Consider the following 144,179-nt stretch of genomic DNA (forward strand, 5'->3'; position numbering starts at 1 on the left):
CAAGCCAGAGGTCCACTATCATCTTTCCACTTTTCCTATCAATGTGCTATCTTGGTAGAGATGCACACTTGGTTACAAGATTTAAAATCCAGGAAGGCCCCAACCATTATTGAATATGATGATTCAAGAGCAAAGGTTTGTGAAGACATTTGCACAAATTGAGGATTATTACACATAGTTTATAAAATTTTGTGATCTCTCAATTTAGGGTAAAACATTTGAGGTTTATTTAAGGGAATTTTTTCCCGGCTTCTCTAATGTTCTCGTGAGAGAATTTGATGGATCAAAATAATCATGGTCTTAATGAGGACCATCAAAATAAGGTGTGGAAGAATAAACCACCCAACTTGGAGTGTGCTATACACTTTGCAAAATACATATGATGTAAATTCGATCCAAGAAAAATAAGAGTACTCATTCATCACAATTTACCAATGTTTCACAAAATAAGAATAAATGTAACAAGAAGAGTAAGAGTATAGGCCTTAACACCAAAGAGGACCCATCCAAAGAGTAAGAGTATAGGCCTTAACAAGAAGAGTAAGAGTATAGGCCTTAACACCAAAGAGGATAGGTCTTAACACCAAAGAGGACCCATCCAAAGAGTAAGAGTGTAGGCCTTAACAAGAAGAGTAAGAGTATAGGCCTTAACACCATCCATGCCCTTGCTAAAAAGGCAAAAGTTGGAGAGAATATTAGGCAACCATAAAAGTATAGGTGAAGAACCTATGCTTAAGTGCAATTATTTTGGTCACCATGCCAAGGATTACACAATCCAAGAGTGTCACCTTAACAAAGGTACAGTTTTGGAAACTAAAAGTTAGAGATTCAAATTAAAAAGCTCCTATTATATTACAAACTAATCACTCATTTAAGGAGTAGGATTTTGTGTTCTTTTAGAATCCAAGAGAAGAAGAACCACATTTTGATGTGAGTGTGGAGATAAAGAGAGTTGATCACATCTTAAGAGACAATGAATTTTTATACCTTTTGTTATTGGGTGGGGTATCTTCCACAAGAAGTAGGATTTTGTGTAGAATCCATGAGAAGAAGAACCACATTTTGATGTGGGTGTGGAGATAAAGAGAATTGCACATCTTAAGAGAAGAAACTTTTGTACTTTTTGTTGATGGATGGGTGTTTTCTTAGTTTGAGCTGATTTTTTTATTATTTTGACACCCTTGAAGTTGCCAGATTTGGTGAAGGTCTTTTGACTTCAGCAATGTACATAATTGAATGAGTGTTTTTTGAAGAGTTCTTACATGGAAAAAACTCTTCTAAATGGTTAAGCATGTACCAAATGGTATGGTAAAACCAAATAATAGTGGACTTACATTTTATGAGTTCTTATTAAGGGATTGTTAAGGGAGCATGTACACTTGATATATGGATGAAAAAGATTCCATGCATTCACGATGGATTTAGCATCCTATTTATCTTGGTCATTCACCACAAGCCTTTGGTGCAACCATAGATACCTAGAGGACTATTGCATCTATTTTTTGTTAAAAATCTTTAGTTTGAAGGGGAATTGGAAAAGATCATTACTATTGAGGCTTTGTTTGACCATGACTACACTTTGACATTCTTCCAAAATGTGGTTTGCATTTTGTGTTTTGAAGATGAACTCAAGATTTTTGGGAAAGTGGAGCAAAGAAAGACATATTGGTGACTATCTAGTCTACACTTGAGCATCATGATTAAGTATCTTAGGATGTAAAAAAGCAAAGCATGTAAAGGAGGATGTGTTTTTTGTCATTTGGAGACATGGATTCCTTATTTGGATGTGAGAGCTACACATTGGAAATTTTGGTTTCTTAAGCAGATCGACAAGCAAGGTTTTGTGCAAAATGTGAATGTGTCAAAGATTGAACATTCTAGTATGAGAAGAATGAACATTCTAATATATGAGTGTGCAAACTTGCAAAGTGCAAAAATCACAATGTGCAATTTGGAGGCTTATAATTGTTAGAGAAGTATAGAAAATTGCAAAGTGCACATTGTGATTAACAAATTTCAATTTGGAGGCTTATAATTGTTAGAGTAGTATAGAAAAATTGCAAAGTGAACATTGTGATTTTTAACAAATCTTATAATTGTTTATAGTACAGCTTAAATCAAGAAACTTTAAAAAACAAACATACAACTTTTCAAACTCTATGCAATCAATCGATGATTTGATCACATAGCAAGGTGCCACAACATCCACCCCTTCCAACCCTATGGTCACCTTTGCTTCCTTCTCCCCCATAGTTACCGCCACCACCATCTTCGGGTCCTGGATATCCACCGCTTCTGCCTCCATTGCACCTAGCACCACTACCTGCACTCTCACCACACCTGCTATAGTTTGCGCTCCCGCAAACTATATATATACGGATCAATGCTTGTTGCTTACTTTGTTCCACACACACCAGCATGCACCAAGGTTACTTCTTAGGGTGGCAGTGGCCTATGGTGGCCACCTCTCCCCTCTTCATCTTTCTCGGGAACATCTGGTGTCACACTTTTTCCACAACACTCTTGACCTGTGGTGGTCTCCGATCGCCGTCCTAAACCTGTGGTGGTTCTACTTCTTCAGCACCTTCCACTAGTCTCCCGTCTCCGCCATCGTGAACCTGTGGTGGTTCTACTTCTTCAGCACCTTCCGGTAGTCTCCTGTCTCCCAGTCCTACACCTATGGTGGTTCTACTTCTTCAGCACCTTCTGGTAGTCTCCTATCTCCGCACTCCTACACCTGTGGTGGTGGTTCTACTTCTTCGGTACCTTCCAGTAGTCTCCCGTCTGCGCGTTGTCCTGAACTTGTGGTGGTTCTACTTCTTTAGCACCTTTCGGTAGTCTCCTGTCTCCGCTGTCCTACACCTATGGTGGTTCTACTTCTTCAGCACCTTCTGGTAGTCTCCCATCTCCGTAGTCCTACACCTGTGGTGGCTTTGCTTCTTTAGCACCTTCCCCTTCCCTTTGCAGGTTCCCTTCACATGCCTCTCTGCTCCTAGTGTTCACCGGGATAGTGAACGGATTAATTGGTGGGGGACTTGTAGTCACCCTCACTACCCGGGCACTCAACCCCCGTGAATCCCCAAGTCGGCATCCTCACTGAGTGAACCCCTCAGATCGGGCATCCCTAAGTCGGCATCCTCACTATGTGAACCCAAGATAGAGCACCCCTAAGATCGGGCATCACCAAGTCGGCATCCTCACTGTGTGAACCCAAGATCAGGCACCCCCAAGATCGGGCATCACCAAGTCGGCATCCTCACTGTGTGAACCCAAGATCAGGCACCCCCAAGATTAGGCATCCCAAAGTTCATGAACCTTAAGGATGCCCACAAGGCCAACCACCACCAGCCACACAAAGTGGGAATCTCCGGCGACCCCACTTCCAAGTTTGGCTACCCACTTGACTGACAAAGCAGCGCCCACCTACTCATCGGCACCTCTCACCCACTTCAATGGCACCTCTCACCCACTTCAATGGCATCTGTCACCTACTTGTGCTCGGCGCTCTCACCTACTCCAAAGGCATTTGTCAATTACTACTTTTAGCACCTGGCTCAAGATAGCCCAGGGGGCACGCCCATTGTATATAGAGAGCTTGTTGTACTAAGAGAGGATCCCCAATGCAATACATGGTCTTGTGATGTCCCAACTATTGCCTACTTCTATCTTGTCTTGAGTGTATGTCACTTAGGTAGCTCTTGTGTGGTGTTCCGTTCTTGAGCCTGTGTGAGTGCGTAGTGGAGTGGGATAGAGAGGTCGCCATCTCCTTAGCCTATGCCAATTCCTGAGGGTATACTGCCCTAGTGATTTAGTGTGCTTGCACGACAAGCATCCCAGTCCGCTACATTCATAAAATTATATAGAGTATAAATAAAACATAGTAAGATATGTCTCCCATATCTTACTTTCTTTCATACATTTCATAGTTTTTTATAATACTATCACTTTTGTGGTCTTGCTAGGCAAGACTATGTGCAATTTTTGGGAATATGAAGGTTGAGGTAAATGAGGGCATGATATTTTATTATTTTTAAAATTCTCTTGGGTTTCTTAAAAGTGTGTAAATGATTATATATGGGTATGTATGAAGAATAGCAAATAGTGTTTGGTATATAGCTTCTAGTTACATTTTAGGTTAGATTTTGGGTTAGATGGTCACATTTAGGATAATTTGTGTTTTTTTCTTTATATATGACAGATGTTATTAATGGTGTGTAAGAGGACTTTTATGACGATATTGATGACACATAAAATTAACTTTAGCTTATATTATAAGAGTGTATTTAAGAAGATATTATGGGTGAGTTGGCACATTTGTAGTTCATAATGCAAAAGTATTGAGTAAATTTAAAACCTTCAATTTGGTTGGTTTGAGGGTTTTAAAAATGGCCTTAAAAGTAGTTTCAAAGGATGTACATTTATGGGCTACATTTACCAAAGCAATCCTCATACTCTTTTCTTTGAAGAGAGGAAGCAATTTTTTGTGAGAATTTTGCAAGATGTAAAAACCAAAGACATCGGGAGACTTTTTTTAAGAACTACATATTTTAGTGGCCTAATAATGATGCTATAGTCTAGTCTTTCCAAGTGCATAAAGCATAGGTTGAGCTATTTTATGGTTATTTTTAGTTGTCTTTGTGGTCATTTATTATAGACTTCAAAAGATTTAAATTTAATTTGGTAAGTGGATAAAAGTGTTAAAGAATGAGGAAGTGCAAAGGTTGAGCTACCTTGAAGTTACTTTTAATAATGTTATCATTGTTACTCCAAGCTCCAACTAATTCTTGTATTTACAACAATATGTTCATAAAAAGGGATTACTTTTTGAAATATTTATCTCATCAATTTTATTGCCTACTGGAGTCTTCTTTGTAGGAAAAGATTGGATGTAGCCCTAGTAGGATTTTAGATCCTGACATTGCCATGATGGAGAAAGCATCCCATGTAATCAAAGCTTATGAGCAAGAAACATATAGAGCCATAGGTACTAATGAAGATAAAGTTTTTGACTGCCTCCATAATAGATGACTACTAAATCTTAAACTCAAATGTGCACATCTCTTGATAAAATAGCCTTGGCTATTACTTTAATAAATAGTGATACACACTCTATAATGTTTTTGTGAATGCCTTATTTTGATTGATAGAAACTTTTGCTCTAGTTTTTTTACTGGCTACATAATGGATGACTACTAAATCTTAAACTCAAATGTGCACATCTCTTGATAAAATAGCCTTGGCTATTACTTTGATAAATAGTGATACACACTCTATAATGTTTTTGTGAATACCTTATTTTGATTAAAGTAATAGCCTTGGCTATTACTTTGATAAATAGTGATACACACTCTATAATGTTTTTGTGAATACCTTATTTTGATCAATAGAAACTTTTGCTCCAGTTTGAGAGCCTAAAATCTCTCTCTCTCTCTCTCTCTCTCTCTCTCTCTCTCTCTCTCTCTCTCTGGTTGGGGGGTGGGTGGGTGTGCTAGCATAGTAGTTTGTTTATTGGGCTCTTGATTGAAAGATCTTGCATTCAAGTCCCATTCCTTGCACTTAAGTTTCATCTCTCTCTCTCTCTCTCTCTCTGGTTGGGGGGTGGGTGGGTGTGCTAGCATAGTAGTTTGTTTATTGGGCTCTTGATTGAAAGATCTTGCATTCAAGTCCCATTCCTTGCACTTAAGTTTCATCTCTCTCTCTCTCTCTCTCTCTCTCTCTCTCTCTCTCTCTCTCTCTCTCTCTCTCTCTCTCTCTCTCTCTGTGGTTGGGGGGTGGGTGGGTGTGCTAGCATAGTAGTTTGTTTATTGGGCTCTTGATTGAAAGATCTTGCATTCAAGTCCCATTCCTTGCACTTAAGTTTCATCTCTCTCTCTCTCTCTCTCTCTCGTGTGCACACATGCGTGTGTGTGTACGCACACACACCCACATGCACATGCAAAAACTCAATTGAAGAAAACATTGAGGGTGATTTTCTTGAAAGGTGGCCTCTATCACCTTCAAAAAGAAACACACTTACAAAGACAAAAAAAGAAGAGAGCTCTTGATCCTAATGGAAGAACAAAAAAGGAAGCATCCATGTCATAAATACACAACCCATTAATGGAAACTGAGGTTTGAAACATATGGAATAGACCAAAGATTACTTATTAATTCTCAAAGTACATGGAGAGAGAGAGAGTGTGGCTTAATCACACATGGATTTCACACAACTAGGGTGATGTTGGCAAGAGCCACATGATGCAGTGAGCATAGAGAGGAAAACCAAAGACTTTGGTGAAGGTATGGGTGATGGGGAAAGAAGAGGCTAGCGTGAGCTTGAGGACTAAGAGAAAACTTGTTCTTTGATGGTGATAGATGGCCCCTTGTATAGGTGGAGAGGGAATCCCTTAGCAAGGATTTAAGTGGTGTGAAAATGGTTCGATGAAGAGGTTGTAATTGGACCAGGTCTGCTAAGTCTAAGATGGTGGAGAAAACTTCAAAAGATATGATTACAATTTTCTTTTGAGCCAAGATTTTCAAAGGCTATTTTAAATAGGTTTGGGGTGAAATCATTACAAAGTGGTGAATGTAATTGTGGGTAAGAGAATGAGTGAGGAAGAGGTTTGGGTAAAATGTCCATAATTTTTGGAGTCCATTGTTTTGGCTGTAACATTTGACTTTTGGTTTCATACATAGTATGACTCGAGAATTCTCATCCCCAAATTTTGAGTGGAAGATGGTCAAAAATTGAATTTAAAAATGTATACCCTGAAAAAAGTCCTTTTGGTGGGTCTGCCATGTCTTCAAGACTTTTTTTGCCAAGCCATCTTGGGAAGTCAAAGTGTACATATATGTATATAATATCAAATGGAATCTTGAATTATTTAGGCATAATGCTCACCTCCTCTCCTTTGGTGATTAAGACTTGTGCACATGTGGAAAATTCTAATAAATGCCAAGTCTTTGGGCCCTCTTTGTGGATTATAATACTATCCCAATTCAAAATAATTTAAGCCATTATTCCCACCCTCCTTGACTTGGATTGCCAAACCTATTCTACTGGGCTTATTACTCACCTTATATGGTGAAATCTTTAAAAAAAATCCCACATCCCTTACATATGACCAATATATATATATAAGAAAATAATAATAGGAATTTACATTTTGAATAGGCTATAGTTTTTAAATGTGAACAATGCTCATATAATTAAATAAATGCAAGATGGGGTCCAAGAAATGGTGAAGAAGAATTAATTGCCTTGGATAAATCCTCAAAATGACAAGGTGCTCCCATGAAGATGATGAAAATGCGGTAGTGGTTTGAAATATATTAGGATAGGTTGTGCATCTACTCTCAAGCACTTTTTAAAAATAAAAAAGTGAATGGATAACGTAAATGAACTAGTGCATGTAATGTGTGAGGTTTTTTAACATTTTTTAAGAAGTGTTTTCTAGGGAAGGTGCTAAGCAGTTATTTCTAGGGAAGGTGCTAGGTAGTGATGTAGAGGGTGTGCAAGAATGTGATTGTTTTGGAAAAAGTGCAAACTAGTGTATGAAAGGGTGAATTTACAAATTTGTGGGTACAAATAGTGGTTTCAAATAAATATGGCTCGTATTTAGCCATTCCCCTTCATTAGAGGTATTCATACCTCTAATGGTGAACTGAAAAGGTAGGCAAATGAGGAGGTATACTCTCCTGGATCAAATGTGTTGATTGATCCTCTTTCTTGTCATCTAGATCTTCCTCTTGCTGTTTCTAAATTACAGAGGCTTCCAATGATGGCTCTACCCTCTGGAAATATGGCTTTAGCCTCCAGCCATTCACTCTAGTTTTGTGTACTTTTCCAGATAGATATTGTAATCTGTAACTACCATTAGCAAATTTTTGCTGGTGGATAATGAAAGGACCCTCCCATCTTTGGAGAAATTTGGTGTCATACTTGTTATCCAATCTGCTATCATACCTGAGGACGAGCATTCCCTTCTCCAAGCCTTTCTCTTTGAGTGCTTCATTAAACTTATCCCGCTTCTTGGTGGCCTGCTGAATGTAGAAACTCATTGCTTCATCCCTGTCAAACTCAAGCCTTTGTAGATCCAGTAACTGCTCCTCAAATCTCTCATGTGGCCTAACTTGGCTTTTCACCAAGACCCTAAGGCTTGGTATCTCCACTTCCACAGGCAACAAGGCCTCTTGACCATAAACCAGGTGGAAGGGCGAGAAATTGGTGGTTGCTTTGAATGAGGTTCTGTAAGTCCATAGGGCAAGTGCCTGTCCCAATCCTTAGGTTGGCTCTCCACCTGTTTAGTGATTATTTTGCATAGAACTCCATTGACCTTTTCTACTAATCCATTGCATTGAGGGTAATAAGGCCTAGAATACTTGTGTTTGATCTTCAACCTATCCAAAAGCTTCTGGAGAACATCTGCCCTGAACCCTGGTCCATGATCTGACACCAACTCCAAGGATGTTCCAAACCTGCAACAAATATTGTCAAACACAAACTTGCCCACTTCTTTGGTTGTAATCCTCCTAGTGCTGGTCGCTTTTGCCCACCTGGTCATGTAATCCACAGCCACAATAATCTAAACTTTTCCTGACTGGGTCCTTGTTGGGAGGGGACCTATGGCATCAATTCATTTTTCAAAGCCATAGGAGAATATGGGATTCCTTGGTTCATAAGTGAGTCTCTTATCTCCTGCAAGTTGCCAGGCCCCTTACAAGTCTTGCACCAGTGTTGGACATCCTTGTGTAAACTAGTCCAAGTATATCCTATCAAGAGGATCTTTCTGTTAGTAATTTCTTGTGCAAAGTGCCCACCACACACTCCATCATGGCAAGATTGGAGTATGTGACCTATTTCATCTAATGAGGGAACCCTCCTCATAACCAAGTCCTTCCCTTTGTGGTACAAATCTTCTCCAATGAGAGCAACATGGGAAACCTTATATTTTATATAAAGACGTGCTTACGCCAAAGCCCAAAAAGTGCGATCCGATGACAAATTAATATATTTCATGACATTTTACATAAAAATCACTTCCTTGCCTTTTCAGCTAGACGGAAAGGCACAAAATCATGGGACTCGACAATAGGCTTTGCTAGGTGGATTTTCTTCTAGAGGGAAAGTGCATATTGCTCACATCCCCTTGTGATTTCTTTGGCAATCACATTGTGGCAAAAGAATCTAAAGTGGGGTTTATGAAAATCCTTCACACAATAGCATACAGTAGCCTAACATGCCTTCATAAGTGTGCATGTGAACTTACCTAAAACCCTTACACATGACAATCTTGCTTGGTGGTTGGACACATCCCAACCCATGTACTTCTTGATGAGCTTGCCAATACTTAGCAAAGAGGAACCCACACAACCATTTGAAAATGCACATGACTCAATGCACCACTCTTTTCCAATGCGAAAAGCCCACTAATGCACTCAACACAGATGAATTGCTCCAAGGGTTCCCAATAAACAAGATCCATGTCACCATTGCGAAGGTGATAGAGACTTTAAAGATTTTTGTCTTCGAAGGAGTGTTCTTAACACTTGGGTTGGATGCTGATGACCAACCGAAGACCACGAGCAACAACATGTAACCCGACCGAAACCCAAGTGACCACATCAACCCAACAAAAGCAGAAACAGACGCCCTAGAGTTGTATAGAGGCCGAGGTAAGTCAAGCGAACCACATATGCCCAGCGCGAGCATGAATGGTACATAGGCCGAGCGAACCATATACGTCCACGAGCACGAATGGTACAAAGGCCGAGTGAACTACATATACCCACGAGCAGTACATAGGCCGAGCGAACCAGAGATGCCCACGAGCATGAGGCATGTTGGGCAATGCCTCGAAAAGAGGAGCCCAATCCCCCTGGTTAAGCTACAATCCTATTAAGATTTATATGGAAGATGTTGGGGTCTCTTTAAAGTTAAAGCCAAAAAAAAAAGATATTGGATTCAAAGTTAAAGCAAAAAAGGATACTGGATTTAAAGTTCAAGCAAAAAAGGATGTTGGGGTCCTATTCATTTTAAAGGGCTGTCAAAAATCAACCTTGCCAATCTAGCAACGACGCAAATTCTATGGGCAGTTTGCCCACAAAACCGGGGCTTTGAACTTTGAAGCTAGAATAGCAGGCTGGTCGTGAACCATACTAGGCACTATAACAGGCAGTGTCTCGTGCGTTTTCTGTTGATCAGATTACAATTACAATTACAATTACAAGTGGGTTCTTCTTCATGTGGCTATCCGTAGCATAGCATAGTCTATACAGACAATGCCATGGAAACAGCTGCTCCGCAGAAGCGTAGTTGCCCCCAACAGTATCTGGGCCTCCTCTTCCACTAAAGCAAACTACAGCACATTTAAAAGGGCCATGAAGTCTAGCGGAGATCTCTTTCAACAAACCCTAATTTCATATCAACTGTTCCCGTTCAGGGCAAGTTACGTTCCGTCTCAGAAAATCCCGAGTCACTATCAACCGTTCAAATTTTGGACAAGGCACTACACCAATAGAAAGGGCTGTTCCACTTCTGTTTGCAACCTAAACCCTAATTCTGCTGTTAATAATTGGTTAAGAGGATCATCAATAAGAAGATTATCAACACTTAAGTATCTCCCATTTGGGTCTTCAAAGGACAGACCATTTTCTTTGCTACAGAGCTCAAAGAATTGCGGGCACCTTCCCCTGGAGAAGCCCATGGATGGTGGTGTGATCAATCAAAGTGACAATTCTTCTTCAACACGTACAGGTTAGACCCATCCAAACCTGCTTTGTAGATAACATCTAAACCAGAAAAAAGAGGCAATTTTGTTTAGATGAAAGAATTACACAAACATGTTTGGGGTGGACCTAAGTGTAAACAAAACACCAGAAAACATGTGAATTTGGCAGGTATCTTACAAGGTGCAAAATGGAGCCAGAAGATGCTTGTGAGCAGCTAGAAGACTCGGATATGCCTGTGAGCAGCCTAGATGCCGGCAATTAACAGTTTGCAGTAGCTTGCCCCTTCATGGAACTAGATGGGGGTGATGGAAAGCTGCAGTGGTTTCCGCTTGTGAAAGGCATGAGAGCATGGAGTCACACCTGACTTGGAAGCCCTTTACCTAGATTACCAAGTTAACTTTGCAATTACTGTGGTGCATTTTCTTGAGAGAAGAAAGGACAGAGAGGTTACACAGACATCCGATTAAGTCCCAAAACCTATTGAAGGTCCCCCACCTTTTGTTGTACTTGCTTTAACATGGAATTGAGGTATGTACAATGTTCTTGACCTTGACCTTGACCTTGTGATGTCTCCTTCCCTTCCCTGATGACATTGGCCTGTGGTATTGATACTAACCAGTAGCCAGCCCTGATGCTCTGGATGGTTCCTTGCCGGAAGAACTTGTCCATTGTAATTTTCAAAAAACCCTTGTCTTGTATTTTTTCTAGCAAGAAACTTGCCTTTGTCCTATAATGTGTCAATTAGTCTTCTGCTGCTGCAGACAATCAGTCAATTTAGCAGCCCAACTTTCCCATACTGCTCTGGATCTGTGGTATTCAACAACTAGATTAAGGGACCCACAAGCTTCTTGTACAAAGAAGCATCGACCAGGTCTGAGACAGTAAGTCGAGATCCCGGATCCATGGGTGTTGACACAGGCTTGCAAGTGCTCATCTGAAAAGACTCTAAATGTTCTTGGACATACCTTTGCTGAGAGATAAAGATACCTGTCTCAATCTGAAAGATCTCTAGTCCAAGGAAGAAATGAAGCCCATGTCAGTCATCTTGAAAGTTCTATGATCTTTTGGAACATGCATGTGAGCCGGACAACCAAATACTCGAAAATGAGAGACATTTGGCTTCCGTCCAAAGTAAGCCTCGTACGGAGTTATAGAAGGAACAACAACAGAAGGGGACTAGTTGAGGATATGAACTGCCGCGGCACAAGCCTTGGCCCACAACAGATCGGGGATAGACTGGTGCTCCATCATTGTCCGTGCCATCTCAATAACAGTCCTGTTCTTTCGCTCTGCTACCCCATTCTTTGAAGGGGTGTCGGTGTTGGAGAACTCCCGCGTAATGTCGTGCTCTGCACAATAGTGATCAAACTCATGAGAAGTAAACTCGCCACCTTTGTCAGCTCTCAAAGTGAGAACAGAAAGACAACTTTTCTTCTCCACCATAGTACGCCATTGCCGAAATTTGGAGAAGGCCTGACTCTTGTACTGCAGAAAATAAGCCCAAGTGAACCTGCTAAAATGATCTACAAGAAGCATGACAAAGTGAGAACCTCCAAGAGATGCAGTTCGCATTGGTCCGCATAAATCTGTGTATCAACTCAAATGGAACGGTGGCCCTCTTGGCCACCTTCTTTGGAAAAGGTGCTTGATGTTGCTTCCCCATCAGGCAAGAGACACATTGCCCCTCTCTAGGGCCGATATCAGGCAAGCCCTCGATTAGTTTGTTGCGGAAGGCTCGCCGTGTAACTTTGTTGAATACAATGCTAATCAATACACCAAGATTTAAAGGACAACATGCTCAATACAAGAAGTAATTTGCTGAATTGACAAGAGATGCACAATGAGCCGGAATGGCCGGCTCCTCCTCAAATAAAGTATATTGATCTTGGGAGAATCAAGTACATAGTGTCATTGGCATTTTTGACCACATTTCCATGCCAATGTATATGAATATAGTATTGCAAACAAAGTGGTTGTCGGTGTAGACTTGCAACTCACACTGCCCTCTCAAGTGCCCATGTTCCCTACCATTTGCTCTCTATTGTTCCACCAACACAAGGTAGCAACAATCTACAAGAGCATGTAGGATAAGAGAACACTACACAGGGTATGTGATCTTGGAATTTGGTTCCTCCCTCTTGCTACTTGCTTCCATCTCTAAGCATAAAAGCTTACCAATTGCAAGTAGAGTCGATGACAGCGGAAGTCTTCGTGATGGAAGTGCTTGAAGTGTTGAAATCTTCGATTTGTCGCAATTCTTTGTGACAAAAGTCTTCGAGAGGATGAAGGGAATCTTGGAAAAGCTTTCCCTATGGTTCAACTTGAGAAAGGAAGGCTAAAATTAGGGTTTCAGTAAAAGACTAGAAATTACAGCAAGAAAGAGAGCTGTTTTGCTGAATTTTAATCAGTGGGAGTGTGTAGGAGAGTGAATAGCACTCGGAAACACTCTTGGAAGCTTGGGAAATACCCTAGCAAGCTTGGATATGGAGTTGGGAAGGAGAAAGTGTAGAAAATACAGCCCAAGAGGCCTCATGAAGGAGGCGCCTACTTCTAGAGAGAGAGGGAAGAGTGAGGTGGTGAGTTGTCCACTCTAGGTGTCATGTAGATGCTATGTGGTGCAAGCTAGAATGGACACATGGCTGGTTACTCCCTTTGTACAAAGGGGATAAGGTCTGGGCGGTGGAAATTGGGTTTTGTCCACCTCGGGACATTAGTGTGTGTGAACACTAGGCTGGTCATAATTTATAAGTGAGTTTTGGTCGCCCAAAACTTAATGAAGTGTGTACACACTCACTTATAAACTAGTGCTAATTCCTAAGGGTAGGTTTATGACTAATACTTACCACCTATCACATGCTACATAACCATGTCAGTAGACAGTGTCACACGCACGGTTCACGGGCGGGCTTTCCCTTACTTGGAACTACACATTGGTCAAGCAATCATGAAAACAACATGCAATTTCAATAGCAAGCAAGCACATAAAGATGCTATGCAATGGAACATTGGTATGCATAATCCCCGTTCATGAGACTATACCAAAATAGACGTGCTCTGGGCAAGTACATGAGGTACCAAACCCAATGAAACACCAATCCACCAGGCATTTCCAGGCATGTACATAGAGGCACAAGTCCCAACAAAACGCCAATTCCACAATATCACATGAGTGGCATCAATCCCCGGCATATACAACTACCATGGATACTAGTCCAATGTACATACATGATGAGAAAGCACGAGTGGACCAATTGGGTGGCCAAATGGTGACATCCCCCCGGCTTCTAAATAGTTGACCGCAGTTGAAAAGCATCCAAATACATGCAGGCATTCTCTGAAGAACTCTTCATCTACCCATTTAGCATCAATGGGAAGATAGTTCTTAAACTTCACAAGGTAATGCTTGATAACTTTGCCTACAGCAAACTTGCGTTCCTTGTGATACACAATCTGCTTTGGCTGCAAGATCTCCTCAATCTCATTCACTTTTGGTGGATCCTCAATGACCGTTTCAGTGGGCTCCGGCCCTATATACTTGTGAAGGAGACTCACATGAAAAGCATTGTGTATGTGCCAATGAGTAGGCAATGCCAATCTGAAAGCCACCTCATTGATCTTCTCGATCACTCGAAAAGGCCCATAATACCTGGTTGCAAGCTTAGGATATGCACCCTCTTTGCTAGGCCTCTTTGCAAGTCTTACTTTCTCAAATTTTAGCAATACCCAATCATTCTCTTTAATATCCAATTGCCTTCTATGCTTGTCGGCAGTCTTTTTATGCTTGTCTTGTGACCTTGCAATGGCTGTCCGCACCTGAGCAAAAACAATATCCAAGTCTTTTACATACTCATCAGCTGCAAATATCTCATCCTTTGTGCGAAAGATGGGTGGCAAAACCACTTTACCATAAACAATCTCAAACGGGGCCTTTCTCGTACAGGCATGCACCGTTTTGTATGCAAATTCCACAAGCGATAAGTACTTCTCCCAAGAAGACTTCAGATCTGCCACATAACATTTCAAGAGATCCAACATGGCTGAATTTGCAGCCTCACTTTGTCCATCCGTTTGAGGGTGGTAAGCTGATGAGAAGTCCAATTGGGTGTCCATGTTATCAAATAAGGCCTGCCAAAAGAGACTTGTAGTCCTGGGATCTCTATCCCCCACAATGGACTTCGGCATTCCATGATGCTTGAACACTCGTGCAAGATATATTTTAACAATATGCTTAGCTTTGATGGTCTTTTTGACCCGCAAGAAGTGAGCTTGCTTGCTAAACCTGTCCACAATTGTCCAAATTACATCATTACCCTGTTAGGTCCGTGGTAAGTCTATAATGAAATCCATTGTAATACTTTCCCATGGCTGCGTGGGAATAGGCAATGGCTGAAGCAAACCTGGTGCCTTTTGCCGATCAAATTTTACCTTTTGACAGGTGATACATGTACGTACATGTGCCTCTATGTCCTTCCGCATACCTGGCCAAAAGAAATACAGATCAATCATGTGCGTAGTAGGCATTATGCCTCTATGACCAGCTTATGGAGGAGCATGGCACTCATCCAAACCTTTTGCCTCATATCAGACACCACACATAGGCAATTATCTTTCATAAGATAACCTTCTCGTTGATCATATATGAGGCATTTGCATGACTAGCCATCAAATCAGCCCAAATAGTGGCAAAATCGTTATCCGTATGATACAAATCACGCATGGCAGACAAGTCTCCATGAGAGGCAACCGAAATAGTTACTACATACGGCTTTCGTGACAATGCATCTGCCACTACATTCTTCTTTCCTAGCGTGTGTAAAATCTGAAAATGAAACATAGAGAGGAAATTGGCCATCCTCATATGCTTCTCTGACAACCTAGTTTGGGTAGGAAAATACCTCAAACTTTGGTGATCTGTTTTCATAGTGAAATCAGCCCCAAGAAGGTAATGTTTCCATATAGTAAGTACATGAATTACAACCAAGAGCACTTTCTCATAAATGCCAAGAGAGAGCTCTGCATCATGCAATCTATGGCTCTCATCTGCCACGGCATGTCCCTCTTGATTTAGGACAACTCCTATGCAATTTCCAGATGCATCACATTCCACACTAAAAGGCTTTTGCAAATCCGGAATGATCAACACTAGACCATGAGTGGTTGCATCTTTCAATTTGAGGAATGCATCCCTCTCTACATTGGTCCATTTGAATGTAGCCTTCTTCTTTGTCAAATCATGCAAAGGAGAAGCAATCCATGCAAAGTGCTGAATGAACCTGTGGTAATAAGAGCATAATCCAAGAAAACTACGGATCTCGTGCACCGAACTCAATTCGGGCCAATTCTGAATTGCATCAATCTTTGCAGGATCCATCTGCACTCCATCTTTGGACACAATATGTGTCACCATTTGGTCCCTCACCCGTCTCGACTAGTGTTTTATACACTAGGTGGAACCAAGGTGTGAACGGGGATCTTTCCACAAAAGAAAGCGAAAGCATTAACTAGCAAGGTTTTGGCCTGGAAGATGGTATCTGGACAAAGATGGCATGGGATTTTCATCATTAAAGTGATGAGTTAGTGTTCTCATACACTATTAGCAAAGGGGTGGACATATTAGTATTTGGTCTCATGGCTCAAAAAGTCAATAAAAGCCAAGCACCTACCTTTTATGGGGTATTTTTATAATATGGACTCTAAAGATGGCAAGTTTGGTCATTAATAGAGTGATTGGCTATATAAAGCACAAATTTGGATATTTTTATGAGGGAAGGCCACTTTTAGCTAAGGGAAAAGCAAGCACATGCTGAAAATAGAGGAGATCGACTCTATGAAAAGCGGGAGAAGGGATGCACCTCTTGGATCAGCAGTCGGGCTGATATATACTCTCTTTTTTTTTTTTTCGTGAAATGGTGTTTTATATTATATGTAAAATGTACATCAGCCACATGGCTCACACAGAACCTATGGCCCCAAACAAAACCCCCACAAAAGATCCTCTAAAGGATCATGACCATGCAAACCTGTACACTAATAAGAAAGCCTCCTAGCCAAATAAGCATCCCAGATAGAAGCATCAAAGATGAGCCAGCCGAGCCGCCGTAGACCGTAAGGAAATAACATCTGCATCCAGTAGCTGAGCTGAGAGAAGAGAAGAAAACTGCCAAAGCGGCAAACCGCGGATACGTAGAATGTGCCCATGTATTCCAGACAAGGAATCAAAAATGAACCCATTCCGTGTAGTCCAAATATGCCAAAGTCCTGTCCATCTAAGGAAATGGAATATCGCAAGGTGGCTGTCTGAAGTAATGACTTGAGGACAAATCCCAAATATCCACTGATGAGCCGAAACAGTAGACCTCTCTACTGCCTCCCAAACGCGAGAGACAAAAGACCAAATCTGACGGGCCACTGGACAACTCATGAACAGATGCATAACTGTTTCAGTGCATGTCGTGCAGAAGAAGCAAGAGGCCAGTGTAATTTTACGACGGCTCAGCTGATCCCGTGTAGGTAACCCTCCCACCAACATCCTTCAAATGAAAACCTTACCTTGGTAAAGGAGTTTAGACTGCCAACCACGCATAAGAGTTTTTTGCCACCATGATTTAGACTTGTGCAATCCCCACACCTTATTGGCCTTGGCTGAAACCCAATCTTTCTCTGATACAAGCTTATGATAGACCCGGTTAGCTGAGAGTGATATCAAGTCACCAGATTTACATAGTGCCCAATCAAGCCAAGGCTGATCTGCAGATGGCCGAGGCAATGGAGTAAAAGGCTCAACTGCATGCATGATGTCAGCCCATAGTGGCTGAAATGTCCGAGGAACCCTAAAGTGCTGCCGAATACGACGAAATGAATATGGCCTGTCACGACCAGGTATCATAGCATCTCGGATTCTAACCAAGCCTAGCCTGACCATGCGGTTGAGTCGTATGCGTGAAGCATCTCTGTCTGGCCAAACAATGACACGCGACTCCACAAATGTTTCGAACTGCAAAGAGTTCAAAAGTAGTCTTTCATGACCAGGATCCCACCGAGCCAACAGTAGAACTTCATGCCAAGAAAGGAGAATATGCGATAAAATGTGTGATGAGCGAATACGGACAGGATGAGCCGCATTGACAATGTCCCACCATGAAGCCTGCACACGTGTCACATGGGGCACACGTGTCCGCCCATGTGACAATCCCTCCAACTCAATCAAGTCACGAGCCATGAAAACCCAAGGCTGCTCTTGCAAACACATATCCTGAAAAAGCGCCCACCTACGCGCCACCATATGCAAGCGGACATCCAGTAAAGCAGCCCCACCCATTCTTTTGGACGTCGTAATGTGATTCCAAGCTATCCATGTTTGACCCATAATATTTCCTTGCCTCTTCCACAGCATAAACCGAATGGGAGCAACCAAACGGATGAGAGATTTGTGCGTCCAAGGTAGCAAAGGTAAAAAATAGGAAATCATGCTAAGCATAATAACCTGAGCTACCTTAACCCTCACATGCATAGGCCACCCTTGAGCTTTCCAATACACAAATTTATCTAAGATCCGAGCAGAAATCCAAGCAAGAAGCGCTTGGGGGTCCACATCCACACCCACCGGATATCCAAGATGACGAACAATGTCTCCTGTATGCACCACACGGCCTTGCCACCCTAATGCCTCAAGATCAAATTCCGTGCATACAATGAGGGCTGATTTTGATGAATTTATTTTCAGCCCAGAAGCCAATGCAAAATTATTCCAAGCTTCCATTGCTCGATCTATATTGGCTTTTTCGGCCCTGAGAAACATAAAAGTATCATCCGCAAGGGCTTGAGCAACCAATTGCTTGCCATGAGGGAGATGCAAACCAACCACTTCACCATGCGATGCCATAGCATCTAGGCGAGATAACATAGGATGAGTGGCAATGGCAAAGAAAAGAGGGCTAAGAGGACAACCCTGCCGGAGAGAACGGGTGAGAGAAATACCATCCGAAAGTCCTCCATTGAGCATAATCCGCGTGATAGAGCCAGAGCCAAGTAAATGCACCAAATTAGCCATTTTGGGACCAAAGCCCATGGCTGTCATTAACTGAGAAAGGAAAGACCAGCTGACATGATCAAAAGCTTTTTCAAGATCCAGCTGCACCATCACAATCTCTTGCTTCTTTGCCTTGACATAATCCACTCCAATTTGAACATTAAGAATATTATGCAAAATATTCCTGCCATGCACAAATCCATATTGATATGGATGAACAAGAGTAGGAAGCACCTTCTGCAAGCGATTGGCAAAAATCTTTGTAAAGATTTTATACATAATACCCATAAGTGAGATCGGGCGCCATTGAGCCAAAGAAGTAGGCGAAGGGACTTTGGGCAACAAACGAAGTATGCCCAACTTCCAATCGGCAGGCATATATCCTTCATCCCAAACCCTTTGACAAATAAGCGTCAAAGGCTCTGCAAGCTGATCAGCATATTTTCGGAAAAACTCATTTGTCAAACCATCCCAACCAGGGCTCTTTCCCATGGGAAGTTTGGAGAGAACAGCTTCCACTTCCCCTTGAGTAACAGGAGCATCAAGCTGAACCGCCACATCAGGGTCAACTTGATATCGTACTTCAGCAAACAATGACTCCCTTGCAGCCAGGACAGCCGGTGAGACATCCTCTCGAGGGGCAAGCAAATCTTCATAAAACCTGATGCAATGCTGAATAACCTCAGAAGGTTGAGTAACAAGGTTGCCTTTGGCATCCATCAGCCTAACAATATTCTCACGCATATGTTTTTGATGCAACTTATCATAGAAGCGATGAGATTGACAGTTAGCATCCCGCAAAGCATCAAGACGTGCAAGTAGTTTAAAGCGAACATATTGTGCTTCCTGCACCCTAGATAGCTCCTTTTTCAGCCATTCTATGGCATCCGTAACTTCAGCATCCATAGAGTCAGTAAACATGAACGCCTGCAAGCCCTTTAAAAGCGACTCAAGGAGGGCCACATGCTGTTTTTGTATAGAGGCATTAGCAAGACCATAATGCCATGCTAATTTCCGAGTGTTGGTAAGGAACACTGGCCAAGCATGATAATCAGCCATGGACACTCTTGTGGAGAAATGTCGTATCAACTGACGCATATAAACATCAAAAACTTCATGCTCTAAAAAAGTGTGATTTAAGCGCAAAGGCAAGCGTCCCAACAAGCCTTTATATGCATCCACAGGATGATAGACCATTTCAAACACAAGCGGCCAATGATCTGACAAAACCTGTTGCTGATCAACCATCATAGTAAGAACCTGTGGCAAAAAGAGATCTTGATGTAAAATATACATCCTATCCAATCTAGCATAAGTGCCCCGAAACTGTTGTGAGGCATAAGTGTAACCCCTTTCATCTGAATGCAACCAAGACCACATGTCTTGTTTTAGCGACCTTGCTGCAAAAGCTTCCCACGCCTTTCTCTCTGGGCCATCCATTACAGAATGAGGCGACGTGGCTTGCTCCCTGGAGACACACATATTAAAGTCCCCCATCACAAAGCCAGGATGAGAGATTGAAAGAGCACACAAGTCATTCCATAGCAAACGGCGTGCACGAGCATTATTTGGAGCATACACCCCTAACAACCATAAAGGCGTATCATCCCAAACAATCTGTATCACTAGAAATCTTCCATGAACATCTTGAATCACAAGAGAAGGCTGAAACTGCGAACGAACAGCAAACATAACACCTGACTGCGAAGCAGGATGTCCGCTGTAGAAAACATGAAATCCCTTATATACATAGGCTTTGCCAGCCAACTTATGCTGCTTATGTTCAACTGCACACAAAACATCCCAACCATGACAAAAAGTTGTACGCCAAAGCCTGAATTGCTTTTGGCGCGAAGAAATACCCTTTACATTCCATTGTACAATTTTCATAAGCCTTCCCAAAAAAGGAATCAACAAGGCCGTGTACTAGGCCCAGGACAATCTGCCAAATCACGAACCTTTTGAAGCATTGCATTTTTAGACATGGTATTTGTGATCTCAGATTGCCCTTGGAGTTCCCGAGCACGTGTCAAAGGGTAATGACCATCCCATGGCGAGATGACCTCACCCTTCGAACCAAACACAAGAGGCAATTGTTGTTGTGCTTCTTTTGTTAGGCGATTTCTAATAGGATAGCGTTCTACTCTATCCACCCCAAGAGGCCCTGTACCCTGAGAAAGTTGGCCTCCCGGCCTCTCAATCCTGGTCTGTTGCTGGGCACCTGAACCCAAAGGGCGACGAGCATATGTATGTAAGGGCCCCTGATGAGTACGCAAAGGCCCCCGCCAAACAACATCTGAGAAATCCCCCCACGGGGCAACAAATGGTGTCTTTTTACCACGTACTTCCACCCATGGCTGCTCAACCTCATTTTGAACATCCACATGTACATCCATGTGTTGCATGCAGGCCATACAGGTGCAGCAGTTGGGCAGCCTGTTTCCTTCTTTTTGTGCTGGCCGTACAGTGTCGTGCAAAGGAATATCAGCCATTCAACATTCCAGTCCTTTCATACGCCGGTCGTACAGGGAGTTCAGTAGTGGTACAACTTGTTAGCACGTTCATCCCTAGTTTTTGCCCATATTTGGTGTCCCTTTTGGTACCTTTTCATTGCCCTTGATTGTGGGCTGGCCACCCCTTTTTTGTATATTTTTCTGGGATTTTTCCCATGCTGGATGCATTTTTCCCAGTTGGCCAGCTTCACTGTACCTAGTTGGCCAGTTCACCTTGTCCAGTCGGCAAGCCCCTCTTACCTATAAATAGGTGGGGTGGCCTCTCACTTTTTCATCTTGCCTAGTCTTTCCTTTGCTCCCTCACTTATGAGACTTTTTGTCTCTTGCTTGGGACTATCATTTCAGTATATTCAACGTAGTTGCTCCATATCTCTCTCTCTTGCACTCTCTGCTGCTCAGCACACTTTAGTACTTATTTGCTTCCGCTTTGTACACTCATTGATGGTATCATCGCTCCCGGTTCAGCGATTCTCTCTACTGCCCCAGATTGTGCCCTATCTACAGCCCCTTCACCTCTGCGTTTTTCTCAGATTTGCAGCCCTCTGGATGCTGCGTTTTCTGGATAGTTCATACTGATTGCTTTCCCTTCACTTTGGCTTCATCGCCTGAAGGTGCTTTTTTATCAGCGTTTTTTCTCTACTTGGATTCTGGAACCAGTCAGCCTGTATTTTCAGGACAGCCCCTCTTTGGCTGCGTTTTCCTCTCCAGCAGACATTCCCTTTTGTAGAGGGGGTCTTGTGGTGGTTCTGGCTTTGGTGGCAACCTTGGTACCTATGGTGGACACTCCTTCCGAGATTGTGCATATTTTTGAGATTGAGCCCAAGCTCTTGTGATGGCTGCCTTGACTACACTTCATATGTTCTCTGAGTCTGCAAACTTGGATGGTTCCAACTACACTTTGTGGAAGGTGAAGGTGAAATCAGCCTTGCGTGGTGTGGATCTCTGGGATTGGCTTGTTACACCAGCCAATGCCACCCCTCCCACCCTTGCTTCCGGTGGTGTGACTCAGGCACAGATTGATATTTGGCAGGCGAATGATCGTCGTGTTTTCTCCTTTCTGATGTTGAATTGTCAGGATTCTGTTCTCTCTCGTGTGTGTACAACAGATGCTGCACATGTAGTTTGGAAGGCATTTGTTGATCTCTACGAGATTAAGTCTCCGGGTCAGATTTTGGCATTGGAAAAGTAGCTTATGAACTTGTTAGTTTTTGTCTTTCCATCTTCGTCTGCTTTCATCTCGAAGATGAAAGATCTTCGGGACGAGCTTGCTGTTTGTGGCAAGGATATCTCTACAGAGGATATGGCTATTCGGCTTCTCTCCAAGCTTCTAGAGAGGTTTGATGCTTATTTTCAGTCTCTTGTTTCTTCTCCAGTTACTTGGGAGGAAGTTCTCTCCTCCATTATGCAGATTGAGTCTCGCTTTGAGGAGCGGACTGGCACCTCTGGAGGTTTTGATGGAGCTTTGGCTGCACGAGATAAAGAGAAGAATCAATAGAAGAAAGGGAAAGGGGGTTTTGACAAGAACTCCAAGGATAACGACAAGGATAAAGACAAAGACAAAAACAGATCTTCAAAAAACAAGGACATTGAGTGTCATTATTGTGGCAAGAAGGGTCATAAATCGCCCCAATGTCACAAGAAGAAGCGGGATGAAGAAGCAAAGAACTCTTCCTCTACAACGGTGTCTTAGACCAAGAAGGATGATGGTATTCTTCTGTTGGCAGGTACTCGTCGTGTACTTGCTCTTGTGACTTCTCAGTCGCGGTCCTGGATTGTGGCTAGCGGTGCTACTGCTCACATGACACGCCATCAAGATTGGTTCGAGGACTTCATTGCCAAGACAAGCGAGATCACTTTGGGTGATTCTTCTTCCGTGCGAGTGCATGGACATTCCTCTCTTTGTGCCAGCTGTGTAGGTGTTAAGGGTGGCTGTGTGCAGGCCGTACAACGGATTGGTGGTGTCAGAAGACCTCTTATCTCTTGCACATCTGGTTGATCTTGGAGCTGAGATTTTGGACTGTTTTAGAGACTGTTTTTGAGGAATCTGGGATAGTTTCGAGGCTCAGTTTTGGAATTGTTTTGGCAAGTTCGGGGCAGCTCTTGGCTCCATACCGGGCTGATTTATGGATGGTTTTGGGGACTGTTTTGTGACAGTTTTGAACAGCTTCTAGAGGTGTTTGCATCTTGGCACCGGATAGATTATTTGAACAAGATTTGTGTTGATACTTTGTGGAAAGATCTGGTGTTGTTCACACCCGCACCTTGGTATCTTGTAAAAGCTTCTATGTGAATAAAGAAGTTCCTATGGGGGGCCAGCCGTTCTGGCTCAGTGTTGTGTTCCTTTTAGCATTATTTATAGTTATTTCCACTACTTTTTCACATCTTTGTTTGGCATCTGAAGTGTTTGTCCATTGATTCATTGTTCCGGGATCCCATCCGGTTTCAATATGCCCAAGATAATGTATCTCTGACAAGAAGAACTCACTCTTCTTTGCATTTATGAAGAGTTTATGTTAACGGAGTTCTTCAAAAACAATAGTCAAATGAGCTTTATGCTCTTCTTCGGTGTTCGAGAAGACTAGGATGTCATCAAAGAAGACACTTGTAAATTTCCTGTACCCACGGAATATGCGATCCATCATTCTATTGAATGTAGCCGGGGCATTCGTAAGACCAAAAGGCATAACAAGATACTCATAAAGTCCAAATGCTGTCTTGAAAGCGGATTTATGTACATCCTCAGGCACTACACGCACTTGATGATACCCACTCTTGAGATCAATTCGGCTAAAGCATGCTGATCCATCTAACTTTTCAAGGATGTTGTCTATGCGTGGAATCGGGAACCGATTCTTGATGGTGAGCTTATTCAAAGCTCTATAATCCACACACATACGAAAGGATCCATTCTTCTTTTGAACCAAGAGGACTTGTGAACAATATGGGGAAGAGCTTGGCTGAACCAATCCCTTCTCAAGAAGCTCGTTTACCTGTTTTATGATCTCTTTTTGGGATGCACTTATGCGATAGGCTGGCCTGTTAGGTGGTGAGATACTTGGCACAAGATCAATGGGGATGTATGGGTGGCAACTCATTTGGTAACTCATCAGCAAAACAATCATTGTACTCTTGCAAGAATTTCAGCCTATCATTACTAAGAGTGTTTACTTGCACATTATTTTCCTCAACATGATCCCTTACAAAAATCAAGTATACAAAAACACTCTTTTTCATTACTTTCTTAATTTGTATATGAGATACAAGGGGAATGGTATCACCCTCTTCACCAACATTAATTACATGCTCTCGGCCTTTATGCATAAAGGTGATCCTGTTGGTCTTGTAAGCCTTGCACAGATCAATGTGTGTGTGCCAAGGCTTTCCAAGCAATACATCACAACCATTCAAAGGCACCACAAGAAAATTCTCATGATCCACATAGTCTTGAATGTGTATGCGCAACTTGTCAAGAATAGGCATAACCTGCACTTCTCTACCAAGAAAGGCAGCCCTTGCTTCAATTTGAGGATCCATGGCTTCAAAACCCGAAGCAGTTGCCATTTGTGTAGATATGAAGTTCTCAGTTGCATAATCATCAAACATGAACAAAGCGGGCTGATCCTTAAGCTGTTCCCAAGCTTTGCATACAACCCTGTCTTTGCTATCATGTGAAGTGTTGCCTTGCACATCTGGAACCATATGTACATTGGGCTTTGATGCATTTGCATTATCACGCTTCTTCTTGTTTGGGCATGCATTTGTAATATGCTCGGTGCTACCACAAGTAAAGCATTTCCCTTCGCTCATATATTGCTTTTTCGGCTCCGGAGTGAGACCATAGTCTCTCACTTTGAAGAGACGCTTCTTGGTAGAGTTATTTTCAACCTTTGGACCATTTTTATCTTGGTTTTGGTTCTTTTTAGGTGGCTGTCCATTATTTTGCAGGTTTTGGACAGGCCTCTCTTTGCCTTGAAATGAGGGTTTAGCCTTGTTGGATCGACTCAATTTGAGTTCCAATTGCTTGGTAGCAGTGGCGGTTGCGAGCGATTAGTTGGTGTAAGGTGTGACTAGGATACATTTGTAGTTCCGCTTTGTACATGGGTTGCAATCCCGATTGAAACCTTCTCTTTCTTTTCGCCTTAGTGACATGCATAAATGGAGACACCTCCAAAAGCACTTTCCAAAACTTTTGCACATACGCATTCACTGTTTCCCCCTCATTTTGCTTCACCCAATCCCACTTCATTGTTATCTCATTCAATGTATTGGGAGGTAAGAATTGGGCATAGAACCTCTCCTTAAACTCTTCCCATGATAACAGGATTTGGTGAGAGCTTCTCCGTGAGCCACCAATGGGCAGCAGTGCCTTTCATGAACATGCTTACATGCCGGATCATGAATTTTTGAGTGAAATCCTCATCACTGAAAGCAATATCAAACTGGGCAATAAAAGCAAGTTCCTTTGATGTATCAAATTCCCCATGATATGCATCAAACTTCACAGATTTGTCTCCGGTTTTGAAGTCACGAGACTTTGATGCATGTGTGTGCATCTCAATATGTTTTCCTCCGTGTTTGTCCATTGGGACAGCCCTTGTGACTTGTGACTGGCATCATTTTAGGAGCAAAAGGTGATGCATAAGGCATAGATATATGTGCCCTGTAAGCATGAGACATGGCTGGCCCCGCAACATGCATTGGTGCATTTTCAGCCATAGCTTCTCCCTCATGAGAATACTCGAAGGCATGAGTGGCATGAAAGATGCGCGGAATACTTGCACCAACAGAAACTTGCAGCCCATGTTGCATGTGTTGTGCATGCACACTTTCAACCAGCAATGGCATTTGACATACATTTTGACCACTGCCATAAACATTGCATCCTTCATGGGCTACATAAGGTACTCTTGCATGGCGTGAAGTCGCCGATGGTTTTGCTCCCATAGCATGGGGATTCATCCACTTAGACATAAGTTCTTGTTCGGGCACCTGTGGGGATTCCAAGACATGTGGGATGGTTGCCTTTTCTGCATAGGTATCCTCGGTATGAGCCAAGTATGCACATGCTACATCCCTCGGTTGCATGTGCAACTCTTGAGCAATCATTGCCATTGCATGATCCATATCAGATTCAGCTTTCTTGACTTTCAAACGGTTATGTACCAATGGATCCTTGTGGTGGTAGAGCTTCAATCCTTCTTGTTGTGCATGGAGAAGAGCCTGCATACGAGTAAGTCCAGCCCTTAAGACTATGGACTCTTCTTCCTGTATTTTCTCTTTGCCACAGGACGGCTGTCCCACATATTCATTTTTCCTAGTGTGCACCACATGAGTCTGCTCATCCTGTAAAGCATTGGGGGCATGCATTTCATTGTCCCCGTCTCTTGTGTTAGCATCTCCAACATTCATTGTATGGCTGCCCATAGTGTTCTAAGTGTAGAGAGAGCGTTTCACAGTGATAGTCTTTCACGATAGAAGTGAAAGAGAACCGTATGCTTTGATACCAATATAACTTGGTTGAACACAATACTAATCAATACACTTAAATACACCAAGATTTAATGGACAACATGCTCAGTATAAGAAGTAATTTACTGAATTGACAAGAGACACACAATGAGCTGGAACGGCTGATCCCTCCCTCAAATAAAGTATATTGATCTTGGGAGAATCAAGTACATAGTCTCATGGCCATTTCTGACTAGATTTCCATACCAATGCATATGAATATAGTATTGCAAACAAAGTGGTTGTCAGTGTAGACTTGCACCTCACACTATCCTCTCAAGTGTCCATGTTCCCTACCATTTGCTCTCTATTGTTTCACCAACACAAGGTAGCAACAATCTGCAAGAGAGCATGTAGGACAAGAGAACACTACACAGGGTTTGTGATCTTGGAATCCGGTTCCTCCCTCTTGCTACTTGCTTCCATCTTTAAGCATAAAAGCTTTCCAATTGCAAGTAGAGTCGATGATAGCGGAAGTCTTCGCGATGGAAGTACTTGAAGTGTTGAGATCTTCGATTTGTCGCAATTCTTCGCGACAAAAGTCTTCAAGAGGATGAAGAGAACCTTGGGAAAGCTTTCCCTATGGTTCAACTTGAGAAAGGAAGGCTGAAATTAGGGGTTTCAGCAAAAAGACCAGAAATTACAGCAAGAAAGAGAGCTGTTTTGCTGAATTTCAATCATTGGGAGTGTGTAGGAGAGTGAATAGCACTCGGAAACACTCTTGGAAGCTTGGGAAACACCCTAGCAAGCTTGGATATGGAGTTCGGAAGGAGAAAGTGTAGAAAATACAGCCCAAGAGGCCTCATGAAGGAGGCTCCTACTTCTAGAGAGAGAGGGAAGAATGAGGTGGTGAGTTGTCCACTCTAGGTGTCATGTAGATGCTATGTGGTGCAAGCTAGAACGGACACATGGTTGGTTACTCCCTTTGTACAAAGCGGATAAGGTTTGAGCGGTGGACATTGGGTTTTGTCCACCTCGGGACATCAGTGTGTGTGAACACTAGGCTGGTCATAATTTACAAGTGAGTTTTGGTCACCCAAAACTTAATGAAGTGTGTATATACTCACTTATAAATTAGTGCTAATTCCTAAGGGTAGGTTTATGACCAATACTTACCACCTGTCACATGCCACATAACCATGTCAGCAGACAGTTTCACACGCATGTTTCATGGGCGGGCGTCCCCTTACCCGGAACTACACATTGGTCAAGCAATCATGAAAACAACATGCAATTTCAATAGCAAGCAAGCACATAAAGATGCTATGCAATGCAGCATTGGTATGAAACTGTGTTCATGAGACTATACCAAAATAGACGTGTTCCAGGTAAGTACATGAGGTACTAGACCCATTGGAACGCCAATCCACCAGGCATTTCCGGGTATGTACACAGAGACACAAGTCCCAACAGAACGCCAATTCCACAGTATCACATGAGTGGGTCATCAATCCCCGGCATATACAATTTCCATGGACACTAGTTCAATGCACATACATGATGAGAAAGCACGGGTGGACCAATTGGGTGGCCAAATGGTGACACGCTGCAAGGCCTCATGGAAGATGTCCAAATCTAGCATGCCGAAGATCACCTGTGGGAAGGGAGGGAAGAGAAGAGAGAGCATGAAGCTTGTAGAGACCGTGGTCTGCATACCCTTCCCAAAGAACAGTACCCGTCTTCTGATGAAGGATAGTAATTGAATCTGTGGTGAACTCCACTTTTGTGCCAAGACTGTACAATTCCTGCATAGAAAGAAGGTGAAATCCAAGATATGGAACATAAAGAATAGAAGAAGTAAACTTTCCTCCATTCCCGTAAGGAACTAAGGACATGGTGCCTTCACCACAAATAGGGATGGTGGATTTGTCACTGATGGTGACATTCCCGAGATGTTTCTTTTGTTAGAAGTCATATCCTGTCTTTATCAGACACCAGGGCCTCTGTTGTGTGTGTGCCCGCCCTTTGTAGGTGTTTTCTCATTTTTCCTCACCCCCCGTATTTTTTTCCCATTTTTTCCTATTTTTACCAGGTGTGGGAGGTAGTTTTCTGCACCCTCGCTGATTCAGATGCTGGCCGACTGCTGGTCAGAAGATCTGGATGCTCGCCGACTACCCCTTCTGGTCCCCGACCTCTCCTGTATGCAGGCCGACTGCTGGATGGGGGTGGTCGTGGACATGTAGGCCCAGTCGGCTGCCTTTGCACAGGCCGACTGCATGTATGGGGCCATATAAAATGGCCCCATGGCCCCCACATCATTGTATCTTGTTTTCGTATTCGGGATCTTGTGTATAGAGAAGAGTTACACGCCTATCTCTCTCCTTCTCTTGTGCTGTCTATTTTCTGCACTCTACTTGCTCTTGTGGTCTCAGATTTGGTTATCATCTCCGCTGCGTATTTTGACATGGTGTCAAAGCCCTAGGCTCGTGAAAGATCTTGGGAGTTTTCTGAGCAAGAGGGGGATTGTTGCGTTGCTGATTGGTGGACTGTTAGGGACTGTTCAGGAAGAGAAGAAGCAAGAGGTAGGCGGGCTGAGTTGCTGGACAGCCACTTGCAAGTTTAAAGTTTTTTTTCCCACCCACCCACGGTTTTTTGTTACATCCCTGCGATGGCAGATTTGTTAGAGCTGGCTGAGAAGCATGTGAAGATCCCAACTCTCCCCATGTTCCCAGTGGACCGTCAGTTGGACGGGAACAATTACGGCATCTGGAAGGTTATGATGGAGTCTGTGCTGGAGTCAGATGACCTTGCTGATTTCATCGTTATCAGGGTTCCATGGGTGGAAGCAGAGGAAGGGGAGTTATTGTCAACGAGGAAGGACCGCGAGGCACAGGCATAGATGTGGGATCGTGTCAACGCCAGGGTCCGGTCATTTACCTTCCTCAACTGCACACCGCAAGTAATCAACCACGTAAAGCATATGACGCTGGCCAGAGGCATATGGCAACACTTGGCTTCTCTTTATAATAGGGTATCGCCCATGAAGAGGATTTCCTTGGAAGTACAGATGCGGGTTATGAACCCTGCAAAGTCGTCGATGATGCGGGAGCACATTAACAAGCTGCAGGCCCTTCAGCAGGAAGTCCTCCAGGCTGGGAAGGAGATATCATCAGAAGATATGGCCATTACTTTGCTGTCCCACTTGCCTGCTCAGTATTCCGCTTTCTACTCCTCTTTGATTACTAGTGGCAGGCTTAGCACCATTACTTGGGAGGAGCTTGTGCCCATGGCCTTGGACCAAGAGGAACGATTCACGAACCCTCCTCACAGCGGAGGTTTGGAGGCCTTAACTGGCCAACGGCCGAAAGGCCGGAATAACAACAAGGGCAAAGGAAAGGCTCCACCGGAGAAGTCTTCTGAGAAGAAGCTTGACACAGAACGAGAGAAACTGAAGGCCGAGAGGTCCTGCAATGATTGTGGCGAGAAAGGCCACTATTGGAGGAAGTGTCCTAAGCGCACTGGGAAGAGTGTTGATTCTTCAGCCTCAGCTGCAAAGACTCCTGCATTTGTGCACTTAGAGATGATGGACTCCGATGCTTCATCGTCTTCGAGCGAGGAGGCAGTTGGCTTCACCGCAAAGGATACCCAGGAATGGATTCTTGATAGTGGTGCTTCCAGGCACATGACTTTGTCCCGTGACTTCTTTTTGGATCTGAAACGGCAGTCAGGTTGCATTTTCATTGGTGACAACTCCACCATTCCGATACACAGTGAGGGCCAGATGGAGATTATTCGCGACGGCAAGGGAGGCAAGCATGCCTCCCGTGTTCTTTACGTCCGTGCTCTTGGTTTTCATCTTCTGTCAGTGCATGAAGTATGCAAGACTGGCTTTTCGGGTGGAATTTGAGGAGCATTCAGTTGCTCTACGGGACCGTGAGACTGGCCAGGTTGTTTGGGAAGGCGGTGTGGAGAATGGTATCTACAAGCTCTCTGCACTCTCCTCATTGACAGGTTCTCAGGTCGGAGATCTGTGGCACTTTCGTTTTGGCCACTTAAATGTGGATGCACTGCGGCGAGCTTTCCGGGACCAAATGGTGGTTGGCTTGCTAGATGTTGGTTGGCAGGCAAGGACGTTGCAGTTCTTGCATACGTGGTAAGCAGCACAGGGAATCCTTTCCGAAGCAGGCTTCCAGGCGGGTTTCAAAACCATTGGAGTTGATTCATACTGACTTGTGTGGACCTCAGCAGACACCATCATTGGGAGGATCTCTCTATTTTATGCTGCTTGTTGATGATTGTACTAGATATACGTGGGTCTACTTTCTTTCACAGAAGGACCAAGCTTTTGCACGGTTCAAGGATTGGCACGTGATGGTGGAAAAAGAGTCTGGATTGCAGGTAAAGACTCTCAGGGCTAACAAAGGGGGTGAATTCTCCTCGAATGTATTTCTCAGATTTTGTGCAGATCATGGCATCAAGAGGGAACTAGCTAATACAGGATCGCCTTTAGAGAATGGAGTTGTAGAATGCAAAAATAGGACTGTGGTGGAGATGGCGAGGACCATGCTAGAGCATCGTGATCTTCCTCGTCCACTTTGGGGAGAGGCTGTGGCAATGGCTGTCCATACCCTCAACCGGTCTCCAACGACTTCAGTACCTAATATGACTCCGTTTGAGGCATACTTTGGCAGGAAACCTGTGTTAGAAGTCATCTCCTGTCTATATTTATACACCAGGGCCTCTGTTGTGGGTGTGCCCGCCCTGTATAAGGTGTATTATCATTTTTCCACACTCCCATATTTTTTCCTATTTTTTTCCATTTTTTCTAGTGGTGGGGAGGGTTGCCAGAGGGTGGCAGGAGCACTCCAGAGTTGGCCGACTGTCCCAACAGCAGTCCTGTGGCTGGCCAACTGCACACAGGTGATGCGTGGGCTTCAGGGCTGCTGGCCGACTGCATACAGACAAGTCGTGGGCCATTTTTTGCTGGTCGTGGGCACTTTTTATGCTGGCCGACTGCTCTCCGAGGGGCATATAAATAGGCCCCTTGCCCCCACCACTCATTCATTCAGTTTTCTCGGGATCTTGTGTATAGAGAAGAGTTTACACACCTATCTCTCTGTGTTTCTTGTGTTGTTTATTTTTTGCAGTCTACTTGCTCTCGTCTACCCAAGTTTGGTTATCGTTTCCGCTGCATATTCTGACATGGTATCAGAGCCCTAGGCTCGAGATAGATCTTGGGAGTTTTTCTGAGCAAGAGGGGAAGCGTTAGGTTGCTGATTGGTGGACTGTTCTGGGCTGTACGGGAAGAGAAGGTGCAAGAGGAAGGCGGGCTAAGGGGCTGGACAGCCACTTGCAGGTTTACTGATTTTTTTTTTCCACCCACCCACCCTTTCAGGTTACTCTCCGCGATGGCAGATTTACTAGAGATGGCTGAGAAGCACGTGAAGATTCCGACTCTCCCCACGTTCCCAGTGGACGGGTCCAATTACGGCATCTGGAAGGTCATGATGGAGTCGGTGCTGGAGTCATATGACCTTGCTGATTTTATCATCATCGGGATTCCACGGCCGGAAGCTGAGGAAGGGGAGTTACTATCGACGAGGAAGGACCGAGAGGCACAGGCACACATGTGGGATCATGTCAACGCCAGGGTCCGGTCGTTTATTTTCCTCAATTGCACACCACAAGTGATCAATCATGTGAAGCACATGACGCTGGCGAGAGGCATATGGGAGCACTTGGCTTCTTTGTATAACAGGGTATCACCCATGAAATGGATCTCCTTGGAAGTGCAGATGCGGGTTATGAACCCTGCAAAGTCCTCGACGATGCGGGAACACATTAACAAGCTGCAGGCCCTTCAGCAGGAAGTCCTACAAGCTGGGAAAGAGATATCATCTGAAGACATGGCCATCACTTTGCTGTCCCACTTGCCTGGTCAGTATTCTGCTTTCTATTCCTCGTTGATTACGAGTGGCAAGCTCAGCACCATTACTTGGGAGGAGCTTGTACCAATGGTCTTGGACCAGGAGGAACGTTTTACGAACCCTCCTCACAGCGGAGGTTCGGAGGCCTTAACTGGCCAACGGTCGAAAGGCCGGAATAACAACAAGGGCAAAGGGAAGGCCTCACCGGAGAAGTCTTCTGACAAGAAGCCTGATTCAGAACGAGAGAAACTGAAGGCCGAAAGAGCTTGTAATGATTGTGGTGAGAAAGGCCACTACTGGAGGAAGTGCCCTAAGCGGACAGGGAAGAGTGCTGATTCCTCAGCCTCAGCTGCAAAGACTCCGGCATTTGTGCACTTAGAGATGGTGGACTCCGATGCTTCATCATCTTCGAGCGAGGAGGCAGTTGGCTTCACCGCCGCGAAGGATACCTGGGAATGGATTCTCGACAGTGGTGCTTCCAGGCACATGACTCCATCCCGTGACTTCTTTCTGGATCTGAAACGGTAGTCAGGTCGCATCTTTATTGGCGATAACTCCACTATTCCTATACATAGTGAGGGCCAGATGGAGATTATTCCCGACGACAAGGGGGGCAAGCATGCTTCCCGTGTTCTTTATGTCCCTGCTTTGGGTTTTCATCTTCTGTCAGTGCATGAGGTATGCAAGACTGGCTTTCGGGTGGAATTTGAGGAGCATTCAGTTGCTCTAAGGGACCGTGAGACTGGCCAGGTTGTTTGGGAAGGCGGTGTGGAGAATGGTATCTACAAGCTCTCTGCACTCTCCACTTTGACAGGTTCTCAGGTCAAAGATTTGTGGCACTTTCGTTTTGGCCACTTAAATGTGGATGCTTTGAGGCACGCCTTCCGGACCAGATGGCGGTTGGCTTGCCAGATGTTGGTAGTAGGCAAGGACGTTGCAGCTCTTGCATACGTGGTAAGCAGCACAGGGAATCCTTTCCGAAGCAGGCTTCCAGGCGGGCTTCGAAACCATTGGAGTTGATTCACATTGACTTGTGTGGACCTCTGCAGATACCATCTTTGGGAGGATCTCTCTATTTTATGCTGCTTGTTGATGATTGTACCAGATTCACGTGGGTCTACTTTCTTTCCCAGAAGGACCAGGCTTTTGCTCGGTTCAAGGATTGGCACGTGATGGTGGAGGAAGAGTCTGGATATGAGGTTAAGACTCTCAGGGTTGATAAAGGAGGTGAATTCTCCTCGACTGTATTTTTCAGATTTTGTGCAGATCATGGCATCAAAAGGGAACTGGCCAATACTGGATCGCCTTCGGAGAATGGAGTTGTTGAACTCAAGACTGTGGTGGAGATGGCGAGGACCATGCTGGAGCATCGTGATCTTCCTCGTCCACTTTGGGGTGAGGCTGTGGCAACGGCTGTCCATACCATCAACTGCTCTCCGACGACTTCAGTACCCCATATGACTCCATTTGAGGCATACTTTGGTAGGAAACCCGATGTCTCGCACTTCCGTGTCTTTGCGAGTGATGCGTATGTACATATTCCGAAGAAGCAGAGGGGGAAGCTTGACTCCAAGTCCCGCAAGCTGGTATTTGTGGGGTATAACTCTCTTTCCAAGGGATACAGGTTGTATGATATAGATAGGAATGAGATTGTTGTCAGCCGGGATGTGGTCTTTGACGAGCATGTTCCAGCATCCACTGTCGAGGAGCCGCCACTTCTTGGAGATCCAGAGGAGTCTGATGATGATTCCCAGTCTATTATTCCAGTTGATCCACCTCAGTCATCACAGGAGGTTGAGCCCGCAGCTGGAGTAGAGCCCCTGCGACCACAGGAGGCTCCACGATCTGTTCGAGTACCCAGGTGGTTAATGGACACCCTTCGGGAGTTAGGTGTCAGGGAGTTACCCTCCGAGTGGACCACAGAGGACGGCCCTCGAAGATCGCACAGAGTCCGCGACAAAAGCAATACAGCGGAGCTTCTTCAGGTAAACTATGCTTTGATGTCTCGTATTATGCGAGACAAGGAGCCCACTTCCATTAAGGAAGCCCTTTCATAGGATACTTGGAGGAAAGCCATGCAGGTGGAACTTGATGCCATCGAGAAGAACAACACATGGGCGTTGGTACCGAGGCCATCGAAATGGTCAGTCATTGGTGTCAAATGGGTCTTTAAGACCAAACATGCGTCAGATGGGTCGGTGGACAAACACAAAGCCAGACTTGTGGCTAAAGGTTATACTCAGTGGGCCAGTCATCGACTACGAGGATACCTTTGCACCGATAGCACGGATGACCATGATTCGGACCGTTCTAGCCCTTGCTTCTTCTTAGAGGTGGCCCGTGTATCAAATGGATGTAAAATCTGCGTTCCTTAATGGTGACCTGCAGGAGGAGGTGTATGTTGAGTAGCCTCCAGGCTTTGTTGTTCTAGGTTCAGAAGGGATGGTTTACAGGCTACGTAAGGCCTTGTATGGTCTTAAGCAGGCTCCCAGGGCTTGGAATCAGAAGATTGATTCCTTCTTTGTTCGGACTGGTTTTCAGAGATCAGTTGCAAATCCCAACCTGTATCTCTTTTTTCGGGAACGCGGCATGGTTACGATTATCATCCTTTATGTGGATGATCTCATTCTCACTGACGGTCATGTGGAGCACATTGGCGTGACGAAGGCTACCTTGTCAAAGGAGTTTGAGATGACCGACCTAGGCTTACTCCACTTCTTTTTGGGATTGGAGATCTGGCAGACCGAGAGGGGGTTTTTTCTCTCTCAGCAACGGTATGTCCATGAGTTGCTTGAGGTCTTTGGGATGGAGAATTGCAAGCCTATTACTTCGCCGATGGACCCAAATACAAAGTTAACTGTTAATGATCCTTGTGAGCCAGTTGATGCCTCGCAATATCGGAAGTTGGTTGGTTCATTGATCTGGTTGCTGAACACCAGATTGGACTTGAGCTTCTCCGTGGGGCTGTTGAGCTCTTTTATGCAGATGCCATTGAAGTCTCATTGGGACGCAGGATTGCGGATCTTGCGGTATCTGCAAAGTACGAAGGATCTAGGACTCTTTTACATAGGAGGGGATGGAGTCAGACTCCAAGGTTGGAGTGACTCAGATTGGGGAGGAGATCCAGACACGAGGAGATCTACTTCAGGTTACAGTTTTACCCTCGGCTCAGGAGCAGTTTCTTGGAGCAGTAAGAGGCAGCCAACTATTGCCCTATCTTCGACAGAGGCAGAGTACCGGGCTGCTTGTGGTGCTGCTTGCGAGGTAGTGTGGCTGCGGAGGCTGCTAGGCGAGATTGGGTTTCCATAGAAGGAGCCCATAGTCATCCAGTGTGATAACCAGAGTTGTATAGCTATTGCTCGGAACCCGGTCTTCCATGCCCGGACCAAGCACATAGCTTTTTTATTGTTCGACGGAGGACAATGCGGCGGACCTCTTCACGAAGTCTCTACCTCAGGTTACGCTCAGGTGGCACTCCAGCTCCCTAGGGTTGATTTCATAGCCAGGAGCTGAGAGGGGGTGTTAGAAGTCATCTCTTGTCTTTATCAGACACCAGGGCCTCTGTTGTGGGTGTAGGTGTTTTCTCATTTTTCCTCACTCCCCGTATTTTTTCCCCATTTTTCCCTATTTTTACCAGGTGTGGGAGGTAGTTTTCTGCACCCTGGCTGATCCAGATGCTGGCCGATTGCTGGTCAGAGGATCTGGATGCTGGCCGACTACCCCTTCTGGTCCCCAACCTCTCCTGCATGCTGGCCAATTGTGCGCAACTGGCCGACTGCTGGATGGGGCTGGTCGTGGAGATGTAGGCCCAGTCGGGTGCCTTTGCACAGGCCGACTGCATGTATGGGGCCATATAAAATGGCCCCATGGCCCCCACATCATTGTATCTTGTTTTCGTATTCGGGATCTTGTGTATAGAGAAGAGTTACACGCCTATCTCTCTCCTTTTCTTGCCCTTGGTTTTCATCTTTTGTCAGTGCATGAGGTTTGCAAGACTGGCATGCGGGTGGAGTTGCTCTCCGGGACAAAGCAACAGGCCAAGTTGTTTGGGAAGCCAAAGTGGAGAATGGGATTTATAAACTCTCAGCACTCTCTTCTCTCACAGGTACTCAGCTAGGTGATTTGTGGCAACTTCGTCGTGGCCACTTGAATGTGGATACGTTGTGGAAGTGTCACGTGCATCCCGCACTTGGATGCCACGTAGACATATCTGTACAGAAGGTGCAGGACCTGGATGGTGAACTGGACTCATGTGAGCCCATTCCGGGACGAGTCAGCCAGGGATCCATCTCAGGCGTCCGAGGTCAGGTGTGCATTGTCCTGCACAGGAGTCCAAGGTCAAGTGTGCACTGTCCTGCACACGAAACAGTGCCACTCCGCATTGTAAGTCTCCCTCTGGAATGATGTCAGCGATTCTGTGTATCTGGTATGGTACCAGATGCCAGATCACTGAGTAGTTAGTTAGGGTGTGCTTTTAGAACAAGGGGCCAGCCCATAGGGCTACCCCGGGTCTTTGTGTGGGCATGGGGATAGTGTGAAACCACCCCCATGAGGGCCACGAAGGCCCTGGCTGAACCCACCAGCCATGGAGGGGCTGTAGGACAGCCCTAAGGGCAGGCTAAGGGCAAACACTCAGGAGATACAGTCTTTGTATGGCTGTACGGCAGGTATGGGGCAGCCCACACAGGGTGTTCAGGCCCCTGACTGTTTGCAAAACTATGTCCAGCCCATCGAGAATCAGGCGCATGATGCCCAACCATCTAGGGAATGATGCGCAGCATTTTATGCGATTTTTCTAGCATTTAATGCTGATTATCAGTCGTGGGACAAAACAGGGCTGCCCGACTGGATTCATAGCTGGCCGACTGCTCTAGGTGGAGTAGTATAAATAGGAGAGCCCACAATCCCATTAGTTCATCTCAGATTTCACCAAGAGCTCAAGCATACAAGGGCTAGACAAGCCAAGGAGGAGCTAGGCAAAGGGGTGAAGGACTGCAGGTCAAGGGCAAAGTTTTCTCAGCCAAGAAAGGTCAAGATTTCTGTATTTTCTTTTCAGATTCACATCATTCTAATAAAGCAAATACACCATCCGTGGTGGGGGCCGTATAGAGGGTATTTGGGACCCAATACTGTGTCCTCTCCATCTCTCCCCTATCTCTCTCTATTTTTTGCACATCTTCATTCAATTTGTGCGTTAATTCCGTCACGAAAAGAGTGCTGATTTCTGAGCATTGAAGTTACCGATCTTCTCCGAAGCTTCCGCATGTTACAGTGGTATTAGAGCCTACTTCAAGTGCAAAGATTCAGCAAAGAAACTAGAATTTTTTTCGCTCGTGTGGTTGGTTTTCAGATGCCGGTGGACTACCCCTTTCGGATTGACTCCTGTCCCTCGAAGGACGGTTGGTTTTCAACCTCCGGAAGCCTCTGGAAACCTCCGGACGTCTCCCACACAGATAGTGGATGGTCAGATTGCGCTCTGGAAAGGAAGTGCGTTTTCCTGCTATGGCGAGCTTCGACGACGAGAGAGACCAAGAACCATGGGACCAGAGTGCACCAGGCAGCCCAGCTAGGGCACCTGGCTTGAGTGTTACAGATATGTTCCAGCAGATGATGCGAGCAATCACAGACCAGACAACCAAGTTGGACGAGCAGAAGGCGTAGATCTTGGCTTTGGAAGAGCGTACCCGTTCTCTAGCGTCGCGTTTTCCATCTCCTCCTCCCTCTCCGTCCGTATCCCAGATCCGAGATCCTCGACACAGGGACCCTCTCGTGGGGTCACAACCGCATCCGAGCTCTTTGCTTGAGTTGCAGATGCGTGCATTGGAGATCCGACAACGTGAAGACGAAGCCATGCGACGGGTGGAGCACAGCAGCTTTGGACGCCAGATTGACACCGGCGGCGCCCTCGAATCATTTTCTGGAAATGAACTTCAGTAAGTATAATGGTAAACTCGATCCCACAACTCTCTATTCATGGTGGCATCAGTTTAAAGCTTACTTTGCCACAGTTAGAAAAACAGATACTGACAGAGTGATCTTAGCCAGTTGGTACTTGGAAGGTGAGGCCATTCCTTGGTGGACTTAGTGGGCTCATGTCCACACCATATTAGGTATGGCAGCTTATGTGTCGGACGAGTTTGTCCGCGACCTTAAGCAGTGGTTTCTACTGCCCCACTACCTTGAGCGACTCAAAGACGAGTTCTGGGGAGCGCGTCAGAACACGCAACCAGTCCTTCAGTTTGCCAATAGAATTTCGACTTTATGTCTGCAATTAGGCTTATTTGATAATACGGACAAGAAAGGACAGTTTTTGTATGGCCTTGACACGCAAATCCAATGGGAGGTGCATATGTTTAGGCTAAGAGTCAGAGTGCAGAAATGAAGCATAATGGTGGTAAGCCCAAGACTTCCCAGCCGGCTTCTCCCAAGGCTACTGCCTCGGGGGGCAAAAGCCATAACCAGAGGGTCTTCCCCAGGACGGAGCCCGTGAGCCTCTGGCACCAAGAACTCGAACAATGCGTCTAAGCTTACTCCAGACCAGAAAGCGGAGGCAGGCAAGACAGGTGGCAAGTTGAGTGTTGAGGAGCTTTCTCAGTACAAGGAGGAGGGTAGATGTTTCTTTTGTCATATGAAAGGACATACTTCTCAGGATTGTCCTAAGAAGCCTCCAAAGCCCGTTGCCGCTGCCTCCACAGCTTCCGTGGTGAGCTCAGCTCCCACACAAACCCCAGCGGCTCCCCTAATTCTTCAAACCTCGGTGCTTTAGTTGGAGCAATTATTAGCCGGGAGCTCGAAGATAAGCAGAAGAGCGTCCCTGACCAGGAGTATGAGCGCAACAAATTGCTCAAGTCCTTTGACTACATAGGTGGCCAGAGAGTCGTCGTCTTGTTTGACAACGGCAGCACGGAGGATGTGGTCACGGAACAGGCCGCTAGGCGTGCCCGTTTCGACCCGACTTCGGCAGACAAACAGGTTGAGGGTTTTAGCACATGCATGACAACGAGCGTCAAGTATGAAGCTCTAGGTGCTAAGTTAGTTATTCAGGGCATCGAATTTGTGCGTGATTTTATGGTTGCCCCTCTTGTAGGAGCAGACATAATTTTGGGCATTCAGCGGTTTCACAAGTTTCTTCCTAAAGTCAAGTGGGACAAGCACACGTTCCAGATCAATCGGAATGTGTCAAACGCCCCAGTGACCATTAAGTGTGAGCCAAGAATTCCGAACTTTCCACTCATAAGCCACTTGCAGGCTAAGCGAGCAGTCAGGAAAGGCGCACAGTGTGTGCGATGATTTATATCCAGACAGCCCAGACGGTGGCCAGTGCTTCCGAGAAGTACTTGGCTCTTCATGAAAAGTTCAAGAAGATTTTTCTTTGAGACAGCCTCCCTCCCCAACTCCCCCCGTCCAGACCAGAGGACCACAAGATTGACCTCCTCCCAGGCTCGGAACCCTCGAGCAAGTTTTCGTATCGCCTTTCCAAGGCAATGGAATCGGAGTTGGACCGCCAACTCCAAGAATTGTTGCAATCTGGCTTCATCCGCCCTAGTGTGCGCCATTTGCAGCACCGATCTTATTTGTCAAGAAGAAAGATGGGTCTTTCCGTTTGTGTGTCGATTATCGTGCACTCAACAAGCTGACTATCAAGAGCACATTCCCGATGCCTCGAATTGATTATATTCTCGAGAGGCTGAATGGGGCAAAGGTGTTCTCGAAACTTGATTTAAAGAGTGGGTACCACCAGGTGCGGATTGTGGAGGGGGACATCCCCAAGACAGCCTTCCGTATTGAATGGGCCCTTATGAATTTGTGGTCATGCCATTTGGCTTGATGAACGCCCCAGCTACATTTAACCGCATGATGATGCATGTTTTCTGGGATTTGATTGGAAAGTGTGTGTTCATATTTCTGGACGACATACTGGTATTTTCAGCTACGGTTGAGCAGCATGACATTGATGTGTAGAATGTCCTTAAGTTGTTGGAAAGCAACGAGCTCTACGTCAATGAAAAGAAGTCGGAATTTTATCTGTTCCAGGTGCATTACTTGGGATACATAATTAGTGCTGAAGGCATTCGACTTGATCCGGCTAAAGTGGCCGAGATTGTCAATTGGGAAATACCTCAGACAGCCTATGACATCAGATCCTTTGTGGGTATATGCCAGGCATACTCCACCCACATAGACAAGTTTTTTGATCTCTCGACGGATCTCACCGATCTGCCAAAGGGTGTGAAGACAAGAAGGCAAAAGATTCGAATGACTCCACGAGCGTTGGAGGCATTCAAGAACCTCAAGGTGGCTTTATCAGAAGCACCTTGTTTAGCACTTGCCTCGTGGGACGAACCATTTCAGGTGATTACCGATGCGAGTAACATCGCAATTGGAGGTGTATTGCAACAGAATGGTCATCTAGTAGCTTACATGTCTCGTAAGTTACTGCCTGCAGAGAAAAAACTACTTAGTCAATGATCGTGAACTCCTAGCCGTTATACAAGCCTTGAAACATTGGAAACATTTTCTGTATGGCCGTGACGTTGAGGTTCGCATTGACCATCAGGCATTACGCTGGATTCAGACGATGCCAAGTGTACAGTGGAGTGATCGACAACACCGCTGGAGTCAGATATTCCAGCAATTTGGTGGTATGGTTGAGTACCTTTCAGGAAAGGCCAATCCAGTGGCCGATGCTTTGAGCAGGAAGGGACAAGTGACTACGATTCAAACCACTAGACTTGATCTTGTTGGTACAAGACTAGATGACATGAAGCACACGTACGTGGATTCCAAGGAATTCGGTACACAGTGGGAATAGGCATTGGATGCCATAGGACCATGCCACTTTTTGATACGCGATGGTTGGCTTTTCTACAAAGGTCGACTGTGTGTCATGAAGTTGTTCAGGGTGGCTCTTCTCCATGATGCCCATGACGCCATTACAGGTGGTCATAGGGGCATGAATTTGACTATGGAGAAATTGGAACGGCAATATTATTGGCCAAAGATGAGGCGAGATGTATTTACATATGTACAACGCTGTGTTTGTCAAAAGGTGAAAGCTCCTCGTGGAAAGAAGATAGGGTTATTACAGCCCTTGCCAATTCCTGAGGGTCCTTTCCAAGATATCTCAATGGACTTTGTCACGAATTTGCCTCCCAGTCCGAGTAAGCATAATACGCAGTGCTTAACTATTGTTGATAGATATAGCAAATTTGTTATGCTTATTCCTTGCAGGGCCAATGTGACCGCTGAGGATGTTGCCCAGTTGTTCATTCGGCATTGGTACCCGATTGGCGGGATTCCTAGGACCATAGTGTCAGACCGACATGCCAAGTTTACCAGTCATTTTTGGAGTGCATTGTTTGATAACTTTGGTACTAAATTGAATTTTTCCAGTGCATTCCACCCACAGACGGACAGCCAGACAGAGATATACAACCAGTTGGCCTTTGATGTGCTGAAGTGTTATGTCCATGATCAGCAAGGTAAGTGGGAATCATATTTGCCTTTAGTTCAAGCTGTTTTGAATGATTCTTTTTCTTCAGCTATTGGCAGGACTCCATATGTGGCAATGTTTGGAAGACCTTTCCAGTCGTTGACCAGGACTTTGTCTTCAGTACCTGAGGCGAATAGAGTGACAGAGTCTTACTAGGAGATTTTATAGTCAGTTAAAGACAGGTTGGCTAAAGCGCAAGAGGCCTACACTCGACAGGCCAATAAAGACTGAAGGGATATAAAGTTTTCAGAAGGGGATTGGGTTTATCTTTGGATTATGAAGCAAAGGTCCATTGCTGCAGAAACTCTATCCCTCTTTAGTCTACTCTAGGTTGAGGAAGCCTATTCTCAAACTCTAACCCTCTTTTAAGCTTTCCATTGCTGCACTGAATACCCTGAACTTTCTCTCCTCTCCACTCTTCTGTTGTAAAACAAGCTTTTCTTTTCCCTTCTTCTCTTTTCTTACCACCATGGCCTCTTCCAGTAATGTGAGAAGACCTAGGGAGAAGGTGGAAGAGCTTGTGCTGCATAACACGAGATGAGAATGGAGTTTGGGCTCCAACAAGATTCAGGGTTGGAGCTTGGGTCTACATGCAATCAAGCTCTAATGGACCACATCGAGTGCGTCAACTGTGGAATATGCTACATCATTGGAAGGGGCGGCTACAAGGCTTCAAGCATACTAAGAAGGAAGGATTGGTTGCCATAGTGCAACATGTGTATACCTTTGGAGACCTGTACATTCAAGGCTAATGACCAAGGTTTCCTTCAAAGTGTCAGTGTAACATAAACACAGCTTTAACAACATGCTAATATTGGATTTTTTGTTTCAAATTTTCTTATGATTCTCCATTTTCTTACGTCTCTCTGCAGATATTTTCCCCTCTAATTATGTTGAGGAACAACCACTCCAAAGCCTCACTGGAGTTTTCTATGCTATGCATGCATCCATTGGAGAGGCAATGTTTGTATCTCAAAGCCCAAGTGATCTTGTACAGAACAATATCTTTTTCTTTTCTCACTCATATTTTGTAGATAAAAAACCACGTTTATTTGGTAAGCTAGAAGAGATCCCCAACCCCTCTCTTAACAATCCCGAATGGCCCAAACCTGATGCTTGGACCATCTTATGCTTAAAGTTTAAGATGGTAAGTGATATCAAGACATCACTCAAGTTTTCAAAGGCATCTAGGTCAGTAGGGCTAAATTAGTTTTGTCCTTTACATGTTTTTATGCACATGTTCAATTCCATGCCAATGCACCAAACAAAAATAATGTATATTTGTAAGGAGGTACGGTCTGACCTTGTTCAAGGAAACAGGTGGGCAAGCGATGCCCAAAGTTGTCTTTCAGGAGCTTCGGACCTTTTCCCATCAGGAAAAAGATTAATGAGGTGTCTATGCAGTTAAAGCTACCTCCGAGCTGGACTATGCACGATGTGTTTCACGTCAGTTGGTTAAAGCCATATGCAGGTCCTATCCCTTCAGAAGTCAAAGACGAAGTGGAACCAGATGTTATTGATGAAGCAGAAGTTATGGTTTCAGAACAGATCCTTCTGCACCGTTTCAAGCATGGCTCAGGCCGAAGACTAAGACAGTTCCTCACGAAGTTTCAAGACCGAGGGACCCACGAAGCGGTATGGCTCGACAAAGAGTTTTTCGAAGACTATCCGGCGTTATTGATGGATTATTTGGAGGTAATCAGCTTCCGTCAAGTTAAGCAGAAGGGGATGTCACGTGCTTCCTGCACTTGGATGACACGTAGACATATCTGTACAGAAGGTGCAGGACCTGGATGGTGAACTGGACCCATGTGAGCCCAGTCTGGGACGAGTCAGCGAGGGATCCATCTCAGGCGTCCGAGGTCAGGTGTGCATTGTCCTGCACAGGAGTCCAAGGTCAGGTGTGCACTGTCCTGCACATGAAACAGTGCCAGTCCACGCTGTAAGTCTCCCTCTGGAATGATGTCAGTGATTTTGTGTATCTGGTATGGTACCGGATGCCAGATTACTGAGTAGTTAGTTAGGGTTTGCTTTTAGAACAAGGGGCCAGCCCATAGGGCTACCTCGGGTCTTTGTGTGGGCATGGGGATAGTGTGAAACCACCCCCATGAGGGCCAGGAAGGCCTTGGCTGAACCCACTAGCCATGGAGGGGTTGTAGGACAACCCTAGCGGCATTCAGGAGATACAGTCTTTGTATGGCTGTAGGGCAGGTATGGGGCAGCCCATATAGGCTGTTCAGCCCCCTTGCTGTTTGCAAAACAATGTCCAGCCCATCCAGAATCAGGCGCATGATGCCCAGCCATCTAGGGAATGATGCGCAACATTTTATGTGATTTTTCCAGCATTTAATGTTGATTATCAGTCGTGGGACAAAACAGGGCTGGCCGACTGGATTCATAGTTGGCCGACTGCTCTAGGTGGAGTAGTATAAATAGGAGAGCCCACAATCCCATTAGTTCATCTCAGATTTCACCAAGAGCTCAAGCATACAAGGGCTAGATAAGCCAAGGAGGTGCTAGGCAAAGGGGTGAAGGACTGCATATCAAGGGCAGAGTTTTCTCAGCCAAGAAAGGTCAAGATTTCTGTATTTTCTTTTCAGATTCACATCATTCTAATAAAGCAAATACACCATCCGTGGTGGGGGCCCTACAGAGGGTATTTGGGACCCAATACTGTGTCCTCTCCATCTCTCTCTATCCCTCTCTATTTTCTGCACATCTTCATTCAGTTTGTGCGTTAATTCCGTCACGAAAAGAGTGCTAATTTCTGAGCATTGAAGTTACCGATCTTCTCCGAAGCTTCCGCATGTTACAGGCAGGCTTTCCGGGCCCTGACGAAGGTTGTCTTGTCTAAGGAGTTTGAGATGACGGATTTAGGCTTACTCCATTTCTTTTTGGGATTGGAGATTTGGTAGACCCAGAGGTGGTTCTTTGTTTCTCAACAGAGCAGTTTATTCATGAGTTGCTGGAGGCCTTTGGGATGGAGAACTGCAAGCCTATTTCATCTCCCGAATACCAAACTGACAGTACATGATCCTTGTGAGCAGGTTGATGCCTCCTTGTATCGGAAGCTTGTTGGTTCATTGATTTGGTTGCTGAACACCAGATGGACTCGAGTTTTCCAGTGGGGTTGTTGAGCTCATTTATGCAGACACCTTTGAAGACTCATTGGGACACAGGATTGCGGATCTTGCAGTATGTGCAGGGTATGAAGGATCTTGGACTCTTCTATGGCTTGGAAGGGGAACGAAGGACCGAGTCAGTCTCTGAGGTTGGAGTGACTATGATTGGGGAGGAGATCCAGACACGAGGAGATCTACATCAGGCTACGGATTTACCCTTGGCTCAGGAGCTATTTTTGGAGCAGCAAGAGGTAGCCAACTATTGCCTTGTCTTCTACTGAGGCAGAGTACCGGGCTGCTTGTGCTGCTGCTTGCGAGGTGGTTTGGTTGCGGAGGTTACTTGGCGAGATTGGTTTTCCACAGAAGGAACCCACGGTCATCCAGTGCGATAACCAGAGTTGTACCGGGACGAAGCATATAGAGATACAATATCACTTTGTTCGTGAGAAGATTTTGGTTGGTAACATCTTGCTAGAGTTTTGTTCGACGGAGGACAATGCAGTGGACCTCTTCACGAAGTCTCTACCTCAGGCGATGCTCGGTCAGCAATCCAGCTCACTGGGGTTGGTTCCACATCGAGGAGCTGAGAGGGGGTGTTAGCAGTCATCTCCTGTCTAAACCATATTACTCAGCAGTAAGGAGTGAGGGCCTTTATTGTGGGTGTGCCTGCCCGGTGTGAGTACCTCTCCATTTTTCTATCCATTCCCAGTTTTGTAGGACCGTGGGGGGGCGCCTATTTTTCTACTCAGGTTCTGGTCGGCTGTAGTTAGAGGCTGGCCAGGAGGGGCCCATTGAGGGGCTGGCCAACCAAGTGGCACTGGTCGTGGGCTAGACGACTATTGCTGGCCGACTGGGCCTGGCCTGGTCGTGAGCATCTCATGGGGCTGTCGGCCTGTTTTAGGCTGGCAAGCAGCAGCCCCTTCTGTATATATTGCACCCTTGCCCCCCCACACCATTGTTGTACTGGATCTTGTGTATATAGTAGCGTTTATACAGCTCTTTCTCCTCCTACAGTTCTGCGTTTCTCTCTCACAGCAGTTTGTCTCATTTCCGCTGTGCATTCCGACAGCAGGATCACCAAACCACCTAGCATTCTTGGGTCATATATAAGCGATGGGCAGAAAGAGACATAAATCATCTCATTCTCTACGAGTACTGAAAGTCTAGGGCTGTTGACAAGCCAAGTGAAGGGCCAAAGCAAGGTGGAAAGGTGTAGTTCAAGGGATTAGACTTCAGGCTGAAAGGTATCTCAGCCAAGGGAGCTGTTTAAGTCAAGTCAGTTCAGTCTAGGCTATTTACAGCCAAGGTATTGTCATTCTACTCATTCAATAAAGCAAAAACACCATATGTGGCGGGGGCCCTTCAGAGGGTATTTGGAACCCAATACTTGTATTTGTCTTTTCTCTCTCTCTCTCTCTCTCTCTCTCACAGTGTCCTTCATTCATAGCACCTGGGAGCTTCCCCGGCACCGGTATGCACGACTTGCTTTAGAGTCCTCTCATCAGCTAGCCATGGAGGGAGACACTTCATGTTGGTATGGACAGATAGCATCCTGGTTTGAGCTCCACGGGTTCAGCTTAGACAGACTTCCACCCTTCCAGTACTCTCTAGAGGCACCCTCTCTCACCTTGACACATTCTGAGATTAGTAGAGTCATTAGACAGGACCTCATTCAATTGGACACTAGGAGGACATGGCTAGAGCCCTCACAGGAGTTAGGGACGAAGATGGCTTTCTATAGAGACCATCTTCTCCGCACCACTGAGGATAGCTTTATACTTAGACCGAGCTACATGGATACCCATCTGTCGGTACGCCATTGGGCAAATCTGCACCTCTTCACATCAGTTAGAGATAGAGACAGGCAGATTTAGAGGCATACCTCCAGGGGACAGGATATGTTAGATTTGTTGGATAGAGCCAGAGACGGAGGAGCACTACATCTGTCGCTGCATAGCATATTATGAGATTCGAGGGTGCTACCATTGCCTTTTCAGAGAGGGATTTGGACCACTGCCTAGAGTCATGGACTATTGTGATCAGCGATGCTTGGGTTTTTATCTCCTGGAGAGTCCATTATGAGGAGCAGACGCCCGACTGGTAGGGAGTCCACACAGAGACAGATTACTGACTTCTTTAGAGGGACTACCCGGGAGGACACACAGCCGACAGCCCAACAGTGGGCACCCTGTGGGACTCTAGTTGAGAGAGCTATCCAGTTGGGCAGATCCAGACGCCCGAGGGTTCGCGGATCCTTACATCAAAGACGGTGCCTACACCGGAGGATTCAGAGCATCATCGCGAGGCATCGGGCCAGTCCGACCAAGCATCTCACTATGGCAGATATCCAGGCCATCCGGCAGAGACCCATGCTAGAGCTCCTAGGATGATTACCACTCCAGCCATATACTGTTGTACTCACTTCTGTCACTTTTGTACTCCCCCATATTCATGTATTCATGTATCCATGTACTCATGTATCCCATTTTGACTAGTAGCATTAGCTTCCCACTCTCCCTAGTTGCTGCTTCCGGATGCTCCCTACTGATGTATTGTAGGGCTAGATACTTACCTTCAGTCCTTTCTTTTCTTTTCCAGATAGTGTATCAGATGTCATATGGTTGTAACTTTGGTCTCATAGGTCACTTTGGCCTTTTGAAGACGTTAATATTTCATTTCATTTCTCCCTCTCTCTTTCTGTGCACTCATATCTTCTCTACATTGTGCAATGCATCATCAAGAACCAAGGGCTGAAAGTATTTATCAAAGCATAATCCTCGTCTATAAGCTTCTGCATGTTACAATACCTGCTGAAGTTGCTATGCACTCTGAATCTGTAGCTGCTGCTATCTAACAGGTCGTACAGGTTGTACTATGCAGCTGCTGGCCTTTCCTATGTGCTACCTGTACAACGGGTCGAGCATATGTGGAGTTGATTAATCATTTGTGTTCGCTCCTGGTGTTGGCCATGGAAAGAGAGATTGGTAGGATACCCTTTGACTTTGGCCGGTCACATGATGCATACCTGTGAAGATGAAGACATGTCTGGACACTCCGGTTGCCAACTGTGTGCATGTGCTGTGGTCTGCATGTCAACTGCAACATTTGTCCTAGGGTGCTACTTGGACATTGGTCTTCATCTAGGACTGAGGATCCCCTTTTTGATGGGCCTTGCGCATGCTGTGAGCCCTAGTCCAAGGGACATGTCGCCAGGTGCCATTGAGGTCATTAGGGTTTGGTCCGGTCATGCGTGTGGCAGTCTTTTGTAAGCCTCTTTGCAAGATGTAGTGGTTGTATGAGGCCAAGTGTACACTTCTTAAACCCATTGGTTGGGTGTCTGGGAAGGCTAAGTCAGTGTCAAGTCCTTGTCCGAGTCCCAGACAATTAGGTATGGCCATGTATGAAAGCCATGCACTTATATGGTTATTAAAAATGGTCTTTTTTGGGGCCATGGCTGTGGACAGCCCATGGGCACCTGTCAAGGTGGACCAGATTGGGACAATGAACCAAGAGGAGGGGCCATAAAGGGCACCTAGTAGAGCGCAAGGGGTGATTCTTGGTCTTGGGGAGAACCAAGTTGTCTTCCTTAACATTTTTGCCCCCAATGAGATGCGTAGACTTTTGGATCTGGGTGGACAGGTATCCCCCATGTAGACGCTCCATGTATGGGAGGCAATTTCATGCCAAGGCAATATTTGCTTTAATGATATGAGAATGGAAATTACAATGGCTGAATTTCACTCTTTAAGCCTGCTTTCACGTGTTTCACAAATTTGAAACCACTGGAGGCTTCCATCGGGCACAATCCGTCTGGTGTGCATGGGCGCCGGGCTGATTGCTGCAAGCACTGCATTTTGCTCAAGAGAGGGCTGAGAGCTGGGATGTTGATCAAATGAGAGTTTTCTTCTTCTTCGTCTAATATGGAGGGGTATAGGCCTATCTCACCCCCTTCTACTTGTCAGCGTCCTCCGCCAAGAGTCGTGTTGGCATACTTTTTCCCTTAAAAAAAAACAAAAATGAAGGGGTTTACACCCAACTTTGGGCCTTTCACATTGGAACTTTCGAAAGGGCTCTTTTGGGCACATAGGGCTCTTCGAAAGCTGTTCAAACTGGTCCCAAATCTGATAATTGGGTATTCTTGCTAATTTTGTTTTGCCTACATTGGCCCTCTATTGCAGGCATCACGCATTTCCACAGAAGCTAGTGGGTGTCGCATCATTATTTGACCCTTGAAAGGCATGCACCTAGATCTAACCAGTGAAAAATCTAACCTATCCTTACAGTTGCTTATCAAGCGCCTCCCTTCTGTGAGAGATCACAATGATCTCCTAAATCCTAATTCCCTTGCCCTATTCTATACATGACCTTGGGATGTCTTGGCACATGCATGTAAGGACTAATGCATGTGGCATCCCCTCCTAAATCCTAACTCCCTTGCCCTACCCTATACATGACCTCGGGATGTCTTGGCACATGCATCTAAGGACTAATGCATGTGGCATCCCCTTGTACTCACGTGAAACATGAGGGCAGATAGTCTTCAAAGATACTTCTTCTTTATCTGGTACTTCTTTGGGTCTTCTAGAATACTCGAGAGTATTCTAGATGTAGCATCCCCTCCTACTTACTGGAAACATGAGGGCAACTTCAAGAGTATTGGATCTTTTAGCGTGGTGTGGAACAGTAACCTCTGAAGGCTGCTATGCTCTAACCACTTGACTTCACAAATCGTCTTTTTTTTCTCTACAAGATTGGTGTGTATTCTCTTCAAAAGCACATGTCCATCCACAGATTCACATCAAGTAAACAAATGGAATGGACCATACAGGATCCGGAGATTTACCAGGGCATTACGGAGATCTGAAAGTCCTCCCCCTTGGCACCATGGCTACAGCCATGGATCGGGCTTTTAGGATATTTTCCTACCTTGAAGGTCTCTCCTGCAGCTTAGTCTTGCTTCGACGCCTTCAACGGAGAGCCCGAGACAGTACTTGGATTGGCACCTAGATGGAAGTCGCATGTACCTCTCATCTGTCTGATGGACGTTGAGGAGGATGATCATGTCCATGCTTGATAATGAGGAAGTTGCATCCATGAGCATAGTGCTGTATAAGTTTAAGCATGAGCCTAGAAAGAGAGCACTTCAGTACCCCACGGAGGTTTTGCACAGGCTGTGAAGTTGCTGGATGAGTCTTTCTTCAAAGATTGTTCTTTTTTAGTGCTAGTTTAGGGAAACAATGCATGTTGCCATAGAAACCTCACTCAGATGGTCCATTGGCCCAATTGACTTCAAATCCGGAGCTTCCTTCCACCTCTTGGTGTGTATTAGGAGACTGCTAACGGTCCTATTGGCTCAGGTCACCGAGATGTAGGAGAACTGGGGCATGATTGGAGAACATGGTGCTGACCGACAGAGCTGCCTCTGTCACATGCCCAGTCATAAAAAATTAAAGCAGTCCAACCAAACAAGATTCAGACCTTGGTCTCAAAAGTCCAATCTGGAAAACATGAGGCTCAGTGAGGTACTTCAGAAGGTCCTAGGCATCCTGGCCCCTGGTGGTGAAGTTCATCTCCTCCCAGTAGGCAGCATACTCAACTCTAGCTAAATTGCCCGCCTGTGTGTTTAATTTCCGTTGTTTCAATGAACTTTTCATTGTCCAAGTAACTGCTTCAGCAAGACTCTATGACAATTTTTAGGCCATATCCGAAGTATACCTATGGTGAGCATAGTCGGTTCATGTGCTAAACAAATGTTGAAATACATAGGCTTTTTAAATTAAGCACAAGGCATGCTAGTTTATTCACATTTCCATTTTCATTTTATAGCCCAAAAGCACGCCCTTAACAGCCGAATCTTTGCCTTCAGGTGAGATGGTAGAGGTGGTTCTTCCAACTATGTATCATTGTTCTAGTTTTCTTCAGGTGGTTTCACCTGAACAAGCAAAAGAGGATGTCAAGGATGCATTCGCACTTGTGGTCTTGAACCATGACTTGCCATTGCTGACACCATTTCTATGGAGCAGAGGTTTGTCCAATGATACAAGTCATGAAATTTTTTATTCGTTATGGTTCATTTGTAAGTTTTAAGTTTAGGCTAAGCACCACTTCACTATGTAAATGTTTTGATTAAAATATGGTGGTGAGCGTAAGTGTGAACATTTGGATAAAATATTGATTATAGGCATTTGGTTGTTGCAGCATGTTGTCGTATATGTGCAGATGGGGGAGCAAACCGAATTTATGATTGTATCCCTAGTCTACTACCACACAAGGATCCTATCAAAGTTCGTGAATGGTGAAGTCTCTTACATATCCGATTTGTATGATGATTGTAAAAGGGTTGAAGAAGAGTCTTGAAGAAACAAAAAGCTGTGGATACTTATTGAGATGCCACATGGGTAGATAGGTCTCACTTTGTGGTCATAAATGGAGATGCTTATTCGAAATATATAATTCTATAATTGGAGTTCACATTTGTATGAGAGAATCTGCAATGAATTAGAGCTTTGGTTTGTGCTCATCATTTTGTTCTGTTAATTACAATTAGTGCGTTATTATTTTCCGTATAAATCATGAGTCCATTTGTTTGCTTAGCTGCCATGAATTTTATTACAAGTTGCTCAAGAGAAGATGAAAGAGAACAGTGGGCAGTCTTAGATTGAGGATGGTAAGGACAAGCTTTTTTGGGGAGCCCCAATGTTTGGTGTCACTCTTGAAGATCTCCAAGTGACGCGAGCTGTCAGTCAATGCTTCTATTCTGATGCCACAGATTGTCTTAAAAGAAACTGTCTGAAGAACATGAAGAAGCAGACTGGTAAGGGCGAAAAGCAAGTTTGCTAGTGGCAGTAGTCTTGATGACATGTGCCACGGCTCTCATTCCTCCTTTAAGGACCTTTCAGGAGTACCACAATCGCTCTTCATTTGACCTGGTCTAACAAAATCTCAGTTGTTTTGAGCTGGCACAATACGGTGGTACCGTTCACAGGCATCTAGTGTGGGTCCTCTTGATAGGGGTGCCTTCGAAGATGGCATCAAGATCCGTTTGGTAGAGTGGTTGAAGTTGTCTGCGGAGATGGACACCAGCATAAAGGTCTTGGCCACTACAATGAGGGGCAAGAAGAAGAAAAACAATCAGCACTAGGTTTTAAAATAATTGGAGGAGGCCTCTTTAGCTTTTGGAAAGTTTAATGAAGCGTTACACCTTCAAAATGGCACTGTTGGATCCGGTAGATGTTGTTCCAGATTGTTAAAACCCTAAGATCTCTCTAGATAATCATCATGCATAAACATGCATGAACCAGGCATAAACTCATCAACGTCTCTATGAGTCACATATGTACATTCGTAAACCATCAGGTAGATTGTATAAATCACCTAAAGGACGCAACTAGAGAAAGAAATGCCAACAAAGAAAAAATCCAAAATTCCTTAATCCGAACACAACGAGATAAATTCGTTGAACTCTAAAGAAAGAGATTTCAACAAGTGAAAATGCTGATAAGATTGCACTCATCAAAACATGCAGGCTATAGATAAAAGAAGTTTATCTAAAGAACGCCTACACTACAACTTCAAGTGAAGTCAAAAAATGAGATTGTCTTTGAATGTTGGGGTCAACATGCCAAGTGATGCAAGTAAAGACAATAATCTAGAGCCCAAATTATTCGATAAGATAATATATGTGAGGGATCACTAGCGTCCCATACCGCCATGATACCATCCATACATACCTTACCAATTTGGAACTCCCTAGTATGCCATCTAGGAAATATGAATAAAATCCTGCATAAAAGGAATGAGATGGCCTTATCCCAGACTTTCACATACTAAAACCTGTCTCTATATAACTGAGACCACATCAAGGAATTGTTAGAAGTCATCTCTTGTCTATACATTTACACCAGGGCCACTGTTGTGGGTGTGCCCGCCCGTATTAGGTGTTTTCTCATTTTTCCCCACTCTCCATATTTTTTTCTATTTTTTCCTTATTTTTACCAGGTGTGGGAGGCAGTTCTGTGACTCTTGGCTGATCCAGACATTGGCCGACTACTGGTCAAGGTGTCCTGGATGCTGGCCGACTGCTCCTTCTGGTCCCCGACCTCTCATGTGTGCTGGCCGACTGTGTACAGCTGGCCGACTGGTGGATATAGCTGGTCATGGACATTTAGGTCCAGTCGGCTGCCTTCTCTACAGGCTGACTGCATGTTTGGGGCCATATAAAATGGCCCCATGGACCCCACACCATTGTATCATGTTTTCGGGATTTTCCTTGTGTATATAGAGCAAAGTTACACGCCTCTCTCTCTCTCTCTCCATTGTTGTATTTTTTCTGCACTTGCTCTTGTATTCTCAGATTTTGTCATCATCTTCGTTGCATATTCTGACATGGTATCAGAGCTCTAGGCTCTTGGAAGATCTTGGGAACTGTGTGAGCAAGAGGGGGGCTGTTTTGTTGCTGATTGGTGGACTGTTTTTGACCGTACGGGAAGAGGAGAAGCAAGAGGAAGGCGGGTTGATTTGCTGGACAGCCACTTGCAGGTTTAGTTCTTCATTTTTTTTCCCACCCACCCACCCTTTTCAGTTACATCCTCGCAATGGTAGATCTGCTTGAGATGGTTGAGAGCCATGTGAAGATCCCGACACTCCCCACGTTCCTAGTCGACCGTCAGTTGGACGAGAATAACTATGGCATATGGAAGGTTATGATGGAATCTGTTCTGGAGTCATACGACCTTGCTGATTTCATCTTTGTTGGGGTTCCACGGCCGGAGGTAGAGGAAGGGGAGTTACCGTCGATTCGTAAGGACTGGGAGGCACAGGCACAATTGTGGGATCGTGTCAATGCCAGGGTCTGTTCATTCATCTTCCTCAACTGCACACCGCAGGTAATCAATCATATAAAGCATATGACGTTGGCCAGAGGTATATGGCAACATTTGGCTTCTCTTTATAACAGGGTATCACCCATGAAGAGGATTTCCTTGGAAGTACAGATGCGAGTTATGAACCGTGCAAAGTCATCAACGATGCGGGAGCACATTAACAAGCTCCAGGCTCTTGAGTAGGAAGTTCTTCAGGCTGGGAAGGAGATATCATCAGAGGATATGGCCATAACGTTGTCGCACTTGCCCTCTCAGTACTCAGCATTCTACTCGTCTTTGATTACCAGTGGCAGGTTCAGCACCATCACGTGGGAGGAGCTTGTGCCCATGGTCTTGGACGAGGAGGAAAGATTCACGAACCCTCCACAGGGCGGAGGTTCGGAGGCCTTAACTAGCCAACGGTCGAAAGACCGGAATAACAACAAGGGCAAAGGGAAGGCTTCATCAGAGAAGTCTTCTGAGAAGATGTCCGACGTAGACCGCGAGAAACTAAAGGCAGAGAGGACCTGTAATGGTTGTAGTGAGAAAGGCCACTATTGGAGGTAGTGTCCCAAGCAGAACACCGAGAAGGGTGAAGAATCTTCAGCAGCAATCGTGAAGACTCCAGCATTTGTGCACCTGGAGGTGATGGACATCGATGTTTCATTTTCTTCGGGCAGGGAGGAGGTTGGAGGACTCGCCGCCTACGGATACTTGGGAGTGGATTCTAGATAGTGGTGCTTCCAGGCACATGACTCCTTCTCGTTCAGATTTACAGGATCTCTACAGGTATTCTGGTCACATTCTTATTGGGGATACATCCACTATCCCAGTTCACAGTGAGGGCAGGTTGGAGATAGTTTCCGATGGCAAAGAGGGAAGCATTTCTCCCAGGTGTTGTATGTTCCATCACTTGGTTTTCATTTGTTGTCAGTGCATCAGGTTTGCAAGACTGCCGTACGGGTGGAGTTTGATGAGCATTTTGTTGCTCTGTGGGATAAAGCAACACGACAGGTAGTTTGGGAAGGCGGAGTGGAGAATGGAGTTTACAAACTTTCTGCACTCTCTCTCTCAGGTCCTCAGTTTTGTGATGAGTGGTAGTCTGGTAATGGCCACTCAAGTGTGGATACGCTGTAGGTGCAGGCTTTCCGGGACTAGATGGAGGATAGCTTGCTAGTTGATGGCAGTAGTTGGCAGGAACTTTCCAGTACAGATGTTGGTAGTTCTTGTGTTCGTCAGTCAGAGGAAACTTTACAAGTAACTTATGCTCTGATGTCTCGTAGTATTCGGGGGCAAAGAAACTCCTGTAGATGAGGAAGTTCTTTCCATGGGGACCTCTTGGAAAGCCAGGCAGGTGACAGTCGATTACTTGCAGAAGGAGGTGGATGTTGCACATCCTCCAAGCTTTGTGGTTCCAGATTCAGAGGGGGTTGGTTACAGGTTTCCTAAGGCCTTGAGTGGTCTTTCAGCAGGTTTCCAGGACTTGGCATCCCACCGTAATAGTTTTTGATCCTTGTGAACAGTATGGTGCCTTTGACTCGGAAGCAGAATGGTTCATTGATTTGGTTGATGTATACCAGATTGGATGGGAGCTTCCTAATGAGGCTGTTGAGCTCATGTTTGCAGATGACTCTTTGGGAGGCAGGATTGCGTATCTTGTGGTTTCTGTAGCATGCGAAGGATCTTGGACTCTTTTACATGTGAGGGGGATTGATGGATGGAGTCTGACTCCACTGTTGGAGTGACTCAGATTGGGGAGGAGATCCAGACACGAGGAGATCTACTTCAGGTGATAGTTTTACCCTCGGCTCAGGAGCAATAAGAGGCAGCCATCTATTGCCTTGTTGTCGACAGAGGCAGAGTACCGGGCTGCTTGTGATGTTGCTTGCGAGGTGGTGAGGTTGCAGAGATTACTTGGCAGGATTGTGTTTCCACTGGTGGAATCCTTAGTCATCCAGAGGCACTTTGTGTTCGTGAAAAGATCGTTGCTGATGACATCTTGCTAGAGTTCTGTTCGACGGAGGACAGTGCGGTGGACCTCTTCACGAAGTCGCTATCTCAGGTGTTGCTCCGGCTGCACTCTAGCTCCCTGGGATTAGTTCCACAGCCAGGAGCTGAGAGGGGGTGTTAGAAGTCATCTCCTGTCTATACATTTACACCACGGCCTCTGTTGTGGGTGTGCCCGCTCCTCGTATTAGGTGTTTTCTCATTTTTCCCCACTCTCCATATTTTTTCCCATTTTTTTCCTATTTTTACTAGGTGTGGGAGGCAGTTCTGTGGCTTCTGGTTGATCCAGACATTGGCCGACTGTTGGTCAGGGTGTCTTGGATGCTGGCCGACTGCTCCTTCTAGTCCCCGACCTCTCATGTGTGCTGGCCGACTATGCACAGCTAGCCGACTGGTGGATATAGTTGGTCGTGGACATTTAGGTCCAAGCGGCTGCCTTCTCTACAGGCCGACTGCATGTTTGGGGCCATATAAAATGGCCCCATGGCCCCCACACCATTGTATCATGTTTTTGGGATCCTATCTAAATGCAGCATCAGATGAAGTAGATGAGAAGGCATTTCATCAAGCACTATTGGAAGCACTCCACTATAAATGGCAATCATCAGAAAAAAGGGCTAAATTTGAATATTATGGCTCACACATCAACCCAAACTATTGGGTCACATACTCAAGTGAAGAAGACAATGCTCAGAAATACATAAGCATGCCTATTCCCGCCAATGCGAGGAGAGGTCTTGCACTTATCCGGACTAGGTCACACACACTCGAGATTGAAAAAGGAGCATGGAGCAATATCCCAAAAGAGAAAAGACTACAAAGTATGCACTTTGGGAGCAGTGGAGACGGAGGAACATGTCCTTTTAACATGCCCACAATATGACCACATAAGAAAGGACTTTAGTACCATTCTAGAAGGATATCATGACTTGGTGGATCTGCTCACACATGCCAAGCTTGCCTGCTGTAGGCATTTATATCACCAAGATTCTTAAACATCATGGCTACCTTACAGCACAATGCGACCATACGACAAGCTCCATATCACTCCCATGAAGGGAGAAGGCTTTGTATTTCCCTCCAATGAAGGGAGGAGGCTTTGTTTTTTGTTTCTTAAAGCTTTGTAATAATTTCGTGGAGGTCCCATGGGCCGTTTATCGGCTCTCAGAGGACGATAATACATTCTTCTTCTTCTTCTTCTCTCTCTCTCTCTCTCTCTCTCTCTCTCTCTCTCTCTCTCTCCATTGCTGTATTTTTTCTGCGCTTGCTCTTGTATTCTCAGATTTTGTCATCATCTTCGCTGCATATTCTGACAGGAATAACTCTTTCCGAGTACATAATTAGAAAACAATTTGAATTATTGGCGCCTTTCTAATGATAACTACCTAATAAACACAATAAAGCTGGGGTAGAAAAATAACAATTCACCTAGATACATAAGCAACTAGGTATCTAGGTTGGAATATGTACGAGAGTACAAGGAACATACTCCAAAATTACGTGCAAAAACGAAGGCAAATGCTACCTTCAAAGCACATGATATTATCCAAAAGATCCTCATAAAACCATGGATAGAAGCATAGAAGTACCTTGAATCCATGAAAATCATAGTTTATCATAAAAATAAATCAATGCATGCCATCTAATGGTCATTAAAAGAAGCATTAGAATTGGTGGCCAACTCATCAATCCGGAGTATATGAACGTGGTGTTGTTCACGCAAAACTCCAAAGTAAAAAAGTGAAACACATGTGTAGTACTCGTTAAAAAAAACCCCTAGACACAAGTGATCTAGGCAGAACCTGATGAGTCCATATAAAACTTGGAAACCATCCAATAAAATCCACCAAAACAACTAGATCAACTAACCTATAAACTCCAAATTATCCTCGAAAATAAGAATTCTCGAGAAAAAGGAATTACCAGGAATTCGGAAAGTCAATAGGTTTCCTGGGAAAACGGAAAGCCAAGAGGCTCCAAAAAAATCTAAGAAAATTTCAGTGAAGATTTTTTTTAAAGCTCTTATTTTTCAAACCTTTTTTCCCAAGCTTTTTTGAAAAGCTTTAAATAAAAAAACTCTTAAAAAAAAATAATTCAAAAGTTTTAATAAAACCTTTTTTAAGCTTTAAATTCAAAGCTTATAATTTTTTTTTTAAAATGGGAGAGTGGCTTTTTTCCGCTCGACAGCCTGCAGCGAATCCCTCCCCTCCGTGTTGCGAAAAGCGTGAGAGAGAGAGAAGGAGAGCTCCTCTCTTCTCTCTCCTCCTCTTCTTCTCCGTCTCGGCGGCATCCTTCAAGTGCATACGAACCATGCGAAGCTTGAACTTTTTGGTGAAGTCCTCTCCTCCAAAAGTGGCATCAAATTGCTTGAGAAAGGATAAAGCTTTTTGTGTATCCCGCTTTCCATAGAAAGCATCAAAATTGACACTCTTATCTCCCGGCTTGAAGTCCATTTTACCGGTTGATGTAGGCTCCTTAGCCTTTCTTTCTCTTGCTTGTCCTGAAGAGACTACATCTAAGATAGGAGGCCTATGGGTAGCCATGGTGGCTCTAGATCCTTCTACAATGGTGACTCCTTTGGCACGAAGATAGGCTTTGGCAACTTCAATCCCTTGGCTCTTCGGTGGCTCTATCTTTGATGAAGTCTTCAAACATTTGAGCCCTTCTTTTGTCTTGTTCCCTCTTGGCTCTCCAAGCAAGGAGTTCTTCATCTCTGAGCAAAGGCCTGAATTGCTGAAAATCATGGTACTCATCTTATGATATGGCCACGGTGTCGTTAGTAATGGATCGGCCTGTGGTTGTCTTGGGTTGGCCTCATAGTTGTTCCCTTCATTAGGCCCTTGGTTTTTTCTTTTTAGAGCGAGACCTATCTCTAGCCCCATGTCTAGGCTTAGGAGACTCATGCCTGGGTCTCTTCCCACGTACTCAAGACACGCTCCTGGAGTGGTGAGAATCTTCACTTGAAGAACGCTCTCGGCGTGAAGATGCATAACGGTGACGAGGATCTACATCTCTTGATGTATTGGAATCTGCACGTGCTTCCATGCGGGGAGTCCTTTTTTCTACCTGCATCACCCAATACATCCTTTTTGCCTTTCGAATAAGATATGGCCAGCTCTCTAGGATCTTCATATCCCATCTCTGCTGCTATAGCCTCAAAGGTTGCATCGTCACTTGAACCCTTCTTTTTCTTTTCATTCAAAACCCTTTGCACATCAGGGTCATTCTTGAGAGACCACAATTCAGCTGTCTCCTCACGATAGCGTCTAACTTGATGCTTGAGAGCCTCTAGCTCTGAAAGTACATCGGCTTGGTCAAAATATGTGGATTTAGTAGACCGTTGTGCATCTGAATGCTCACCAGACCCTACTTGCATGCTCATGTTTCATAATCTGTATGCTCAGCAAAAAGCTTTTCGTATGCCCAAAAATCGTCTTTCTTAAGCAAAGAAAGAAACCAATGCTCTAATACCACTGTCACACACGGGCACGTGTATACGTAACCAATTCACTACCAAAACAGCATACATACATCAACCATTCCTGGCATATACATGATTATCATCATTGTGAAACATTACATGAGCATATACATCTTGCAAACATAAACCAACTTGCACATGACACAACACTAGGGGCTGAAGTTGGGCCAGCCCCCCCTGAGGTATCTCTATTACCAATAGAAGTATTTATATGTACAAGAAGATGCGGGTGCCTGGAGAGTACACACTCATCCAACTGACACCAGATTTATCCAACTATGGAAACATAGGTAAACACATTACCTGCAACTCCTCGCTCACCAACCAGCCACTCCTGTTGCAACACCCTCGGTCACCTACCAAGGTTGAGTGATCACCAACCGCTCCTGTAGAACACCCTCGGTCACTAACCAGGGTAGAGTGATCACCAACCACTTTGATAGAGCGGTCACCAACCCTCTAACAAAGTGCTGTCCCAAACCTGCAAAACAGTAACCAGCCATGCTTTTGGCTCACTGGCCACCCACAGGTTCCACCAGATCACATCCCCAGGCTTGGTACTTGTCTAGGGACATGTTTGCTCAAGTTTCGTTGCGAGAAACCTCCTGCAAATCTGTAAAAACAGCCAATAATGGCCCTTATAACAGTCGGCCAGCTCCTGTAGAGGCTCTGCTCACTCCATCCAAGCCCTATTCTTAGCAGAGAAACCCAAAAACAGTCCCAACAGCCATGCACAAGGTCCTGGAGCCAAATCGATCAGCCTACAGCCCCTCCTGTAGATGAAGTCGACCTGCCCTATAGAGAGAAATAGCAGCCAACCAGCCTTGGGACCCTTGTACTTCGCATGTATTCCACCTGTAGGTCATGCATATGAGTAAACTTGCTGTTTTTCCTGTCCACACAGCTCCTAACAGCCCACGATTTCAGGTTGAGTGCTCTACAGGTTAGGGCATGCCCACTTCGGCCCTCCCATACCCAGAATAGCAACTCGTGGAGCTTTTTGGGAGTGCCCGGATGCCCATCTCTCATATTTGGCCTTGGTTCATTAAAAATAGTCCACCTTGATGTGAACTCACTTATAAAATTATAAGTGTGTCCGCCCACACTTTAAGTGAATGTGAACCCTGCACCCAATAAACCTTAGTAACATGAAATAATGAATAAATTGGGTTAAGTGTGCACACTTACCACCTGCAAAACACATAAGGAAACCATATGAGTCCCAAGGAAGTGTGCACACGTGTATCCATGGGTTTTCCAAGCATCCCCGGTGCCCGTGGACATTCACAGGCAAAATACGATGCAATATCCGGCATCAAAAACAAGTCACTAGGCCGTTCACAGGCACCATCCACACAGGACCAAAAAGTACTCACTAGGGTAACCACCCTTCCATGAGTCCAGAGTCACTCACCAGGGTTACCACCCTTCCATGAGTTCATAAACCATGCCAGGAACTCACACCAGGATATCAATCCTTCCATGGAGCCCTTCCACATGTATTCAATCATGACATCATTTCAGACGTCTGCCAGAGAAGTGGTGACGTTACCATCCTTCCATGATTCCAGAGTCACTCACCAGGGTTACCATCCTTCCATGAGTTCATAAATCATGCCAGGAACTCACACCAGGATACCAATCCTTCCATGGCGACCTTCCACATGTATTCAATCATGACATCATTTCAGACGTCTGCTAGAGAAGTGGTGACATCCGACCTAAAAAGAACGGTTTCTTTCTCCCCAATACATGATCACAACCTTGAGGATGAGTTCTACAGACTCTCCCAAAATGGGTCTCTAGACTTGGTAGGATCCCTTCGAGCAGCATTTGGATCCAGGAACACACAATGCATGACTATTATTGATCGATTCAGATTCCATATGTGGTTTGTCAAGGACAATTACATCTGATAGGGATCCAAAGTTTACTTCATATCTCTGGAGAACATTATTCGATAACTTTGGAACCAAGTCACAATTGTCCAGTGCATTCCATCCTCAGATAGATGGCCAACATGTGACTTGTGGGGCAGTTGCTTGGCTCTCCCAGTCCGGTCCGCAGCTCTTTTACGAGCGCAGTGGTACAGAATCTACTATTTTCATTTGTAGAGGTATTGCCGAGCATGGTTTATTGTAGGATGTCCCTCACTTTGATTATACACCCCCCAGACAGAGGATTGACACTAGTTGGGAGATTATTTCCAGTATTACAGCATGGAAAATTTGGAGAGCTAGATGCACGGAGGCTATTGAGGGTGTCCAGATTTTTGGGTCTCAATGCATTAGTACTACATGGGGTGATATCATCTATACTCTTATGGCTACTTGGCCTCGTATTCAGGGGTCCTCTTGTTTTGCGCAAGCAAAGTGCGTTATATTTATCCGAGAGTGGGACCATGGAATTTCTTTTCCTTTAGTCCCACACGTCTCTCATGGCATCATGGTGCTCCTCAGTGGTTGAAATCACCTTACATATTGGGGTGATTCTATTCTTTTCCGGCTTTTAGCTGTGATTGTTGTATGCCTTTTTCATACTTAATAGAAGTCTCTTTTACGAATATATATATATATATATAATCAACTGCATTTAATGTTCTCCAGCCATCTTGTCACGATCAGTCGAAGTGTGAGCATTATCTTCCTTTGGTACAGGCAATCGTGAAGGATACTCACTTATCCAATATTGGTCGGACTCCTTATGAGCTGCTGTTTCTCGTCACTTCTTACGAGGATGGTGTCACCTTCCTTGGAGGCCAACAAGGCCATAGAAACATTTTCAGAGATCATGGAGTCAGTAAAGGAGCGTCTTGCCAAAGCTCAGGAAGCATATACTAGGCAAGCCAACAAGTCTAGAAGAGTTGAAAACTACAAAGAAGGGGATTCGGTGTATCTTCGGATCATGAAGCAGAGATTGAAGCAAGTGGGCAAGCGTTGTCTCAAGCTCTTGTTTTGAAGCTTTGGTCCTTTTCCGATCATCCAAAAGATCAGTGATTGTCTCCATGAAGCTAAAGCTACCAGACAGTTGGACTATGCATAATGTCTTCCATGTTTCTTGGTTATGTTGGATCAGCATTGCAGGTGGTCTCAGATGAGCAACAACCTGAGATGATTGACGAAGCTGAAGTCATCGAGACCGAGCAAATTCTCCTCCATAGATGGAAGCATGGCTCTGGTCGCAGACATTGAGGCACTCATGAAGCTTTATGGCTAGATGAAGAATTCTTTCAGGAGCACCCGCAGATATTGTCGGGCTACTTGGAAGCCATGAACTTGCCGCCAAGCTACGCAGGAGGGAATGTCACATGCACCTTGCACTGTGGTGTTGTGGCACACTTGCTCAGCATTTTATGTAATGTCATACATTATTAATACCCTTTTTAGGATTATTTGTTATGCGGTGAGCTCCAGCTACGAGCTACATAGGTTAGTCTCCCAAGCCTTAGAGAGTCTGCATGTGTCAGTCCTCTTACCCACTTGGAGAATTCATCATATAGTGCATGTAGACGTTAGCCTAGCATTAGGTTTGGCGATAGAAGCATCTTAGTATAAGCATATAGCTTATGGGCCAGCCCATAAGCAGCCCACATGGGGCTTTGCCTTGGTTAGATGCTGAAGGCATCATAACCCCACATAATCCCAAGTCAGCAGCCTTTATAGGCCATAAAAAGCCAGTCGGCCAGCATATAACAGTCGGCAGCAGTCTTAAGACTTCACTCGTGTAAAGCGCATGCATATATGTGAAATGGAAGCATTTAATGCTGAATATCAGTCATATATATATATATATATATATATGGCCAACAGCATGCAAAACAGGCGGAGTCCAGACCAGCCTTCAGGGATCATATGTATAGATGGGGTCAGTCCTTGTCTAAAACTTCAACATTCACAAGTATTCAGCAAAGCAGATAGAGAACATGTGTGCTCGAGTACCCCGAGGGTTCAGTCCAAGGCCAGCATAGAAAATCCTTTCATTTGCAGCCAGCGTATGTGCATATCCTTAGCAGTTCTGGATAGGCATAAGTGGCTTCATAGAGTCTTCTACAATGCTATCGGTTCAACACATGGTTCAGCCTGCGTTCGGTTTTCTTCCTCGTCCTTTCGTTGGGCAGTCCACAGTCATCATTCTCATGATTGTACAAAGTTCTCCAAAGTAATACACACAAATACTCTTGCTTGCAGGAGAGGGGCAGGGGGGAGGGGGGCAGGCGTTGGGACCCAATCTGGTGTTGACTATCATCTTCTCTCTCTCTACTCTTCTCTCTTAAAGTAAAGTGGGTACATAAACTCACAGGTTCAAAGAAGGCTTTGTTGCACATTAAGACGGTCAACCTATTGCATGCAACAATGATTTACACCCAAAAGGTGTTCTCAACTGACTAGTGCCGGTCGACCACCCTTGTCTGCTTCCCGCGGCTGCCCATGCCCAACCAGCCACACAGCTGTCCAGAGCACCTGGAGGTGTGTCACAACTGCAGTTTTGTGCAGCCATGTGTGATGAGGAATTCTGGTGGGAGAGGGCTGAAAACGGGCAGGAAGGGATGATCTGATGGGGCAAAGGGGAGGACGGCAGGGATGTTGTAGGCGGGAAACGGAGCCGCAGGCTGGGCTGCTATTATCTTGTTTGAGGCATGTCACATACCAGGTTCGTTTTGGCATGCCTATCTAACTATGGCTAGAGACAAACAGTCAGGGCAAAGAACAAATATGGGAAAATAGATAATACGTATCAACAATGAGGTGTGGGGTCTCAATTGAACTGGACCAACGTGATCTTGCCTTGACATTGGCAGTCTGTCTTATGGAGAAGAGACCAAGTGCTTTCCAAGGTTTGGCATGTCCAACCATACACTTGCTTAATCTATGATGAAAAGGATCTACGGTTAGCTTGAGCTAAAAATAGCTTAACTCCAAATGACTTTATAGATACCAAGGATAGATGGAAACCTAGGATACGATAAAAATGAAGTCCTACGGTGGAAGAATGTATCGGATCTGGACACCAAGCGGTGTTTCAGGATCCAAGCCATCATGGCCGTGGCCTGCACCAACTGTGATTGGGAGCAGCAGCCAAGCACCTGCTTTGGTGAATCACGGGAATCAAGGTCCATGTCTTTTGCTAGTATTTCAGACAAGCGTACCTTGAAGGGAGCCCTTGAATGCCCTGACGCCTCAAACCACCATTCTTGTATGCTTGGACTCTGTCAAGGAATTGTTCTGGCCTAAGGTGGGTTGAGCAACATTAGAATGACACCCCGTAGTTGTTTTTTGGTGGTGGTGTTGCTGTGCATGTTCTTTTTTCAGGTTGGGGGGTTCCCGTGGGGGGCCGGGGGGTGCACGTTGTGCATTTGGTTGGGAAGCATCATATGTTGTTATTTAAAATGAGATTAAGCTTGGCATCATGCGAGGCACCCAAAATCTTTTTGATTCTAGACGTTAGCTTAGGGAGTTCTAGCTTCTATTTTTGCATGTTTTCAAGAGTAGATACTGTTTGATCGGTTAGCAGGCATCATGCGAGGCACCCAAAATATTTTTGAGTCTAGAAGTTAGCTTGGGGAGTTCTTGGATTTAGGTTCTACTGTTTCATGTATATGCCCAGTTTTTCAAGTACAATATGCCCCCAGTTTTTCAAGAGTGATACAATCTTTGCAAAGAAATGGTCCCTAGTTAAATTGGCCAAGTTTGTGCCGAGATGCATATTCAATCATCTCGATTGTACTTCTTGATTGATGCTTGATAAGGAGTAGGCAAAGAAAAGAGTTGTTGAACAAAAAGATACACCATTGAAAGAAAAAAAACATATCTTCGGATCAAATGACAATGGTTTTGAATCTCTAGGAAGACCACATAATGCAGTCAACATAGAGTTAACATACCTATATTTTGAGTGAGCCGAGACAACTAGCAAATTTTTTCATGTCCATATTGGCTAGGAGTAGAATAGGCAGAGATAAAGACTTCAGGTGACCCGTATGAAGAGAGGCGCGGTGTTGGAAAAGCACAAACCATTTGCATGCTGGGGAAGGGGTCCACATGGTCCATCATGAGGCAATTTCAAGTTTTTTCTTGTGAAGTTGCATTTTCAGCTTGATGTCGACTTAAGCTTTTCTAAGTAAAAGTTTTCTTTTGGGGATATTTTTGTGGATTCTAGAATTACTTACACACCTTATTTGTGGTTTTGCAATCCAGTTACAAGCCAGACGTCATCAAGGGAGATTTGGATTCTATTCGCCCAGAGGTTAAGGAGTTCTATGCTGGGCTAGTAAGTATGTCATTGATGCTTTGCTAAAGAGCACTTCTTTGGGTTCCTATTGTGTGATGCTAGCTCAAATGTGTCATATTGAAGGGCCTTGTGACTTCTGATATGCAGGCCAGAGAAGAAAAATCCTTGTTTCCCCTTTTAAAAAACAGTTAATGTCTTGCATTTATTCATCAATCTAGTTTGAGAGGGATTTTGAAGGTGCTTTGTTGCGTAAAAAGTTCATTTTATTAGAAGTGTCTTTAGAAATAATGAAAGCTTTCTAGAGGTTTCTTTTCTATGTACTGTCAAGAGAGAAATTTGATCTGATCTACTATGCATTGATATGAATGCAAATTATAATGAATGGGAAAGTACCTAGAAGTCAAAAACCCTAGACTGACGTGCTTTCTTGATGATGATGCTGATGATGCTCGCGCTCATGGTATGTTGGGGAGCCCTTAAGTCTACAGGCTACCCACTGTCTTTGAGCACATGCCTAAACTCTATATGCATGTTTTTCAACCCTTGTCCTCTATTCACCTTGCTGCAGCCGACCAAGATCTCCTCTTCATCTGCTGGCCGACAGCCTCCTAGTCCATCCAAAAGTCTTCCCTGCCAATACTAGCTGCAGTAGCTCCTGAATCTGGTTCTAAATCTGATCTTTATGTGTTGCCCTTCAGGGATGAGCCTAGGAATTAGCATGTCTATGTGCATGCACATGACACTGTCCATCAGAGGAGACTTAAAGGGCCAGCATGCGGCCCAAGACAGGGCTCTCTTTGCACATCGTCTAGGTCAGTAAAATTGGCCTACAGGTCAGTCCATTTACACATACAGAAAATACACGTATGGTTGGGGGCCCTTTTGAGGGTTATGGGACCCAATACTATATATTGTTCCCAATACTTGGCTGAGTATGTGCACCCGGTGGACTCTCGAGAGATGTATGTAGCACTATTGGGGTTAAACTGGGCTGCCCACTCTCACCTACACTCTTCAGACTATACATTGATTAGATTGCAGTCTTTGTGGGGACAATTTTGGACACAGGGGCTCACCATTGGCCCAGGCACTAGTGACCATATTGTTGATGTTGTCTTGATCTCACCTTCAGCCAAGGGTTTGCAGAAACACTTGGATGCATTGAACAGATTTTGCAGAGAGAGAGAGAGAGACCCCTTATGGTCAATCTGGGCAAAACTAAGGTTATGGTCTTCAACACATCTTTTTTTTCTTTTTTTTTTTCCAAGAAAGAGACTTCTATTAAGTATGAAAAAGACTTACAAAAATCACGGTTATAAGCCAAAAAAGAATAGAATCACCCCAATTTGTAAGGTGATTTCAACCACTGAGGAGCATCATGATGCCATGAGACACCTATGGGACTAGAGGAAAAGAAAATGCCATGGTCCCACTCCCTCATAAATATAACGCGCTTTGCTTGCGCAGAACGAGAGGACCCTTGAATATGAGCCCAAGCAGCCATGAGAGTATGGGTGATGTCACCCCATATAGTACTAATGCTTTGAGACCCAAAAATATGGACACCCTCAATAGCCTCCATGCATCTAGCTCTCCATATCTGCCATGTTGTAATACTGGCAACAATCTCCCAATTGGTGTCAATCCTCTGTCTGATAGGGTGTATAATCAGAGTGAGGGACATCTTGCAATAAACCATGCTGGGCAAAACCTCTACAAATGAAAATAGCACCCTCAATTGTGAAAATGAACAAAGTAATTAAGGATAATTACTCTAATTAAGCAAGATTTGCAAAAATCGAAAAAGGGCGCAAATCAACTTTACTTTCTTGAGGTTGCTTCATGGATTGATGTGTGCGTGCTAATTTGTGCACGATGTTGGTTGTTGCTCGGGATGCGTGCACATGACTGGGCCGCCTTATTGCAACTGATAGAGTACAGAGGTTGTATGGTTTGTTTGCGCCTGTATGGACTGCTCTACGGATGGCAGTGCACGAGTGTATGGATGGTGGCACAAGTTTACGGACAAGCACAAAATCAACCTATAGCTTTGATAGCAAATTTAGAAAACAATGATGTGGAGGGCTGAGGCTATGGTGGATCATATAATAACATGGCGATGGCTATTGCACAGAGAGAGAGAGAGAGAGAGAGCGAGAGAGAGAGAGAGAGAACATGACTCAAATTGACAATGGCAAAATGATTCAAATTCTTTTCATAATTATCATTGAGAAGAGTGCAAATAGGCTCCATATATGCTACTAATAGATCTTAACATTTGTGATTAGGTGTGAGTGGGTGGCTCCATGATTCTCTCAATATCTAAATGAGCTCCTTGATTCTAGCAGAGGTAGACGCCCCTTTGACTTAGCCTTGTGGTTACTTTTTGGATTTTATCCACTTTCTTTTACAAGTGTGTTCACATGTCTTTATGCTTTTGTACTTGGGTAAGGCTTGTTCTCCAACAAGATCTACTTGGACTACATATACATCGGATGTGGGTGTCCCCATCAGAGATTGGTAAGGATGTAAGTTCTACAGTGAGACTCCTTGAGGATGGATTCTTTTAGATCCAGATATATACAGACACACGTCACATGCTAATCGTATCATGATTGGCTAGCTTAGGGTATCCTCAGGGCAGAGACTAGCCGAGCCTAGGATATCTCATGGGAGGAGAAGATATGCAGAGTGTGTGCCACTGGAGAGGTAGAGGATGAGGCACACTAAATATTTAGCTATCCGTCCTACTATGAGATACTGTGGAGATTCCACTGCCTTTTCAGGAGGGATTCAACCCACTTGCACGGTGATACAAGCATGAGGGTCAGAGATGCCTAGGCATGCACTTGATGGAGCTCAGATGACACACGGATGTAGTACTGAGGAAGCATGCTGAGAGACATGCCCAACCTTGACAAGACACCTCTCAGAGAGCCATCACAGGTTTCTGAGCAGTAGTTGCATCCACGTCAGAGTCCAGCACCCATATCAGTGCCTTTGCTCTTACATCAGAGCCCACCACCCATACCTGTGCTTCAGCTCCATGCGGCAGAGGAGTTCTTAGTGAGCGTCTATCCTGCAGGCCAGACTCCCTCGGTCCAGAGCACCAAGACCCTCCATCCGACAGGAGATTCTTAATCAATATGACATGCTACCAATACAAGGGCCAGACATTCCCTCTGCCATCAGATCAGTTCTAGCCGAGCTGGGTATCACCATTACCTGATCATGTCATATCTCAACTCTACACATGATCATATGCTGTCTTTTTACGTTTTCTTTCAGTTTTCCATGGCTCGGTATATCCATGGTACCATTATCTCACTTTTGGTCTCATAGACCCTTGGGGTTTTTTGTAGACATTAGAGTATTACTTTCTTTCTTTGTCCACCCCGTCTCTCTTGCATAATTTCGGTCTTGACGTTCTCTGCTTATCAAAGTAAAAGGTTCCATACGTTTCAACATGTAACATGGTACTTGATGAGGGTGCACTTTGTGGTGTCAAATGCTTGAGTCTAAAAGGAGTGGCAAGGCCCTTCTGCATTGGGCATATTCCAAGATTATCTTACAGGTTGCATGCTCTTGTGCTTCATGACTTTATTTGTGCTCTTTGTATTTTTCACTCATAAAAAATATATCAAACTCCTCCCTGGTCTGTCTTGGACATTTTCTGTGTAACACATCTCACCTATAGGATACTATCTCACCTATACTGTGTGTAGCTATTCCTTTAAGAAATAACCCATCACTTTCTAGCAAAAAGTCGATCATTGATTGGGTGTAGAAAGCTCCCTCAAGAGCCTTGGTCTTTGTTTCCAAACAGATGTAAAGGATCAGTGTTTGTAATTTGGTTTTGGTAGGAATGCAGGCCAATGCTGCTTCCCATCATTAGTTGGAAGGTCTTCACTACATTTTTGCGTCGCATCTCTACTAGAGTGCTTAGCACTCAAGTCCAAAAGATCCCAGACCATAGTTTGGGCATGCCCGCATGAGCAGCATACGTTGAGAGCTCATAAAATTGTTGTTGAGGATGACAACACCCTTCCAATCGAACCAATATTGTCTGACTACAAGCCATTGGCAGAAGTTTTTTGCAAACCTCAGAAGCAACATCAAGGCACTTGCTATTTGGTAGTGCCTTTTTCAGGTAATAAGAAGAGTATTCGTGTTTTTTCTGATTGATGAGATGTCATTGTGACCCTAAGATAAGTAAACGAGAGCTGTCTGCTTGAGTTTTCACAATGTTAAAATGATCCGTATGCCATGTTGTTAGCCAAATTTCTTGGATTAAAATGACTAATGCAAATCAAATGTGGGCTTGCAGGGCACAGAGATCTTAGATTATTCAGATGATCAAGACACCACTGATCTTTGGAAATGCCTCTCTTATGTCAAAGATACCATGCCAGATATTGAGAAAGAAAATGTAAGCTCTCTCAATCCTTTACCTGTAGTTTTGAGATTTTTTTCTCTTAAAAGGGGCTTCTATTAAGTTTATGAACAAATCAATACACATCCACGACCAAAGGCCGGACTCATTCCAGAATGCAGGGCATGTGCAAGCAATCCAGGAGCTGATGGTTCTAGGAAGGTCCCGAGGGAGCATGGGAAAAGGTGGTCCTGTGAACCCATTCCCTCAAAAATGCATTACACTTTGCTTGTACAGTTCTCGAGACTCCCTTGATACAAGCCCCAAGTGGCCATGAGAATGTTTATAATATCTACCCAAATAATGCATATCAACCGAGTGTACAAGGTATTAGTGCCGTCCTTAGACTCTATGCATCTAGCTCTCCAAATTTGCCAAGCTGTAACACTAGGAATAATCTCCCAACAAGAGTCTACTCAAGAGTGCAATAATGAACCACCCGTTTATAATCTATGAAGGCAAGGCCACAATGCAGGTGTTGATCAGTAAAAAGAACTTTCCATAGCTTTCCATCTTTGAGAGAGACACTACTGCTATGATATCTGTAAATCTTGCATGAAGGGATGGAGGTCCACTTTCGGGTTACTGCTCATTTAATTGGATTTATGGGAACATGGTAGTGAGAAACCTCAGTTTCTTTGCCCTTATTTGTTCCTTTTTGCCTGTGAAATACGTAATAAAGATGCTTTCTGTGCTGTAACAGGTGAAGCTTCTTGTCCTCGGCGCATTGGGAGGAAGATTAGACCACGAGTTTGCGAATTTCAATGCTCTCTATCTGTTTCCAAAAGCTCGGATTATTCTCTTGAGTGATGAGAGCATGGCCTTTCTTCTTCCAAAAAATTGTAAGCATGAAATCATGATTAATCCATCTGTGGAAGGTCCATATTGTGGTCTTCTACCATTGAGCGGCCCGTCTCTCAGCACAACAACAACTGGTCTCAAGTGGGACTTGGGTATGTACTTCATTTCTCTAGAGTTTTGGTCTCAAGAAGGCTGCAAGGTTTGGAGGGGGAGGGGGGTGGTGGGTCAGAGGTTGGCTCATTTGTTTTTGTTGTTTTTTAACCTGCACAGACAAAGCTTCCTTGCAATTTGGTGGCCTCATCAGCACGTCCAACATGCCCTTAAGTGATTGGGTGATGGTATCTTCAGATACAGATTTGGTTTGGACGATTAGTCTCCAACGTTTACATGCTCAATTGCAAGAACTCATTGGTTCAAGGAACAAGGTCATTATTGTTCACATTATGATGAAATAACTGTTTATAGGGTGTTTATAAACCCTAAAAATTCTTCAAATTCCTCAACATGTCCTCACTAGATAAGTTTAAGCCATGTAAAAGCCTTGTGCATGAGTAAAACTTTGATTTTGTGTTAATGCAAGTCTCTCTCAAGCAGGTGCATGCAAAGAGCAACAATCATTGAAAAACAAGGTTTCTCATCACCTTTGTGTTTGTTGCAGGTAAATCAATATTTGTAGGTAGCAAATGGGTGATCAAGGGTCATGTTTATTCATGAAAGCATGCAAGAAAGCATAAACAACCTGAGATTGAAGAACAAATTTATTAATGGTGCATGCTTTTTGGTGCATGCTGCGGTTGCCTTCCATCATTTTAGTTTGGATTTAAGCCTATATAATCATCATACTCTTGAGACTCAAAAGAGATTCTCTAACTAAATCAAAGGAGTCTAGAAATATGGGTGATTGTATTTCACCTTTCTCACTACATTTTGCATAGTCAAGGTGCTAGTATATTGTCACCTTTGTCCCACAAAGACTTGATTATTTAAGTTGGCAGCTTGAGTATTAATATTTTATATAAATGAATAAAATGGCTTTTGATCTTTTACTTTGTCCTTTGTAGCCTTTCATGCACAAAAATACCAATATTGATTATGCGCTATTTTCATATTTGCTTGTGAGCTCTAGCTTGACACCTAGTATGGCATAATATATAATTCAAACTCTTAAAAAAAGAACATATATATTTTTAAAACTCCATGATAAAAATTTTGTAGTTTTAAGATGATTCACTTCTCTATCTTAGCCTTGATCTATATATACATAATAAAATGACTAAATCAAGAGTGAGTAGTGGCAATGAATCTTTTTTTAAAAAATGCTTTATGTTTTATATTATATTGTATATTAAAATGGAAGAAACCAGCCAATGAGGTGATAGCTCAAGTGGTGAAGGTGTTTGTCTAGGACCAAGAGGTCATGGGTCAAAACCCCCTGCCAAAGGCCAGTTGAATAATAATAATAATAATGGAAGAAACCATACACAAAGCATTTGCTTAACAGCATAGTAAGATGCTTCTTTTTTTATACATTTTATTCAAAGTCCATGTTAAATATTTTTAAAATACCGTGTAGTCCTTGTTAGTACTAATCACCTCTAGTTTGGTAACATAGACATAATATGTCTTACTAAGTGGCTATCTTTGAAAGCCATCTATGGGAGACTTTAAGATGTTGTCCTTTGAATCTTATTTCTTATGACATGAACTTCATCACAAAAACAAAGTAAGGGTAGATAAGATTTCTAGGAACAATATAATGCAAAACTCCACAACTTGCATTATTCTTGGTAGCAAAAGCAAGGCCAAAATAAGAAGGGAAAAAACTTGCTCGGAGAAAGGAGGAGAATAGAGTGCCTAACTTACAAATTCTTTATTGTTGTCCGATAAAAAAATAGTCCTACATGGTCCAAGGCTTCTCATTTGCCCTAAAATTTTGAGAATTTGGTGATGTGATGAGTTGCACAATCCTAACTTTCTCTTAGTGGTGTTGTTTGACAACAAGATAGTGACCTCCATTCCAAGAAGTTTTCGTTGCTACCAATACCTTCATTCTAAGTCTTATCTACATAAATTTATTTGTTGAGTATAAGGATTCGTTTAGCAAGCCAAATGTGGAGGTTTCAACACCATAGGAATTCACTAAGTGTGTATACAAACAGTACACTACAACAGCCAACGACAACCAGTTTAAAGACCTATGCCTTAACCACTTTGCTACAAGCTTCTTGGTGTCTGTAGCCTATATATATATATATATATATATGCATATATATATATATATATATATATGCATATATATATATATATATATATATGCATATATATATATATATATATATATGCATATATATATATATATATATATGCATATATATATATATATATATATATATACATCCATATATATGTATATATGCATATATGCATATATACATACATACATACATACATACATATATATGTATATATGCATATATACATATATATGTATATATGTATATATGCATATATACATACATACATACATATATATATATATATATACATATATATGCATATATGCATATATATGTATATATATATATATATGTATGTATGTATGTATATATGCATATATGCATATATACATATATATATGTGTGTGTGTGTGTGTGTGTGTGTGTGTGCATTTATGCATATATATATACATACATACATATATATATATATATATATATATTGTATATATATATGTAAATATATGTATATGTATATATGCATATATACATATATATATATATATATATATGTATTTATGCATATATGCATATATACATATATATATATATATACAATGCATATATATATATATATATATATATATATATATATATATAGAGAGAGAGAGAGAGAGAGAGAGAGAGAGAGAGAGAGAGAACAAGTGTTCTATATAGAAGTATTTATTAAGTGGAAATAAAAAGAATTTACAAAAGAAAAATAAAAAATACATGCATAAATATAGGTGTTAATTAAGTGAGTGTGTTTGTGTGCTGTGCATATTCACATGGTAGTGGAACATAAGGGAGTGTCTGTAAAAAACTCTCAAGGTTTGGAATTTCTTGCTCCTTGGGGTCCTCGGGTGTACGCTTTTCCAATGGCACTTCTCCTCCACTAACTTGGCCTTAAGGCTATAGCCTCGTTGTGGATGAGGACACGTTTTGTGAATGCTCACATGGATCTCTTTGGGATGAGGTAGTCCCTGACACTAGCTGTATGGTGGACGTATTCTGAATGCTCGCGTAGATCCCTTTGTGATGAGGTAGTCCCTGACAGTAGCTCAAGAGATCAAAAAGAGAGTAACCTAGAATAACAATGATTTCTGTCCATTATATGAAGGGCTATCAATCTTTTTGCGTACCACAAGAAGAAACTTCTATCAGATGCACATTGCATTGCATCCACACACCTTTTCCCTAGAATTCATCAAACTTGAAATACCAATAAAAGGCATCCAAATAAATTGAAGTCTCTTTATTCTAGAAATAGAATAATAATTAGAGAGTTTCAAATAATAGCTAGAATTTCCTAATCATTAATTGGGTATCCATGTGATATAGCAACTAGAAAAGTGTAAACATGCAAGGACACAATTATTTGTTAGTTTCACAGTGTGGTTCAATAGGATCATAAGAAGAAGGTGATCCCACCCTTCTGGATATGTATCATTTTTAATGATAAGTATATGGATTTTATGTTTTATTACAAAAGTAAGCCAAGGTGATGCTGGCAGACATTACAATTCCACTTGTTTTTGTTCTCTATAATTAAAGATCTCAAACGTCTTAAAGTAAGAAGAAGGTGATACCACCCTTCTGGATATGTATCATTTTTACTAAGAAGAAGGTGATACCACCCTTCTGGATATGTATCATTTTTAATGATAAGTATATGGATTTTATGTTTTATTACAAAAGTAAGCCAAGGTGATGCTGGCGGACATTACAACTCCACTTGTTTTTGTTCTCTATAATTAATAATTAAAGATCTCAAATGTCTTAAAGTATTTCATATAAGGTGATTAGCACACAAAACAAGTGATTTGAAGAGGGATCACCGATGTTATGGGAAGAGGATCTAAAGCATTCATGGTTAACAAAAATTAATTCTATATTAGCAATGTTTGCGAGACTTTTTACATGTTTTGAATTCTCTCATTCGCCACCGCACCCCCATGCAAGATTGGGATAGATCTCCAGCTCCAACGATTGTCTTATTGAGACAATGGAAAGGAGACAAGGCCTGCCGCCCGACACTTTTTGGGGCTCTGACGGTTTCCGCCTCCCCTTTTTTTCTTCTTCAAGAAACCACATTTTTTAAACATTATAACACATATCTTCAGCAAGCCAAGCATCAACCGTGGTGTAGTGTGGTGGTAGGTGCATAGGATGGATAGAAGAAGGTTGCAGGTTTCGATCTAGCCATTTTAACTATAATTTTTGAAACTCTTGCAAGAGTGTGTTTACGCGCGTGTGCGTGTATATGATCTGCGTGTGTAAGAGTGTGTATGTCAATGGGCTAGAGAGAGAGAGAGAGAGAGAGAGAGAGAGAGAGAGAGAGAGAGAGATTGCGTGTGTATGATCCATGTGTGATGTAAGAGTGTGTAGGAGAGAGCAAGCCAAGCATCAACCGTGGTGTCGTGTAGTGGTAGGTGCATAGGGTGGGTAGAAGAAGGTTGCAGGTTCGAATCTAGCCATTTTAACTATAATTTTTGAAACTCTTGCAAGAGTGTGTTTACGCACGCGCGCGTGTATATGATCTGCGTGTGTGTATGTCAATGGGCTAGAGAGAGAGAGAGAGAGAGAGAGAGAGAGAGAGAGAGAGAGAGAGAGAGAATGCGTGTGTATGATCCATGTGTGATGTAAGAGTGTGTAGGAGAGAGTCTGAGTGAGTTATAGTGAGAGAATGATCTACGTGTGTGTAAGAGTGTGTATGTCAATGGGCTATAGAGAGAGAGCGAGAGAGAGAGAGAGAGAGAGAGAGAGAGAGAGAGAGAGAGAGAGAGAGTGAGTGTGTGTATGATCCATGTGTGATGTAAGTGTGTGTAGGAGAGAGAGTGAGTTAGTGAGAGAGAGAAAGAATTCCGGTCACTGGAAAAGTGTGAGTTGACCATCTGAAAAGGAGAGTTGACTTCAAAAACGCCTACATTCTCAAGCTTGTAAAAGGAAAATACAAACTCACAAGCGTCAAGCCCCACATGCACATGTGCACGCATATGCAAGGACACAATTATTTGAAAACAGTGCACATATGCAAGGACACAATTATTTGAAAACATAAGAAACGATTTGCTCAAATATAATTCAGTAATATCATTCAAAGGCATCCAAATAAAGTGGAGCACACACATGCTAGGAATCTGTTGGGGATGATTGGTCGAAGTGAATCAATATTGATTGCGTATCCATGCAAATTGGCTACCATAAAGGAGATGGCATGCAGTGTTTGTCTCTTTACCATCATGATTCACCAACGTATGGCAGAGCACTGGGGTAAGGTAGTCCTTCTGATTGTTGTTGGTGGGCGATCTAACCCAAGCTTTGTAGGCTTTAGTGTGGTTCAGTTGGTGACAATAATAAACTCCGAAGGGGAAGACCAGGCTATGGCAAGTCAAGGATGATGCACTTCCCAATTGAGATTCTAACTTTATCACCTGGACATTGGCTACACCTGCCCCCATCTTGGGTTGAGCATTAAGGATGCTAACATTGGGACCACAGTATCCACAATGTCCTCTAATGAAGTGAAGCATTGCCCCGGATTGGTTTCTACTGCCTAATCCTTTTTGTCTTACAATTGATTGCTGCTGCTGCAACCGATCAAAGCTCTACAAAAAACGAGAATATGCTGCATGAGAGCATCACGTCATGACATACTGTAAAAATAAATGTATTAATCAACGTACTCTGTGTTAATAAACTACCTGGATCCTTGTACTTCTTGGTTACAAAGAAGTTTCGCTGATGTGCATAACTCTCGAGCATCCAGATTCCAGATTGTAATTTGTCGCTGCGGCAGCTAGTTGCTTTGTAAAGACCTGCATGGCCTCGACGCCCAGAGGCGACACCTTCTGCTTCAGAAACTCCGGCATTTTCACACCAGAAAGTCTCTCCCTCCAAAAGCTTTCAAAATCCTGCACGTCGTAATTATTTGGCACATCAGCGCCCAATATAATGGGCGCGTCAACAAGATTATTAACTTAATGAATGAAGTTATGGCTGCAGAGATATAGTAACGATATTAATCAATCTTTAAATCGTCAAACTTGTAGATAGTACCCCTTCATTTACTTTAGCTAGTTTTGTACACATGACATTTCCTGCAACTTCTGTGCCACGCACTATTGGCAGCTGCATATCATTTCAAGAGCTTTGCATTGAATCCAAATTTGTGGATTGTCATTATAACAGGTGATGGTTGAATCATTGTTGGCTAAGCAAGGGAATGGAATTAGGATCTTATTGGAAGTTCAGCGCTAATTACTGTTGCTGTGACGGTGAGAACCAGCATGTCGTTTGCCGCGGAAACCATTTGAGATGATGGATATGCTGGAATATACTGCGCAAGCCAAACCCAGGTGGTGGTGGATCAAAAATTACGCAGATGATAATATTGCCGTCCGGCCACCCTACCCTAACCCTCTCCTCAACTCCGTCATCTTCTTCATCTTTGCCCTCTTCATCGCTTTCAGCATTTGCAGAGGCTATCTCCACAAGAGCCTCCAGTTCAAAAGCTCTCTCATGGCCATCCCTAGATCCGTCACAAACATCATCCTCACCAAGCTTTGCCTCTTTGCAACGTTTATGGGGATCATCACAGCTACGACGATCTTGATCATCTTTTTTGCTCTCATATTATCAGCTATCAAAGTAAAGCTAGCCGGCCCTGTGATCATTTTGTTCCTTGGGTTGAAAGTAGGGTTGGTCTACTTAAGCATAGTATGGAGCCTGTCTTACCTTGTTACAGTTCTTGAACAGAAGTGGGGCTGGGATGCAATGAGGAGAAGCAGCTATCTGATAAATTACGCAGCGATAACGGATACCGAGAGAAAAGCTTAATTTGTGAACGAGAACAGCTTACCGATCAGACTGTGATCATCATCAGCCTGAGATCAGTGGTTCTTGAGTAGCTGAGGCAGCTTGTGAATTTATAGACGCAGAGCATGGTAGCACGACAATCATTCCTCGGTTGCGTAGTTCATCGATACACGGCTCTGCCACCTACGTCAACGCAACTCCCCCCTTATAGTCTCGCAAAACAAAGAAAAAGAATCATGTGGTCTCTTCAAAACAAAGTAAAAAATCATGCCGTGGTCTTCTCATGAAGACTCCTCGGACCATAATAGCACGTTTACCAAAAAGGACCCTTAAAAAAAAATTAAAATTACTCGCGAGTGAGATATAGGCCCATTACACATCGCCATTCATGGGCAGGCGCCCATACATGGGCTGTGGGGTATGTGTAACGGGCCATAGCAAGACTTATTGTGAATCTAAGGCCTACTCACGCTTTTTCCAAAGAGTCAAAAATAGTGCTTTTTAGTTTATTTAAGTTCTTTTTTTATCTACATATGATAAGAGTCAAGCTGGTTCAAAAAAATCTTAATTTTACACATTTAATAAGATGCCATTGAAACTAAATAGACACAAACAAAATAAAATTCCAAGCCGTGCAAATGTACTTCAACATTAAATAACCCTCGAAAAAAATAAATTCTTGAGAAAAAGAATTATCATGATGATAATATTTATAAAAAGAACTGATCTTGGTATAAATCTCCCATGGGACTATCATCCTGAGTATCTATGCTAGATCTTGAAAGTTGTTATTAATGCCTATAATATTCAAATCTATAGACATAGATATGCATGTAGTCAATTTTATAGATGTAGACATTGCTATTTCTCACAAATCATTCTAATACTCAACCTCATTTTTCAATTTCCATTCCAACACACATTTTCGGTTGTCTTTGATGTCTTTTTCTTGAATGTTCACATTCATATCATGCATAGCTAATGTTGATTTCATCCATGCTAATGTGCTGGTTATCCATAGCAACCAATTGCCTATCTAGCATGTATATAGGATCCTTGTCTTTGATGTCTTGAAATACTTGTTTGCTCCTTAGAGTAACTTGAATAACATATCATCACGATGGAAGACAACCTATGGTTTTGCCTTTTTAAAATCATTTTCTAACCACTCCATTTTCATATCCCCTTTGGTAGAAGAGCAAGGTTTTCATGGATATGTGTCCCTCCTCTTAAAATCTATATGAGGCTTTTCTCTTTCTATTTTTCTTGCTCTTATTTTTTTTATTTTCTCTTCAAATAAAAGAGATAGAATTTGAAAAGCTTTACACTTTGCCTCTCATCCATCTTGCATGTCATCCTCATTGCTCCATAGTAGTGGCATTGAAGGAGCTAAGAAATTAAATACATATACCAAAGACTCTTGAACTAGCTAGCCTTCACTTACACTCCTTGCTCTTTGTCTTATAAAATCTTTAAGGGTTTTCATTAACCTCGTAAGATAAAGCATCAATTATTATAAAAAATTATAATTTTTATTTTTTAAGGAACCATGCAACCATGTGCACCTTTGGTAGGGTTGCAATCTCACTATGACTACCACAACATGATTATATTTTACGATGATGTGTTGCAAGCTGGTTTGTTCGCAAGAGAACCAAAACCTTAAAGCACATTTGTTGGTATAACCCTCTCAATTCGCAAGGGTTATAATGAGAAGGGCTAGGCTTACTATAGAGATGTATCAAAATGAGGGTTTTGTGAGATATAGCGAGGCTTGTTGTGACTCTAAGGTCTACTCATGCTTTTTTCAAAAAGTGAAAAATAGTGCCTTTTAGTTTATTTAAGTTCTTTTTTATCTACATATGATAGAGTCAAGCTAGTTCAAAAAAATCTTATTTAATTTTACACACATAATAAGGTTCCATTGAAACTAAATAGACACAAACAAAATAAAATACCAAGCCATGCAAAATAATTTTGGTTTTATCTTATGATAATATTTATAAAAAGAACTGATCTTGGTATAAATCATCCATGGGACTATCATCCTCGGTATCTATGCTAGACCTTGAAAAAAGTTGAACTATTAATGCTTATAATATTCAAATCTATAGACATAGATAGGCATGTAGTGAATTTTATAAACGTAGACATTGCTATTTCTCACAAATTATTCTCATAGTCGACAACCTCATTTTTCAATTTCCATTCCAATGCACATTTTTGGTTGTCTTTGATGTCTTTATCTTGAATGTTCACATTCATATCATGCATAGCTAATGTTGATTTCATCCATGCTGATGTCCTCATTAGCCATAGCAACCAGTTGCCTATCTAGCATGTATATAGGATCCTTGTCTTTGATGTCTTGAAATATTTGTTTTCTCCTTGGAGTAACTTGAATAACATATCATCACGATGGAAGATAACTTATGGTTTTGCCTTTTAAAAGTCATTTTCTAACCAGTGCATTTTCATATCCCCTTTGGTAGAAGGGCAAGGTTTTCATGGATATGTGTCCCTCCTCCTAAAATCTATATGAGGCTTTTCTCTTTCTATTTTTTCTTTCTCTTCTTTTTTATTTCTCCCAAATTATAGAGATAAAATTTGAAAATCTTTACACTTTGCTTAACATCCATCTTGCATGTCATCCTCATTGCTCCATAGTAGTGGGTATTGAAGGAGCTAAAAAATTAAATACATATACCAAAGACTTTTGAACTAGCTAGCCTTCAGTTACACTCCTTGCTATTTGTCTTATAAAATCTTTAAGGGTTTTCATTAACCTCTTAAGAAAAAACATCAATTATTATTAAAAATTATAATTATAATTGATGGTGGCAAATGCATTCCACCTGTGTGCTCCTATGAAGGAGCATAGATGGCAAATTTGTTCCACTTGGTACTCCTATGAAGGTGCTTAGGTGGCAATCTAGAAAGACCCTTAGATCAAGATTGTATGCATTGTGTGAAAAGAAGGGATACACAAATTAATGAAGGTAGGTTTTAAAATTGATAATCTAAATATGATGGAAGTTGCTAAACTTTATTATGTATAGTGTTGGAAGGGCATGCACTACAATAGAATGAGGGTGTAGCAGTGAAAATAGGAGCACTTTTATAACTAGAAGGGTAGGGATATGTCGGGCCATTTCGCTTTGCTAAAAAAGTTTCTATTTAGAACTTGTTGAACCTCGCAAATGTCCAAACCTATCAGCTGTAGTAGGCTGAAGAAGCATCTTGCATAAAATTGGACGAAATGGAGGTCTTAAAGGTTAAGGAGACAGTGGGTGGAAGATCTCAAGTCAAAGGGTCAGAGTGATGTGGATTAGGAAGACGACACATTTGAGGCAGTGCCACTGCCCCCAGATGCCCTCTTGCTTATGCAAAGTAAACTGGAGAATTGCATTGTCGGGTGCTGCTGGAAAAGGCGAGCTGCAAATGTATTTGTTGAGAGGCTTCGATTGCATCATGTTTGCCATTTGATTGCCTTCATGTGCAAGCTAGTCCACATTTGTCCCTTTCTCGAGCATACCTGTATGCTTTTGCCACGGCTTTGACATGCCTATGTCATCCCCATATGCTTTGGTGCATGCCCATGCATGTGCTACTAGGAAGCTTCCATCAACAACATCTACATTGAGTCTACACTTAGATATATAGCGGATAGAGGGCACTCCAATCTGCAATTCCCTGCTCCACCCCTCAGAGGTTTCATCTATCATTGTTCGTATATGATTATTGTCCATTCTAGTCTGCATGTTGCCCTTGCTACATATTAAGCTTCTAAGGCAAGTTTGTGCCGATGCAGATGCATGTGATAATAAGCTTGTAAATCACTACATAGGGATACAATGTTTTCACTATATAATTTCTTCGGTAAAAAGAAGGATATCTAGGAAAAGTGCAAACTCGGGAAAATGGAACAATTTCTTGGATATGCTAACTAGGAAATATAGTGCATACATTTCTTTATATAGGAAAATTTTTATTATGCAGGAAAATTTTCCTACATAGGAAAAAAAATTTCCTATGTAGGAAAATTTTTCTATATAGGAAAATTTTCCTATGTATGTAAATTTTCCTATATAGAGAAATTTATGCACTATATTTCCTAGCTAGCCTATCTAGGAAAGTGTTTCATTTTCTCTAGTTTTCACTTCTCCTAGATATGTTCATTTATATCTAGGAAATTATCTAGTGAATGCTTTTTCTCTCCTATATAGAGAATGAACAAAAGCTCCTTGTGTTCTATCATTGAGCGGCCCGTCACTCAGCACAACAACAACTTTGCATAATCAAGGTGCTAGTGTATTGTCACCTTTGTACCACAAAGACTTGATTATTTAAGTTGGCAACTTGAGTATTAATATTTTATATAAATGAATAAAATGGCTTTTATCTTTTACTTTGTCCTTTGTAGCCTTTCATGCCCCCTGGAAGTACAAAAATACCAATATTAACTGTGTGTATTTTTCACATTTTCTTGTGAGCTCTAGCTTGACACCTAGTATGGCATAATATATAATTCAAACTCTTAAAAAAAGAACATATATATTTTTGAAACTCTATAATAAAAAATTTCTAGTTTTAAGACGATTCACTTCTCTGTCTTAGCCTTGATCTATATATATATATATATATATATATATATATATATATATATATATATATAATGACTAAATCAAGAGTGAAGTAATTTTATTTAAAAAAAATGCTTCCTTTTTTATACATTTTCTTCAAATTCCGTGATTATTATTTTTAAAATACCATTTAGTACATGTTAGTACTAATCACCACTAGTTTGGTAGCATAGACATAATATGTCTTACTAAGTGGCTATCTTTGCAAGCTATCTATGGGAGACTTTAACATGTTATCTTTTGCATCTTATTTCTTATGACATGAACTTCATCACAAAAACAAAGCAAGGGTAGATAAGATTTCTAGGAACAATATAATGCAAATAAAGTGGAGCTTCTTCTTGAATAGCATTAGTTGATTGGAACTGATTAAATCTCCCAATCAATATTGATTGCGTATCCATGCAAATTGGCTACCATAAAAGAGATGGCATGCAGTGTTTGTCTCTTTACCATCATGATTCACCAACGTATGGCAAAGCACTGGGGTAAGGTAGTCCTTCTGATTGTTGTTGGTGGGCGATCTAACCCAAGCTTTGTAGGCTTTAGTGTGGTTCAGTTGGTGACAATAATAAACTCCGAAGGGGAAGACCAGGCTATGGCAAGTCAAGGATGAGGTACTACCCAATTGAGATTCTAACTTTATCACCTGTACACTGGCTACACCTGCCCCCATCTTGGGTTGAGCATTAAGGATGCTAACATTGGGACCGAGTTTTGATGCTACAGTATCCACAATGTCCTCTAATGAAGTGAAGCATTGCCCCACATCGTCTTGGTGGGCGGACTTGCACCATGCCATGGTCATGTCCATCGTGAGGGACATGTTGGAGCGTGGAGGGATGCGAAACATTTTCTTAAGCTGTGGCAAGCTCCTGCTTGAGAAGGCTATCTTGCTGGCTAAGCCACGCGGCAGCATTGCATAGGATGATGTGGGATCATCACATGTTGGAAGAGTGACATGGCCTCCAGCTCGAAGTTCTGTTGCCGAAAAGAACGGGAGGCCAGCCACCATAGCGTGGTTTGGAATAGTATAACTACAAAAAGAAGAAGAAAAAAAAAAGAAGAGAAAAAAGAAGCCGTTAATTAGGATTGATTTTTATTGCCTCCTTTTTGTTTTACAATTGATTGGTGCTGCAACTGAAAGCTCTACAAAACGATATGCAGCTGCATGAGCGCATCATGTCATGACATATAATGGTAAACATAAATCATTTAAATAGCGTACTCTGTGTTAATAATAAATTGCCTGGATCCTTGTAAACATAAATTTAATTAGCGTACTGATCTGTGCTGTTAAGTAGTTTTACCTGGATCCAATGGCGGCGGTGATGGGCACTTCTTGGTTACAAAGAAGTTTCGCTGATGTGCATAGCTCTCGAGCATCCAGATTGTAATATGGGCCAGCTCTTGTCGCTGCAGCAGCTAGTTGCTTTGTAAAGACCTGCATGGCCTCGACGCCCAGAGGCGACACCTTCTGCTTCAGAAACTCCGGCATTTTCACACCAGAAAGTCTCTCCCTCCAGAAGCTTTCAAAATCCTGCACGTCGTAATTATTTGGCACATCAGCGCCCAATATAATGGGCGCGACTGCACACAAAATTATCTGCCATGCCCACCAACATTAAATTATGTGAAGTCACGAAATTTAAATAATAATTTGCGGTTGCATTTAAAAGTTACTACTAGTATATTGAATCATCGCATGCTTCATTTCTCAGCTTGGAAATCAAATCGAAAGATATGATTCATCTTCGCCGGAGCTTATAATACGTCAGCTGCAGTTAGATTAACAAGATTATTAACTGAATGAATGAAGTTATGGCTGCAGAGATATAGTAACGATATTAATCAATCTTTAAATCGTCAAACTTGTAGATAGTACCCCTTCATTTACTTTAGCTAGTTTTGTACACATGACATTTCCTGCAACTTCTGTGCCACGCACTATTGGCAGCTGCATATAATTTCAAGAGCTTTGCATTTAATCCAAATTTGTGGATTGTCAGGTGATGATTGAATCATTGTTGGCTAAGCAAGGGAATGGAATTAGGATCTTATTGGAAGTTCAGCGCTAATTACTGTTGCTGTGACGGTGAGAACCAGCATGTCGTTTGCCGCGGAAACCATTTGAGATGATGGATATGCTGGAATATACTGCGCAAGCAGGTGGTGGTGGATCAAAAACTACGCAGTACTTGGGAAAAGCTTAATTTGTGAACGATTAGCCTGAGATCAGCGGTTCGTGTGAATTTATAGACGAGCACGACAATCATTCCTCGGTTGCGTAGTTCATCGATACACGGCTCTGCCACCTACGTCAACGCAGCCTCCCCTTATAGTCTCGCAAAACAAAGAAAAAGAATCATGTGGTCTCTTCAAAACAAAGAAAAAAATCATGCCCGTGGTCTTCTCATGAAGACTCCGCGGACCATAATAGCACGTTTACTGAGATATAGGCCCATTACACATCGCCATTCATGGGCAGGCAATCTCCCCCGCCCGTACATGGGCTGTGGGGTATGTGTAACGGGCCATAACAAGACTTATTCCTACTCACGCTTTTCCCAAAGAGTCAAAAATAGTGCTTTCTAGTTTATTTAAGCTCTTTTTTTTATCTACATATGATAGAGTCAAGCTGGTTCAAAAAAATCTTACTTAATTTTACACATTTAATAAAATGCCATTGAAACTAAATAGACACAAACAAAATAAAATTCCAAGCCATGCAAAATAATTATAGTTTTATCTTATGAAAATATTTATAAAAAGAACTGATCTTGGTATAAATCTTCCATGGGACTTTCATCCTGAGTATGCCTATAATATTCAAATCTATAGACATAGATATGCATGTAGTCAATTTTATAGATGTAGACATTGCTATTTCTCACAAACCATTCTCATACTCAACCTCATTTTTCAATTTCCATTCCAACACACATTTTCGGTTGTCTTTGATGTCTTTATCTTGAATGTTCACATTCATATCATGCATAGCTAATGTTGATTTCATCCACAATAATGTCCTGGTTATCCATAGCAACCAATTGCCTATCTAGCATGTATATACGATCCTTGTCTTTGATGTCTTGAAATACTTGTTTGCTTCTTAGAGTAACTTGAATAACATATCATCACTATGGAAGACAACCTATGGTTTTGCCTTTTTAAAATCATTTTCTAACCAGTCCATTTTCATATCCCCTTTGGTAGAAGAGCAAGGTTTTCATGGATATGTGTCCCTCTTAAAATCTATACGAGGCTTTTCTCTTTCTATTTTTTCTTGCTCTTTACTTTTTTATTTCTCTCCAAATAAAAGAGATAGAATTTGAAAAGCTTTACACTTTGCCTCTCATCCATCTTGCATGTCATCCTCATTGCTCCATAATAGTGGCATTGAAGGAGCTAAGAAATTAAATACATATACCAAAGACTCTTGAACTAGCTAGCCTTCAGTTACACTCCTTGTTCTTTGTCTTATAAAATATTTAAGGGTTTTCATTAACCTCTTAAGATAAAGCATCAATTATTATAAAAAATTATAATTTTATTTTTCAAAATCTCACTCTGACTATCACAACACGATTATATTTTACGACGATGTGTTGCAAGGTTTGTTCTCAAGAGAACCAAAACCTGGAAGCACATTTGTTGGTATAACCCTCTCAATTCGCAAGGGTTATAATGAGAACTAGGGCTAGGCTTACTATAGAGATGTATCAAAATGAGGGTTTTGTGAGATATAGGGAGGCTTATTGGGACTCTAAGGTCTACTCATGCTTTTTTCGAAGAGTGAAAAATAGTGCTTTTTAGTTTATTTAAGTTCTTTTTTATCTACATATGATAGAGTCAAGCTAGTTCAAAAAAAATCTTATTTAATTTTACACACATAATAAGGTGCCATTGAAACTAAATAGACACAAACAAAATAAAATACCAAGCCATGCAAAATAATTTTGGTTTTATCTTATGATAATATTTATAAAAAGAACTGATCTTGGTATAAATCATCCATGGGACTATCATCCTCGGTATCTATGCTAGACCTTGAAAGTTGAACTATTAATGCCTATAATATCCAAATTTGTAGACATAGATAGGCATGTAGTGAATTTTATAAACGTAGACATTGCTATTTCTCACAAATTATTCTCATAGTCGACAGCCTCATTTTTTAATTTCCATTCAAACGCACATTTTTGGTTGTCTTTGATGTCTTTATCTTGAATGTTCACATTCATATCATGCATAGCTAATGTTGATTTCATCCATGCTGATGTCCTCATTAGACATAGCAACCAATTGCCTATCTAGCATGTATATAGGATCCTTGTCTTTGATGTCTCGAAATATTTGTTTTCTCCTTGGAGTAACTTGAATAACATATCATCACGATATGGAAGATAACCTACGGTCTTGCCTTTCTAAAATCATTTTCTAACCAGTCCATTTTCATATCCCCTTTGGTAGAAGGGCAAGGTTTTCATGGATATGTGTCCCTCCTCCTAAAATCTATATGAGGCTTTTCTCTTTCTATTTTTTCTTTCTCTTTTCTTTTTTATTTCTCCCAAATTATAGAGATAAAATTTGAAAATCTTTACACTTTGCTTCTCATCCATCTTTACACTTTGCATGTCATCCTCATTGCTCCATAGTAGTGGTATTGAAGGAGCTAAAAAATTAAATACATATACCAAAGACTCTTGAACTAGCTAGCCTTCACTTACACTCCTTGCTATTTGTCTTATAAAATCTTTAAGGGTTTTCATTAACCTCTTAAGAAAAAACATCAATTATTATTAAAAATTATAATTATAATTGATGGTGGCAAATGCATTCCACCTGTGTGCTCCTATGAAAGAGCATAGATGGCAAATTTGTTCCACTTGGTACTCCTATGAAGGAGCTTAGGTCGCAATCTAGAAAGACCCTTAGATCAAGATTGTATGCATTGTGTGAAAGAAGGGATACACAAATTAATGAAGGTAGGTTTTAAAATTGATAATCTAAATATGATGGAAGTTGCTAAACTCTATTATGTATAGTGTTGGAAGGGCATGCACTACAATAGAATGAGGGTGTAGCAGTGAAAATAGGAGCACTTTTATAACTAGAAGGGTAGGGATATGTTGGGCCCATTTCACTTTGCTAAAAAAGTTGCTATTTAGAACTTGTTGAATCTCGCAAACGTCCAAACCTATCAACTGAGCACTGTAGTAGGCTGAAGAAGCATCTTGCATAGAATTGGATGAAATGGAGGTCTTAAAGGTTAAGGAGACAGTGGGTCTAAGATCTCAAGTCAAAGGGTCAGACTGATGTGGATTAGGAAGACGAGACATTTGAGGCAGTGCCCATTGCCCCCAGATGCCCTCTTGCTTATGCAGAGTAAAGTGGAGAATTGCATTGTCGGGTGCTGCGGATTTGTCCCTTTCTCGAGCATAGCTGTATTCTTTTGCCATGGCTTTGACATGCCTATGTCATCCCCATATGCTTTTGTGCATGCCCATGCATGTGCTACTAGGAAGTTTCCATCAACAACATCTACATGGAGTCTACACTCAGATATATAGCAGATAGAGGGCACTCCAATCTACAATTCCCTGCTCTCCATCCCTCAGAGGTTTCATCTATCATTGTTCGTGGTCCATTCTAGTCTCCATGTGGCCCTTGCTACATATTAAGCTTCTAAGGCAAGTTTGTGCCGATGTAGATGCATGTGATAATAAGCTTGTAAATCACTACATAGGGATACAATGTTTTCACTATACTAGGGAAAATGGAACACTTTCTTGGATATGCTAACTAGGAAATATAGTGCATACATTTCTCTATATAGGAAAATTTTTCTTCTATGCAGGAAAATTTTCCTACATAGGAAAAAAAATTTCCTATGTAGGAAAGTTTATCTATATAGGAAAGTTTATCTACATAGGAAAAAAAATTCCTATGTAGGAAAGTTTATCTATATAGGAAAATTTTCCTATGTATGTAAATTTTCCTATGTATGTAAATTTTCCTATATAGAGAAATGTATGCACTATATTTCCTAGTTAGCCTATCTAGGAAAGTGTTTCATTTTCTCTAGTTTTCACTTCTCCTAGATATGTTCATTTATATCTAGTTTTCACTTCTCCTAGATATGTTCATTTATATCTAGGAAATTATCTAGTGAATGCTTTTTCTTTCCTATATAGAGAATGAACAAAAGCTCCTTGTGTTCTATCATTGAGCGGCCCATGTATTTTTTATTTTTCTTTTGTGAATTCTTTTTATTTCCACTTAATAAATACTTCTATATAGAACACTTGTTCTCTCTCTCTCTCTCTCTCTCTCTCTCTCTCTCTCTCTCTCTCTATATATATATATATATATATATATAGGCTACAGACACCAAGAAGCTTGTAGCAAAGTGGTTAAGGCATAGGTCTTTAAACTGGTTGTCGTGGCTGTTGTAGTGTATTGTTTGTATACACACTTAGTGGATTCCTATGGTGTTGAAACCTCCACATTTTGGCTAGCTAAGGCTTTAAAAAATGAATCCTTATACTCAACAAATAAATTTATGTAGATAAGACTTAGAATGAGGGTATTGGTAGCAACAAAAACTTCTCGGAATGGAGGTCACTATCTTGTTGTCAAACAACACCACTAAGAGAAAGTTAGGATTGTGCAACTCATCACATCAACAAATTCTCAAAATTTTAGGGCAAATGAGAACCCTTGGACCATATAGGACTATTTTTTTATCGGACGGCAATAAAGAATTTGTAAATTAGGCACTCTATTCTCCTCCTCTCTCCGAGCATGTTTTTTCCCTTCTTATTTTGGCCTTGCTTTTGCTACCAAGAATAATGCAGGTCGTGAAGTTTTGCATTATATTGTTCCTAGAAATCTTATCTACCCTTACTTTGTTTTTGTGATGAAGTTCATGTCATAAGAAATAAGATCCCATAGATGGCTTTCAAAGATAGCCACTTATTATTAGTAAGACATATTATGTCTATGTTACCAAACTAGTGGTGATTAGTACTAACATGGACTAAACGGTATTTTAAAAATATTTAACATGGACTTTGAATAAAATGTATAAAAAAAGAAGCATCTTACTATGCTGTTAAGCAAATGCTTTGTGTATGGTTTCTTCCATTATTATTATTATTATTATTATTCAACTGGCCTTTGGTCCCAAATCCTCCCATAGTTACCAATTTTCAGCACTCATAGGTGGCCGCCTAGACGCTTATTTATCCACCCATATGCGATGTTGCCGAGGAAGCACCAAGGGGGTTTTGAACCCAAGACCTCTTGGTCCTAGGCAAACACCTTCACCACTTGAGCTATCACCTCATTGGCTAGTTTCTTCCATTTTAATATACAATATAATATAAAACATAAAGCATTTTAAAAAATAAAATTCATTGCCACTACTCACTCTTGATTTAGTCATTTTATTATATATATATAGATCAAGGCTAAGATAGAGAAGTGAATCATCTTAAAACTACAAAATTTTTATCATGGAGTTTTAAAAATATATATGTTCTTTTTTTAAGAGTTTGAATTATATATTATGCCATACTAGGTGTCAAGCTAGAGCTCACAAGCAAATATGAAAATAACACATAATCAATATTGGTATTTTTGTGCATGAAAGGCTACAAAGGACAAAGTAAAAGATTAAAAGCCATTTTATTCATTTATATAAAATATTAATACTCAAGCTGCGAACTCAAATAATCAAGTCTTTGTGGGACAAAGGTGACAATATACTAGCACCTTGATTATGCAAAATGTAGTGAGAAAGGTGAAATACAATCACCCATATTTCTAGACTCCTTTGATTTAGTTAGAGAATCTCTTTTGAGTCTCAAGAGTATGATGATTATATAGGCTTAAATCCAAACTAAAATGATGGAAGGCAACCGCAGCATGCACCAAAAAGCATGCTACCATTAATAAATTTGTTCTTCAATCTCAGGTTGTTTATGCTTTCTTGCATGCTTTCATGAATAAACATGACCCTTGATCACCCATTTGCTACCTACAAATATTGATTTACCTGCAACAAACACAAAGGTGATGAGAAACCTTGTTTTTCAATGATTGTTGCTCTTTGCATGCACCTGCTTGAGAGAGACTTGCATTACCACAAAATCAAAGTTTTACTCATGCACAAGGCTTTTACATGGCTTAAACTTATCTAGTGAGGACATGTTGAGGAATTTGAAGAATTTTTAGGGTTTCTAAACACCCTATAAACAGTTATTTCATCATAATGTGAACAATAATGACCTTGTTCCTTGAACCAATGAGTTCTTGCAATTGAGCATGTAAACGTTGGAGACTAATCGTCCAAACCAAATCTGTATCTGAAGATACCATCACCCAATCACTTAAGGGCATGTTGGACGTGCTGATGAGGCCACCAAATTGCAAGGAAGCTTTGTCTGTGCAGGTTAAAAAACAACAAAAACAAATGAGCCACCCCCCTCCCCCTCCAAACCTTGCAGCCTTCTTGAGACCAAAACTCTAGAGAAATGAAGTACATACCCAAGTCCCACTTGAGACCAGTTGTTGTGCTGCTGAGAGACGGGCCGCTCAATGGTAGAAGACCACAATATGGACCTTCCACAGATGGATTAATCATGATTTCATGCTTATAATTTTTTTGGAAGAAGAAAGGCCATGCTCTCATCACTCAAGAGAATAATCCGAGCTTTTGGAAACAGATAGAGAGCATTGAAATTCGCAAACTCGTGGTCTAATCTTCCTCCCAATGCGTCGAGGACAAGAAGCTTCACCTGTTACAGCACAGAAAGCATCTTTATTACGTATTTCACAGGCAAAAGGGAACAAATAAGGGCAAAGAAACTGAGGTTTCTCACTGCCATGTTCCCATAAATCCAATTAAATGAGCAGAAAGCATCTTTATTACGTATTTCACAGGCAAAAGGGAACAAATAAGAGCAAAGAAACTGAGGTTTCTCACTGCCATGTTCCCATAAATCCAATTAAATGAGCAGTAACCCGAAAGTTGACCTCCATCCCTTCATGCAAGATTTACAGATATCATAGCAGTAGTGTCTCTCTCAAAGATGTAAAGCTATGGAAAGTTCTTTTTACTGATCAACACCTGCATTGTGGCCTTGCCTTAGAGGGGTGGTTCATTATTGCACTCTGGAGTAGACTCTTGTTGGGAGATTATTCCTAGTGTTACAGCTTGGCAAATTTGGAGAGCTAGATGCATAGAGTCTAAGGACGGCACTAATACCTTGTACACTCGGTTGATATGCATTATTTGGGTAGATATTATAAACATTCTCATGGCCACTTGGGCTTGTATCAAGGGAGTCTCGAGAACTGTACAAGCAAAGTGTAATGCATTTTTGAGGGAATGGGTTCACAGGACCACCTTTTCCCATGCTCCCTCGGGACCTTCCTAGAACCATCAGCTCCTGGATTGCTTGCACATGCCCTGCATTCTGGAATGAGTCCGGCCTTTGGTCGTGGATGTGTATTGATTTGTTCATAAACTTAATAGAAGCCCCTTTTAAGAGAAAAAAATCTCAAAACTACAGGTAAAGGATTGAGAGAGCTTACATTTTCTTTCTCAATATCTGGCATGGTATCTTTGACATAAGAGAGGCATTTCCAAAGATCAGTGGTGTCTTGATCATCAGAATAATCTAAGATCTCTGTGCCCTGCAAGCCCACATTTGATTTGCATTAGTCATTTTAATCCAAGAAATTTGGCTAACAACATGGCATACGGATCATTTTAACATTGTGAAAACTCAAGCAGACAGCTCTCTTTTACTTATCTTAGGGTCACAATGACATCTCATCAATCAGAAAAAACACGAATACTCTTCTTATTACCTGAAAAAGGCACTACCAAATAGCAAGTGCCTTGATGTTGCTTCTGAGGCTTGCAAAAAACTTCTGCCAATGGCTTGTAGTCAGACAATATTGGTTCGATTGGAAGGGCGTTGTCATCCTCAACAACAATTTTATGAGCTCTCAACGTATGCTGCTCATGCGGGCATGCCCAAACTATGGTCTGGGATCTTTTGGACTTTAGTGCTAAGCACTCTAGTAGAGATGCGAAGCAAAAATGTAGTGAAGACCTTCCAACTAATGATGGGAAAGCAGCATTGGCCTGCATTCCTATCAAAACCAAATTACAAACACTGATCCTTTACATCTGTTTGGAAACAAAGACCAAGGCTCTTGAGGGAGCTTTCTACACCCAATCAATGATTGATTTTTTGCTAGAAAGTGATGGGTTATTTCTCAAAGGAATGGCTACACACAGTATAGGTGAGATGAGTACTACACAGAAAATGTCCAAGACAGACCTGGGAGGAGTTTGATATATTTTTTATGAGTGAAAAATACAAAGAGCATTGACAACAACTTAATCTCTTGAGCACAAATAAAGTCATGAAGCACAAGAGCATACAACCTATAAGATAATCTTGGAATATGCCCAATGCAGAAGGGCCTTGCCACTCCTTTTAGACTCAAGCATTTGATACCACAAAGTGCACCCTCATCAAGTACCATGTTACATGTTGAAACGTATGGAACCTTTTACTTTGATAAGCAGAGAACATCAAGACCGAAATTATGCAAGAGAGACAGGGTGGACAAAGAAAGAAAGTATTACTCTAATGTCTACAAAATACCCCAAGGGTCTATGAGACCAAAAGTGAGATAATGGTACCATGTACCGAGCCATGGAAAACTGAAAGAAAAGGTAAAAAGACAGCATATGATCATGTGTAGAGTTGAGATATGACATGATCAGGTAATGGTGATACCCAGCTCGGCTAGAACTGATCTGATGGCAGAGGGAATGTCTGGCCCTTGTATTGGTAGCATGTCATATTGATTAAGAATCTCCTGTCGGATGGAGGGTCTTGGTGCTCTGGACCGAGGGAGTCTGGCCTGCAGCATAGACGCTCACTAAGAACTCCTCTGCCGCATGGAGCTGAAGCACAGGTATGGGTGGTGGGCTCTGATGTAAGAGCAAAGGCACTGATATGGGTGCTGGACTCTGACGTGGATGCAAGTACTGCTCAGAAACCTGTGATGGCTCTCTCAGAGGTGTCTTGTCAAGGTTGGGCATGTCTCTTAGCATGCTTCCTCAGTACTACATCCGTGTGTCATCTGAGCTCCATCAAGTGCATGCCTAGGCATCTCCGACCCTCATGCTTGTATCACCCATGCAAGTGGGTTGAATCCCTCCTGAAAAGGCAGTGGAATCTCCACAGTATCTCATAGTAGGCCGGATAGCTAAATATTTAGTGTGCCTCATCCTCTACCTCTCCAGTGGCACACACTCTGCATATCTTCTCCTCCCATGAGAGATCCTAGGCTAGGCTAGTCTCTGCCCTGAGGATACCCTAAGCTAGCCAATCATGATACGATTAGCATATGACGTGTGTCTGTATATATCTAGATCTAAAAGAATCCATCCTCAAGGAGGGGGTCTCACTGTAGAACTTACATCCTTACCAATCTCTGATGGGGACACCCATCCTCAAGGAGTCTCACTGTAGAACTTACATCCTTTTACCAATCTCTAATGGGGGGACACCCATATCCGATGTATATGTAGTCCAAGTAGATCTTGTTGGAGAACAAGCCTTACCCAAGTACAAAAGCATAAAGGCATGTGAACACACTATTGTGAAAGAAAGTGGATAAAATCCAAAAAGTAACCACAAGGCAAAGTCAAAGGGGCGTCTACCTCTGCTAGAATCAAGGAGCTCATTTAGATATTGAGAGAATCATGGAGCCACCCACTCACACCTAATCACAAATGTTAAGATCTATTAGTAGCATATATGGAGCCTATTTGCACTCTTCTCAATGATAATTATGAAAAGAATTTGAATCATTTTGCCATTGTCAATTTGAGTCATGTTTTCTCTCTCTCTCTCTCTCTCTCTCTCTCTCTCTCTCTCTCTGTAAAATAGCCATCGCCATGTTATTATATGATCCACCATAGCCTCGGCCCTCCACATTATTGTTTTCTACATTTGATAGCAAAGCTATAGGTTGATTTTGTGCTTGTCCATAAACTTGTGCCACCATCCATACACTCGTGCACTGCCATCCGTAGAGCAGTCCATACATGCAAACAAACCATACAACCTCTGTACTCCATCAGTTGCAATAAGGCGGCCCAGTCATGTGCACGCATCCCGAGCAACAACCAACATCGTGCACAAATTAGCACGCACACATCAATCCATGAAGCAATCTCAAGAAAGTAAAGTTGATTTGCGCCCATTTTTTATTTTTGCAAATCTTGCTTAATTAGAGTAATTATCCTTAATTACTTTGTTCATTTTCACAATTGAGGGTGCTATTTTCATTTGTAGAGGTTTTGCCCAGCATGGTTTATTGCAGGATGTCCCTCACTCTGATTATACACCCTATCAGATAGAGGATTGACACCAATTGGAAGATTGTTGCCAGTATTACAACATGGCAGATATGGAGAGCTAGATGCATGGAGGCTATTGAGGGTGTCCATATTTTTGGGTCTCAAAGCATTAGTACACCATACTCTCATGGCTACTTGGGCTCATATTCAAGGGTCCTCTTGTTCTGCGCAAGCAAAGCGCGTTATATTTATGAGGGAGTGGGACCATGGCATTTTCTTTTCCTCTAGTCCCATAGGTGTCTCATGGCATCATGATGCTCCTCAGTGGTTGAAATCACCTTACAAATTGGGGTGATTCTATTCTTTTTTGGCTTACAACCGTGATTTTTGTAAGTCTTTTTCATACTTAATAGAAGTCTCTTTCTTGAAAAAAAAAAAAAGATGTGTTGAAGACCATAACCTTAGTTTTGCCCAAATTGACCATAAGGGGTCTCTCTCTCTCTCTCTCTCTCTCTCTCTCTCTCTCCCTCCCCCGCTGCCTGCCTCGCCCCCCTTCGCTCTCTCTCCCGCTGCGCCCCCCCTCCTGCTGCCCCCCTTCGCTCTCATCTCCCGCTGCGCTCCCCCCTCCCGCTATGCCCACACCTCCTGCTGCCTGCCTCGCCCCCCTTCTCTCTCTCTCCCCCTGCCCGCCTGCACCCCCCCCCCCATTGGCTCTCCCTCCCGCTGCCTACCCTTCGCCCCTCCCTCTGCTCTGCTGCCTGCCTGCCCCCCCCTCACATTGCCCACATCTCTCCCTCCCTTCCTCCCTGCCTGTGTGCCTTCTTGCCTGCCTGCACCCCGCCTTTTGACCCCTCCATCTCTCTCTCTCTTTCTCTCCTTCTACACTGCCGCCGCAGATCTGCATTTTAGGGTTTGGCTGCACTTTTTGAATTTTAGATCTGCAATCTCTCTCTCTCTCTCTCTCTCTCTCTCTCTCTCTCTCTCGCTTCTTCCATGGCTTCCCCCTTGTGAAAACCCGACGAAGGCGACCTTTATGGTCACAAACAAGAGGATAACAAATGTGGAAAAGGAGATGAAGGAATGGAAGGCGGAGATGGAGGGATGGTGGAAGGAGAAAGCCAACTTTCTCCAAATGGTATTCAATGAGGGTAAGCGGTGGAAAGAGGAGAAGGAGGACCTCATAGCAGAAGTCAAAGACCTTCACGGGGAAGTCAACACGCTCAGAGGCGTAATTTCAGCTCTTCAGAGGGAGCTTGCAGAGGCTAAGGCAAATGGTGGACTTGAAGAAGGTGAAATTCAGCCATCCATGATAGAAGAGCTCAAGGTTATCAAGAAACAAGTACGGGTAATTAAGGAAGAAGAGAAGCAACACGAAGCAAAGACTTCCTCATGGGTGGAAGTCATCACCAAGACTCAAAGGAAGATGGATGAAGCGGAGAAGTGGATAGAGGTCGCCAAGAAGGGTAAAGGTAAGGAGATAACAACCCCTACACCTACAATCATTAACATGACTTTGGAAGAGGAACAACGAAGACGTACACGTGCTTTGCATGTGAGGATTACCGGCCTTAAAGACGGGGATAAAGTTGAAGAGGAGGTGAAAGAGCTTATGGTGTTGATGGGGATTGACACTCCGACACACGCAAAAGCCTGGAGAGTGGGCAAAAAAAGCGGAGGCAACGGGGAAACATCAAAGGAAAGAACACTCATACTTCGCTTCCCCTCTATTGAGGCGAAGAAGGAGTTCTTGAAGAGGCGACCCACTTTAAAGAATACAGGCATTTTTCTTGGTGACGATCTTACTCTTTCACAACTTGCACATATGAAGGAAGTCATGCCAGAGATTAGGGTGGCAAGAGAAAAGGGAAAAATAGCATTTTATAGAGAAGGGAGGGTGGTCATCGTGGAGCGATGCTCTACATGATGGTGCAAGACCTATGGGACCAAAATTAAAGCTAGCAGCTTGGAACGGCAATGGATCCCTCTGACTTGATGTAGGTGCCTTTGAGGACAGCTTTAGAGATAGAGATATAGTCTTCTACTCGGAGACTCACTAGGCCCCTGGTCAGATGATGCCACAGGTGACAGGATACAGATGGGAGACAGCTTGCAGAGTAGGGACGAGATTGGTACACAGTAGAGGATCAGGGGGGGTGGCAGTTCTTTTCAGGGAGGAGCTGCAACCGCTTCTACACATCGTTCGGAGAGATGATCAGGCCAGATATATGTGCGTGAGACTGAGGGCCAACACAGGCAGATTCCTGTATATTGCCATATGCTATTTTGCTCCTAGTACATTGTCATATGCAGCACCTAGAGGGCAGTCTCCTTTCTCTGTGCTAGATGATGACATATGGGAGTTCTCTAGGGATGGAGACATCATCCTGTTAGGGGACTTTAATGCCGGGATGGGCAACCGCCAGACAGCCTTTTATGATACCTCAGAGGAGATGCTGAGAGAGCTGGACACTCTGCATATGGGATTAGACAGACGCTCACAGGATGTGGAGTGCACAGAGTATGGGAGATATTTGGTAGATATGGGGACTGCACATGGGTTGGCCATACTTAATGGCTTGCAGAGGTTTCCGTCACAGCAGCAGCTGGTTTTACTTGCTTTCCACATAGACATGGTGCTAGCACAGTGGATTATGTTATGGCTATGCCGAGCTTTGTTTCATGCATTGAGGACTTCACAGTTGGATCTTGGCCCATTGGGGTAGTAGTGGATCATGCATTGTTGACATTGACCATCTCTTTTCACTTTACCACAGCTCAGAGGACACGAGGGGCAGATCACACTCGATATACTTTTACTTCAGAGACTGATGCTGTCTACAGAGATGGGATTTATAGACGTCTATACACAGAGGAGCCAGGGAGACCTTTGGAGGAGCTGACCCATATACCTTTGCAAAGAGACAAGAGCCCGACTACAGCGGGAGGTTGATTTGGGAGTCACTACTCATCGACAGTCACGTATTGCCTTCCAGCACCTTGTGCGAAGGAAGAAGCGAGCCTTCCTTGCTCAGATAGAGCAAGAATTATACCAGCTGTTCTTGAGCCACGATTCGTGGGAGGCTTGGCGTTTGTTTCATGAGTCCTCCCCTGCTTTGTCCATCACTTCTAGAGAGGTTTGGGGTAGTTATGCAGCATCTCTATATACAGTTCCTGAACAGACACCTTTTCCTGACCCGCCAGTACCATGCCCACAGACGTACTTTCTTTACCGCAGAGATGGTAAGGAAGGCCACTGATAGGATGAAGACTGGGAGAGCATATGATCATGATGGATTGGCCCCGCTGAGCACTTTATTCATGCGAGAGACATGCTGGCAGAGCTTCTAGCAGTGATGTTCAATCGTGCTGTGTGTGAAGGCTTACCCGAGACTTGGAGTATGTCCACCATCGTGCCTATCTTCAAGTTAGGGGACCCTATGGAGCCAGGGAATTATCGCACTATTATGATTGGTCACACACTAGCACGATTGTATGCAACCATTCTTGAGCAGCAGTTGAGTAGATGGGCAGAGAGAGAGGGCATTCGAGCAGGGGGACAGGCAGGAGGCAATGCACTGCAAAGACAGGGAGCAGCAACAATCCATCAGAGTGCAAGAGGAGGAGCTCATGGAGCTCAATTTGGGAAATCAGGAGCACCCTCAGATGGTACAGGTCATGTCACGTGCACACCATTCAGTTGTACAGTGACATGGCATCATTTTAGCATCATAGATATCATCAGGCATTTAATCATGATTTATTCAGGCATATATGAGGGTGTTTTATCACCAAAATCAGCACGATACCATTTATGACCAGCCGACTGGCATTTATGGCATTTATGGCCAGTCGTGGACATTCTGCAGCACGACAAACCTTAAGTTTTCACATTGTGAAACATTAAATGGTTCATGCCGTGAACTGGACTTCACGGAATATTAAATTGCTTTTTTTTAAACGTCTGAACTTTCATGGCTTGGCTTTTCATGGCCGGGATTTTTTTCATCGGCTAGAATTTTCACGTTGGAATTTTTCTTCACGATCGAACTTTTCACGCCCAAAACTTTCACGGTCCGGGCTTTTCACGCGATCGGAATATTTTTCATGGCCAAAATTTTCACATCGGAATTTTGTCACGGTCAAAATTTTTCGTTGGAATTTCTTACACGACCGGAAATTTTCTCAGAGCCGAATTTTTTTCGCCGGAATTTCTTTCTCACGGGCTGGATTTTTTTGCCAAATTTTTTTTGGGAGTTTAGTGGAAAATACGAATTTTCCTTTTTGGGGGGGGAATATTTTTTGAATTTTAAAAGGAAAATCCCTCATAAATGACCTCCAAAATGGATAATTTTGACAACTCATGAGCATCTACTCATGAGCCTTAATGAGTTTTGTAAAAAAGTGATTAAGAATTAATCCAAGATTGATCCTTTCACTAATCTTTCTCTCTTTTACACTAATTAAGGACTCTAATTAACTACTAATCCCTAATTAATTCACACAATTGAGCACATCATTGGATAGATCAAGGGAATGCTAATCTTTATGCATCAATAATGGTGTAAATTAATCTAAAATAGGAGATTAATTAGACTCTTAATTATAGTCTCCTCTTTTAAGGTAAAATTAAGCAAGAGAGTCAAATTTCTCCAATTGATGAAAAAAATTGATGTGATTAGGCATTTTGATGCATCTAAATGCTTCCAAAACACTCAAAAATCCCAATTTCGACTACTCATATGATCAATTTAGACCCCAATTAACACATTTTCTAATTTTTTGGCCTCTTGAACAAGATTAATCACCCTTAACGACAAAAACCAGTCCATTAAGAGAAATTAGTTAAATTCAAGGATTTTTTGATAGTTTTAAGAATTTTTCTGAAAGATTAAGCTACTCCTAATGCTTGCTAACACTCTAATCCAAACAATTTGAACAAAAAATACACAATTAAACTAAAATTAATGATCTTAGTTCTATGTTTAAACTAAAGAGAGCTAACATTCACTAAGAATTTCATTCTATTGCATTGTTTGAAACTAAGCCTAATACAAACTATGTGCAAGCCCTAAGAATATAAAAAACCACCAAAATAATAAATTAATCTAAAAATTAAGCAAAAAGCATTCTTTTCAAAAACAAAAAAGAGAGCTATTCTACACCAAATCTCACACAAATCACCATCAAATCCACATCTTTTTCATGGGAAACCATTAATCAAGATAATGGGCAATGGGTTTTTCGTAAATTAGAGGCAAAACGATGGAAAAAGCCAAGGGCTCCCCGGCAGTGGTGCCAAAAATGTTATGGCTCACCCTAATCCTCCTTGAAACACATCCAAAAAGAGATTACCTGGTGAACCACAACTGTCGTGAAGATCTTTCCAATGGCCGAGCTCATAACCCTTGAGGTCTCCAAGCTCTACAACTCCTTCAGAAGCAATTTCACCGTGTCTCCCGTGAGCGTTGTCACACCGCCGCGTTGCACTATGGGTCCTCATCCCTCCTCCTCTAACCTCACTTCACTCACACACACTCACTAGCATGTGCATTAGGGAGAGATATTAGCAAGAGGATTAGCAAGAGCAAGACTCAATTGCACAATGGGAGAGTATGTTGTATTATGAGAGAAATTCACTTATATACATGGCTATAAGTGTTCACACTCACTTATATACATGGCTATAAGTGTTCACACTCACTTAAACTATGGTCGATCGGACACTTTAGGCTCATAAGAGACCTAATGCTATTACAATGGCTACTCTCATAATATATCCATGAAGTACATCACTTAGGACTTCATCCTAACTTGTTACCACACGCTCTTGAAGTGGGAATTGCCATAAATACTTTGTCACACCATTATGGGCGCCCGTCCAAGTTGTAGCTTTGGACACTATTGTTTCATATCTTGAATGTATGACCCTTTGGTGTATCTACTGTGACTCCTTGATATAAGATAATGGCGGTATATCTTGTTAACCCTAGAATTGGGTTAACACCACCTGAGTACACCAACTAGTGACATGGGTGCACTAACTAGTAGCTGGGGCTCACTAAATTAATAACTCCAGTGCAGCAACTAGTGACCTGGGTGCACTAACTAGTGAGTGGGGGTCACTAACTAGTGAGTGGGGATCACTAATAAGTTACATAGGTGCACTTACTAATTCTTATTAGTGACCTAGGTGCACTACCTAGGGAGTCAAAGCACTGCCTAGTGACTTATCTATACTAAGTCTTGCACATTTCCACTAGATAGTGACTAATGATAGAGATGCACTTTCTACTAATAATATGTGACCAAACTGCACTAGTTAGTGAGCTTCCACATTGATTAGTGACCAAACCGCACTAGTTGGTGAGCTTCCACATTAACTAGTGACCTACCTACACTATAACTAGTTGGTGAGCTTCCACATTAACTAGTGACCTACCTACACTATTACTAGTGCACATTTGCACTAGGTGGTGACTTTGGAGCACTTAGTGCTCTACCTGCACTAACTAGTGCATATTTTTGACTAGGTAGTGACTTGGGACCAGTAACTAGTGACTCTATGCACTATCTCCTGATATGGGTACATTGACTATTGTTGCACAGGTAACTAGTTTGTGGCCTAGTAACTAGGGACCCTTGTCATCACACTAAGTGTTGACCTTGTGCATTAACCAATAACATTGGCCACTAACTAGTACACTGTATATACTGAATGTGCACTATCTATAATAATGGTCAGTAATGACTGCATATTATTTAGTAGCAAATTATTGAATTTCTAACCAACCGTGTGTGCAAGGTGCAAGAATGTCAACTCAATTACATCTTAAGTCGGACTTCCCCACGTCAACTACATTTGAAGGCAACTCGATAGATACACACCTTTTTTGTGTGATCTTGAATTTTTTAATACAAGTTTAGTTTCTTTTGTACTTTCAAACAATCAATTATCCTAGGCAGGTTTCTCACAGAAGGAGAATAGGGTAGTGGAGGATGATGACCTTGTGCTAAAAAATAACTCTAACAAATGTATTCACCAATCATGATCTTGGAATTTGGGAAAGCAACCACTATGGAATGTACATTTAATGAGATTGTGAATTGTGGTGAACAAAGGACAAGAAATAAACTGAAAAATCGCAAGAGGATGTGGCTTCTAAGCAAGATTCTCGGTGAAGATGTTGTTGTAGACTCTGTAGAAGCCAATAAGAAGGAAGAGTGGCACACGACATTGGGAAGTCTTTTTATGAAGAAGGGCCGAAAGTGAACACATAGCATGTCTCCCAAACAACCAACTCAATCATATGTATGCATGATCTATATAGAAGAGCTGAAGATGATGGGTAAGGGTCCTCAAAAACGGTAAAAAAACTCCTACAAGTAAAGCAGCTACTAGAAAGGAATTGAAAACCAACCTCACAACTCCCAATGGTTCGCACTCATAGCCTAGGGCTTGTAAAAAGTTATAATTACCCCCTAAAGCATGTTAGTGCGCTTGTATCCCATGGTGGCTATGCAAGCACTTTTTTGCTTCCAAACTCGAGATTTGTATGGTTGCATTCACTCAATTGTAATGGAATCTTGAGTAAATTATTATCTCTGTGTAACCCTTTTTTGCACTTTTTCACTTACAATGAGAGAATGTCAATTAATGCCACTAGTTGTTGATGTAATAATGTCTGTAATGATCTATTAATGGAATCCTAATTGTGCCGCTTGTAATTCCATGTCTTTGTTGCGCATCTTATGCAGTTCATAAAAATAGGAAGCATGGTCTCCCTCCCTGACCACCAAAAAGGCAATTTGTTTGTCTTCATCATCATGCACGTGATGGGGTGGGAAAGCACATAGAAAATGTTAAAGATGAGATCAGTACATCTACTTGTCTTCCTTGTGCACATGATGGGGTGAGAAAGCATGTAGAACATGTTGAAGAGGAGGAGATTACTACATCTGTTGGTCTTCTTAGTGCACGTGATGTGGTGGGAAAGCACGTAGAACATGTTCAAGAAGAGGAGATTACTATTAAAGAGGAGGAGATGTCTACATATGGGAGATTACTATTAAAGAGGAGGAGATGTCTACATATGGAAAATTGTATGATGGATCTGTTGATGACATGCATGTGAGGAGATGTCTACATATGGGAGATTGTATGATGGATCTATTGATGACATGCACGTGAGGATGATGTTATGGGACCTAGCCCTACAAATGATGGTGCTTTTGTTCACCTTGAACATGAAGTTATATATTATTAGTAGAAAGAGGATGATGTACCGATCAAGGAGACATAGGAAGGTGTACCAGGGTGGTTGCAAGATCAGGGTGCCCAGTTTTGTCCACTCAGGCACCCTGTAAACAATAAAAAAATAAGCATTTGTTTACCTTTAGTGGCTAATCTCTCCTAATAAATGAAGGAATTTTGTTTCAAGTTCTTTTGTTGGAACATCATATTCAAAGTTGGAAATATAGTTGCATAATTTGATTAAGCATTAGATAGTCAAAAGTCCTCATTTTCTTAGGTACAAAGTCAATGTATACACCTTGTCCCAAATTTGAACTGATTCCATAAAATGCTAATATCTTTTACATATAAACTCATATGAGATTCCCACTTTGTACCTTAGATCTTCACATAATATGGAGCTTAACTTGATTTTTTGAGAAAAGTTTAAGATATTTATCTATTTTCTTTAAATATTTCAAAGTCTTTAAAGTGTTATAATATACGCCACTTTTTGTACCCACAATACTCACCACTTAAAATCCTTAATCTTGTAGATCAAAAGAGTGGGTAGATACTGAGACATTAGTAGAATGTGGTGGTTAGTAAAAATTACAAATCCAATGGTTGGATTTTTAATTATCTCTTTTTTAAAATTCTTCCAGACTATCAGAAGGCCTGCAAATATTAATAATCTAATTAGTAAAATTTCATTTTTGATGTGAATCATCTAAAACCTATAGGGACTAGTGTACTTGTAATGGTGCATCTATGGAAAAATAAATTGGATCACTCTAAGTATGGAAAGAATATCATTTGTTTATCATTTCATCATATTTTTGATTAATTTTGATTAATTAGACTAATTTATATTAATTTAAGTTATATTGGATTAATTTAAGGACAAGCGTATTTTCTATTATTTGCTTGATCTCATTTTAAGTACCTTGCCCCCCAAAATTTGCTCTCCAAGCATTGTCCGAGTCCAGCATAAACTGGATAAAACTGGACACCCTGATCTTGCAACAACCCACCAATTGAGGAGAAAGAGGAGGACCTACTAGTGGAGAATAAAGAGGTCATGTCACATGCTAAAGAGACAGACAAAAAAGCACAAAACAGAGGACAAAGAGCGACCATGTCACAACCAGTAGAGAACGAAGATGTACCGATCAAGGAGAAAGATGAGAACTGCTAGTAGGACAATAATGAGGTCATGTCACATGCTAAAGAGAAAGACAAAAAAGCACAAACAAAGGATGAAGCTACCATGTCACAGCCAGTGGAGGACGAACTAGTCATCATGAAGGAGCAAGTGGAGTAGCGATACAAACCATGGAAGCCCTTGTCAGAAGAAATAAGATCTTTGATATTGGATATGAATGGCTTACTAATCAACTTTGTGGACACAAGGCATGGGACTATCCCGATACACTTTATTAAGCTCAGAAGAGTGGAAGTTTCACATGAGAGGTGGCTAGAAATCGGTGTGCAACGAGATGCATATGCTTTTCTAGAATGGTGTTTATAGCACTTCGATGTATTATTTGGATGTGTTGCAGGAGAGGCAGAAGGCCATGTCCTATTTTCCTCACCATCTACGGCGTTTTTAAAAGGTGTACACATAAGATGACCGTGTGAAAGAGAAAGTTTTTAATCCTGCCACCACAGCAGAAAAACTAGTCTTCTACAAGACTCAAGGTGTGTTTTGGTCAAGGAACCCACAGTACAACCGTAACTCTACATTGATGTTGGATGCTAGCTCTTACAAGATGCTAGCTCTTACAAGATGGTGTGGAATATACCAACTTGTTGTGTTTGTGTTGACAAATTGCAAGTTCAAGGTGTAAACTATCTCGGGGATATGAATGAAAGGTGCAATACATGGTATATACTTGAATGAGCTAACAAAAAACTCCAGGAGTGTGACACAGGAATATGAGTGTCTAGATGGTATGCACAAGTACAAGAGCGCCTATGGATGCTTCCACTTCACAATTTTCCTTTTTATGAAAAAGAATTTAAAAAAAATCACAACATACTTTTGCCCCAAATTGATGTATGTAGAAAAAAGCCATCTCGATTGTCTAATCTCCTTTGCGTAGTATGGATGCAGAGACCCCCAAGGCAAGAAGCTCAAGAGAGTGCACACAGGAAGCTCGAGAGAGTGCACACACAGGAGAGATGACCATCCAAAAATGCACATAGGAGAGGCGGCCTAAAATGTTTTTACGAGGCCTTTGAAGGCACCTAAATCTTGGTTGGCCAGGTAAGGTTCCGATGGGAGTGGATCAGCGGTGCCACTCCCCGAGTGGATTGGCATGTGATAGGGTGTGAACCGAGCTGAGCAGCATCTGGGCAGTGCATTAATAGCAGGGGCTGAGCAAAGATAGGCAAGCGCAAGAAAATCAAGGTAGAAAGCATAGCCAGGCAACAAACTCAAGTGGCAGAAGTCAGGTGCACAGCTCTGATACCAATTGTTAGTTCGATATAGAGAGGGCAAGAGTACGTCTAATGGGAGAGAGATAATCAAGGTGACATGTAGGATAATTAGTCTTAGAACAATGTGCTCGTTTTTGACGGCTTGAAAAACAAAAAAAATATAGGATAATTAGGATATTAATAAAGGTTTAACAAGGGAATTAAGGGGAATACACATTGCTTGTGGAATACATAATTGTGCTATAATAATTTTCCTTTTTATAGAGGAGACCCCCCTTTGCAAAGGTGAAGCATATGCTGCCACCACATATGCCATATGCCATACAGTGTCCCTAATAGGCGTTGCTTTGCCACACTGCTTACATAATATCTTTCTAAGAGGTTGGTCCCACACAAAGGAACTCACACACACACGTGGTTTTTCACATACACATTGGAACTGCTTTATTTAAAGCCTAAGCTTACACATAATATAGTGCTGGTTTACACCACTTAGCACTTGTTTATTTTCACATTAAATCACTGTTAATATTTAACACACACACACACACACACACACACACATATATAGATATACATATACATATACATATACATGTGTGTGTGTGTGTGTGTGTGTGTTTTATTTATACAAATAATATATCGTCTCGAAAAGTTTAACATGATTACAAAACCAAAGTATTGCTACAATAATCATGTTATTAGTAATGAGAGTTAGTGTCTCCAGTAGTACACCATTTGTCAGAAAGCTTAGACTGCGAGATATTTGAGAGGGTAGAACCTGTTACCTTCATCCATCCAACATAGACAAACAAATAGTTAGCATGTGTGTGTCTTATAGGTGTCTTAGGCCCTACCACATGTTATTGATGTCACTCAAGTAACCCAAAGTTTCAGCTAGAGTTGGATCAACTAGTTCGTGAATAATCCAAGTCCAATTCATAATTCGGATAAATAACCCATAGACCTATAATGTAATCTTCCAAAAGAAATGAAAAGCAATCCACAAAGTGGATAGACACAAGTGTCCTTATCTCCATGCCCATGCACATCATTAGTACTCTAGTTCAGCAATCAGAGATACATCTTATCTAGCAAATTAGCCAAAACCACAAAAGCAAATCACCATAGATGGTATAGAAATACAACATATCCAAAAAACCCAAACAAGTTTGGTATCAAAATCCATATGCCATTAGTTCATATTCTATCATGTAATGAAAACAGATGTATATATATACCAATCAGCGGCGGATCCTGCAGACCGTCACTAATCTTATACTTGATGAGATTCAAAGAAAAACTCTAATGTATAATATCAAAATGTTTGGTCAAAAACTAGCCAAGTAAATCCCATAGGCAAATACCCAATTATATATTAGCCAGTATACAGGATTCAAAGCATATACAAACAGTAAAAATTTTAGAGGTGAATCAAATTTATAATCTTTTAAACCGCAACAATCAGAAGATTAATACAAAGAAATTTAGTCTAATCTTCCCAAACAAGCAGTCCAGTTAAATATTTGGACAGTACAGGCCATTTTATACCATTTTCAATATCTGGAAAAAGGTTACTTCGGGTTACACTAATGTAATCCCAAAATAATTACAAAATTCAAAAATAAACAATTCTACAACAAATTCTTTAGAAAATCCCATCAGCAAAAAAATACGATATGTTCGTCACACTGGTCAAACTTAAATAACAGCATGCATGTCTGATTATCTTATGCATGTATCCTAATTAAAATGATTATGCATGCCGGTTTTATAGTTTATGAAAGAACCATGTATCATTGGCTAAGAATGTAGCAAAGATCTATAGCATGTATACGCCATGATCCAAAAACCAGCAATTATGATTTGCACAAGAATAAAAGTCCGAAAAGGTTTAGAAACTATCCAAGACCATAAGGCTAGCAAGCGACATGCCCCCAAACGAAAGTACCTGAGAAGAAGAACTCTCGCGCAAAAGCCAAAACTAGTGCCATGGCAAAAGAACCAGCAAAACCCACAAAGGCTAAGTGAGTATTGTGAATACTCACAGGAAGAGTAATTTTATACTCGCTAAGAGCCGACGCAACCAGTTGACACCGCCACCAGTTTTAAATGAGAATCTGTCACCATATACTTTGAAGTTTGTAGAGCTCCATCGTCAGGTCCGCCAACAAGCAATCCATAGAGCCACATAGCCAAAAATAGATACCACGCCAATCAAGTGATAATAGGGTGTTTTGCCTCCAAAAAACATCATGCAAGGAAAGTGTGTGCTTGTGTGTAAGTATGTGTAAATATACTTCTATATGCGGTGCATTAATGGAAGCCCGTGCCATATGAATTTGAATTAAACTAGCACTACAACAAGGCCTTGAATCATGTCAAATTTGCCCATATATTCAAAGTTGAAAATCCAAAGGTTCAAATCTCACAAATTATCATAAACACATACAAAACTATCAAGAATGTATGTGAATATGTGCATCTATGTGTGTGTGCGGTGCGTGCGCTCGCGTGTGTGTGTGTGTGTGTGCGTGCGTGTGTGTGTGTGTGTGCGTGCGTGTGTGTGTGTGTTGGCAGCCAACTAGCCCATTTCTTTCTAAACGTTGTCGAGATTGTAGCTGGACTGATAGTTGTGCAACAAACCGGGTCTTATTATTTTGTAACAAACTTATAATGTTCAGCTTCTTGATAAATGGGTAGTACCCGTGGTGGTTATAATAGAAAAAAGGAGGATTAGTCGGATAAAAGGATAGATAAGTGAGAGTGAGTCTAGTCTACCCAAGCTAAGACTGTAGAAGGTGGAGCATCACTGTCTGGATAGAGATACATGTCGAGTCTACTCAAGCTCTAAGGAGAGGAACAGTACCGAATAGAGACATAGGAGAGTTAAGAGGGAAGTTGTTATGGCTCACCCTAAACCTCCTTGAAACACATCCAACAAGAGATTATCTGGTGAGTTGCAACTTTCATGACGATCTTTCCAATGGCCGAGCTCGTACCCTTGAGGTCTCCAAGCTCTACAACTCCTTGAGAAGCAATTCCACTGTGCCTCCCACGAGCGTTGTCACACCGTCGCGTTGCACTACGAGTACTCGTCCCTCCTCTCATCTCACTTCACTCACACACACTCACTAGCATGCATTAGGGAGAGATTAGCAAGAGCAAGACTCTATTACATAATGGGAGAGTATCTTTGTATTATGAGAGATATTCACTTATATACATGGCCATAAGTGTTCACACTCACTTAAACTGTGGCGCTGGCCGAGCACTTTAGGCTCATAAGAGGCCTAATGCTATTACAATGACCACTCTCATAATATATCCATGAAGTACATCACTTGGGACTTCATCCTAACTTGCTACCACACGCTCTTGCGGGAATCATCATAAGTATTTTGTTAGACCAGTATGGGTGCCCATCCAAGTTGTAGCTTTGCACACCATTGCTTCATATCTTGAATGTATGACCTTTTGGTGTATCTACCTTGACTCCTTGATGTAAGATAATGGTAGTCATTTCTTGTCAACCCTAGGAATGGGTTAACATCCCTCCCTTCCAAATGCCGATCACATCCTCGTGATCGCGTTGAAGCCCTTTGTGTGGGGAGAATTGATAAGCTTTGTTGATGGCTTTTGATGTTGATTGACGTTCAAATGGTCATTATTCCTTTGCGGAAAGAATGAGAAAGGCTAGTTAGTAAATGAAAAGGTTAGTAGTTTATTGGAAATTCCTAACGAGATGAGGGGGTGGTTTTTTTGCAAATGATTATATTTTTATATTTTAGTGAGCATGTTTTTTTTTTGCTCACTTTGTTTTTGGCAATCATAAGCAAGGTTACATATGATTTGTGTTAGTGGTGGGGAAGCTAAGAGATGTTAATGATGAGGAAGAAAAAAAGAAAGGATCCGGAGGAACGTAGACATAATCATCAAAACGAGATTGTGTTTCTCAATTCCTCATTTGATTCATTGAAGTGACATTCATCATTTGAATATGCCTTTGGTGAAGTCCCTTTTTGAGGCAAGATTCTTGTCAAATGTTATTGAGTAGAACCTATTCCTACATGCTTTATCCCTTGTGTTTTTTATGCTTTTATGTATATTTAAGTGCTCTTATGAAGTAGATATACATGAAGTACAAGAATTGAGTCTCGTGTCATTGACCATCATGATGACCCTATCACTAGTAAAGCACAGTGGTGCTTGGGCAGCAATAGTCCATTTATGCCCTAAGATCGAATTTGCTTCCAACACATACTCGATCACAAAAAACTTACAAGTAAGGGGGTTAGTTTCAATATACATTGTATGTTCAAAGTACCCCAAACATGGCATGTTCAAGTCTTGTGTAAATGGAATTCTTTCAGGATGAGCTCTGAGTGTTGGTTGACCTAACAAATCCCATAACTCGAGGGTCATGAGATTCTACTCTCGTGTTGGATAACCTGGAACTTCAATGTTTTGGCCATTAGTTCCTCTTTCAAGACCATTGTCTTAAGGGATGAGTTTAGGTTGCCCCAATGACACCCAAGTCTCTATTGTCAGGATGTATGACTAGCTCGTGGACTAATCAACGTGCGTTTGCACTTAACATCATTGCCCGTATAGGGAAATCTAACCATGTTGCCATATATATAGGCAGTGATGTGTGTGAACACACTTAGGACCGTCGGGGCACTTTTTTCCTCTTTAGGAGGTTTTTTCCCCCGACTTGTATATACGCAGTCGTGAAGTGTGCGGTACAGCCAGGAAAGTACGAAACTTCTAGCTGTGAGAGTGAATGTCAAATCCCACAAGGTATTTCACGTACAAGATTTCCCAAGGAGTATTGAACATCATTATTTCCATTGATAAATACATGTGTCCTCTTCCCTCAATACATCCTTGAATTCATTCAGATAATTGTACAGAATTGCATGAAATCCTTTGAACCATTCACATGTGGGCATAATAAAGCTTTCTAATTTTTCCAGTATACATGTGTTACATCCAGTGCCCTCAAAACCATTATTTCGAGATGTCCTTTATCACCTGAAAACCTGCCTTAATATCCTAACATCTCACAAGCAAAATATTGCATTTGGCATAGCTTTGACATACTCATAATTTTCAAAATCCATATGAGAAGAAAGTAAAGCAAATTTCCCTCAGCTTCAATGCATTTTTCTCCAATCACCGAGCTCCAAATTCTTTAGCCTTTTCCCCATGGTCTCTCTATTCATTTCCATTTTCTTTTTGATGTATCAATATTCGATTTTCTCCATTCGCATAGAGCGAGTTTAAGAGAATAAATATCAAAAAGAAAACTCCACTTACGATTTATACACGTGGATCTTTAATTTGTTTTTCCAAACATATGCAGCTCGCCGATTATGCGAGGGAAAATCAACTGGAGAAGCTTCGCTGCAGACGGTTTTGAAAATAGATTCCCCAATAATTACATCATTATGTAGCTCTAGAATTCCTCTCTAATTCTAGCACCTACAAAGCATAAGCAGATAATATATTCAAAGAGTTAAATTCTCTGGTAGATTCGACGCTGAACTTCAACGCTGCATAATTCCCCTCCTCACTCTGGTTCGCCGCCGTGAAGCTCCGGTGTCCTCTCTTTCCCGCGGCGATTTCGGTGCCCATACCCGCCAGCTTCTGCCAGCTGTATATACCATTAAGCTGCGTATTTTCTAGAAATCCCCCAACGTATTGTTAACCTTAGCACTAAGGTTATAAAACATAACCTTAGCATTAAGGTAGCAAGCCTTATCCACAAGACTCCCAAGGCATTAGCACCTCTATGAAAACATGCTTACTAGCTCCATGTTCCCTATCTCCACTCTCCGCATTAGATATACGTAAGATACATATGCTTCTACATGATGATCCATGAAGTCCAAGTGCAGTTTTCTATCCCCACATTTCCCCAACATTCAATAAACTCTTCGGCACTGTGATACCTTCATAGTTTATAAGTCATCATATCGGCCCATGTGATTTATAGAATCTCCAATTGCCCATTCAAGTATTTCTTCATGCCTTTATAAATGCATTCCTTTGTGCATTGGTATGCCCTCATGCCATCATATATATCTGGATGCTTCTAACTTGCCCTTGAACTCTGAGTAACAGCAAAAACATCATCCTCCATACTCATATACAAAAAACTCCTAAATCTGACTCAGACCTCAGCTTGTCTTATTGAACCTCATATACAATATGAACATATGTACATGGCATCATATAATGACTCGTCATGGCACATAACCTCATGCATCTGGATGTGTATTTGATGAACTCACATGCACAGTTTCACATCATAGACGTGCCATGGCACGACATCCACCCCCTCTAAACCTGCACATCCTCTGGTATGTGCCAAATCATCATCAAGATCTACATATAGCTGGATGTCGTCTTCATCTTCTGCGGTTCCAGAAAAATCATCCTCTTCCTCTTCAACCATATCCATACTTCCACTGTCAAGCCTCTCATCCTGAATCTCTTGTGAATCAAAAGGATCACCATCATGCCTTCTTTTAAATATCTTGATTCTTTTGCCAGCCACAAGATTCTTTACTTCTGTTCCATCAAGCTCACACAGAGTATATGTGGCATTCCCATGCACATGCCTGACAATGTAAGGGCCAAACCATCTTTTTGCAAATTTTCTTTGAACAGTGAATTGGTTGTCAAGGCTACTATCATACATTAGAACCCAATCACCTTCTTCAATAGGTTTTGGCCGGAGTCTGTGTCTACTATCAAATCTTTCTTTATTTTTCAGCCTTGCATCTTTCAGGCGAGCTGTACACATCCTTACTAATCCCAAAGGAGTTCTCATTGTGGTCAAGTCCCTGCTTTGTATATCCAGCTGGAACTGATCATATCCTGAATACAAATCACCCATAGAGTATATAGCTTTCCCTGCAAATGCTTCTGCAAACTCATCCACAATTGGACCTGCTCCCACATTCCTGATTGTGACTTTGTTTACAGGTTGCATGTCTTGAATAAAGCGCAATGTCCCATTTTTCTTTGGTACTGTAAACCATCTGTTGGAATATGGGGCACATGAAGGCTCCAAGATTCCCATCCTGATCTTTTCCTTTAGCAATTCCATCAACTTTGGCAAGAGAGCCTTTGGTACTGGAATTGGCCGCAGATTCCAAGGCACATGTGGAACAGTAAAGATCACCATTGGTGCTGTTACACTTGGATCAACACAGCCTATCTCATGCGGCTGAAAGGCAAAAGCTTTCCCATGTTTTACAAGCATCTCCTCAAAGCATTCCCTTTCAACCGGCAACAGAAAATCCCTCTCACCAATCTTCAACTCTTTCAGAGTTTCTTGAGTAAATTTATGCCCAATTTTCTTCGGATCTCTAAGATTTGGCTGCATAGAAGCTTCATCTATCTTCTCCTTGCTTCCTGGTGGCAAGGGCAAGGCAACTGGCTTCACCTTTTTTGCAACCGTTTTGTACTTTGTATCAACATGAGCATCCATCTCACAATTCATGTTTTTACATTCCACCCCCTCAAATTCCTGGATTATATCATACATCTCCACAGATGACACCTTTATCACTTTATTTCCACCCAGTAAGCATGCTCTTCTCATATCAAAAAGTACATCCATAGTATCTATAAATGACACCTCATCAAGCACCCCTGAAATAAACTCATTCTTCTCCAAAAGACCACACTGCTCAAAACTTTTTTGTTCATTTTGTATATGTTTTTGCATGCCACGCTTTAAATCCTTGCTTTTTACAAAAACCAGTGACCCATAGCTGGAGAATCCCTGAAAATTTACCGAAAAACTATTTACATTGATTGAGTCCTGCGAGAACTCATTTCCCCTTGTACCATTGGAATCCCGCTTTACAATGGCACCTGGCCAAAATCCCTCATCTCCCTGTAATTCATAAACTCTCTGTTTATCTTTGGGAGTGACTGTGCCCTAAGAGATTCACGATTCCTTTCATGATTAATGCAAACTGTCAAAAACTGAACAGCTTTTTTGCCATCTTTACTCCTTATTCTTGCATAAGCTGAACCATCATCCAAAACCTTTGTTTCCATCCTTACAGCTGTAATGTAGGGTTGCCCAAGAATGAGGGGATACGATGACATCTCCTGAACAAAGAAATTCTGATCATCCTTCACATCCCCTATAGTTACCCTTACATTTGGACATGCTGCATAAAGCTCTCCAGATGAATTATTAGCTGCTTTAATCATCCACCCATGATCCACATCCATTGGCCACTTACATTTGTTGTAGAGATTTTTAGCCATAAGATTTATTTCAGACCCATGATCAATTAGAGCGACATATGGCTCTTCCAAATCACCTATCTTGACAAGGGTTTCAGTGGTGGCTCTTGCCCAATGGCTCCTGGAGTAATGACTTTTTGTAAGAACTTCTTTTTCGTCATCCTCTTCCACAAAACGCACTTGTCGTGCCCCATCAGCAGAGTGATTACATTCCACCACATTTTCTCTCTCTTCCTTTTTCTGTACCTGTACACCATGAGTCTTGGAAGTGCTTGCTTCCCCTTGTGATGGAATAGATTCAATTATGGACTGCCTTTTTCTTCGTATAATATCAATTATCTCATCATGAAATTCTTTCTTTGCAATCCCCAAGACTTCCCCTAGTGTGAATTCCACCCTGCTGTTTAGAATTCTCTCTTCAAGCACCTTTTTGAGATCTGTTGCAACTTCAATATCAGATTGAAGCTTGTAGAGTGGACTTTTCCCTTTACCCTTCTCCTTCATTTTTGCTGGCACTTCTTCCATTGAAACATCATGTGGAGGTCTGCCTTGTTGTGGAGGCATATGTGATGGCCCAGGATCCTTCTTTTCACTTCCACGTGTAACTCTTTTTGATGGCCCTCCTTCCTCATTTTCCCTTTTACGTTTCTCCTCTACCTGTGCCTCATTATTTTGGCATTTGGCAATATAGGCATGAATGGATAAAGAATCCACAGGCTCCTCCCAGCCAGTCTCAAGGCGTATACAATCACCTGCCTCATGCAAAGCTTGCTTTGACACTTTCTTTGATGCAATTAATTCCATTGTTGACGGCCAAAAATTCTCATTCTCATAATCCTCATCATTCTCAAATCCCTGCTTTTGTTGACCAACCTTTAATCCATAGGTTGCTGCCTCAACCATAGAAATGGCATGACTAGCAACCATATCTTCTACCAGCTTTTTCATCCCTCCTTTCCCAAAGTTTGTACTCAATGGAAGTCCAGTTTCTGTAAGATGGATTTTCCCATCTTTGAAGAACACAAGTTGATTTTTAAGAGCTTCTTTATAACTGGTACAATCCTTCTTTGCATGCTCTGGGTCGTCACACCATATGCATCTATATGTAAACCCTTCTTTGGTTTGGGGCCTTTGCATAGAAGCCTGCCCCAATGGTAGACCTTTTTCTTCGATCCTAGACATCTTCAATTTTAAATCACGCATACCCTTGATAAGCTCATCCATCGGCCCATCTATCTTAGGAATTGTGGCAGCTGGCTTGGATAAACTCTCAGGGGTAACAGCAGCTATGGGGGTTGCAGAGCCCATCACCATTTTATCCCTCCTCCGCTGCCGCTTTGCTAACATAGTGACTGCATCCTCAACATCATTCCAATCACTCTTTAATCCTTGCTCTGTATTTTTATCCTCAAGGAGGATTTCCAATGTCTCCTGGAGATCTTTCCCAGCTGCCTGCAAGAAGAGCTCTGTTTTTTCTCTGTCCAAAGTTGCACGCTCTATTCTTGACAACTGGGCATAACGCTTCTCAAACTCCCTTAGCAATTCTGTGGCAGAAATTCCCATTTTAGGTTTTGTGACCCATTCCAAAAAAGTTCGTTTGGTCACTCGCTCAGAATCCTCCATGAAGTATTCATCCTTTAAAGCAAGTTTGAATTCTTCCCAATTTCTGCCACCCTGTGCTGTCTGCAATCCTTTTATGCGCTCTCTTATTTCAGGAACGCATACCAACTCGAAACTCCGAACCATATCCTCCTCAGTTACCCTGTTTAGCTCCATCTCCTTTATATAATTGCGCAGATACTTTGTAATGTCCTTCCCATCAAATTGATCTACCTTTTTCACAATTGATTGTAAGGCTTTGGTCATGGAAATCTGTCCCCTCTCAGCAGCTTGTTGCTGTTGCATGTACATGGAAAACATTTGGAACATCTGCATAACTCCGGGGTCAAAATGAACCCCCTGGCCCTCAGAATTCTCAGCCATAGCTTCCCTGTATATTTCACCACACTCTCACCCCAGCAGCTTCACGTCGGGTTCACCAAAAGCAGTCGTGAAGTGTGCGGTACAGCCAGGAAAGTACGAAACTTCTAGCTGTGAGAGTGAATGTCAAATCCCACAAGGTATTTCACGTACAAGATTTCCCAAGGAGTATTGAACATCATTATTTCCATTGATAAATACATGTGTCCTCTTCCCTCAATACATCCTTGAATTCATTCAGATAATTGTACAGAATTGCATGAAATCCTTTGAACCATTCACATGTGGGCATAATAAAGCTTTCTAATTTTTCCAGTATACATGTGTTACATCCAGTGCCCTCAAAACCATTATTTCGAGATGTCCTTTATCACCTGAAAACCTGCCTTAATATCCTAACATCTCACAAGCAAAATATTGCATTTGGCATAGCTTTGACATACTCATAATTTTCAAAATCCATATGAGAAGAAAGTAAAGCAAATTTCCCTCAGCTTCAATGCATTTTTCTCCAATCACCGAGCTCCAAATTCTTTAGCCTTTTCCCCATGGTCTCTCTATTCATTTCCATTTTCTTTTTGATGTATCAATATTCGATTTTCTCCATTCGCATAGAGCGAGTTTAAGAGAATAAATATCAAAAAGAAAACTCCACTTACGATTTATACACGTGGATCTTTAATTTGTTTTTCCAAACATATGCAGCTCGCCGATTATGCGAGGGAAAATCAACTGGAGAAGCTTCGCTGCAGACGGTTTTGAAAATAGATTCCCCAATAATTACATCATTATGTAGCTCTAGAATTCCTCTCTAATTCTAGCACCTACAAAGCATAAGCAGATAATATATTCAAAGAGTTAAATTCTCTGGTAGATTCGACGCTGAACTTCAACGCTGCATAATTCCCCTCCTCACTCTGGTTCGCCGCCGTGAAGCTCCGGTGTCCTCTCTTTCCCGCGGCGATTTCGGTGCCCATACCCGCCAGCTTCTGCCAGCTGTATATACCATTAAGCTGCGTATTTTCTAGAAATCCCCCAACGTATTGTTAACCTTAGCACTAAGGTTATAAAACATAACCTTAGCATTAAGGTAGCAAGCCTTATCCACAAGACTCCCAAGGCATTAGCACCTCTATGAAAACATGCTTACTAGCTCCATGTTCCCTATCTCCACTCTCCGCATTAGATATACGTAAGATACATATGCTTCTACATGATGATCCATGAAGTCCAAGTGCAGTTTTCTATCCCCACATTTCCCCAACATTCAATAAACTCTTCGGCACTGTGATACCTTCATAGTTTATAAGTCATCATATCGGCCCATGTGATTTACAGAATCTCCAATTGCCCATTCAAGTATTTCTTCATGCCTTTATAAATGCATTCCTTTGTGCATTGGTATGCCCTCATGCCATCATATATATCTGGATGCTTCTAACTTGCCCTTGAACTCTGAGTAACAGCAAAAACATCATCCTCCATACTCATATACAAAAAACTCCTAAATCTGACTCAGACCTCAGCTTGTCTTATTGAACCTCATATACAATATGAACATATGTACATGGCATCATATAATGACTCGTCATGGCACATAACCTCATGCATCTGGATGTGTATTTGATGAACTCACATGCACAGTTTCACATCATAGACGTGCCATGGCACGACAACGCCCATCACTCTAGGGCTAACTTATCTTTTGTACATTGACACAATCTAATATATTGTGTGTTGTGTGCATTCTTGCTTCTTCTTCTCCAAGCTTTGTGTGCTTTCCTGTAACCCTAATTCCAACAATTGGTATCAGAGCAGGCATCGGCTCCTAGGGCTACGCCGCCGACACCCTCCGACTTACGTTCTCCGATTGAGGTGAGCTTTCACGATCGCTTGCAGGTCCCTATACTCTGCACATAGGCCCATAGGGCTTTGCGTTCTCAGAAATCGCATCTGAGGTCGTTTCGGGCTCCGATTTTGCATTGCAAGTTCTGCACAGGTGTTTTCGTCATTTTCTGTAGAAATTTTGACAGTGCAGTTTTCTGCAAAACAGGCATACGTATTCTATTGTGGACCGTGCTACATAGCACAAGTTGTTTTCTGTTCAGTCTTTGCTTCATTACAGGTAGCTTTTGCATTAGTTTCAGTCAGTGGCCATGGCTATGATAACAGCAATGATGTATTTTGCATGTTGTCTGCTGAAGACAAACTCGATGAAGACGACAACTACCCACTTTGGGCATACATGATGCAGCATGTTTTGGTTGCAAAAGGAGTGTGGAACATTGTGCAGGGTATGGATGTACATCCAGGTTCTGTGGATATAGGATCTGTTGAGGATGTTGTAGGTTCTGGTGGCAACTCTACTGTTGCTGCTGTTTTACCCACTGTTGAACAAGCTCGTTGGGATGGTAAAGATGCGCAGGCTCATGCCTTGATTGCACTTTCTGTCAAACGTAACATCACCCCACATATTCGTTGAGCTAAAACAGTAAAACATGTTTGGGATATTCTAGCTAGTTTGTATGCAGGTCGTAACGAGGCAAAAATCTCTTACCTGCGTAAAGAGCTAGAATTGAAGATTATGCAGGAAGATGATGACATGAATGTTTTTCTTGCTGAGATTAAAGATCTCAAAGAACAGTTTATTTCTGCAGGTGAGATTATTCTAGATCATTCTCTTGTGCAGACTGTTCTTGATGCTTTACTTGAGACATATCAGACTTTTGCTTCCACGTGGAGACTTCTTACTGAGGACAGACCTGATGCTATCAAGTATGATACTTTAGTCAACAAGCTCTTGCAAGAAGCACAGTCCAAGCAAAACAGGGCCAGGCAGCATGCAGTTGATCAAGCATTTATTTTGCTGCCCACAGCAGAGCAGAGAAGAAGTGGTAAGGCAGCCTCTTCCACTGTTTCTTCTCCTATTAGTAGGTCTGCAACTTCTTCTCCTTCCACAGGTAGCAACAATAAGTCTGAGAAGGCTCTTGATAAAGGCAAGAAAAAGACTAGGTGCAACTATTGTAAGGCAAATGATCATGTCATTAAGAATTGTCCTAAGCTAAAGGCTAAAGAGGCAAAGAAGAAAGAGTCAAATGCAGCCACAATAGCGGATGCTTCTACAAATGTAGATTCTGCAAATGTTGTGCAGGATACAGAATGGGCATTTAGCGTGTATTGCCAGTATGACCCATCTGTACATGATGCATGTTTGGCAGTTTCTGTTGACTCTAATGTATGGTATTTTGATAGTGGTGCTACAAAGCACATTACCTCGCATCGTGATATGTTCACTTCTCTTGAGGCTGTCTCTAATGGGAATACTGTCACATGTGCTAATAATGCTTCTTACTGAAGGGCGTTGGTAAAATTATGGTTACTGCTGCAAATGGCAGCGCTTTCACACATTCACATGCTTTGTATGTGCCAGGGATAAAGAAGAATCTATTATCTGTCTTTGCGCTTGCTAGACTTGGATTTGTAGTCAAATTTGTGGATGACAGATGTACTGTTCATGATTTGACTTCTGGTGATACTATTATTGCATCTGGCACCTTGTTTTGTGGGCTGTATAGGCTCAATTCTGATGACAAGTGTGTGGAAGATTCAGCAAATGCAATTTCTGATGAAAAGGCAGTTTCAGATGCAAAACTATGGCATGCTCGTTTTGGTCATCTGAACTTTGCTAGTTTGCTGCGTTTGCAGAAATTTGATATGGTTGCTTCATTGCCCCCTCTTGAGGCACCATTGAAACATGTTTGTGAAGGCTGTATTTTGGGCAAAATGCAATGTTCTGCGTTTCCAAAGGATGGTTCTGTGCGGGCCACTCGCAAATTGTAACTTGTACATAGTGATGTATGTGGGCCTATGCAAACTCCATCATTTGGTAAACACTTGTACTTCGTGACTTTCATTGATGATTACTCAAGGCATGCATGGGTATATCCACTGAAGGCAAAGTCCGAAGTGTTTTTGTGCTTCAAACATTTTTTTCTTATGGTTGAAAATGTATCCAATTGTACTGTGGGCACCCTCCGTTCTGATCGAGGGGGGGAGTACTTGTCTAAAGAGTTTGATGCATTTCTGGCTAGTCGTGGGATAAAACACCAATGTACAGTGCCGTATACCCCTCAGCAAAATGGTGTTGCTGAGAGGAAAAACAGGTCACTTATGGAGATGGCACGATGTATGGTCAAGAGCCAAGCTTTGCCACATACGTTTTGGCTTGAGGCTGTCATGTGTACTGCATATGTACTCAATAGGTGTCCCACTAAGGCCTTGCAGTCTATTACTCCATACGAAGCTTGGCATGGCACGAAGCCTTCTATTGGTCACTTGCGTGTCTTTGGTTGCTTGGCCTATGCTTTAGTGCCTGTGCAACAATGCAGGAAATTGGATGATAAGGCTGTCAAATGCATTTTTGTTGGTTACAGTGCTGAGAGCAAAGGCTACAGATTGTATCATCTGCAGTCAAAGCGTATCTTGATTAGTCGAGATGTTGTTTTTGTGGAAGATGCTATGCAGCCTTTGTTATCATGTACCAAAGAGACAGGTGTGAGCTCACGGGATGTATTTGATACATCGTTGCCTCTGTTTACAGGTGGGAATTCAAATGTAAGTCCTAATGAGGCAAATATTCAGCCTATGCAGATTTCAAACGACATCATAGATCAGCCTATTTCTGATGCAGATTTACAGGATGTAATTTCTGAGGATAGGGCTTAAAATGAGTAGGCTAGAGGTATGCCTAAATGGTTGGTGCAAACCTTGCGTGATAGTAAAATTGATGCACCTATGTCTAGTTGTACTCGTTCAGGTTCTCAACATGCCTCTTATGCATCAGATTGTTATGCTTTGGCTGTGTCTAGTATGTGTGAAGAGGAAGAACCTCTTTCATTTGATGAGGCACAAAAATCAGAAAATTGGTTGGCTGCAATGCAAAGTGAATATGATGCTATAATGAAGAATGGTACATGGTCTTTGTGTGATTTGCCTATTGGTAAAAAGACCATTGGATGTAAGTGGGTTTTTAAGTTGAAACGAAAGCCAGATGGCAGTGTTGATCGCTATAAGGCTAGACTTGTTGCAAAGGGTTATGCTCAAGAAAAGGGCATTGATTTTGATGAGACCTTTACTCCCACTTGTCGTATGACTACCATTCGTAGCATTTGTGCATTGGCAGCTCATAATGGTTGGAATGTACATCAGTTGGACATAAAGACTGCGTTCTTGAATGGAGATTTGCATGAGGAGGTGTATGTATCACAGCCTCGTGGTTTTGTTCAAAAAGGGTAGGAAAATAAAGTGTGCAGGTTGAAAAAGGCTTTATATGGTTTAAAGCAAGCTCCACGAGCTTGGTATGAAAAGATACATGCATATTTGACTGCACATGGTTTTCAGAATAGTCTAACAGAAAGCACTTTATATGTTAAATGTGTGGATGATGTACATCTAATCATTGCTCTCTATGTCGATGACATGCTGCTCACAGGACCAAATGAAAGTCATATTGCTGATTTTAAGGCTGATTTGAATGCTTCTTTTGAGATGCCAGATTTGGGGCATTTGCATCATTATTTGGGGATACAATTTAAGCAGTGGGATGGAGGTATTGCTTTGTGTCAGACAAAGTATATTGAGACATTGTTGCGGAGATTTGGCCTACGAACCGCAATATGCCCCCAATCGTCCTATCAAGTTCATCTCAAAGGGCATTGCCATAGAGGAGTTACCAGAGGGGAGAACATGAGTGGGTTTTTAACATCATAAATTCAAAAAAGATTGATTAGAGGGGGGAGGGGGAGAGAGAACATGAGTGAGCTTTTGATTCCCTTCTAGAAACACATGATGGCACTGGGGCCGCCTCCCTTCTTATAGTGTATACATCTTCTTGGTTGCCCAACAGCTCTCTCTTCATTCTCCTATCTATGACAATCCCCACACGGCCCCTTCTCTCACTTGACGACATTTTCACAAGACCACCCTTGCCTTCATGTAACTCACAGCATGGCCTTGCATGGATTCTGGCCCTTGTAGATATTTTGATTAGCTAGCTAAGTGTGTACTTCTTGCTTTTCATGCTTTTAGATCCTCCTTAATATATGTCCATTTAAGTCCTTTAACACCTTTATTAATCTCCACCACTACTAAGTTGTGCAATACCTTAATGCCCATCTTTTAGATCATTGGCCCTTGATATACCATAAGGTCTACACTCTTTCTAAAACATCCCTAGGTACGAGCATTCTCCTTCACAAACACTACATTGGGTCCTTTCAAGCATTATTTTCATGTCGTATAGAGCCAAAGAGGAAATGCTATTCCATGTGCATGTCAACCCATGCCAATCCTCACTTCGTATCTCTATGCTCTAGAAAGCATATGGTTGGATTCCAAAATCAGCCTAGAATGGCCTTATTTACGCCAACTATCCCTCTATACATTAATGAACTTTATCCTTAATGTTTCTAATCTTTGAGGACCCACTTAGAAGGATCCTCGAAGGTCTATACACCTTTCATATGCAACCTTTAAAACACACGCAACTTGATTATTACACTTTTTCCCGCCTATCGAGTTTCTATCATTTAAACAACACCATCTTCTATATATTTGGTCATATGAACCCACCAAGAGAGGCACACATGTGCACACATGTACAATCCAATAAACCCATCATGGGTTGGCATCACTAAGCCCACACAAAAGCTCCAAACACCAGTTATGTATACTAAAAGAAACTTTGTAAGCATAGAAAATAAATCCCTCATCTTAGCCCCCCTCTAGGCAACAAGATTCTGTGTCATGCCTTCTTGCAAACACCTAGAATATCACACCAACTTGTATAATAATCCTTACTACCAAACACTAGAAAGTCGACATTAGCAACCACACCTCATCCTTGAAACCTCTAGAAGACCATCATGTCCCTGTCACATAGATCACCATTTGAAACCTCTAGAAGACCATCTTTTCCTTGTGAAACTCTCTCACATAGATCACCACCTATCCTCATCTCTAGAGCATCCATAATGTCCCTATCATTCCCATAAGTAAAACCAAGCCTCCTCACCGAGACCAACCAAAATCTAAGAGTCCTTTTGTCAATGATCTATCCCAAGAATTCACCAAGCTTCATCACTAAAATCACCATGACATAGCCATCCTTTCAACATCTCCTCTAAACACCGTGACATAGCCATCCTTTCAACACCTCCTCAAAACACCGTGTCCACATGACATCCCTTTCACCTCACCTAGTCACTAACAACTGTCTCCAAATATCACCCACAAAAGCATGTATATGATTGACTTCTCACCATCAACACTTTCCACATTCAATCTAAAAAAATAAAGAGAAATAAAAAACACTATGAAATGGGTAAATAACACATTTGCATACTGTACATGATCTTCATTCTCTACATCTTGCGCTCTTCCTTCTTCATCTTCAATGTCTCCTCTTTCCTCTTGGCAAGGCAAATTGCATCATCAAAGCTCTTTGGGCATCCTCTAAGTATATATCTCTTTATCAAACTCCTTAAGGCACAAACCAACATAATGGTTTTCAACTCTTCAAGGTCCTACAAAGACATGCATTGGCGTGACAAAACAAAGAAGGAAGCCAATGGCACCTCAAACACATCAAATCGTTGTTTTAGTTCTTGACAAAACAAAGAAGGAAGCCAATGGCACCTTAAACACCTCAAATCATTGTTTGATTTCTTGAATACATTCTTTTTTTCCTCTTCTCACTGTATCCAAGTGTAGTGCAAGCACTACACTTGGATACAGTGCAAGCACATGCAACACTTCCTCTTCCATTGAACGCATGATCAACACCAATGAACCCTCATAGCAATTGCAAAGTCAATGAGTACCTCACGTCTCCACCAAAAATGAATGTGTGGGGAAACATGTCTACCATGTGAAGGGCTTCACATCCATTTATAAAAGGGGCATTGAACCTATCTAATTGACTTATCTAATCATTGTGGAATAAGGGAAGGAGATAATTTATTAAGAACTTATTTGATTGACTCTTCTAATCATTGTAGAATAAGGGAAGGATATAATCAATTAAATATAAACCACACTTCCAAGTTTTTTATTTAAAAAAAACTCCCCACTCCCACTAGACACCAAAAAATTACTCCCACTCTTATATGAATACATCTTGCATGCCCCACAGCTTCTCCTTAATCTTATTGGATATAGAATCCACGCACTCATAGGCACTCATAAGCCTTCTTATACACATGAAACCCCTCTTAACTACTAAGTGTTTAAACTTAATACACATAAGCCTAATTGAAAAGATAGAGCATGATTAAGGGCCTATCTTCTACAGCATGGCAGGACGTGGCGATGGACATGGTGGGGGCTTCTCTTCTTGCCTTTTTGTTGCTGATGAGCATGGCCCCTTCAGCTTCTTTTGGCAATCCCATTCCTTTACACTCAAGCGTCTTCCTCTTATCTGGCTATCACCTCTTCCACCTCTTCTAGCGGGCGGTCAGCACATGCTTCTCACCTCTTCCACCCGTTTAATTTTCCCCAAAGTTGCTCCATTCATGCCCACCTCTTGGCGTTCATCCAGCCCACAACCTGCCACCATCGAGACGACCTTTTTGTGATCGCCCTTGACTTCGTGTCGCTCAGAGCATGGCCTTCACATGGATTCAAGCCCTTTTAGACCTTTTGATTAGCTGTGGCCAAGCATGTTCTTCTTGTTTTTCATGCTTTTCGATCCTCCTCAAGTGGGATTTTCCATCTATTATATCACTTCAGTAGTACAATATTCTTCTCTATCTCTAATATTGTGTAATTTGAGTTTTTAATTTTTGTGCTATAAGATCCTGCTTCTTGTGAGCGTTCTCTTATATATACATTGTATCCTCTTACATGGTATCAGAGCTCTGACTCGGTACAAAACTTCTTTGTCTAGCATTCCCTTAGAGAGATGGCATCTTCCACAAGATCCCACCCACCACTATTTGGTGCTGATGGTAGACAACTTAATAGCACCAACTATCATCTATATGGAAGTTCAATTTTAAGGCTATTGTTTCCTTCTATAAGATTTGGGACATCGTCATTGGTGTTGATGTTCACCCACCACCAATAAGGGATGTAGACGGCAAACCCTCTACCACCTACTGTTGACCTTGTCTAATCTTGGAGATAAAGGTATTTAGATGCTTTTTATGCCATCTTGTCATGAGCATGGAAGATAATGTGTTGATTATGAAGCATGTCTCCATATGCAAAAGCATGGGCCTTGTTTCAGAGCTAGAATAAGACCACAAATCCCTCAAGGATTCAGAATCTCAAAAATTAGCTTTAACAAGAGAAGTTAAATGAAGGTGAAACAATGGAAGAGTTTCTCACTAGAATTAAAGATCTTCGTGACCATATGGATGTAAGGGGTATGAGTGAGCTCTCTCTAGATCTCGCTTAAGGGTCTTATTGCCTAAGTATGATAGTTTTGTTACATATATAAATGTTGGCATCATGCCTACTTACTTCGGGATGAGGATGCAGAGTTGCAATAGTGGTGAGAGTAGTGGTCGCGAGACTAGGTTTTCTCTACTAACACAAAGAAGAAGGGTAAGGATTCTAACTCTTCAAATCAAAAGAAAAAGGTTAAATATTTTTACTATAATAAGAAAGGGAACATAGCCAAAGAATGTAGGAAAAAGAAAGCAGATGCCAAGAATGGCACTCTAAAGACTAAGGAAGAATCTAGTAATACTGTAGAAATAGAGTTGTTTTGTTGTCCTTAAAGAAATGTGTAGTGAGACGACTAATATTGTAATACATGGTGATTCTTGGACCATTGATAGTGGGGCTTCTAGGCACACAACTAGTCACACAAGGATTGGTATTGCTCTCTAAAGCTTGTGGGAGATGACATCATGGTGGTAGTGAGCAATGATGCAAAGTGCCCAATAAAAGGTGGCAGGTTCTATTTCACTTATGTTTAAAGAAGGCTATAAAAAAATTCTTTCAAATGTTCTTTGGATTCTAGATAAGAAGAGAAATCTTCTTTCTATCTCGACCATCATGCACTGTGACTTGTAGAATGGTGTAGTCATTCTTGATGGGGATGATAAGATCATTGTGAAAAAGCACATTTGAATGAACAACTTGTATGAGATTTCAACATTTTTAGTCCAGACCGTCTTGGGTAACATTTAAACATTAGCATGAGAGGAGCATGAGAGATACAGGCAGCTTAGTTTGAGAGATGACGAAAGGTAAGCTAGTTGAGCATTTACTAACCAATTTTTGATAGTCTGGATGAATGTGAAGCTTGCATGATGGGTAACCAACACCTGGAAACCCTTTCCACAAGAGGCTAGTTTTAGGGCCATGGCTCCTCTTCAACTTATACATGCTAATCTCTATGGAAAGATGAGTACTATAGCACTTGGAGTTTCTTCCTATTTTTTCACATTGATAAGATGATTACAATAGAAAGATTTAAGTGCATTTTCTCAAGGAGAAGTCTTAGGATTTTGGAAAGCTTAAGGAATGGTTTACATTGGTTGAAACTAAAATAAGAACAAAATTGAAGTAGTTCTTAATAAGAACAATACAATTATGTACATTCTTAATAGGAGTGCAATAAAGGCTGTCAAAGGGATGACTCTCTTATAAGCCTTCTTGGGTAAGAAACCTTCAACTGCACACTTGAATTTTTTGGGGGTGAATACTGTGTACATGTTCCACATGCTCAGAGGACTGAATTGGATGCTAAAAGTTGAAAATGCATCTTCTTGGGTTACAACATGGAGTCAAAAGGATATCGGCTCTATGACCCTCAGGCAAAGATGACCATAGTGAGCCGTGATGTGGTATTCCATGAGAACAACGATGTTGATAAAGGAGGAGCTTCCTTCTTCTTTATCATGCAACATGGAAATCACCAAAGCAACACAACCTCCACATGTAGCATGACATTTCCTATAAGGACATGGATTTTGAAGATGAATAAGAAGAGCATGATGTGCCACAAAAAGGTAAGCCATTTCCTAAGTGGTATAAGCAACTTTTGGATGAAACGGGACCTCTAGCCATCAAGGATGCGCCTCAAGATCTTTGTAATTCCAAAAGGTTAGAGGAGAAAAATAGGGCTCGATCTTATGATAGAGGTACTCAACATTCTGGAGCCTACCACCTTTGTTGAAGCACAAGGAGATCCGAAATAGATGGTAGTTATGCAAGCAAAATATGACTCCATACTCAAAAACCACACTTGGGAATTTGTAGATCATCCTCCAAGACTTAAGTGGGTTTACAAAATAAAATACATATCTGATGGTACTTTGGAAAGTAAGGGGTAGCTGGTCGCCCCACAATGGATATGCACAATTGAAGGTTTTGATTTTTAGGAAACTTTTTGTCCTACAGTAAGGTTAACCACAATCTATACCATTCCTGTAATTGGCAGCACAAGGCGGATGGCCTATTCTCCAATGGATGCAAAATCTATGTTCCTTAATGGGAACCTTGAGGAGCGACGAATATGCTTAGGTTTACTTAGAGCCTCCATAGTTACCATCTTCTACATATATATAGATAGAAATCTACCTTTTCACACCTATAAGCTGACCTCTTTAAACTCTTATCATTGGTTGTATATCATGTCAACTACTTGCTTATAAAAATAATAGAGCAAATAATTATGTCATGCAAACTGTTAAGGTAAGTATATACTCAAGGCTTTGCTATTTGGGTGTAGAAATAGACTCAAAGATGTTTGTATGATTTTTCATAAATTATGGAGCTTATAATATTATGAATTCTAATATTTTTTCAATTCTTGTCAAATAATGTACATATTTATGCATAGTGGTATTTGTCCCAAGAAAGATCATTAAAGAAAGTATCTTTCATTCATGAAATTTATAAAATAATTTTTTATTTGAAAAAGATTTATATTTCTTTAAGTTGTGTAGACTCCTATTCCATTTTGTAAGTCAAGTTTATTTTTATATCATAAAAAATAGAAGTTTATAAATCTATGGAGATCACATGTATTCTCAATCTTTAAAAAATATCAAAATTCATATAATTTTTAAATGTATCCATGGAATTCTAGATGTGTTTTCAAAAAACTATGTTTTTAAGACATTTTTGAGATTTCACACATTTTGGGAGGAATTATTTTTAGGTAACCCTCATCAATTACCTATTTTGCTCGCAGTAGTATTCATGATGTTTCAAGGCTGATAAATAGGCGTGAGACAGAGGTGAAAGGAGTTTTGCTTTGGAAGATGCATGACTATCCTAGGTTCTTAGAGTGCTCAGGTACATACTTAAACCGGATAACTTTAAGATTTAAACTTTCAGTTTATATCTCTACCTCAATTATCTCAATTTTAAAATAGATTTGGCAACCTCTGGACATCATGCACATCCGATTTGTGGACCATGACTTGTTTTCGGAAAGACCCTCTACACTTAATAATGTGGTGTATAACAAACATCATTTATTTCTCCCTCCTTCTTCACATACCAAGTATGTGCCACATGATGTCTCACCACTTGTGATAAGAGGTAGAGATTGGTTTGAGGCATGGAGAAGCAACCCTCATCCACCACCAATGGGATGTCTAGACACTCAATCTTCTTTCAACTTCCATATTTGTGTGACATAAAGATCAATCATCTCTTAGATCCCATGCATATCTTCAAGAATGTGGCAACAACAAATATTTGGGACCATTTAATTGGTAAAAGAGATACAAAGGGTGCAAGGGATGACTTACAAAAATTGGATGCCTTCAAAGTGCATGGCTAATTGAAAGAGAGATACAAAGGGTGCAAGGGATGACTTACAAAACATTGGATGCCTTCAAAATGCATGTCCAATTGAAAGAGAGATACAAAGGGTGCAAGGGATGACTTACAAAACATTGGATGCCTTCAAAATGCATGGCCAACTGAAAGAGAGATACAAAGGGTGCAAGGGATGACTTACAAAACATTGGACGCCTTCAAAGTGCATGGCCAATTGAAAGAGATAGTGGTAACATGGTCCTACCAAAGGCACCATGGGTATTTACCAAGAAGAAGCACAATAAAGTGAAAAGTGTGATTACCTCTTTTCATATACCAATGGGAGTAATGCATTCATTGAAGCGTGCCTTCACGAAGACAAAAAAGAAAGGAGAGGTACAATTATATGGCTTCAAGACACATAATTGGCATAAGATATTACATGTATATAAATATTCACTTATTCATTGTCTCTTTATGATACATAATTTGTAGGCTTATATACCAACTTTCATTTTTTTCTATGCATGGTTTATTCTTCTAATTGCTATAGTTGGTTGTGGAGAGAAGAAGGTGAGAGAGGCTATTTAGAAAATGGGAAGCTTAGTGAGGTATAAATCTTCTCTTCAATTTACTAGCTAAGTTACATTGCATATTTAGTATTCTCATGTGCTCCAAAGTTATGTATAATAAATAGTACACATGATTGTTATGTATGTAGATACATATCCTTAAAAGAGATAGATTCTACATCCATTGAGATGACTCCTCTCAATGCTATTGAGGCAGTGTGTATGATCGAGGATAACTTTCCTAGAACGAATTCTCAATAGCCAATTGTATCTTGTGGTGCATTAGTTGATGAAGTGGCACTTTGTGGTGTTTTTCATGTTCAACAGATTTTTTCCTTGAAAGGTTCATGAAAACCTTAAAGGACTTTGTGAGACAAAGAGCAAGGCTAGAAGCAAGCATGGCAAAGAGATGATTGATGCAAGAGTGTCTTGTGTATATCTCAAAGCATCTATCTTGCATAGAACCTTCCATGCCACAATTGTGGAGCAATGAGGAGGATGACCGACTAATCACAAATGTGCCACAAGGAAAAGGAAGGCAACAAAGACTAGATGAAGCATTACACCACAAGGTGAATACATTCTGCATTCTAAATAGTCCCATCATGGAGAAGTGGATTGGGAGATACAAGGATGCAATCAATAGATGAAAGGATGAGAGAAGAGCTTTCGAAAGAGAAAATAGACGCTTGCCATTCTCGCTTGGCTTGGAACCTCTACCAAATGTGATCAATATAGAATGGCTTCGTATGGAAATATTAATGGCATCGCAAAATGGAGAGATGATCACAAAAGAAGAGCATGAGTATGCAAGAGGATGTGACCCTCAAGTAAGGATATTCTTCATCTCTATCTCATGCTTCGATCGTTATATACCTTGTTTAATACACTATACTAAATGTTATGCTTTTGTTTAATGTTAGTACAAACTATATAATGCAATATGGTCAGAGGGAAGACACTTTCGCACAGAGTATGTGGATTCTAAAAGAAACACATTTGATTGTGGTGTGATGGTAACTTTTGAGCAAGAAAGTCGAGCTAGTAGACATGATACCAATATCATAGAGGACAATCTTGAGTATTGAGGAACTATTCAAGATATTCTTGAGGTTGGGTTTAGATAATTTAGTCTATTCATCTTTAATGTCAAATGGTTCAAGGTGATATATAGAGGTGCTCAAGAAACCATGAAGAAACATCCAAATGGGTTCTTTCAAATTGATTCCACTAAGTTTTGGAATCATGAGAAAGATACTTTCGTACTACCTCAACACTATCAACAGGTTAGTAACCCAACCAATCCCAATGATAAATCTTGATGTAGTATAATAAAAGTGTAACCCCTTTGCTTTGTGATATTAGGTTGTGTTTCACGCCGATCGAATTGATCCAAAGTGGTGGTATGTTATACAAGTTTTCCCTCATGAAAAACATATCTTTCAAGATCAAGATGTGGAGGTCAAATCTCTAGATGATGAGGTGCAAGTACTATCTCAAATTGGCTCATTGGAAGAAGATGAAGAAGAAAACATTTTGGAGGAGGCCGTTCAAGAGCATGAGGAACATCAATTTTTGAAGAAGATGATGAGCCACCTATCAATCATGACAATGCTTCATTGGATAATAATAGTGATATTGATATGGAACCCCATCTTTTCATTGAGCTTTCATTAGATATAGGCAGCATTGATGAAGCAACACATATGGATTTATTACAAGATGGGATAGATTCATGATCTTTATATTGTTTCCCTTCTCAAAAGTTTTTAACTATCTTTTTTTTTTGCTCGAAACATGGCTCCAAAGGTTTTGATAGATTTTAAAAAAAACTATAGTCATTTTTTGTGTGTATGTGACATGTATAAATTCAACACTCAACAACTCTTTGGAATTTTATGCACAGCGAGAACAAAAATGAAATTTTGCTACTATTTTTCTTGTTAAGCAGTAGCAAAATTACAGTATAGCAGTAAAGTTTTGCTGCTATACTCTCACTACCCTGCAGCAGCAAAATTTCGCTACTATAGGCACTCCTGAGCAACAAAATTTTTTTGTGGGGCAACGATTAAAATCCTCGACATCTCAACAAAATAAACGTTGCTATACCCCTTATGTGTTGTAGTGCCTCAAGCCCTAGTTGGAATCTACCACTTGTTTGGTGTAGCTTAAGGAAATTTTCTTTCTCTTTGTGTGGCCTAGGTGGTGCTTTTGCAATCGCCCTAGCATCTGAGAGATGTTGGTGTGGTTATCCTCATCATCCCCACTAAGTGGAGCTTCATGCTTGATGAGAGAGGTGGGTTGCCTCCTCCATTGTGTGGTGCTATCACTTGGTGAGGTAGTGTTTTTGTACAATAACTCTGCTTTGGGTGGTGCTATCCCAAGTGAGGGGAGCTTTTTTTATTACTCTAGATTTGTGGTGTTACATAAGCATGAGGTGCACCTTGATCTATGCTTATTTATAATATTTCTTTTCATGGTTGATTGGTGGATTGTTTTATTTATTTCTAATTACCCTCATGTCTTTTTATTTCATACTAGTTACACTATCCCCCTTTCAAGTTCATACTAGTTACCCTATCCCCCTTTCAAGTTCATACTAGTTACCCTATCTCTGTCTCTCCTCCCTGTCTACTTCGCTCCTTGACTAAGGTGGTGGTTCCGCACTTGGGTTTGGTTTGGTGACCTTCCTATGCATCTTCTATAGTGCATGGACCCCTAGGTGTGCTAGTTGGCTTATGCACTTAAAATGGTTCCATGCTGGGACCAATTCGTAATAAGGAGGCAATTTCAACAAAGGTGGGACCAAAGAAAGTTTAGCACACCAAGGATTGTTTTATTTATGTTATTTATTTTCATGATTGATTGGTGGATTGTTTTATTTATTTATGATTACCCAAAACTCTTTTTATTTCATTCTAGTTACCCTATCCCCCTTTCAAGTTCATCCTAGTTACCCTATCTCTCCTCCTCCCCCTTTCAAGTCCATCCTAGTTACCCTATCTCTCTCTCTCCTCCATGTCTACTTCACTCCCTGACTGCAGCAATGGCACCGCGCTTGGGTTTGGTTTGGTGGCCTTCCTAGTCATCTTCTATCAGCTCATGGACCCTAGTTGTGCTAGTCAACTTATTCCCCTAACATGGTTCCATTGTCGGGACCAGTTTGCAACAAGGAGGCAATTTCAACAAAGGCAGGACCAAAGAAAGTTTAGCCAGATTTGAACCCTCATGTCCTTACATTCACAAGGGCTTTCCGATTTAGCTATTGTGCAAAATCCACTTCAAGAGCATCATCGTAGGACCACTTCACCACAAGGAGGCAACGTCCCATCAAACGAAGCCTCAACCAGTTTTGAAGCATTATGCAAAGAATGATGGGTAACTTATCTCTTGTGTTTCAATTATAATCACATATTTTCCGCCATTGAAAAGTGCACTACAAGTATTGTTTAGCTATCTTTCCTAGCATCTCAATGTTCTTCAAGAGACAAGTAATGCACTATTATTCTGTGATAAGAAATAGTTTGCAACATTTTTGGTGTTATCTAGTAGCATTTCTAGCATGGTGACACCTAAATTGTTTTAAACCATTGCATGCTAGTGCAATTTAAGCCTAATTTACTTATCGTAACATGCTCACCCAAGCTAACTTTTGATAGGAATCCATGCTAAACAAAGGCTTAAACTTCTTATCATTACTATCTACTTAAAACATTCTCAATGCAAGAGATAATGATAGAGAGCAGAGAACTCCCTTGCAATAGCTACATTCATGCATAGCAAGAAAAAACTCACATACAAAGCAAACCCAAGGTGGTGGGGAAATAAATAAAACTTGTGCAAGAGTGAGAACAAGGGAAGGAAAGAATATTATGAATAGATTGCATTCATAGCTTAATTCCTACTATAGTTGCCATTTGAGACATCAAGAAGAGACCACACACAAACATAATATTCATGTAAATTAGTCCTGAGGCTAGGCACAATATCAGCCGGACTCATGTGAGAAACATCTCCACTAAGAAGGCATCTGATCAATAGAAACATACCCACAAACAAGCGTTGAAGGAGTTAACCTGCAGAGAAACACAGAGGGCAGCTACAGAAGGCTGCAAGGAGGGTTGCGTAGAGCTTGCCTTGCCCATTCCTCCCACCTTCTCTCTCTAGAAGGCCGTCTATAGCTATGGATTTTTCATGATGACACCCAACTACTGGTGTCACGGGATGGTGATCTCGAGGCATGTTCCAGTTTCGAGTCGTCATGGGACTACAAAATCTAGAATAAAACTGAAAACAAAGATTACTTTCACAATGCTACATATTAATATCTATAGCTCTTTTTTAAGAGGACAAGAAGCCAATCATTTTAAGTACAAGAACACTGAAAATGGACACCGTATGCAATAGTTATGAGTAAAGACGTACCGGGCTACCTTGCTGAAAATTGAAAACTATATCACACCAGAGAGAGGTTTCAACCCACAAAATGATGTTGCTTATATTCCAAAATGTGACAAGATTACAAAAGGGATCACGAATGTGATGACAGAAGTCTTGTAGTTGTTCAAGGCACAGGATCTCATGTCCCACAAGCCTGCATGTATCTAAGAACTAGGTAGGAGAGGTCGGGCAAGGCCACGTTACTCCACCTCAAGGTGCTCCCATATAGATGCAACATATTCGGGGCACCCAAGCTCACCTCAAGAGAACCATGTGAGGCTGGATAAAAATCTCAAGCCTCACTACACCCCCCTTTTGGAGATCTTGAAGCCTCTTTCAAGCATTTAATATTGCATCATATCATCTCCTATGGGCTGAATGTCATAGAACTGTGGAACAAGGTAGCAGGCGAGTTGAAGCATTTTCTCTTCTAGCACCCAGGTGCACCCAGGTGCAATTAGTCATGGGACAATACTTCCATCTGATACACCCCCCTTTTGGAGATCTTGAAGCCTCTTTCAAGCATTTAATATTGCATCATATCATCTCCTATGGGCTGAATGTCATAGAACTGTGGAACAAGGTAGCAGGCGAGTTGAAGCATTTTCTCTTCTAGCACCCAGGTGCAATTAGTCATGGGACAATACTTCCATCTGATATTAGGTTTTGGCTGGTTGTGTTTAAAACACGATCTCAAAATGAGTCCAGCTCAAAGGGTGTAGCAACAGGCCTTGCACCATCCCCAAGCATATTAGGCACATGATGATCAAAATGTGCATCCGGATAAAACCTTTTGAGAAACTGACATGGAAAGAATTATGAATATGCAATTTTTCTGGGAGCTCTGTTTATTAAGTCACTCCATTGTAAGATTTGAGAGCCCGATATGGACCATAGAATCGGTGGTTGAATTTAGGAGTAAGATTTGCAGGCAGTGCAATGTTTTGTGCACATACAAGCACTAAATCACCCTCATAGAATTCATCATGACATCGTTTGTTATTGCATGTTTCACATAACAAACTTTTCTCTTTTCCAAGTTATGTTTGGCTACTTGCATCCTTTTCTACCGGTTCTATAAAAGCTTATCTGCATCTGCATCTGCATGGACATTTCCTGTTGCAAGTGCTAATGGTGTAATCACTTCCTTGCCAGTAGTAGTCAACTCATAAGGTGTGTAACCGGTAGCACTATGAGCTGAATTGTTGTAATAGATCTCTAACATCTCTAAGTAATTTGCCCAATCCTTTTGATATGCTCGTACATAACTGCAAATGTAATCCTCAATGCCTTGATTAATCCTTTCTGTTTGACCATCTATCTCAAGGTGATAGGCTGAAGATAGCTTAGATTCTCTCTCTCTCTCTCTCTCTCTCTCTCTCTCTCTCTCTCTCTCATTCTCACTCACTCTCTCTTTTTGTTTTTGCAGGTTGTTTGTTTTCCATCAACCGTGTTGCTTTCTCTGAGGTAATTCCATCTCTTTTATGTTGCTTTCTTTGAGGAGACAAAGCATTACAATTAATAGAGAAACAAAAGCCAATTCTAATGAGCGTTATCAATAGCACAGCAACATGCATGATTCTAAAGGGAAAATTAGTAGCACTCGTTAGGCACATTCGTATAAATTTGACAAATGTGTTTCTTTTTAATTAAAACTAGAAAATATTAAGAGCAATCCAAAAGACCTTCAAAATCAATGGCCAAACGCCCATCTTCTTTTTCGCAAGGGGTGAGCTCACAACGAGGGTTGCTTCTAATTCTTCCGCATAAGGTGGTTGCATGGTGTTCTTTCTTTCTCTTTTATTGTTGCACAAGGTAACCACACCTGCACGACTTGGGTGACCACCCCGGTATGCTAATACTATAGTTTTCCCCCTGCATGCTAACACGTTAGTTTGGTGATCGCCCAATCGGCCTCCCCTCCTCGGACTTGAAGCTGAGTATCGATCTTCGATGGAGGTGTAGTCTGCACATATATTGTATATATTGTGTGGTTTTGTTTGAATAGAATATAGGGATATGATCATAGTGCACAAAAGAAGCCATGCATAATTCCAAGAAGGGTATCATCGCATGCATGCATGTGTGTGTGTGTGTGTGTGTGTGTGTGTGTGTGTGTGAGAGAGAGAGAGAGAGAGAGAGAGAGAGAGAGAGAGAGAATACCTTGTGTTATGAAATTTAGTTTATATAGTATTGAGATTAATGATTAAAAATTAAATAAACTCATTTAGCATATGCACAAATGTGAAAATACATGATGTATAGAATGATGTATATAATGTAAGTGTAAAATATTATAGAGAAATCTATTTGCACACACTTATAACATTAAACATTTTATCTAACTCTGCAACATGTTGACCTTGGTAAGATTGATTAGGCACATATAATACATAAAATCATTTTCTATAAATACATCGATATTTAACTTTTGTAATAATTAATGTTCATATTATCCATTCAATTTGTGTCTTTATGACCTAATAATCATATTACCCATTTAATTTATGTCTTTATTGCCTAATTTGTAATTATGAAAGCATTTTGTTTAAGTGGGTGTCAAAAGTCTTCTTTTTCAAGGTAAAAGAGCATTTGGTAGCTTAACTATACTTTTCACAAGAGAAAGGATGATTGTGCCATCATCCAAGAGCATGTAATGATTTGTTGATTATTGAGTTATACGATAGACATGTGGATTTCATTTTTCTCTATTAGACAATGATGCATAGTAGGTATAGGTATCTTACCTATAATAACAATGATGGTATCTACCATTGGCAATATACTCTGGCATTATTGGCATGCATTAGTGTTGTGTGTTTGAGAGAGAGAGAGAGAGAGAGAGAGATACCCATATATGTGACACACACACACACACACACACACACACTCCACACATGTAGTTTACATATAGTTACGCTTGCCTTTTTTCTATGTATTTGGTGTGAAATGTAGCTAGGATACATAGAGAAAAATAGAGAGACCGTAAGTATTAATTGTTTTGGTATTTCTACGTGATTATGTAGAGGCAAGCACAAGGATGTTAGCATCAAAGTTGATGGTTTCGAATACCATTCTCTCTTCAACTTGAGGTTAGTTTTATTGTTGTCATTTTTTATCTTTATCTATTTGTGTGTTTGGAGTTAATATGTGATACATAGATAAAGAGTTTGTATGTTGATATGCTTGGTTAACAAAGAGAGAGAGAGAGAGAGAGAGAGAGAGAGAGAGAGAGAGAGAGAGAGAGAGAGAGAGAGAGAGAGAGAGAGAGAGAGAGAAGAGAAGAGAAGAGAAGAGAAGAGAAGAGACTGCACATAAAAATACTTAATATATCTCTTTCTATCTTACGAGTGTTTTAATATTGATGGTTTTTATGAGACAGATGTTTATGTAATTATGATCTTTGCCATGTCCAATACTTTAGTGTGTGCATATAAATGCAGTTTATAATATTGATATGTTTAGCTGTCTAAGCAATAGACTTTTTCTTTATTACCACTACCTTTGAGATTGTAGAGAGAGTTCTAGAGAGAGAATATATAGGCCTTAGAGAATATACAAACTATAGTAGGCTTAGAGAATATACAAACTATAGTAGCCTTAGAATAGCAAAGATTGTATAGAGAGTTTTAGAGATAGAAATGCTCTTAAAAATTAAAGAACTTTCTTTACGGTTTTGGCAATACTAGACTTTTAGAGAGACAATTATATGTATTGCTAAGAGTTATCATTGTGTACTTTTCCTATCAAAAACGAGGTATCTACATGTATATGGTGGTGGTATACATTTAGGGTTATGTTATATGTTGACAAAGATATAAAGAGATGTTTGTAGAGCCTTAAGATATTCATTTTGGATTTTAGTAAATGGACATTCATAATTATAACAATGGCTCCAATGCCCACCAATAATGCTTCCAATGTCGAAGTAGCTACTCGCCTAAGTTGATGAATGTTTAACAATGGCTCCAATGCCCACCAATAATGCTTCCAATGTCGAAGTAGCTACCCGCCTAAGTTGATGAATGTTTGAGCCTGCAAAACACCTTGCTCGGTCAGGCAGCCCATCTAGCCAAGCTCCAAATGACTAAAAACTATTGCGGACGTATGCGAGCACACTAAGAAAAATCAAGTTGCTTGTAAGGAGTACTTAGATGCTCTTTGGGATGAGATCTATGGAAGTGGAAGCTAAAGGGGAGATATGCTAAGAGATAAGTTAACTCATTATCTCCATCATGTTCTTAATGGTAGTGGTCGCATGGAGGCTAACCAACTAGACATGATGTCTTTCATGAAAAATATGCATGTTGAAATTGGGAAACGTCTAGGTGGATATAATAGGGAATGCAAAGAACAAGTCAATTCTCTAAAAGAGCAAGTATGTACATTAAGCTTGGAGGTATTAAGTCTAAAGATATCTATTAATCAACTCAATGCTACTATGAAAAAGGTGAGCCGTATATTGAAAACTAGGGTAGTTGCCTACAGATTTTTGTGACAGTAATGATGCTTTTGCTCAAGGGAAAAATTGTATTGCAACTTTCTAGATCTGACTCACTGTGGTGATATTTATGAAGTTTCTATTTTCTCAAATTATTTATATCTCTCTTTATATTTTATTGTCTCAGTCTTCTTAGTATTTGTTATTTTGTTTTTAGAAGGAATTTGAAGATGGTTAGGAGCTACATATATCTAAGTTTAAGCCAAGTTCGTCGGCTTTGAATTTTGGAAACAACAAGTGTTTCTAGCCATAACTGTTCACAGACAAGGACTTGCATTCGAAAAAAATTGTTGCTAATTTAACAGAGTACTTTAACGAAAATGAAATTGAAACATTTGGAAGGGTTGAAGATGAAGAGGAGCATAGAAAATACTATGGTAGAATCTACTCAGATTTGAATAACAGAGCAACTCCCAATGCTATGGTACTTCAAGAACCTATTAATGAACATTAGAATGTTCAAGCACATAGAGATATGGCACAAGGCCCTGTTTATTTTAATTTGAATGAGCCACCCATTAACCTATTTGCTGTGCTATTGGCAATATGAAAGGTATTAAATCCTAGTGTCATTTTATAAGGCATGTATTTTCATCATCCTTGAAATGTTAAGCACCTAGCAACTATGGTGGTATGTTCTAGAGAATGTACTCTTCACTCTTTAGGAGTCCTTGATTATAAGTGTTTTTTGTGGTACATAAATTTGGAAATGTGAGACGTCAAGGAAGCTTGGACAATATGTGGGCAAACACTATTGTGCAAGTGGGAATATCTCTTTACTGCCTTTGGGAATACCTCCTTCTACATTGGTTGAGTTATTACTTGGTAATGATAATGCAAGTCAGGAATATAGAAAGAATATACACTCTTATAACAATGCCTTGACATTTGTTTCACTGGGTGCTCACTTGGATAATCAGTTCAGTAGGAGGGGAGAAGTATTTAATTTTTGAATCCATGGTACTACCTATCATCGTGTTGGTTCGATAATACCTGATGAAACAAGAGATGCAGCTCCTCAATTTTCTCAATTATATGTATATGATACAGAGCATGAATTGGAGAATAGACTTCATGGAATGCCTTCTTTAAGTCATATCATGCTTCAAAGGTTGCAAACAATGATGTATGAACATAATCCATACACCTGTGCACTTCGTACAATGAGATAAGTGCTACAGATAATTCCAAATGTTGATTTGAGAATGGTCATCACAGAAGCTCAATCAACCTAAAGGTAATATTTGGTTTCTACTACAGGAAGTGAGGTAGCTACTATCATGCTGGGTCAAGGAGATGATTTTCATGTAGGTAATAGAGATATTCAAATAATGTCTCACATAGGTGCTATAAAAAGAATATCTAACTTACATCATTCATATATGTATCTATTACATGTTCTTCTGTTTTCTCTATGAGAGGATGGTTGGTATCTTGGAATAGCATTTCATGGTGGGAATAGACAAGGTTTAAATGAGGAGTCATTAACAATAATATTATAAATATAGATTATAGATAAGGGAAGATACAAATGCCTACCTTCTGCGCGGTGGTAGCCAACTTTTTCAACAGTACATTGTTGATGCATATAGTAGCATGGAAGAATTAAGATTAGCATGGTTACGTAATAACCAGAAAGAATTGCATGCCGAAGTATACTAAGGACTTGCAGACATGGTTAATACAAGGCAATGGGGTGCTGGACACAGGATAGTTCTACCATCTTCATATATTGGGGGGCCTCGATATATGCATCAATTATATCAGGATTCAATGGCAATTGTTAGGAAGATGGGTATCAAGATTCAATGGCAATCCTAAAGTGGAATGAAATAAGCAATGCTTTACTACTAGGTCAAACTTCCCAAGATCGATCGAGCTTGATGACACAGGTCTTCTATGAGAAGCATAAGGATATGATACACTTATTGGTGAAAAAATCATTATTTGAAGGGTTGCAGGATTTTTTTTCTATTGAATTTCAAAAAAGAGGTTTGCCACATGCGCATATATTATTGATATTGGAAAGTGGATGTAAATCGACTGAGATTGCTCACTATGATATGCTGGTACTATGACACAAAGTTGGGGTTTTGACTTCGGTCACTTCTTAGAATCAAAACACACTTGTATCAAACCTCACAGCCTCCTCACCTCCCTTTCTCTCCTTAGGTTAAGATAAAGATAAACACATCAAAGGTGAGATCATAATTCATGGAAGGAAAGATGAAAGGTTCAGGAGAAGCAAGAATTTCTGCCAGTCTTGCAGCTCCAAACGAGAGGGCAATTCTTTGTTGGAAGAAAATCTTCCGACTCAGGAAATTATGTGAACGGAAACATACTGGGAATGTTGGTAAGGCTCATCTATTCGAATTGGGCAATTTGGACGGAACATCTTAAAGTAAAAGAATATAGCAATCACTTACAAGAGGATAAGACACATGGGATTTGCTTTTTGATAAGAGATTAAGAGAAATTAATCATTATTAAGGAGAAATTAATCATTATGATTATAAAAATAGAGATACACAGAGAATTACAGTTTTAAATCCATATAGACTGTATAAAAGAGGATTACATAGGTACGTATATCTTGAAAAGAGCTTCGCGCCTATATAAAAACTTTTGAAAACGGGCAACCGAGCGAAAAGTTATGAGCATTTTACTAAGCATTTTACTACAAGACGCCAAAGTTCGCCTAAAAGCTAGAAAATTTGGAAGAAATTCTGATCATCAAAGAAGCAAAGGATTAAGAAATTAGTTACATGAGTGGAAAGAGCATATAAAGAGCTTCCTAGCCATATGATCAATTTTAGAAACCAATACCCGAGTGATTATTTATCGGTTGAAATTTGGGTATTAGACCACAAAAACTGCACTTTCTTCTCTTTGCATGAAACCTCAATTTTCACATAGCCTTTTGCCTTTCATCTCCTTCATGATTCAAGCTAGAGGGTAAGGGTTAACATTGCTCAGTGGACAATCGTAAAAATTTATCTATGGTTCCCAAAGTTTTTCCACATGCTCATAATTACCACTAAAACCATTGGTACCTCTAAAGGAGGGCGGCAATAATCAGCAAATTCTACCATAAGTTGTGCAATGTTATGATCCAAGGATGGAGCTTGTACCTGAGATATTGAGGCTATCTCCACTCGTGTGGTGGGGTCGGCACACTCAGAGAAGATTGGAATGTGGACTCAATATGAAAAGTGGCCTCCTTCTTCAAAGCAATACGAAGAGCCTCTTTAAAATTAGTGGGATCTTTGCTAAGAACTTTTCCATGCAAGCGGGGATCCAAAGCCATGATAAACTTGCTTATCTTAAGGTGCTCCATTGCTAAATAACTCTTTGAATCTCCCATAGAAGGTGAAAAAGAAGAAGCAACAACATGTAAAGCAGCTTGTTGATATTTGATGAACAAGGCTTCATACCTCACTGAAAAGATAAAAACTGACTCTCCTTCCTTTTGGTTGAAAATCTGATCCAATTGCAATAGTAAAGCATTTGGTGACTCCACTGTCCCAAATCTCTCCTTCATTGCTTTGGTCAACCTTTCCCAATCATTCTTGAACTCCTCTGGGCAAAGCCTCATGCCAAGCTAAGGCCACACCCTCCAAGAAATCTGGAAGTATTTTTGCTCTCTCCTTCATAGACCAACCCGTCAAGCGGCATGCTCGGTTAAACTCTCGGAGATAACTCCCCAAGTCTTCTCTTTCTGATCCTTGGAACACCAGAATGTTGAACATCTTGCACCAAAAGATAAGTAACAATAAGAAAAATTTACTTATTTCAAAATAACTTTTCTTTAATTATGCGGGACCTTGAGGTTAAAATAGAATAATTCTAAGTAAAACCTACCTGCCGTCTCCATCAAAAGATGTGACACAAAGTTGGGGTTTTGACTTCGGTCACTTCTTAGAATCAGAACACACTTGTATGAAACCTCATAGCCTCCTCACCTCCCTTTCTCTCCCTAGGTTAAGATAAAGATAAACACATCAAAGGTGAGATCATAATTCATGATGGAAGAAGGAAAGATGAAAGGTTCAGGAGAAGCAAGAATTTTTGCTAGTCTTGCTGCTCCAAACAAGAGGGCAATTCTTTGTTGGAAGAAAATCTTCCGACTCAAGATTATGTGAACGGAAACATACGAGGAATGTTGGTAAGGTTCATCCATTCGAATTGGACGATTTGGACGGAATATCTTAAAGTAAAAGAATATGGCTATCACTTACAAGAGAATAAGACACATGGGATTTGTTTTTTGATAAGAGATTAAGAGGAATTAATCATTATTAAGAAGAAATAATGGCCAAAAGTCTATAAAAATAGAGATACACAGAGAATTGTCATTTTAAATCCATATAGATAATATAAAAGAGGATTACATAGATACGTAGAGCTTGAAGAGAGCTTTGCGCCTATATAAAAACTTTCGAAAATGGGCAACCTCGGGAAAAGTTATGAGCATTTTACTACAAGACTATAAAACTGTCAAAATTCGCCTAAAAGTTAGCAACTTTGGGAGAAATTCTAATCATCAATGAATTAAAGGATTAAGAAATTAGTTACATGAGTGGAAAGAGCATATAAAGAGCTTCCTAGTAGCTATATAATAAATTTTAGAAACCAATACCCGAATGATGAGTAATTACCGGTTGAAATTCGGGTATTAGACCACAAAAATTGCACTTCCCTCTCTTTGCATGAAACCTCAATTTTCACATAGCCTCTTGCCTTTCATCTCCTTCATGATTCAAGCTAAAGGGTAAGGATTAACATTGCTCAGCGGACAATCATCATAAAGATTTACCTATGATCCCCAAAGTCTTTCCACATGCTCATTACCGCTAAAACCATTGGTACCTCCAAAGGAGGGCGGTAATAAGGCAAGGGCTACCTTGAGAAGTCACAGGCCCACCAAGATAATAACTCCTTATCCCACGTCCTTATCCCACATATCGTGAATCATCAAAGAGGTTCAAAATTGGGTTAAGCATGAGGAGCTAATGCTAAATGAGACATTCACATGTAAAGAGAGTGTTTGAATAAGGGTTTGAAGATAAGAGAATGGCAATGACACAAAATGCTCAATTGAGGAGGCTTCATTCATGACTTTGAAAGGGAGAGGAGGGCTCCTTTTATAGATGGAGAATCGCCCTCTTCCATTGTTACAAATTACAACATAAAAATCTTCAACCCTTCAGTGACATAAGGGTCATTAGGAAGTGAATGGGGTCTTCTTGGGCCCTTTAATTTGCCCAAGCCTAATTAAGGTGATTAAGGAATAGCCAAATGGGGGGTTGCCAAGGTGATTAAGGAATAGCCAAATGGGGGGTTGCCATGTGGACTGAAATGTTGGGTTTTTAAGAGAGGTGTAAGAGTGGTCAAAGGGTGCACTTTCTCCCCCAAAAAGGGAGGAGGCAATTTTACAATTTTCGGACCTCCATAACTTCTATATACAAGCTCTGATTTGAGCGGAGATTATAGATCCGTGATCTACGCATCAAGAGCTTTCCATAGATATGCTACATGGTATGGTTTTGTCCGCTAGATTTTAAATTCTATTTTCCCCCCAAAATTCAAATTCGAATAAAGTAGCCGTTTTGAAGCTTCTAATTAGAAAATGTTTCTTCTTAAGAGAAAAGGTTTGACTCCTTAAACTGCCAAATAAAAGGGCCCAAGAAGCCTTCCATTGAGGTCCTAATGAGATGTCACCATCAATTGTCCTCTTAGGCTAAGTCTTCTATTGATTATTAAACTGAATACTTTTTGACTTTGAA

At 41.6% G+C, this 144,179-nt stretch overlaps 2 protein-coding genes, 1 long non-coding RNA gene and 1 pseudogene across 5 annotated transcripts; 1 reads left to right on the forward strand and 3 right to left on the reverse strand.

Moving 5' to 3' along the window:
• The first annotated feature begins 10,049 nt into the window (after positions 1 to 10,049).
• On the forward strand, positions 10,050 to 72,094 carry LOC147636038 (thiamine pyrophosphokinase 1-like). 2 transcript variants are annotated; one of them, XM_086801484.1, is made up of 8 exons: positions 10,050 to 10,735; positions 51,109 to 51,267; positions 51,441 to 51,537; positions 65,786 to 65,858; positions 70,147 to 70,248; positions 70,955 to 71,204; positions 71,323 to 71,477; positions 71,711 to 72,094. In XM_086801484.1, the coding sequence occupies exons 1-8, from the start codon at positions 10,261 to 10,263 to the stop codon at positions 71,726 to 71,728; spliced, it is 1,329 nt and encodes a 442-aa protein (XP_086657610.1). In that variant the 5' UTR covers positions 10,050 to 10,260; the 3' UTR covers positions 71,729 to 72,094. The 2 variants fall into 2 exon arrangements, with proteins under 2 accessions (XP_086657610.1, XP_086657611.1); XM_086801485.1 differs by lacking the exon at positions 10,050 to 10,735 and adding an exon at positions 49,803 to 50,962.
• A 4,289-nt stretch (positions 72,095 to 76,383) lies between these two features.
• On the reverse strand, positions 76,384 to 78,191 carry LOC147636039 (uncharacterized). The gene is made up of 4 exons (XR_015266486.1): positions 78,169 to 78,191; positions 77,572 to 77,646; positions 77,012 to 77,221; positions 76,384 to 76,915 (listed from the first exon to the last, which is right to left on the reverse strand). It is a non-coding gene; the product is annotated as an uncharacterized LOC147636039 (long non-coding RNA).
• A 4,931-nt stretch (positions 78,192 to 83,122) lies between these two features.
• Positions 83,123 to 84,941, reverse strand: LOC147636040 (BURP domain-containing protein 16-like). Its single transcript, XM_086801486.1, has 3 exons — positions 84,851 to 84,941; positions 84,079 to 84,374; positions 83,123 to 83,805 (listed from the first exon to the last, which is right to left on the reverse strand). The coding sequence occupies exons 1-3, from the start codon at positions 84,896 to 84,898 to the stop codon at positions 83,151 to 83,153; spliced, it is 999 nt and encodes a 332-aa protein (XP_086657612.1). The 5' UTR covers positions 84,899 to 84,941; the 3' UTR covers positions 83,123 to 83,150.
• A 5,504-nt stretch (positions 84,942 to 90,445) lies between these two features.
• LOC147636041 (thiamine pyrophosphokinase 1-like) lies at positions 90,446 to 94,719 on the reverse strand (annotated as a pseudogene). Its single transcript, XR_015266385.1, has 5 exons — positions 94,527 to 94,719; positions 92,372 to 92,473; positions 91,322 to 91,572; positions 91,064 to 91,218; positions 90,446 to 90,830 (listed from the first exon to the last, which is right to left on the reverse strand). The product of XR_015266385.1 is annotated as a thiamine pyrophosphokinase 1-like (transcript).
• Positions 94,720 to 144,179: the final 49,460 nt, after the last annotated feature.

The sequence above is a fragment of the Cibotium barometz genome, chromosome 8 (assembly GCF_041138505.1).
Source record: "Cibotium barometz isolate CiBa-2024 chromosome 8, ASM4113850v1, whole genome shotgun sequence".
NCBI lineage: Eukaryota > Viridiplantae > Streptophyta > Polypodiopsida > Cyatheales > Cibotiaceae > Cibotium > Cibotium barometz.

Excerpts from the sequence above, each read along its gene's own strand:
- LOC147636038 (XM_086801484.1), top strand. The coding sequence starts at position 10,261 with ATGCCATGGAAACAGCTGCTCCGCAGAAGCGTAGTTGCCCCCAACAGT. Across the intron at positions 65,859-70,146 it reads AGGAGTTCTATGCTGGGCTA|GGCACAGAGATCTTAGATTA; the intron begins GTAAGTATGTCA and ends GTGGGCTTGCAG. Across the intron at positions 70,249-70,954 it reads CAGATATTGAGAAAGAAAAT|GTGAAGCTTCTTGTCCTCGG; the intron begins GTAAGCTCTCTC and ends GTGCTGTAACAG.
- LOC147636040 (XM_086801486.1), bottom strand. The coding sequence starts at position 84,898 with ATGGTTTCCGCGGCAAACGACATGCTGGTTCTCACCGTCACAGCAACA. Across the intron at positions 84,375-84,850 it reads TTCTCACCGTCACAGCAACA|ATAATTTTGTGTGCAGTCGC; the intron begins GTAATTAGCGCT and ends TGGGCATGGCAG. Across the intron at positions 83,806-84,078 it reads ACCGCCGCCATTGGATCCAG|TTATACTATTCCAAACCACG; the intron begins GTAAAACTACTT and ends TTCTTTTTGTAG.